At 35.4% G+C, this 142362-nt stretch overlaps 13 protein-coding genes, 1 long non-coding RNA gene and 1 other non-coding gene across 23 annotated transcripts; 7 read left to right on the forward strand and 8 right to left on the reverse strand.

Annotated features, from left to right (window-relative positions):
* The first annotated feature begins 20010 nt into the window (after positions 1-20010).
* Positions 20011-21753, forward strand: LOC113774540 (uncharacterized protein At3g28850). The gene has a single exon (XM_027319079.1). The coding sequence runs from the start codon at positions 20325-20327 to the stop codon at positions 21534-21536; it is 1212 nt and encodes a 403-aa protein (XP_027174880.1). The 5' UTR covers positions 20011-20324; the 3' UTR covers positions 21537-21753.
* Positions 21754-29216: 7463 nt separating this feature from the next.
* Positions 29217-35455, forward strand: LOC113772958 (DNA-directed RNA polymerase V subunit 5A). The gene is made up of 5 exons (XM_027317459.1): positions 29217-29317; positions 29819-30142; positions 32904-33080; positions 34314-34427; positions 35166-35455. Exons 2-5 carry the CDS (start codon positions 29873-29875, stop codon positions 35289-35291), a joined length of 687 nt encoding a protein of 228 aa, XP_027173260.1. The 5' UTR covers positions 29217-29317; positions 29819-29872; the 3' UTR covers positions 35292-35455.
* A 2627-nt stretch (positions 35456-38082) lies between these two features.
* On the forward strand, positions 38083-42993 carry LOC113775298 (AUGMIN subunit 1-like). Of its 2 annotated transcripts, none has more exons than XM_027320114.1 (7): positions 38083-38093; positions 38588-38890; positions 39184-39316; positions 39400-39534; positions 39661-39784; positions 42448-42585; positions 42667-42993. In XM_027320114.1, the coding sequence occupies exons 2-7, from the start codon at positions 38611-38613 to the stop codon at positions 42772-42774; spliced, it is 918 nt and encodes a 305-aa protein (XP_027175915.1). In that variant the 5' UTR covers positions 38083-38093; positions 38588-38610; the 3' UTR covers positions 42775-42993. The 2 variants fall into 2 exon arrangements, with proteins under 2 accessions (XP_027175915.1, XP_027175914.1); XM_027320113.1 differs by having other exon boundaries at positions 38089-38152.
* A 1562-nt stretch (positions 42994-44555) lies between these two features.
* LOC113774974 (putative methyltransferase DDB_G0268948) lies at positions 44556-46295 on the forward strand. The gene is made up of 2 exons (XM_027319650.1): positions 44556-44924; positions 45386-46295. Exons 1-2 carry the CDS (start codon positions 44775-44777, stop codon positions 46022-46024), a joined length of 789 nt encoding a protein of 262 aa, XP_027175451.1. The 5' UTR covers positions 44556-44774; the 3' UTR covers positions 46025-46295.
* A 9264-nt stretch (positions 46296-55559) lies between these two features.
* LOC113775942 lies at positions 55560-57287 on the forward strand. 2 transcript variants are annotated; one of them, XR_003468955.1, is made up of 4 exons: positions 55560-55599; positions 56584-56774; positions 56853-56911; positions 57010-57287. It is a non-coding gene; the product is annotated as an uncharacterized LOC113775942 (long non-coding RNA). The 2 variants fall into 2 exon arrangements; XR_003468954.1 differs by lacking the exon at positions 55560-55599 and having other exon boundaries at positions 55800-56774.
* A 12089-nt stretch (positions 57288-69376) lies between these two features.
* On the reverse strand, positions 69377-70505 carry LOC113773893 (high mobility group B protein 13-like). Its single transcript, XM_027318493.1, has 3 exons — positions 70044-70505; positions 69859-69909; positions 69377-69764 (listed from the first exon to the last, which is right to left on the reverse strand). The coding sequence occupies exons 1-3, from the start codon at positions 70503-70505 to the stop codon at positions 69714-69716; spliced, it is 564 nt and encodes a 187-aa protein (XP_027174294.1). The 3' UTR covers positions 69377-69713.
* A 419-nt stretch (positions 70506-70924) lies between these two features.
* TRNAI-AAU lies at positions 70925-70998 on the forward strand. Its single transcript has one exon. It is a non-coding gene; the product is annotated as a tRNA-Ile (tRNA).
* A 3566-nt stretch (positions 70999-74564) lies between these two features.
* On the forward strand, positions 74565-77306 carry LOC113773894 (mitochondrial fission 1 protein A-like). The gene is made up of 5 exons (XM_027318495.1): positions 74565-74657; positions 75823-75961; positions 76804-76925; positions 77068-77131; positions 77218-77306. Exons 1-5 carry the CDS (start codon positions 74565-74567, stop codon positions 77304-77306), a joined length of 507 nt encoding a protein of 168 aa, XP_027174296.1.
* A 598-nt stretch (positions 77307-77904) lies between these two features.
* Positions 77905-79054, reverse strand: LOC113776213 (putative methyltransferase DDB_G0268948). Its single transcript, XM_027321320.1, has 2 exons — positions 78840-79054; positions 77905-78737 (listed from the first exon to the last, which is right to left on the reverse strand). Exons 1-2 carry the CDS (start codon positions 78987-78989, stop codon positions 78087-78089), a joined length of 801 nt encoding a protein of 266 aa, XP_027177121.1. The 5' UTR covers positions 78990-79054; the 3' UTR covers positions 77905-78086.
* A 2968-nt stretch (positions 79055-82022) lies between these two features.
* Positions 82023-82499, reverse strand: LOC113773895. The gene has a single exon (XM_027318496.1). The coding sequence runs from the start codon at positions 82497-82499 to the stop codon at positions 82023-82025; it is 477 nt and encodes a 158-aa protein (XP_027174297.1).
* Positions 82500-83546: 1047 nt separating this feature from the next.
* LOC113775659 (putative methyltransferase DDB_G0268948) lies at positions 83547-86572 on the reverse strand. Its single transcript, XM_027320624.1, has 3 exons — positions 86305-86572; positions 84498-84743; positions 83547-84400 (listed from the first exon to the last, which is right to left on the reverse strand). The coding sequence occupies exons 2-3, from the start codon at positions 84645-84647 to the stop codon at positions 83759-83761; spliced, it is 792 nt and encodes a 263-aa protein (XP_027176425.1). The 5' UTR covers positions 84648-84743; positions 86305-86572; the 3' UTR covers positions 83547-83758.
* Positions 86573-90183: 3611 nt separating this feature from the next.
* Positions 90184-92046, reverse strand: LOC113775245 (putative methyltransferase DDB_G0268948). Its single transcript, XM_027320035.1, has 2 exons — positions 91648-92046; positions 90184-91022 (listed from the first exon to the last, which is right to left on the reverse strand). Exons 1-2 carry the CDS (start codon positions 91795-91797, stop codon positions 90378-90380), a joined length of 795 nt encoding a protein of 264 aa, XP_027175836.1. The 5' UTR covers positions 91798-92046; the 3' UTR covers positions 90184-90377.
* Positions 92047-95692: 3646 nt separating this feature from the next.
* Positions 95693-105164, reverse strand: LOC113773077 (protein FAR1-RELATED SEQUENCE 7-like). 4 transcript variants are annotated; one of them, XM_027317609.1, is made up of 7 exons: positions 99504-99630; positions 96738-98824; positions 96574-96645; positions 96409-96477; positions 96184-96246; positions 95987-96073; positions 95693-95880 (listed from the first exon to the last, which is right to left on the reverse strand). In XM_027317609.1, the coding sequence occupies exons 1-7, from the start codon at positions 99526-99528 to the stop codon at positions 95854-95856; spliced, it is 2430 nt and encodes an 809-aa protein (XP_027173410.1). In that variant the 5' UTR covers positions 99529-99630; the 3' UTR covers positions 95693-95853. The 4 variants fall into 4 exon arrangements, with proteins under 4 accessions (XP_027173410.1, XP_027173409.1, XP_027173408.1 ...); XM_027317608.1 differs by lacking the exon at positions 99504-99630 and adding an exon at positions 104929-105164 and having other exon boundaries at positions 95693-96073; XM_027317607.1 differs by having other exon boundaries at positions 95693-96073; positions 96741-98824.
* Positions 105165-111519: 6355 nt separating this feature from the next.
* On the reverse strand, positions 111520-116308 carry LOC113775589 (probable tocopherol O-methyltransferase, chloroplastic). 4 transcript variants are annotated; one of them, XM_027320534.1, is made up of 7 exons: positions 116182-116308; positions 115635-115881; positions 113228-113397; positions 112476-112580; positions 112119-112319; positions 111901-112006; positions 111520-111803 (listed from the first exon to the last, which is right to left on the reverse strand). In XM_027320534.1, the coding sequence occupies exons 2-7, from the start codon at positions 115855-115857 to the stop codon at positions 111697-111699; spliced, it is 912 nt and encodes a 303-aa protein (XP_027176335.1). In that variant the 5' UTR covers positions 115858-115881; positions 116182-116308; the 3' UTR covers positions 111520-111696. The 4 variants fall into 4 exon arrangements, with proteins under 4 accessions (XP_027176335.1, XP_027176336.1, XP_027176334.1 ...); XM_027320535.1 differs by having other exon boundaries at positions 111901-112003; positions 115635-116103; XM_027320533.1 differs by having other exon boundaries at positions 115635-116010; positions 116182-116307.
* A 14068-nt stretch (positions 116309-130376) lies between these two features.
* On the reverse strand, positions 130377-141635 carry LOC113773896. The gene is made up of 3 exons (XM_027318497.1): positions 141563-141635; positions 141179-141472; positions 130377-130616 (listed from the first exon to the last, which is right to left on the reverse strand). The coding sequence occupies exons 1-3, from the start codon at positions 141617-141619 to the stop codon at positions 130377-130379; spliced, it is 591 nt and encodes a 196-aa protein (XP_027174298.1). The 5' UTR covers positions 141620-141635.
* Between the last annotated feature and the right edge of the window lie 727 nt (positions 141636-142362).

A 142362-nucleotide genomic window follows, 5' to 3' on the forward strand; every position in this document is an offset into this window, starting at 1 on the left:
TTGCTCTCCCATTTGAGCCTATGAAAAGAATAATTTCGTTTCAGATAAGAGCCCTAATGATCACTACCCTATATTGGAAAATTTTCAAATATCAAATAGGGGAATGGATTTTCAATAACCGTTTCGTTACTTTGGTTGTCATGAGGTGTAAGAATGATGCTTTGGCCGTCGTTTCTACAACCTAAACACTGATCACCCCTTGCATCCCCATTTTGAGCTAAAATTGGTGGTTCTTTTCTAATGCACTCATGGTCGTACCCCACATTGGGGAGGGAGATTGGAGAATTTTCAAAAAAAAACAAAAAAAGAAAAAGGAAAAAGGGAAAAAGCAAAAATGCTAGAATAAGGAGGGAACTGCAAATTGGGGAAATTTGATTCCACTTGGGTTCCAAGTTTGAAAAAAGAAAAGGAAGGGTTTTTGTCCATGTGAATCGCCTATGTTTCACAAATATGGATGAGCAAGGGTCTTCCTCAGTCAATTAATTCAGATACACGCAAAAAATTTCGCATTAACGAAAGTTTCCTTTCAGAGTTGTTGTAAGGAATGGAATACAAGTCAGGCCATCTTCTTTTCCAATCAAACACTTTATCCCTAGTTATCCCTTTTGAGCCATCAGAATAAATACTTCGTTTGGCAACCCCTGAGAGTCGCAAACCCCACACTGGGGCAAGTTTGAGTTGAAGAGGAAAATTTCAAGAAGTGAAAAAGTGAAAAGCAACAAGATCAAAAACAAAGGAAGAAAAGAGAACCTCAGTTCAAAAATAAACTGGGGCAAATTTTGTGAAAGTTCAAAAAATGGCAGAAGGCCAAAAAATCGAAAGAAAATGAAAGAGAAAAAGCCTCAATTGAGCAAAAACCGAGGCAAATTCTGATTTTACCCTAAAATAGGGTTTGGCGCAACAATGCGATCTCAGATTCTTCAAACCACTTTTGAAATCCGTTTTCAGGCCTTAACTTTTCTAAGCACCCCACCTGACCCCATTACAAAGCCGAAAGTCCTGACTCCTGTTCTTTGCAATGGCCCTGTCAAGAAAATTTCTGATGCCGGAAAATTTTAGCTGTATTTCTGAATTGCTTGAGTATGAGGTTGACGCTACTCACCATGTGAAAACCCATCAGCTCGAGGGAAAGGGAAAAGAGGCAAAAAGCAAAGAAAGAAAAGTATATGCAAGAAAATGCAGAAAATTCGGCGCTGAAGTCTCTGGTGAGTGATAAGAAAAATGCAAACAAAGTCCAAGATCTTGGAGTCCAAATTGAGGGTAATTTTGAGAAAAACGCGATCTTCGGTGCAATGTCCTTGAAAATTATTTCTTTCTTTAGCTATCGTTTTCAAGCCAAATTACAAGCTGATAAAGTCCATCGTTGACTTATTCCTTCATGACAATCCAAAGTGGCGATTATGCTCGTAAGCCATCAATCATTTGTGATCATGGGAGTATAACCAGTTTTCACAGGTTTAGCTATCGTTTCTACCCATTTTATTGCAAGCCTATCAAGCTTGTATGTTGACTAAGTTTTCTTGGAAAATAAGGGTGACAAACTATTTTGCTTTCATGAAGACGTGATATCGAATGAGCACAAAATAAGACAAATCTTGGCCTCCCATTTCCAAGTCAGAAATAACGCCCATTACCCAAAGCTTCGATGCTAAGGTAAGGAAGAAATATCTTGTAATTTGGCATTATTTTGAGGAATTCATCATGAAATTTCTGCATGAGTTCAAACTTGACGATTAAAGTTTCTTCACATTGTTGTATGTGCACTCTTTTCTAAATTTTAGAAAGTGCGGTTTTTCTTTGTTCAAGTAAATGGGAAATCATCTAAACCAATTTTTGCAATCAAATGGGCCCAAACTGGGGCAAAATTTTTATTTGCAAAATTTTGCAAAATAAGCCCACACAGGGGCAAATATTTTTGTAGGCCAATTGAGGATTTCGTCCAAGAATCAAAATAATGCATTTTTCAAATCAGTCACGCTCATTTGAGTGCATGTAAGCCCCCTGTGCAGGTATTCACAGTTGAAGTCGACGAAAAGCATCTGGCGATGTGGAAGGCCGATGCCGAAGAAAGAGAAGAAAGAAGGGAAAAGGGCCCTACACTGAGGACAAATTATTTTTGGGAAAAAGATTCTCTCGAAAAATCAGAAAGGTCAAAAATCAAAAACTCAAGTTTAATTTCTTGCTTCTTGACAAATCAAATTCAATTTCTTGTTCACAAAAAGCACGTTGGGCCTGGATTTCGTGCCGCCAACATCATCACGTTGGGCCTGGATTTCGTGCCGCCAACTTCACTAGATCCCGTTGGGCCTGGATTTCGTGCCGCCAACATCATCACGTTGGGTCTGGACTTCGTGCCGCCAACTTCACTAGATCCCGTTGGGCCTGGATTTTGTGCCGCCAACTTCACAAGATCACGTTGGGCCTGGATTTCGTGCCGCCAACCTCACAAGATCACGTTGGGCCTGGACTTCGTGCCGCCAACCTCGCAAATGTCACGTTGGGCCTGGATCTTGTGTCGCCAACTTCATAAAAGTCATGTTGGGATTGGTTTTCATTCAACCACCGTTAGCATTGAGTCTATCTCACTAACGTGTGCGTTTTCATTCAACCACCGTTAGCATCGAGTCTATCTCACTAACGTGTGCGTTTTCACCCTACCACCGTTAGCATCGAGTCTATCTCACTAACGTGTGCGTTTTCACCCTACCACCGTTAGTATCGAGTCTATCTCACTAACGTGTGCGTTTCTATTCCACCGTTAGCATCGAGTCTATCTCACTAACGTGTGCATTTTCACCCTACCACCGTTAGCATCGAGTCTATCTCACTAACGTGTGCGTTTCTATTCCACCGTTAGCATCGAGTCTATCTCACTAACGTGTGCGTGTTTTCATTCTACCGCCGTTAGCATCGAGTCTATCTCACTAACGTGCGTGTTTTCATCCTACCACCGTTAGCATCGAGTCTATCTCACTAACGCGTGTGTTTCGAGTCTATCTCACTAACGTAGTTAGCATCGAGTCTATCTCACTAACGCGTGTGTTTTATTTTAAGCTCGGCAGGACCGGGTATAATCCCGCTGACCGTTTTTTATCAAATTGGGACCGGGTTTCATCCCGCCAATCTCGGCAGGACCGGGTATAATCCCGCTGACCGCTTTTTATGAAATTGGGACCGGGTTTCATCCCGCCAATCTCGGCAGGACCGGGTTTAATCCCGCTGACCGCTTCTCACATTGGGACCGGGTTTTATCCCCAATCACAAATCCCGCTGACCGGCAGGGGGACCGGGTTTTATCCCGCTGAACCTCGGTAGGACCGGGTTTTATCCCGCTGACCGTCCACACCCCGTCAGGCTCAGATGTCGTCTCACTGACCAATTCATCATACTGGGACAAATTTTGAAAAGATTCCCTCAAAAAAAAAAAAAAAAAATCCTAAAATCCTAAAAATCCAAAAATCAAAAAATCAAATCAAGTTCTCACGGCAGGTTCGGGTTTGATCCCACTGTCCGATTGTCAAAAGACATTTCATTTTCACCGCCACTGGAGCATGGGTTTGTCCCACTAGTGTGCCTTTCAATTTTCATTTGCACCACTAACAAACATGGGTCAGTCCCATTAACACTTCATTTCGCTTCTTTCATTTGCATCACCAATAAACATGGGTCAATCCCACCAACACTCCATCTCACTTCAATTCATCAATTTTACATTTCTGTCCGGGTCTATCCCGTGGGTCTATCCCAATTTAAATTTCAGTCCGGGTCTATCCCGTGGGTCTATCCCAATTTTACATTTCTGTCCGGGTCTATCCCGTGGGTCTATCCCAATTTTAAATTCCAGTCCCATTTAAATTGCTGTTCGGGTCAGTCCCGTTTTAAATTTCTGTTCGGGTCAGTCCCGTTTTAAATATTCTGTTCGGGTCAGTCCCGTTTTAAATTTCTGTTCGGGTCAGTCCCGTTTTATTTTCCATGTTCGGGTCAGTCCCGTAATTAGAATTTCTGTTCGTTGGAATCTTTTGCAGCCCAATAACACAGGTAAGTATTTGGTGTCTACTTCTTTGTCTCAAGTTTTTCCAAAACTCAGACAAAGAGGGGCAAACTGTAGACACCAAATTTTGAATTGATTTATATGCTTCGTTTTAGTGATAAGTCTTGTCTATTGATTTTTGTTTATCTCATGATTTTTGTTTTAAATGGTTTGCATTTTTTGTTTTGCCCCTTTAGATGTTATTTTATTTTATTTTTAGTTTTATTTACTTTTTAGTTTTTTAGTTTTTGTTTTTTAAGTTTTAGCGTAGAAAATCATGAAAAATGAAAAAAGGAAAAATCATGAAAAAAGAGGAAAAAGAAAAAAAAAGAAAAATAGCATTTTTGTTTTTATTTATCTATTTTAGTCATTTCTACTTAATTTAAATTTTGTTTTTGTTTGGTTCATTTAGGGAAAAAAAAGAAAAAAAGAAAATGGATGAAAAATGGAAGTTGTAATTTGCTGTTCAATATCAATTTTTGTTATTATAAATTTTTGTTATTATCATTTATTTCATTTTTATTGTTATTAATTTCTGTTTTAATTAGCTGAAAAAAAGGGAAAAAAAGGAAAATTGTTGCCGCAGCATGAAAGCTGCGGACTTGCGCCGTTTGCAAAGAAATCTGGGACGGCTCCTGAAGCTGCAAAATACAGAAAAAGGACAGAGGTTCTTAGGGTTGAACGGGGATATAAAAGCTAAAGAAAAAAGACAGCCGCCAACGGGGAGAGAAAAAGAGAAGCAAAGGAAACCCACGGAGAAAAAGCCTAGAGAGTTTTCTGGGAAAGAGCTACGGGAGAAGGGTTTTGAGAGGAGAGAGCTAAGCAGGAACCAACGGGGAGAGGAAAAACAGCAAAAGAAACCAAAGAGAAAGGGAGTTTCTGGGGAGGGTTAGAGAAAACGAAAGGGACGGCTAGAGTCTGGGCTGAGGGAGATTAGAAGGGGAAGGAGAATCCAGTAGCAGTGGGGGTTCCTGAGAGAACCTAAGCGTGAGAGAGCCACGGTGCAAGGCTGCGAAGAAAACGATGCAAGGAGAGTCTGGCCAAACGACCACCAGCGCTATCTAGCCGCCTGCCCAAGAGCCGAAACCGTCGCCTCTGCTGTCCGTCAGTTCAACTCCCACCGCCACCGTAGCCATCGAAGCAGCCAGGGCTTCTACAATCCACCACCATCGCCGACAACCATCACTGGAGGAACACTGAATTGTTCACAAATGACGTTTGGGAAGACCATCAAATCTGGTCCCAAAGTAGCGGTTTCACCATTGCTGCAATTTTCTGCAAACGCAAGTCCGTTGCATTGCTCTCGGAGTCAAGACACATTTCCAGGCGTATTTCACGATCAGCTGGACATGCGAGAGTTATCAGGTAACTCCAGTTTATCTTCTTGCCATTCTAACATAGTTTTGTGAAGATCCGAATCCATGACATCAGTTTTCTGGTGTATTCCTTGTGCGTGCATCTATTATTCCCCTTTGAGGTTCCTGATGTTTTTGAAGAAATTCATTTCCCTTAACTTAAATGCATTTAAAAGGCTTTAGGCTAGTTTGATGTCCAATAATTCGATGGGTTGGCTAGGGAAAAATCATGACTTTCATGGAACCCATTTCAGTTTCGCAAGCTGCACTTTTATCCCATTGTTTTTGTTTGCTGAAGCTCTGACTTTCAAGCGTTGGTTTTGTATGCTATGTTAATGGTGTTGCCCTGGTATCCATTTGCTGAGTGCATTGCTTGATCATATGAATTTTTGGTCTGTCAAATTTTCTGGTTTCATTTGGCTGTTCGAGTATCATCCGCAGTAAGGTGCAAGGTCACAGCAGGCTGGAATTTGCAGAATGCATGAGTTTTTTTTTGTGTTTTATTTGCATGATTTCCTTCTGCGTTTTGTTTCTTTGAATGCCAAGTTACTGTTTTGTGTTGTTAGTTTAAAGATTGAAGATTTGATCAAGAAAACTTCAATTTAAGCATGTGTGCAAAACCTGTTCTTTCCTTGTTTTCTACCCGAGTTCTAAGCCTGTTTTAGCCTAATGAAAATGGCATGATCGTACGTTTGTGGTGGAGTTTCTTTTGCAGCATTTTCTTTATTGCTCTCGGCTGGGAGTAGGGGTGGGCAACCATGTTTGATTCAGTGTGCGGTCGGCATTTCATTTGCATGAGTTCGAAGCTGCAAAAATTCGTAGCAAAGCAAAAATCTGTTGCATTCTTATTGCTGTCTTCTTTTCCATGAATCTTTACACTTAATCCGCATGTCTAATCTTATGTCGAAGGGAAGGAATGGGAGTTTGATGTTTGAGTTTGCAAGTAGGGGTCTAAAAAAGAAAAACTTGAGCTAGCTATGATCGAATGCTTGCTGGAAAGTAGCAAGTCAGGATTGCCGAATTCTTTGCATAGAACTTTCCAGCATTGGCATGAAGTTTCTTCTACGTTTGAGTTGGTTCGAATGCTGAAATGGTGTGCTATGATGCTTAGTTTAGTTTTGGGTGTTTGATTGAAAGGTTTTTGATCAAAATTGATGTTGAGGTTGATATGTATTTGTAAAAAAGGAAGCTTGTTTCATTTTTTGTTGCAGAAGTTCAAGTCATACGTAGCTGCATGTTTTGCATGAAAATATTTTCTGAAATTTGCACTTTGACCCCCCAAGTTTTCCCTTGTCCTACCATGGCCCAATCAATTGACTGATTTCCTCAATTTGGTCCTTGACAATTTTAATTTTACAACTTCATTGCTTGTTTGTTTTAATTAATTACTATGCTTTGTTTCAATTGCATTTAATACATGATTTTAGGGGCTTTATGGCCAAGTGAGCTTGTGTTTGCCTATTTTCTTTAATTTTCCAAATAAATTGGTACCTTGACCATTTCTTTTATTTTGGAGGATAAATAAGTGATTTCACTTCATTGGGGCCCAATTGCAAGGGAGGTAACCTCTATCTCTTTGATTTTCATTTCTCTTACGTGCTCCTACGTGTTATGTGAATATGCATGTCTACTTCGCTTTCCTTACCTCCTTGCATGCACTACTTGTTTTTTTACTTTTATTTAAGTTTTATGGGGTATGTGTACACCTCTTGGCTTGTAATAGATAGGGCTCGGAGAGCATCTGGTCCATTTCCCCTTCCCCTTTATGCTTTTATGGGGTATGTGTACATCTCTTGGCTTGTAATAGATAGGGCTCGGAGAGCATCTGGTCCATTTCCCCTTCCCCTTGGTTGCTTGTTTTTGTTGCTACATGTTTAATGGCTTTATTAGGCTCTTGCATCTAGTCGAGCATGCTAAATGCTATGTGCTATGTGTTTACGAGTATTTTGGCATGTCTACTTGCTTTCATAGCCATGAATGAATGGAATGGATGAATGTACGTTTCCGCTAGTCCAACGCTAGTCGGAATTCATAGAATGGGCTAGTCCAACGCTAGACCCTTAGGGATTTCCCCTCATTAGCATATCATTTGCTTGTTCACCACATATCATGCATTTTTCTTAGTTTTATCACTTGGCATGCTCCTCGAACCCCTTTCCCCTCACTTTAGGACTTGCATCTCATGCTAGTTAGGGTTCATTTGCGTGAAAGTCCCCTTCTGATGAGGGAAACGAGCGAGTGTGGCTACTCGATGGCCTTAGCACGCTAGTTTTGCCTTCTATCAAAAGGGAAAATTGAGTCACAATTTAGGTCTCCCCGTACCCGTCTTGCTTGCATTCCCTAGGCTCATGCATTCTCAATCCACTCTATCATCACACTTTCACTTTTGTCTCATTTGCACACATGCACCTTTTTATCACTTTCACCTGCACACGAACACTCTTTTATCTCCACTGGCACACGAACACTCTTTTATCTCCACTGGCACACGAACACTCTTTTATCTCCACTGGCACACGAACACTTTTTTATCTTCACTTGCACACGAGCATTTTTATCTTCACTCGCACACGAGTACTTTCATCTACATTCGCACACCTTCACTTATATCTTATTACTTTTATCATTTTTCTCACTTCACACAAACTCACACTTTCACATGGCATGCATTCCACTCATTTTTCACGTCATTTAGGTTTAGGTGTGACCTCTCCAAAAGGATCATTGTTGGGCTTCACAATTAATGTGATTGGCATCACTCAACCTTTGAAGAGAAATTTCCCCCATGTCCCCCTAGGTCTAGGTTTTTGCATTCATATAGACATATCCAAACACGCGATGCATACCTTGGGTAGAAAAATTAGGAAAAATTGGTTTAAGTCACGCAACTAGCCTTGGCTAGGTCGAAGGGGTGCCTTGGATTTTTATCCTTGCCTTCCCCTTCGTCAAATGTGACCCCCGATCCCTCTTTTGGTTACGTAGACCCAAAAGTTCTCTAAAAGGGTTTATTTACTTTTTTCATTCAAAAACAAAAATCATTTTTGGGTGACTTGGTACACCCTAACTCTATACCAAGTGGCGACTCCATTTTTCAAGAAACCCTTTTGAACTTTGTTTGGCCAAAATCGTCGCATTCTAAAGTCCCATGGCCTTTTTATTTTCACTATCACACGTTCACACACACCACACACTCGCATTCGAAAAGTGGGGCGCGACAGGTTAAATATAGTAAACCCCTTAACTTTACATTTAGGTGCACTTTACCCCCTTAACTTTATTTTTAGTTGCACATTTGTGATTTTTTGAAATTGTAATTTGCAAAGCTCATTTGTAGGGGTGGTTATAGGGTTAGTGTGGTGACAAATATTTCTTAATTATAAAAATGTAACATTGTATTAAAATAGCATACGAATGAGCATTTGTCTTTAATTAATGAGTAAAAAAGATTTAAAGTATAAATAACAAACTATAAACGGTTTATGAAGTAGATAGTGAGAATGTTTTAAATTTTAAATTTGATTAGTGATAGAGTTAGTTATAACCCACTACTTTTTATGTATTAAAATAAATACAAAAATTTAGAAAAAAGAATGAGAAGTTTGGAAGTCATGAAGAGGGTCTCTGCTAAAAACCTCTTTTGCAATATATATAGATATAGATTTGGTGGGATGGAAGGCAAGGGTCTCCCATCAATTTGTCACATTAAAGTGACTTTATTTAAAAAATTCAAATGAGTGTATAGTGCACTCATCTAGTTCGGTGATGGTTCAGTTCCCTTCGGGTAACTCTGGGACTTCTTCAAGTCCTCCCCCTCCCCGCTAGTGTAGGATAATCTATCGTATCGACAAAAAAAAAAAAGTATCTAGAACAAGTTCACATTGCCTAGATATTATATGCTAAAGCCGGAAAAAGCATACGATTAATACAAAGAAATTGATCTTGTCAATCCTACCATTTATTTTGCAAACTTTTTACGACTAAGTTGACATCGTTTTTTCTTTTTGACAAACATAATATTTAAATATTTATTAATTAGCTTTTCGAGAATTACATTAGATAACGCTAGGCTTAGGTAGGAAGTAAACAAACAAATGTATAGTTTTGGAGACTTTTGAGTGTACTCTTGGATACCATAATGGAACAATAAAGAAAATACCATCCAAATTGGAGTATGTATAATGTACCCTTTTTTGGCTTCTCTCATCATCATCTTCCTTTTCCAATGAAATCACACTTTTTTTTTGGGGGTGCAGAAGTGATGGAAGTGATTATGTACCATTAAACGGCTGAAATACTTTAGAATTTGTTTGTATTAATGGGTATTTTGGAGGAGTCAAGAATTTAGTTGTTTAGTAAAGTTTTTTTCTTTTGTAACTTTTGATTCCATCTAGTATTTAATTTAAGCTTGTAGCTGAGAACTGAAACCTGTACACCCTCTGCCATACATGTCTGAAGTAGTCCAATTAGGTGCCTCCTTTCTCGTGCACTTTGTTAAAGTGTAATTTCATGTTTAATCTATCAAAGTTGGTAGCAAAAAAATTTCGGAATAGCCCCTAATACAGAAAAGTTTCAATATTAAAGGAGAAAAAGGTATCCATTTGGCCTTTAGTTCCAGTTTTGCTTACTAATTAACGTCTAAACCAATAGGATTAGGATCCCAACACTTAGTAGAGGTGTAATTACTAAAGGCGGTGGTGCTTACAGGCTACAGAGGTTATAGGCAGGTCCGTATTTAGTATTTAGAGATGTCTATGGATGGAAGGAGGAACTAGCATTGCTAGATGAACCTCTGGGGAAGGATCCCTTTTGCAATTTGTTGAGAAAGCTATAAGGAAGTTAGGCAGGAAAGAAAAAAAATGAAAGTCTGTTGAGATGATAAACATGCGAGTCATTAAAGTGATTAGAAGCAATGTTGCCTAATGGAGGAACATACCAAGCATAAGAGAAAATCGGGAACTAGTCTGGAACTTAAATTTCTCAGCAAATAAGTTTTCTTTTAGCATTCTTTGACCATTTTGTGCTGGATGAGCACTTGTTTTACAGTTTTTCTGCATGCTAAGTTTCCTTAATGATCAATAAGATTACAATTTGACGTTAAAAAAGTACAGAAAATTCTAGCTTCAGCTGTTCCTTATTCCCCTACTTTGGTTGCGGGAAGAAAAGATTGATTGGAACAAGTTTTGAATCACGTGCTTTATCAGAATCTCAGAGCAAGTGGTCCATCAATCACAGTTCATCGTCTCTCCTGTATAAATGGACATGGGACAGGGACGGTCATCAGAAGGGCCGTCCTGAGCAGTTCATGGCCAAGATTTGGCCAAAAAAATTTTTACGGTTTAGATTTTATCTTGTATTTCGATTTTAACAACATGTGTGGAACCTATAAAATTTTATTCTAAAATTATACGTTATTGAAAGTAAGTTATACCATATGCAAACAATTTCGCGCTGTGCAAAATGCACATAACTGTCAGGACCGTTCGTGCCCGTGGTCCGGTATAAATACTCTCACCAATTTTTATTTAAGAGCTATCTTATTCAAATTAAATCTTAATTTTTCAATTTGTTATACTTGACCTAACTTGATTGTCAGAGATATACCGGAGGATTTAGTCCCGATTCGCTCCCTCCCCTTAGGAGGTGAATGGATCAAATCACATTACAGAGTCTCAGCTCGTACACAGCCCTTGGGCTTCATACACATGGGACTAGCTTCTTAGTTTGCTTTCTTAGCATCTCAATTAATTGACACAGCAAATAAGTTGCTTTCCTTCATCTATTCTAATCCACTTGAGTTTTAAGATTGGACGAAAGAGCAGAATAACACATTGTAATTTTTGAACCATTTTATCCTTCTTAATCGCCATCACTGTCTACCTTTTAATTGGCAACCAATTCCTACCTGCAATCATCAAAATTCACAGGCATAAAGTGCATTCGAGGGAGTGTATTTCCAAAAGCAGAATTGACTACTAATGGAAGTCCAATATTATTGGCACTTAAAAAGTTGAAGTATAGTATATCAATTCAGCTTTATATGGAAAGGCCAATGATATTGGCACTTAAAAAAAAAAAAATTTTGGCATCCCATCTTTACTCATTACTATTAAAAATGATATAAACACCTATAACCTAAATTATCTAACAATTTAAATGTCAAACTTACCTTCAAAACATAGTTTAATGACCAATTTGTATTACTTTTATGGAGATCTCTACACTTTCAATTACAAAGTCTTAGTTTTGGTTTTCTAAAAAAAGAAAAACCAAAGTGCAACATAGATTAAAGTGTTGAGCAAACCCAAACCTAAAAGACAACTCCAAACTACAAAATCTAGTATTTTATTCAATAACGGATGAACAGTTCATGCTGACGCGGCAATTTTAAAATCGTTGCTACGAGGAATTCCCTCCATTAGTAGTTGTACAATAATTTAATACTAATTTAGGAGTTGGGAGAATTAAAAGTTACTTGAGGAGACAGAGTAGAGAAAATTAGTAGTAAATACAGAAAGAGACAATTTCGTCTCATAGAATATTTTATAAATCTTCGTGGTATTTTATTAAGCAAAGAAAGAAAACTGACGTGTTTGAAACTTTTTTTGGAGTGTCAATATCATTTGCCGCATGAAAATCTTACACCTTCCATAAGACAATGGTTGCATGTGATGGAATTATGTAGCTGTGCAAAAAGCCAGTTATTATAGACAAATTAGAATATTCTTCTATATGCAGGATCATGTGCCATCAGTGGTCCATGGGATTTAAAAGGAACAGATCCAAACATAATTGGGCCTTGTTTGGGCTTTCGCCGAGCGTAATGTATAAACTTCGTATCTAAGAAATCATGGGCAAGATAAACTTGAATAATTCGCAGTGAAAGAAGATTAGAAGAGTAAAATTCAATGCAGACATTCTCTTATATTGAAGTATCGTTAATCTTTAACCATTTTAATCAAGGAAAAATTATGGACGCTGTGATCTTTAAAAGTACACAGCTCTAAGGCCCGCTCCCCTACCCCGCCCCGCTTCCCCCGCGGGTGCCTTAATAAAAATTTGTTATATAATTTTATTTTAGTTAAATTTTAGCAAATAATCAAGTACTAAAATATCAACACATCACCAAATTATTATTCATTGTAATTTCACAATTGAAACTCATAAAAACAATCAAACAAAAGTTATTTGAATACAATCCAATATGATGAAATAAATACAACTAAAGTAGTCAAGTTTTCACTTTTGGCATAAATACAATCACTAATTCATTATTGTACTTGAGTTTTTTTTTGAGGAAAAAGTGCTATTCTATTAAATGTAATTAGAAATTTAGTATAAATATATTAGTAAATTTAATATAACTAATTAATAATTTCTATTAATAGACATATATAATTATTAGTATAATTGATAATATCAATTATATTACACAGACTAATATATATTATATAACACATAGAACTAATAATAATATTATTATAAGTTTACAACTAATTAAATTAAATATTATATTTATAATTATATACATATATATATTTATATATTTATATTCTAAACGGGGAGGGCCCCAACTCCCGCCCCATTAGCCCCCCGTGGGGCGGTGTGGCTGCGATTGCCATCTCTACACAGCTCTACTGGTCACTTATTTTTTTCAATCCATTATAAGTCTATCGTATTATCTTAACATTTAGGCGCTACTTGGATTGAGGGGATTGATTTTTTTATTTGAATTAAAATTTTAGAATGGAAAGGCCAGATAGATAGGGAAATGATATATTTATTTTGTTAAGTAATAATTTTCATCTAGAAGTAGGCAGAAATGGAGGGAAAGGAAATCGTATCTAATTAAATAATATAATTTAAAAAAAAGATTTTTCTCATCTTTTGACTTAATTGATACTTGTCTTTTCTCTTCCTTTCTTTTCCTTCCTCAAAATAAACAAAACTTCAATTCTTTCTTTTTGTTCCATCTTCAATTTAAACAAAATGGATGAAAAATTGCTTTTCTCCACAATTCTTTCTTTTCTTTTCCACAGTATCCTTTCCCTTCATTTTCTTCAACTGAAACGATGTCTAGTATTTTTACCCCTAAATTTTAGACACACACACCAATATTGGTAAGTAACAAAAAGTTTTAAATATATTTGTAACTTTCAAAATTATAGTGTCTGAGATATTGCTAAATCCTTTAACCAATTATATTTAGCTCTCCTAAAGGTAATTGATAAGCATGCCAAATCTATACTTGTTTATCTAAATATAGTATTTTATTGAATATTAAAAGACACTCAATGATATTTGTTGGGTATCCAAACCTGGTTTGGGTTCAGACCTTCTTTCCTTTTTTTTTTTTTTTCGGGAGACGACAATTGTAATATATTCTAATCTAACACTAGAAGGAGGGGGTGGATCTAAGGAGGTCCAGAAGTAACTCAGAGGGGACTGAACCACCATTGGACCAAACAAGTGCACTACGCACCTGCCTGGATTTTTTGAAACAAAATATATAGTATAAGGTGGTTCAGACCTTCTTTCTCAATTGAGAAATTTTATGCCAGTCATGATCAACTACTTAGTCATGCTTAGTAATTGATCCAAAACTAGTAAGAGAGCTCCACTTGGCTAGCTAAATGTCCCACTTGTCAAATCACATTCCACCTAAACAGAAAATGAAAATGACAATTGCCAATATTTTTAAGAATTATGAAGACCAAAAAAAATAAGAACTTTCCCCAAATCGAAAACTTAAATCCAGTAAAATGGTGCCCACAGAGTTCTATATCTTTCTCTCTCCCACGCACACTCTCTTCCTAAATTTTACCACTTTATTTTGATTTCTTTGTGATCAAAGAACCTAAAACAGCTTTGTAATATTGGGCTTGTTTGGCACCCCTTTTTTTTCCTTATTTTTATTAGACAAAATTTTCAACAATTTTACCCACAAGAACCCTTAAAAAACACACCAAATTTTTAAAATACATACCTCAAAATATCTAATACACACCTAATCCCTCTTCTGCCACCACCATTCCTAACCATTTGTATTTCCTCCACCATCGCCTCACCTTAGTCCGCTGTCATTGCTCTGTCGCTGGTGCTGATCACCTAGGGATGGCAACAGAGTAGGTTTGAGGAGAGAGCATTGTCATACAACTCCCCCTATCCCCGTCTCATTCCTCGTCCCCTCTTCCTGCAGGAACATGTGGGGCACTTTTTTTTTTTTTAAGAATGGGCTTGCATTCAATCCACTTAGGCTTCCCTCAAAATGTATCTTCCCAAGTGAATTAGTAGATTGAGAAAGCTCCGCCTAAAGAGTGCACAGTTCTGTCTCTAAAAGAAGAAAGTTATCACTCGAGTCAAGTAGGCAAAGTCGACTATTCATCGTCACTTCCACATAAGTGCTAAAAATAGCCCTTAAGGGCAGACCAATCCCCAGGGACTAAGCACTTTCAATTATCTTTCAAAAAGCAACCTAGAATCCACGTTGAATATGTGGGGAAAAAATCTGCAAGTATACCAATGGGATGAATCAGAACTTCAAGATTAAAGCATTAGAACTACGAGAAATAACTTGACAAGAAAGATAAGAAATGAGGAAAACCATAGAAGAAAATTTAATTATATTAGTCTCTTTATTATTAGATTCGACTAATGTTATCATTGTTAATATTACTACTAATAATAATATTTAATTAATACGGGGGAGGGGGCGGGGTTATGCTCTCATGCCCCTCACTCCATTTAAGGTTGGGGAAGAAAAGTTTTCCCCCATTCTCACCTCACCCCCGGTGCCCTACCTTCCCTCGGAGGTGGGTATCCACGGATATTCGTTTTCATTGCCATTCCTACGATCATTTTGCACATTCCTTTTCCCTCTCTTTCTTTCTCTCTCTCTCTTCTCTTCCATCCCTCCTCTTCTCTTCTCACCCCCTCCTTCTTTCCTTCCTCTCTCACCACCCTTTGGCTCCTCCTCCTCCTCCCCTCCTTCCCCTTTTCCTATCCCTTCTCTAGCTCTGAAAAAGGAGGAGGTTGGTTCAAATCTAGCAGAGGAGGGAGGCGAGAGGGGTAACGACGGGGTGGAAGAGGAGAAGGGGAAGAGAGAGGATGAGAAGTGACAGGGAAGGGGGAATAAGGAGGAGAGGGAGGGAGAGAAAAGGGGGGAAAAGGGGAAAGCTGCCGACAGTTGAGATCTAAGGTTGGAGTGGCAATGGTGGTAGGGAAGCAAAAGAGAGGAAAGAAATGGGAAGAAATGAAAGAAAAAGAAAAGAAAAAAAATAATTTTTTAGTTTATTTTTTCAGATCCTCATATACATAAAAATTTTCATAAATTATACAATAAACTACAGTAAAATTTTATACAAGCACCCAAAAATTCACCATCCAAAATCCAAACGAACCAATTGTTTTCATTCTCTTCTCAAATTAGTATGCAAATATCTCTTTGTTTTACATGATTTGTAGGTCAAATTTCTTCCCTTAGGAATTCAATCTAACATATTATTGGTGTAAAAAATTTACTTGTAAATTTTTTAATCTCAGAGTACTACCAAGCATAATTACCGAACAGCAAAGAAAGAGTAAGTCCAAATAAGTTCCAGAATGGTATTTTTATTTTTGTTGGAAGATACCAACAAAAATACATAATTTTGATATGACTACCTATCCCTTTAAGGGAGATATAGAGCTCTACAACTCTTGAACTCAATCACTTTGAAACTCAAGAAAAGAATGATGAAAGAAAAGCTAAACAAAGTTGATGTCGGAAATTGAAGTTCTATCTGTCAATCAGCAATGGGCCTAGCTACTTTGAGTTTGATAAAATGAATCCTCCTCATTTGATCCTTGCGCTCAGAAGATCAGCATTTGGTGTGAACGTTAGTCTTTTGGTTTGGGAAGAGGATGAGGAGAAAGATTTGATATTAACTTTAATAGTGGGCGTGTTAAAAGAGATTTTGAAATTTACCTGAACAAAGAGCGGGAAAGTAAATAAAAATTAGTTGAAAATTTTCATTTTTTTATGTTTAGGATTTACTAGCACATTAAAAGCAGTTGTATCATAAAAAAATTCATTATCTATTTTCCTAATTCTATATTTTATCTAAGTAGAATGTGATTTGACAAAGTACTTAGATGGTCAAGTGGAATTCTCTCATTGATTTTTAATCAACTACTAAGTATATCAAATAGTTGATCATGACTGACATTAAATTTCTCTTTTTAAATACTACGACGTTCATGTTTTTTTATTTGGATTAATCTTTTCTATGTAATGATAACTATGTAAAATTTGAATTCGAAATTTAACTTTTGCACACATGTCATGAATCCAACGATGATAGTGTATACACTGTCAGTGTAGGAAAGATTCACTCTTTTTATTTATCTGGGCGTTTGAACCTGGGTTTAGTAAAAAAAAAAATTTTTGAAGGAAGGATTTAGTAAATTCAAACCCTTCTATCTACCCATTGTCACACCTAATTTATGATAACTACATATTTCAATGTATGTCCTCTACGAGTGGCAAAAACACCTATTGATGGGAGTGATGGTGTGAATCCCTTTTTAGTAGATTAATTTTGCCTCTTTTAGTCATTTGCATTATGGAGAATTGGTGGTCAATGTGCGTTTAAATACAGTATTATTTGAAATAATTATTACAGCATTTTTTGTGATATGATGTATGTAAAACAAAAAAATAGTTGAGAATATAAAAAAGATGAATTTGAAAATGTATTTATGATACAAGCAGAGCATTATTTGAAAAAATTTAGCTATCCAAACACTTTTGGTGGAGTTTGTGGAGTGTCCAAACTTAGGAAGGAGAGCACCCTACACCAAATCTAAGATTATCGAGGTGCTTTTACAACAACAATGTTTCAAGCTATTTCTTTTTTATATAAAATGTAATTTTTCCTTGCAAATTAGTTATGAATTATGATGAGAAGTTCATTCGTAAGTCTATCCTGAATATTGTAACAAAAGGCTTGGTGCTCATTACAATAATCTAAGGTGATCCCTTGCTTTTTAAAAGGTTGATAGGAAAAATTAATATAAATTTTGCCTTGGACATGTACAATAATCTTTTTCACTTCTAATACTCCATGAGATTTAGCTATAAAATATTCCAAAGAGATTCTGCAAGAACATATTATCACACATGAGTTGAATTGAAAAAACAGCTAACGAAATCTGGTTAGAATATGCCTTTCGTAACATTTCTTTATTTCCTTTTCCTTGATGTATATTTCCAAAGTCTCATGAGTTCATGGTTGAAAAATGGAGATTGAAGATTGAAGAAATGAATGCTTGAATAAATAAAACAAAGGATCTTAAAGCAGACGTTACTTTCTCAAAACTACCAAGCAGCAACTCATTTAGTAAGCTGTCTTCGTCAACTCTTCTTGGGATCCTTGGGGCCCCCAGTTGGCTCTTCAACTTGCCCAGCAAGTCCAGGGTATGATAGTGGTCACTACGGATGGCAACGGGGCGGGCCGGGGGAAATGAAGGGTTCGGCTCCATACTGGTTAACCGGGCAAGGAGCTCGTTTTTGAGCAACCACTAGGAAGTCTCCATTGAAAACTCTTTTAGTGCCCGCTTTCCTTCCCCGTTTGAAAAAAAAAAAATATACATAATTATATATACATAATGATATTATCAATTATACTACTAATTATACATGTCTATCAATAAAAATTATTAATTATTTATACTAAATTTATTAATACATTTATGTTAAATTCCTAACTACACTTAATACAATTTAGTGATTGTATTTGTATCAAAAGTGAAAATTTGATTATTTTAGTTATATTTGTTTTATCATATTAGATTGTATTCAAATAACCTTTGTTTAATTATTTTTATGAATTTCAATTATGAAATTACAATGAATAATAATTTAGTGATGTGTTGACATTTTAGTACTTGATTATTTGCTCAAATTTAATTATAATGAAATTATATAATAAAATTTTTTTAATCCCACGATGCCCCCGCAGGGGAAGCAGGGCGGGGAAAGCCGCGGGCAGGGGGATGGGGCGGGGGCAGAAGGAATTAAAATGCAACGGGACAGGGATTGGGGGAGGTGTCCCCCGCCCCATTGACACCCCTAGTGGTCACTTGGGTGCAAGCAAAAAAGCTTTTAATTTGTGTCAAAAGTGAGACTTAGGGCAGGTCAACCGTCCTTAAACGATATAATTCTTGTAAAATTTCACAATATATATATATAATTATTATGCACGAGAGTCATATAAATAATAATAAAATATTATACTTTTTTTTATAAAGATGTATAAATATTTAAAAAGGAATTATAATTTATACAAATAATGTTACACTAACTACCTGAATGGTTGACTTGACAACCGTAGCTGTCTCTATTCCGTCGAAAGTGTCTATGCTTAAGACCAAACCAAACAAAATATATCTTCCCACGCGTTGCTGATGAATCATGATTGAACAAGTTCGGAGCCAATAATTTGTAGCTTCTTCACTATTCCAACAAATGAGTAAATTAAGAGCATAGAAATTTTCTTCTGAATAGAACATTAGATGGGTAAGTGGTTTAGAAAAGGAGATAATTTTGAGAGCAAACTAAATAAGTTCTTGGACGTTTGATTAACTCTCATGAAAACATTTAGGTCGTGTTTGTTTGCTAAGAAAACTGTGAGAAAATGAAAAAAAGTCAGTTATTTTTTCTTTTATAGTATATGTTTGTTTAGCAAGAAAATTAGAAAGTTTCCCTCCACTTTCTCTTAAACTTCTTTTCCTTGGTAACCAACCGTGTACTGCCAAATTTTTTTTTTTTTTGTATTTTCCTTCATCTCATTTTCTCACACGGGTTTGCCTCTATTCAAACAAATGATCTGTTTGGATTGTAAATTATTTGAAATATTTTTACTGTTTTTTTGTGATGTGATGTATGTGAGATAAAAAGGTAATTGGAAAGATAAAAAGGTGTGTTGGAAATTGTAATGATGATGTAAGCAAATAAATTTTGGCAAATAATCCTCAATCCAAACAAACTTTAAAAACAAAGAGATATTCAAACATAATTTGATTTTACTACTTATTTACCATATCTTTTAGTCACATAATTATTTTTGAAGTTTTTCTATTGGGCACCTATTAACAAATCTAAATCACACCCAATTTATAATGCACACACTAATAATAATTATTATTATTTTTCTTTATATTTATACACTTTCTCTAACTAAATTTATCTTTTTAAAAATTCTAATAAGTGTCCACTGACCACTCATTAGACAGAAAAAACTCAGAACTGACAGGTGACTACTTACCTCAATATCCTTGATTAAGTGAGCCCAAGAAAGAATTACAACTTGTGAAAGAATGATGGAATGGAATTATAGGGAAAGAGAAAAGGGCAATTTCAAACCAAAAAATGTTAATTAAGAAAAGGAGGAGTAATTGCGTAGCAAAATGAAACTGGCAACTTGAAGGAGGAGGATGAGAAAAGCAACAAATGTAACCCGCGCAGACCCTAATCCAAAGTCCAAACCGCGTTTTCCTGATTTCATTCCTCCACAGTCTACACTGCATTAATTTCCTTTACTTCTTTCCATCATCTTCCCCACGGGTATCCATTTCGTCCTTTTGATTCTTGACAATCTCCCCTCACCCACCTAACCCCGTCCAAAACCCACCTCTGAAAATCTCTCAATCCACCTTTTATCCACAGAAAATTACGTCAAAACCCCAAAAAGTAGGAGAGAGAAAAGCAATAATTGTGTTGTCTGGTAGCACTGGAGCAGCACTATAGGCAGGGAGGAAGAAGCACCGAAAGATACTGCTTTTGTTACTTTTTGTATACTTGTAAAACAGGCCAAATTTTATTGTCTCCATCTCTATTAATTCTTTGATTTCAAACTGAAAAATCCTATCCCTATTTGATTGGCAAGCAAGTTTTGAAAAATATGGGCTGTTCTGCTTCTATTCCCCAAGCTTTTATCTCAAGAGATCAGCCTCAGCAAAATCAGTCCTCAAATTTTTCATCTTCCTCACTTTCTCAATCACCTCATTCTAATTTCTCTTCTTCAACCCCGGTTTCAAGAACTCTCTCCCTTCCCACCCCATTGGTCCACCATCTTCCTCTTTGCAAAGGGGATACTAACCATTTGGTTTCTCTCACATCAACCACCTATGGTTCTCTAGTCCTTGTTGACCCTCCAAAGCCTAATTTTGATGCTGAAGATTTTGTGAATTCGACGGTGACTGCCCAGATTGTTAAACCTCCAAATGTAAATGATTCTGGTGACCCTTTATCCCCTGACTCGGTTATCAACACTTGGGAGCTCATGGAAGGCCTCGACGAGTTAGATTTTGATGTGGTTGATCCTCCTGGTGAATCCCCTAAAAAGCCCATTCTGTATAGCAAGTCTAAGACTTTTGATTTGGGGTCTATGAGGAAAGATTTTGATGCAAATGAGTTGGAAAGGAGTTATGAGTTTGTTGAGCATTCGGATTCCAAGCCCTTGTGGCAGCATTTGTCTGAGGAGTCTTTGCTGGCTAAGTTAGACCCCAATGTGGTTTCTAGTTATCGAAAAGCGTTATTGAGTAAACAATTTGGGGGAAAAGAAGCAAAAGAGTGGTCGAAATCTGGAAAGATTCAGCCTATTGGGTCACCTAATAGTACTTCATTCTGTTCCAAAAGGAGTGATATTTATTTGTCAGGAGCTGAGGATAGGGTTGTGTTGTACTATACTAGTTTGAGAGGGATTAGGAAGACTTATGAAGAATGCTGCACTGTTAGAATGATTTTTAGGGGGTTTAGAGTGTGTGTTGATGAAAGAGATATGTCAATGGATTCTTCGTATAGGAAGGAGTTGCAAAGTCTGCTGGGAGGGAAGACAGTGACCTTGCCCCAAGTGTTTATTAAGGGAATGTACATTGGTGGAGCAGAGGAAATTAAGGAACTTCATGAGGAAGGGGAACTGGCTGTTCTTTTGGATGGTATTCCGGTGAAGGATTCTCGTTTTGTCTGCGAGAGCTGTGGAGATGCAAGATTTGTACCGTGTTCAACTTGTAATGGAAGTCGGAAGATCTTTGAAGAGGAGGAAGGAAAATTGAGAAGGTGTTTTGATTGTAATGAGAACGGGTTGGTTAGGTGCCCCAGCTGCTGTCCTTGAATGCTACATATGCCCGATGTCGCCTGTCGTATTTGTTATGAGGTCATTTAGACAATTGTCCTGCTAATGAATTGTATGTATATCTGTCATTGGAGGATTTGTTCTAGAATTGTTTCTTTTTTAGCTGTCTATATTGTTTAGCTGTTGGGTATTCTTGTTCATTGCCTCTGTGAACTGTGTTATTTATTAAATAAAGACACAACCTTGTTCGCTTCTCTTTTCCATTTTTTTTTGCTTTATTGAGAAGGTTAATGTTGCTTTAAAATGTTATTTCACTCTGAGATGTGGAATGAGTTTAGTCGGAAAAATTAGCAAGCAAATGAGCATTGGTATCATGCTGCAATTTCAAATGACATTTGGTTTAGACTGAGCTGTTAAATGAATTTCACAGGATATGAGTCACTTTAACTCCTATATCCTCTAAGTCATAACAAACATCAGAATACCACAATGCAATTTGAAAGGTCGAATTTCATCCTCATTCTCACCAAGGGATGCACAAATCTTGGTACGGATTGCTTACAATTTTGATCTGCAGTAATAAATTTGTTAAGTATATATTAAAACATCTACTGGTTGAAATATTTACCAAGCTGACAGCACTGGCAGAAGCAAGAATGCGTGAGTTTCTGAAGGCAAAGTTTCTCGGTTCTCAGAGGTTTGCCTGGAAATCTTTTGAGCAATAATTGGACTATGGTGTAGTTTAAGATTTTGATTTTTTTTTCTAATTGGCGTTGTTAAGAGCCTGTAGATGGTTAGATTCATTTTCTACACACATGGGTTGAATACTTTGCGCAAGAAGGTAAACTCCTTGCATTTCTGTTTTGGCTTTATTCTCTTTACCAAAGACGTGCTTTTGTTCAACATGTTTTACAGGTTTCACATATTTGTAAGTCTAATATCCTTTTGGGTCAATGAATGTCAAATTGTGCATTGAACATAATGCAAATCAATTGCCACTGATGCAGAATGTTGCCATTACTGTCTGTCTGTCCTACATTCTATCCTCTGCATATATGCTTTACTTCTCAAGTTTCAACTTTTCTGTTCTGTGAGGAGTTTAAACAAGCTAGGCTATACCTACTCTTGGGCATGGCATACAGCATTTACATGAATCTTGTTCCCCTTTTCTCAAAATTTGACCAGTGACTGTGCTTTCATCAAATGCTTAATGAGCAAAGCAGGTGCTGCCCCATTCTTTATTCCTTCATCCTTGTGTCATGATTAGGTAGACAATGAGTAAAATTTTTCTTTGTTGTCTGTTGCATGGTGTCATACTTACCAACTTATAGTGAAATGCATTTCCTGCTAGCAGGCCTTCTCACAGATGTTGGCTGGTTTGTTTCAAGCACTTTTTACAGATGTTGGTTGCCAAATTTTGTTCTTGGCCTGTCTTTTTTCTGTATCATTTGCCTCTTGATGCCTTTTTTCAAGTACTTAATCCATTTTTGACATGCATAGTAATTCTTGAATATCTTCATAATCTGTGAGGCATTCCAATTTTTAGAAATTCTTTAATATGTTCATAAACTTTGTTGATTGTTTTTTATTTAGCTTACTCTTCCTCCTCCTGACATCAGCTATTATGTGAAAAATTGTTTATTTGTCATCAATAATGAAATTAAATTAGTTCTTTGAAAGCTTGCATTCAGATTGTTGTCCTTTTCCTTGGCCCTAATGTGGTAAAAGCAAAAGGTCCTTGGTATGATTGCATCCCTGATACTTGAAATCTTTTGAGTTGGCTGAAATGAAATGAGCTGTGAATTTTTTACCTTTGGAAGTTGAGATTTCCAGGTTAGTTCTCTTACCTTTTCCTGTTTACGTTTTTCAATGTGTGAATGTTTTGAGTTGATATTGGCCTCCAAGTTACTGCTATACGCATCTTTGCTTTTCTTTACTCATTGCTCATGTACAACCAAGAAATTTTGTAAATTTTACTTCAATTAAGTGTCATGTCTGTTAGATTTATCGTATTTTTCCCTTTTAGCTCCCAAAGCTTTTGGAATATATGACTTCTTATAAAAAACATGGCTGAATATGCTTTGCATAACACCTCACTAACATCATTATGAATCCCAAAAACTCACCAACATGGTCATCTGGCTGAGTGTAGCGACTGCAACTCTTCTTTGCAAAGACTCCGGTCTTTGTCCATGGCTACTCTGTTTGAGATCTGCTCTAAATTTCCTTTTTTCTCTAGCTTTTTTTTCTAGTTGTTCCTCACCATATTGTAAAATGCATTTTATTGATGCCATATATACATAAGAACTGGATGTAAATTAAACAAATTGAAAGGCCAAGCAAAACCAACAGTCAGCTTCTCCAAGGCAGTATAGGGTTGTCTCACTACTAGATTTATTGTTCAAGCACGAGCTTGAACAGCTGGTAATCTGGAACTTCAAACGTTGGTTCTTTAGGTATGGTATTGCGTAGTTATATTAACTGCTTTGGACATCTTAGACCTGGGTTTCCTTTCTCTTGGATTTGTTTTGTCTCACATAAATCCTTTTCCATTCAAAGCTGATGCAGCCCATCTTACGAGTAAAATGTCATAAAGCAATAGAAGGAACGTAAGTGCACACCGTAAGTGCACACATAACAGTTGCTTTACACTCATTCATATTGCAACACCATGTATTCACAAAGAAATTCATTTAAGTTGCAATAGCATGCTTATGCCAAGACATAGGGATGGGATATTGGCATGGTGCTCGTTGTTAGATTGCGTTGGAGGAGACATTATCAGTTGCATGGGGTTTAGCTGTTTACTCAGATTGGGAGAAGATGTGGTTGGCAATATGCATAGGCAGAGCTTGTGCTGTTCTGTATTTTGTCAAGGAGCAAGGCAGGGGTGGCCAACTAGAGTTGTTGAATCTGATGTTTGTGTTGGCTGGTTTACCTTTAAAAGGTGGAAGTTGCAGGATGATGGTTAAGCTGGGGATTTTGGGGCAAGAAGTTTGTTTTGGATTGGAGATGGCACCCTGGTAGCTTGGCTTTGAGGAGAAAAATGGCCAACTGTTATTGGGACAGCACAATGATTATATCATGGTGCCTTGGGAAGGTGTAAAAGGAGAGGGCTTGAGTGATGAAGATGCAGTGCATTCCAGGTGCAAATGCCTAGCTATATTCTTAGCTACAGCAAAATTTACTTGTCAAGCACGCTTGCCTTTTTCGTTATAAACAATCGTTTAGAGAAATGTCCACATCTCTGTTGCAGTTTATCTTTAAGAACTTTGTATTTTTATTGATAAGTAGCTCTTAGAAAAATCTTTGCATATTCTATTTTGGTTAGTAAATCAGCAACTTTTTAAATTAGTCAACAAATAAGCAGTAAAACGTCTGCATTTAGGTTTTGATTTGGTTCAAAGTAATGAATTTTCAATAAAAAGAACTTTTACTGTTTCTATCACATAAGATGTTTGATTCAGTCCCACTCATTTAATAATCTACCTTTCTGTGCTTTAAATTTTCTAGAGCTTGTTTTTCTACACATACCAAATAATCCAATTGGTGCATTATTTGTAATCATTTGGCATGCTTCTTTGACTTATCAATGCAATGTCTTAATATTTGACGCGTCTTTAGATTAGGGGTGAGCATCGAATTCGAAGTCGGTAATTCGGTAGGTTGAAATCGGTAATTTTCGGTAAATGGTTCTGGAAATATTCGACCTAATTCGCATTCGAAATAGGAAATATCGAATTCGAATTCAATCCGAATTGAATTCGGTAAACGAAAATTTACCGATTTAATCGAATTCGTGAAAACTGCTTCTTAGGGCATCGAACCAGTCGGATGGATCTGTTAACTACTTTGGAGATTATGACAGTGATATCATGTGCAGCAAGAAGAAGAGGTGCAGACACTCCTACGATTTGAATTGCTCTGCTAAATTTAACAGCAGCGGCAATGGATTTTGTAGCAACTCATGAGCAGCGGCAATGGATTTTGTAGCAACTCATGGGACAGACTGCAATGTCTTTCACTCTGGATTGGCGTGGGTGAGCTTCTAACCCCATTGACTGCTGCTGGTCTTGAGGATTGTCCCAACCTGGAGGAGATCCAAATCAAGGTTGAAAGAGATTGAAGGGAATGGTCAAAGCATGCACAGTACCCCTTTGGGTTGAGCGATCTGGTGCAGTATCCTCGCTTAACCAAGATGCATTTGGATTGTGGAGACACCATAGGTTATGCACAGACTGCACCGTCTGGGCAGATGGATTTGAGCCAATGGGAACGATTTTACCTGATGGGAACGAATGCTAATTTAGGGCAAAAGTCTGAAATTGGAACATCTGGACATAAGGATATTATTTCCTATTTAACTTAATTCGGAATTTCGAAATTGAAAACGGTAATAATTTACCGTTTTACCAAAATAAATTCGAATTCGGTAAATCCGAATTCAAAAACTATACAATTATTTTCGACCCTAATTCGATTCTAATTAATTCGATATTACCGAATTACCGACCGAATTACCTAATTACCGAATTCGAATTACCAAATTCAAATCGAATTCGGTCGGTAATTCGGTAATTACCGTAATTGCTCACCCCTACTTTAGATTATTGACTTGCTTCTTGAAGCCATGAAGTGCTGGCTTAATTAAGTGACCGAGTCGAACATAGGCTTCTTAAGAATTCCAACATAAAGGAGCAACTGATTGGTGTTATGATAAACAAATCTCTATCTCTTTTATGTGTCTTACAGATACTTTGGCTGAAAAACCTATGACAATTGTTAGATATGTCAAAACTTCATATTACCCTATTCTTCTTTCATGGTGAGGTAAGAAAAGCCTAGCCCCTCTCCTGGTATGAAAAACTAGTTTCTTATAACTATGTATTGGGATTTTGGTCCCTAAAAGCTTCTCCACTGAACTTTCTTAAGTCTCATTCTACATTAAATGAAACAACATCACTTATTTTAAAGGAGCTGATTCTGATCTTCAACTTGATTTACATAATATCATTCATCGCCAAAAGTACATTCTTCAAAAGCCTCTGGTTGGTATGGCCCCTGTAATCTTTCTTCAAGCAATATTAAATGATTCACAGCAAATTTCTGCTAACCTTCAACACCATGAAAATTTTAATTCTGAATATCTTGGCTTCTATCTGCAACCTCCTGACCTGACCTGATATTATGATGCCCCTTTTCTTTGAAGCTAGTTAGTTGTATATGCATGCCTTGAGTCATCTTGAAGTTTGTGATTCAAAGATAGACTTTGGGAGTTTTAGGAATAGGGACCTCAATTTACCGATCAGACATCTCACCTGAAACTTTTTTTTTTCCAACTAATAAATATCTACACAACAATGCAATGGCTCGAGATTATCAACTCCAAAAGGAGCAGATCTTGAATGTAAATCTGCTTGTGAAATCACTAGGGGATTAGTTACATAATTATGTGTTTGCTCTCGTCTGTCAATATGAATGTCTCTTGTATTCTGTATATATCTCTCAGTGTGCAAAATGCCTTATGTAGCTCAATGTTTTGGGCCTCTTTCCACAGCTAAATGTCCTTGAAATTTATTAGTTACATGCTTTTTTAACACAGAGCTACATATCTTAATGTGTTTTTTCCACTTGCGCTTGTTCATTTCCAACATAATGTAGAAAAGGTCATGCAATTGCCATTGAAGCATTGAGCTGTCACATTTCAGGTCTCATAACCACTGGAGATGCTGTCTTCGGATCAAATCTATGTATCGATGGCGACATTGTCGCCAAGGCACTCCAAGTTAACAGGAAGATCATGCAAGAAATCCCAGTCCAGGTTATAGGGCAACAGTGTGGAAATCAAATATGAAGTTCTTTTTACCACTTTTTTTGATCATTGATTGTCTGTTCTTCTATTTCTTGTTGCAGATAAATACTCCATCAATATGGAGAAGGTCAGATGTCTGGCCTTTGATTGTAGTGGTTACTTCTGTTGTTCGGATTAGAATCCATGCTTTACCACTCCACCATTCCTGAACCAGTTTTTCTGTATATGTTACAGAGAAGTAGAAATAATTCCCATTCCCAACTGGTGGCAATTTCTCCAATGATCATTTCTATATGTTTGAAAAGTGACTAATTTTGGTTATATGGCTTATTTTTGTATTTTTTCAAGCTTGAAAATGGTTATGTATGATCCTATACTAGACCAAAATTGTCAATAAGGGCTGATACGTCTTTTTTAAATTTAGAGGACGAAAACAGGGATTAAATCGAACGTCAATTTTTTTTTCCGGGTGAAACAGGTCAATAATAGGAAATTATTAATCATTTCAGCAACAAAAGGACAATGTTGACATAACACTTTTTTTTTTATGCAAGAAAATTTGTAATTAATTAAAATGAAGTCTGTTTGTTGTTGGATTTGAATGGAGGCATCTTTATTAGTATCATCTTTATTTGCTACTCATGCTGACATTTTTTTTTTTTTGGTCAACAAGCCTAAATTATATTTTGTAATCAACTTTTTCTGTGTCAACAAAAGCCAAGCATATGTATGTAAAAATAATAATAATAACAAAATGAATCGGTACACATTTGTCCCTCAATGAAAAGTGGGGTATGCGCTGGAAAAATAATTGGAGGGGGCCAAGTAAAAGTTGAAGGTAAAATTCGTTAAATGTTCTTTAAAAGGTTATATTATCGTCATATTCTAAAAAGGATAAAAAAATAAGGTGCAAAGACAATTTTAAATAATTAACTCTATCGTACCTAACTAGAGGTGTCAATCGAGTCTCATGAGTCGGATTTTGAAAAGTTAAAATCAACTCACAAACCAAAATATAATTTTCAGGCTTTTGAACTTGGGTTTCAGGTTTGTTGTGTGAGACTCATACATGATTCATCAAAATACAAGAGTTTCGGGCCTAATTTGGGTCCAATAGAAGCTTACAACTAATCTATAATTTTATACATGGCGTGTACATAATATTTATTTTGTTTAATCAATATATATATATTATATAAATTATGTACATTATAATGTATAATTATTAAATAATATACATTACAGTGAATTAAAAAAATAAGTACTTATGTACTTAATTGGTTGGGTTGACATTTAATCGGATCGAGCCTCATCAAGTATAAAGTCAACTCACAAATTAATTGGGGCTCATTTTGAAGTTCAAACTCAACCAAACCCAATGAAGTGTAAGACTTGATTTTAATTATTTCAAGTTGATTGGTGTTGATCTAACCCTATTGATAGCTCTATACTTAACCTTATTCCATCCTTTTGCAAAAAAAAAAGAAAAGAAAGAAATATTATCTCACTAGCTCTATACTTAACCTTATTCCATCCTTTTGCAACAAAAAAAAAAAGAAATATTATCTCACTTATCCTAAATGTTTAGGCACATGTAATTTTTAGATTTTATAGAAATATTTTTGATATTTATATGTGTCTTTTATTATAAAAACACATCGTTATCATATGTTGTTTCACTTTCATAGTTAATATCATTAAAAATTTTTATCATTGTACTATAAATATGTTTTTAATCATCATTTTATCTTTTCAATCAATTTTTTTAATCACACACCCATCGTATCAATAAAAATACTACAGTATTATTTTTACAAACAAAACAAAACTTGAATTTTTTTTTTTCAAATCATCTTATAATCCAAACAGTACAGTCTCAAAAATGCTAGTTAAATTCTTTTTTTTTTTTTAACCTTTTGTCCATTTTCCGACCACGGTCTCTGGTTTTAAGGCCAAGGGCTTAAACCCTACGCTCAATCCTCAATACTGCAAGAGATCACCGGCACAGGCAAGCTCTCTCACTTTCTCCTCCTCCCAACATCTTTCGTTCTGCTTCTTTCTCTCCAATGTGTTGCCTTTTTGTGTATCATTTTATCTCCAGCAAGATAAAAGCATTTTTTTGTTTTGGTTTCTTGAAAGTTAGATATTAGTTGCTACAATCCCTTAATTGGTTGATTGTTTAGTTTCTAATCTGTTTTTGGTATGGAAATGCATTAGTTTAGTTTTGGGAAGAGAGTGTAATCTGCTTGAATATGTTTATGGTATTTGTGCCTGCGACAAAATTACTCTAATTCTTGATGATACAGGGTCTAATGGCATAAAAATCTAAGAGGGTTTAGTGTGACTTCTTCTAATGGTAATTATTTATCTGGTTAAATGTTTACTTTATCTAGCTGTTAATTCGAAGAGGTTCATTGACAATTGAAATGAGGATAAGGCGGAAATCCCTATTATAATTGCCCTTGTCGAACTGCCCTGAGTTTAATGGTTAATGCTTTCTTGCATTCAGGAAGAAGAAAAAAAGAGCACAACTTGCCTAGCTGAAAACCCGGTGAGAAAAGCTATGGATGTCGGTGGGAAAATGGAAATGGATGTAGATGGGGAGAGTTACCCGAGGTGTTTGAGCAGCTATATCGACGAGGGTAGCATAGAGTCTCATAGGTACTACTTGTCACGCCGAACTGTGCTGGAAATGCTTAGGGACCGTGGTTTTCTTGTACCCAATTCGGAGATTGGACTCTCTCTTCAAGACTTCCGTAATAACTACGGCCAACAGCCTGACATTGATCGCCTGAGAATCTCTGCTCTTCACAAGGATGACCCTTCTAACAAGGTCAGATTTTGAGTTCTGGTATCTTTCAAGTTGTGAAACGTTTGCCTTATGTTAGGTTGCTAACATTCATGATGAAATGTCAATAATGAATTCCTAGTCTGTCTGTGACAAGTTATTAGTTCTTGATTTGTTATATTTCAAAAATCTAGAACTCAAGACTTGCATGGTTTTTGTTTTTGTTAAAGTCTAGCACCTTTAGATGAAAATTGTTTCTTTTTTTTTTTTTCTCTTCTCATTGTTGTCCTATCAACTGTGCTTCTTTTCCTGTTATTTTCTCTGGCTCTTATCAACATGGCGAATAAAGCTCTTCATTTATCACACTCACCAATCTGTTATTGCTCCTTGTGAAAAGGTTACCCTGCTCGTAGATAATTGCGCCTGAGTTTTTCAATGTCAGATATTGATGTAGACCGATTCAGTCACCTCGGAATTGCATGAACAGCCATACTGGCATGATTTTTGTACATGATATTGTTTTGCTCTATGCTGTCTACACTAGCAATTGAAATTGAAGGAAGTACTCAAAGTATTGCTTTGTTAGAGTTTAACAGTTTTTTTTTTTTTGTAAAACCTATGTTACCGAGTCTCATTAAATGTCTTTCATAACAAGAAAGGTCTGACAGCCAAAATAATAAGAAGATGAAAAGGACTCATATTTTACACAGATGGTTGGCTGGACATGAGAAATGCTCTTAAGACAGTTGCCAAGAAAGGAAAAGCAATTGTCTGAGCCTTGAGGAATCACCAATGCTGCTTAGGTTAGAATGGTTATGTAGGTTTTGATTTCTTAATGTATCTGAGAACATCAAAGTTGTGCTTGAGAACTATATTCTTCAAATTTTACTGGAATTAAAAGGGTTCACACATGTCATAGAAATTTTAGTGCCTTCAAGATAAGTTATAATTTTCTTCACCGTCTTTCTAAGGGAATTCAAATTTGGCCCATCAAATGTCTGAAATATTGGATATATTCCATTTGCTGGAATGCTGGATATATCTATTTAAATTATTATTATTTCCTTTGAAATCTTGGTCTTATGATTCTTTCCAATTTGTACAGTTTCAACTTTGTGTATACTCCTCCATCTGAATGAATTATGGTAGTGTTATCCCTGAATCTAGCATTCCATCCAATTTGAGGACCTAATTGAGGTGGAATCTTGAGGGTTTATTTGAGATTCAATTGAATCTAAGCTCATTAATTTAAGCTCTAAACCTGCTGTCATAAAATAATAACAATGACATGCAGTAAATGGAATCCTGCGATGAATTTACCGGTATAGCAATTAAGCTATGCATGCAGGCTGAAGAGAGTTGGAAAAACTGGAGTTGGCACTCACAGAAAAAGATAGAAGTTAAACAGATAGCTGGGGATGTCTTGACTTAGTTTGATAGACCAGCTAAACCTCTAGAATCCTTCTTATTGGTTTCTGCAATAGAGTCCATGAAGACCTACTGTTGAGGTTAAAACATAGCCTGCAGCTCATGATCTTCCAGAAAAGATCATTGGTTCTTCCTCTATGAATTCTGAGATTGACAAGATGGGTAAATGGAAATGCTAAATGAAGTTTGCAATGAAATCACTGAAGAGATTGGAGATTTAGTAACTGATTTAAGATATGAATGCCCTGAAGATAACAAAGATGCATTACAAGATTGCAAATGCTCAATTAACAGCTCTCTGCGATTCAGATAGCACATTTTTCTTGTGACCTCGTACCCAAGTCACACTTGAAATATGTTTGAAGAAAAAGAATTGGAAGTAGCCACTGCAGAATCATGAGTGCAGCACTTTTAAGCAAGTTCTGTGTGTTTTATCTGTTCCAGAAATTTGTTTACTCATCCCACAGAAGTTCCATTCAGAAAATGACATGTTAAATGTTTCGAACTGTCTTTAACTACAGCATAGGAAAGTCTACCTCAGTTTTTCTACTTCTGGTTCTTTAACATCAAGTCTGATTCTTACTATTTTCAGAATTAGCATTTATCTGGAACTGGAGAAGAACATCTGTGGTCCTGATGCTTTGAAATGTGACTGAAGCAGACAATGGCATCTATGTCAATGTGGCATGGTCTGAAATGGCTGATTGTCAGGAGTCAAATAGTACCATGGACATATTGCGAAGTCCCCCTAGTTACTTTGCACACGATGTCCACCTAGTTACTTTGTACCTTTCTTTTCTTTTGATTATAGCCCTTGGTATTTTTTGTTCGAGTGATAGAAATCTCGACTTGGTTAATGGTTAGTGGAAATTGAAGTAATTATAAGGAATGTTTTTTCATGCATTTTCTTTTGTTTTTATTCATTTCAGTTGCTCTTTATGTGAGTTTAAAAAACAAAGTAGTTTTTGATATGTATCTGATTGCTAGTTTTCAATTTGAAATTCCTTTGCTTCTTCTTGTTGTTTCTTTAGCTCTTCACGTTTTATATGCTCAATCTTCAAGCCTCTTAAGAACTGAAATAGGAGGGATAATGTGGTTCCATGTGTGTGTGTCTATCTCTTTCTGATTTGGCTATTCTGCATTTGATGATAGGTCAAGATTGGGAGAAGTAGAAGTTTACTCCCCTTTTCTTGACATGCCTTGGACAAATTCTTGAATATGCCCTTAAACAGCACTGCCTCTGGTTTCTTTATAGATTTAAGATGCTGAAGTTAAGATTATTATTTGGTCGAATGTTTTCTTCTTCTTTTATATTTAGAAATTATGTACCATCATCAAATTGGGATACCTATTGAGATCTTTGAATTCTTGAATGCAGATTCTAGTCCTTTTCTGTGGGCCTAATGTGGTGAAAGTAAATGTAATTCGTGCTATTGCAAACCAAATCATGAACAAAGACACTCTAAGTAGGCTGATACTAATTGTGCAAAATCACATGACCAGCCAGGCTATGAAAGCTGTGGATCTCTTGCCTTTCAAAGTTGAGATTTTCCAGGTTGGTTGCCTTCTTTTCGCTGTTTGCATTTACCATTTATGTTTGAATATATTGGAATTTGGGAATGCTTGGCCTTTGAGCTGCTGCTGTAAGTATTCTTGCGTACCCTCTCCTCAAGGAACCTGTGAAATGAAGGAACTTTCCAGCAAAAAAATTTAGAGCACTTGGAGGTTTATGCTTTCCATGTGATTTATGATATTTTTCCATTTTACGTTAGAATGTACTAATTACTCAAGGAAGCTCTAAGCATGTTCGAAGCTGTTTTAAGACTATGCATGATTTTGTCATTCATTTGGTGTAAGGTGAGTTTGGATTTTGTGGATAAAAATTGGAATAAACAGGCTTGGAGAGGGAAAAAGAAAAAGAAACAGACCGTGCATTCAAATCGTGAAAGTTGCTACCGCCAATGAATCAGCATGCTATAGCCACTACAACTTTGCATTGCAATCATCTTCCAGTCTTTATTTCTTGCTACTCTATTTGGTACCTGCCTATAATTCCAGTTTCCTCCATGCTCTCTTTGTCGTCTGCAACCATTTTTTCAACTCTAAGCCTCTGATGGAGCAGTGAGTAATATATGTCACTCCCTTTTTGTGATTTTAGAAAGTGCATCAAAGAATTCGGCAACCCTTGTGTTTGCTCCTGAATGTTTTTTTTCCAAAATAATTGGGCTTTTAAATTATTAGGGCTGTTGTCAGTTCTTCGTTTTCATCCTCTACCTGTCTCTTTGTTCTGAAGCCAACAACTCTATTTGAACGGACCCAACCAGGTATAGTCAAAAATCGAACTTGTTGGGTAAGCTTATTTATATGTGTGAGTCTTGCATACTCTATTCTAGCATTGTTAATAGCTATAATTGGGAAAAGTATTTAAAACTTCTTAGAGTTGAATGTTACTTTGTTTTGGTGTGAATGACTTTCCAAGATGATAAAGAGGGAGATATTTCAGTGGCCACTACTTTCTTATATTGATATCTAGAACTGACACTCTCCTATGCATGCCAAGGAGTTAGGCTGCTTAAGTAAATGACCAGATGTTCTTGCAAAAAGCTAAGTTGGTTATGTGAAAACAATACAAGATACACTTAAATGTGCTTCTTTCATCTCCTAAGAGTCCCAGACAAAGCAAGATGTTGATCAAAGTGGAAGCCTCATTTACTCAATGATTTGAATATGTATTATGATTTTTGACTAATAATCCATGTCATGCGCCTAATATCTTGCCATGCCTCAGATTACTGACTTGCTTGTCAATGTCACTAAGCACGTTTTGAAGCCAAAGCATCAACTGCTAACTGAAGAAGAGAAACAAAGGCTTCTTGAGAAGTATAACATAGAGGAGAAACAGGTTGGTGTTATTATGGAAGTGATATAGAATTTGTTTTCTTATAGTTTTACATCTCTAGGTGCAGAACATGGTTCTTGCAGCATGTTGTGGCGGCAGCATTTTCTTAAAGTTTCAGAAATGTGCTGCAACCTTTCAAGTTCTTTGATGGTATAGTGAGAAACCAATGTTTCTTGGTATTAATGTACCCCCGTGTTCTAATTCGTAAAATTATCTGGTTGACTTATCTTGATGTTCATTCTGAATAAATGTACTTTGTCATCAACCTAGAAATGCTGATTCTGCTCATACATATTTGATTGATAAGATTCATTGATCCCCAAGTCACATTTTCTGAGAGCTTCTCTGGAGACAATGTTTGTATCTTGTTTATTATTCTCCACTTTTTATCAATTTGTGGATCTTTATTTGGTTTTCTGCCTATTCTTTTATCAGCATCTGCTTCTTTATTAAGTACTCTTATTGAAATATTCCAATCTTTTCAAAGGGCATATGGTTCATAACATCTGATATTCATTTCTTCTTTCCTCAGACAAGATTTTTGATTCCCGGACTAGTTGTATATGCTTTCTGAAAACGTTAAAAATACTTCCAATGTGAAGTTTATGTCTGAGATTTCACCTGAGGCAGCTTCAGACCCCCCCCCCCCCCGCACCCCAAAAAAAAAAAAAAATCTGAGATAGCTGTTGTTTCATTCTTAAATCGGAATTTCTCTGACATATCCACTAAACCATTTTTCAGCTCCCGCGGATGTTGCAAAAAGATGCAATTGCTCGATACTATGGACTTGAAAAGGGGCAGGTGTTGAAGGTTACCTACAATAACGAGATCACTGAGACGCACGTTACCTACAGATGTGTTTGGTGATCATAGATGTTGAGCTCAATCTTGCCCTGAATGTTTGTAGAGATGCTATCTGTGGACTGCTAAATATTAATAGTCCTGTAAATTCTTCTAAGTGCTGCAGAAAGTTTATCAACTCTTATGTATTGTTAATGTTTTAATTGCAGATTCCTCTCTCTCTCTCTCTCTCTCTCTCAACTTTGGATTGTTCTATTTGCTTTTGCTACTCTTTCTTTTTTATATCCATTCTTTACTACATCAGGCGATTTTACTGGATGGGATATTTTCTGTTTAACCTATTAGCTGTTATTAAAGGCTGAAATTGAGCATGTTGCCTGATAGGTTATTTTGAACTGGGAAATTTCAGGATTTTGCCGACCCTTTACTTTTTTATGACCATGTCGAACATTCAAAGTGATTGATCTTGTTAATGTGTATCAAAATCTTATATCAGAAGTCTAGAGCGTAAACCGCCAAGCATCTACAACAATTTCAATATTCCCGCAGGACAGTTCAGAGCGAATGTGAGGATTGTTTTTTGCTTCAAGTAAAGTTCTGCAAAAATTAGGATCCTCGGTTAGAGCTTGCCTCCAAACCATCCAAGCGGCTAATCTGAGTGCATGCTGCTCCCCCCCATGCTAATTGTTTTTCGCACACCGTCACCTGGTTGCACACTTTCACACAGATTTACGATAAGAACTGAACAAACCAGTAGTGGTATCTTCTAAGGCTTTTTGAGCTGTTAAATACAGGTAGTACTTCACTAAGGCTTTTGAGCTGTTAAATACAGTGTTTTCAGAACCGGACCGGACCGGCCGGTTCGACCGGTTGGACCGCGAACCGGCCATGTCACCGGTCCGGTCTAATGCTAAAGCCGGAAGTTCATGGAGAACCGTTGAAACCCGGACGAACCGTGTGAACCGTTAAGAACCGTGAACCGGCGGTTTTTTAAATTTTTCAACAAAATACCAAGTATGGTGTAGCCATGATTCGAACCTAGGTCTCCAGGTTTACATATGACAATCTTACCGCTAGACTATAGTTAAGTTTGTTGAGAATTCTACTTGACTAAAAAATATATTAAAACATCAAGTTCTTCTCTTATTTTTTTTTGTTCAATTTTTTCTTCTTAACCATTTTTAACCCAAATATCCACAACAAGATTTTCTCAAGTCTTCACCATTATTATCAGGTTATTATCTTTAGCAGATTGTAAACAAGTTGAAAATTTCAACTTTTCTTGTTTTCCAACATCTTGGTAAGTTTAAATTTTTTCTTTTCAAGGCTTTTTTTTCTATATTATTATCTTTAGTTGATTTTTTTGCATTTTCTTCTTTTTCCCCTCAATTTTCATATGTTTCCCTCATTTTTTGTTTTATTTTTATTTGATTAATTAAGGATGAAATTTTTGCAAAAGTAGTGCACATCCATGTAGGAATTGGGTAGGAATTACAAATAATAACATTGGGCTGGTAAAAAATATGGTAGTTGGCACATAATCGAAGCTATTGATAATTGAATTTAAAATAATTAATGGTATAGGATCATTGAATTTAATATAACATGTTAATTAGTAATGTTTAGTAGCAATTAATTTTTTATGTGTTTAACTGTATATTTGTTTTTAAAAAATTTTTATTTTTTTTTTAGTTTGAGCAATTAGATTATATTTTTATAATCAAATTTTAACTTTTTCAGCTTAAGTTGATTAAATTGTGAAGGTGGTGTGGTTGCTTATCATGCCACTCATAAAAGTTTGCTATTCAAATGGTTTGTCTTAACTTGAACTCTTTTATGAATTTTTTTAAGGGTTGTAAAAGAATTTCAATATTTAATTCATTTATTTTTTGTGTTTTTATTTGTGATAATTGGTGAACATTTGGATTGTATCTATTTATGTTTATAATGAATTTATGAAAACTTGTGGTGAATTATGATATTTTAATTATATTTATCATTCCATGCTTTATGTATAACTTTTACGAAATTTATTATTATCATAACTTAAATTAAGTTATATTGGTAAAGTTCAAGTGTAGAATGAAACCTGCTTAGTACTAAAAAAAAAAAAACAGTGAACCTATGAACCGGCCGGTTGGACCGGGTCGGACCAGCGAACCGGCAACCTCTCCGTTCACTGGGCGGTCCGATTTTAAAAACATTGGTTAATAAAAGAATGGCCTTAAAGGGAAAATCCATCCTTCAATAATGAACTGGACAAACCAATAATGCTTTGCTAATCCTTGGAGATGATTAATGTTAGAGATTTTTAACAATTGGTTGGACTAACTTGTGATTAAGAATTAAAGCTCATTGGTCTATGGTCTTAGCTAAAAAAAAAAAGGATAAAAGAGTTAAATTTCTTGATTTGAAAGCTAGCAATCACTCTTTGTTCTTAAAAAGAAAATAAAAAGTTTAATTATCGCCCTAAATTGTAATAATAAAAGTAATTTTGTATTAGTCCATTTTAACAAACACCATATAATATAAATGTAACTGGCTATAAAAATAACTTGTTCGGACCGTAGAATACAAATGTTTTGAAGAATTCTTCAAATTATGAACAGGACAAGCGTACAACTCTCTTCCACTATTGTGAAAATAGCTTGGCATAAAATTTGAAGATAATACCTAAAAAAAAAAACAAAATTCGTGATAAAATGCGTTTTATAGATTCAAGACCAAAGTTTTGATTTTTCAAAAAATCGGAGACTATTTCAGCAATTTTCTTAAAAGCAAAGGTTGTGCTTTGTGAAAAGATGTTTAAAATACTCTCTGAAGCCGGCATTTCTCACTTCAAATCTACTCAATAGACTTCTTCATCAGGTCGCTCGCTCTCTCTCTCTCTCTCTCTCTCTCTGCAAATGTGTGCAGATTTTCTTTTGGTCAGTAACTTTATGTATATTTGGGGTTCATATGATTAAGAACCCAAAATTTCATCTTAAAAACTTCATTTTTACTCAAAATTTCCCGGACCCATTTGAGAAAACCTCAAAAGTAACCTTCCAAGTCCACCTCATTTCCCCATAGTTGGCCTCTTCTCATGAATTTTTCTTCTTTGATTAGTCATTTGTTACTGACTCAAAGTCCCTGCTTAAGGAATTCAACAGCATTAGTACTTACTTTTTTTTTTTGATATGTTGTTCCATAGTAATTTAAAACATGGTTTTTTCTTTTTCTTTTTTTGGGAAAAAGCATTTCAGATAACTAATCCCAAAAATGGGTTTTTGCATCTTAACTTTTAAACAGCTATTTGTCCCATAAATTTCCGATCTTGATTCTCTGATTTCTAATTTGTTAATTTTATTTTGTTCTTATAGGTCTGAGGGGAAAAAGAAGAGAAATGACTGAAATTGTTGGTGGAGGAGATCCTTCGCCCTCTGTTACATCAGAAGCATCAAAGAATAGCAGTAGTGGGTTCGATGCGAATCGAATTGCTGAAGTGAAATCATGGCTTGAATCCCAATTCAGTGCAGTTGGAAAAGAAGTCCCTGAATTTGAGTACACCCCTAGAAGCATTGCTCATTTGCACAACATTGCCACCATTTCCCAAGCCAAAACTCAAGCTGCTTCTATTGTTGCCAATGACTTTCGCCAGAAAGCAACCGAATATCGCGCCCAAGGTCCTTGATTCTTGGACATATGCTTTTGTTATGCCTTCATTTAATTTCTTAAATTTCTATTCCATGTTTATATATAATTACAGTAAATTTTGTGTTCTTGTAGTTTTAGATATCATATTATAAACCAGTGTTGTTAATTTAACGATGATGTTTAACTGTGTGCAGCCATGCTTGTAATAGGAAGTATTGTTTACTGACCTTCACAGTTAGAAATAGAAGGAAAACGGCTGCATTAGTCTTTGGGACGTTGTTTCATTTTATTGGCTCTAATGTTTATTGCTCTGTGATTGTAGCTGTGAGGATACGAGAGATATTGGAGCATGTGGGTTTGGCTCAAGAGAGTTTACCATCAAATGTGGTGTCCTCTGCACAAGTTCTTGCCAGTGTAGCTGATTTACTGAATATTAGAGATACTGAATTAAGTAGGTGAGTTTTTTTTTTCCCAATTTAATTCAATTATGTATTCCATTTTAAGTGCCAATGAGCTTAGCTTGTGGGGGAAATTTTAGTTTCCTTGTAGCAATGGCAGATCTTTCCTTAAGGAAAACTGCTGTAGAAGAGAAGAGGTCTAAAGTGCAGCAGGAGTCAAAAGTACTCCTCGATTTTACTCGCAAGGCAATCTCAAGGTTGACTTATTTAAAAAGGTAAATCTTCTTCTGCACCATCTGGACAAAATTTAGGTTCCTTTGCTTGGATTTTCTCTAGGAGCAATAGTCAATGTTGAGCTTTGTGGTCAATTTGTACATTCCTAATCCTGTGTTTGTTTGTAGAATACTTGCACAACTGGAAGACGATATAGCTCCCTGTGAAGCAGAAATGGAAAGTCGCAGAACAAATTTGGCTATTATGGACTCGAAAGAGCGCCAGTATGAGAAACAGTATTCTAACTGCAAGGTAGTATCTTCTTTAGGGAACTTTACCATTTCTAAATGTTAGATAAGTTTTGTTTTATGGTTAATAGATGAAATGATAATGTGATGCTTTTCCAATGTGGTTTCTACCTGGCTTATGAAACTGCATTTTCTAATTTCCTTTTTATTTATTAATGTATCTATTTGCTGGATGTCACAAAAATTTTCAATGGCGGTTGGCGAGCTATATCTCTGTGCAACGGCAGCTGATATTTTGGTTAATCCTACTTTGTGTACAAAGCCTCTATATTCTGAATAATGCCAGCATGTATTTTGCTTTTTAATTATTTTTGTACGAATACCTCTTTTCTTAATCTTGTCTGTACTTTTTAAATCACGTGAAATTGGAAAACAAGTTTAGGGTCCATGCAGTGGGATTTTTGAAATTTTAGCTATAAATTAAGGGGCAATGAAATTCTCACAGCCTTTTTAGCTTCTTGCACACCCCTACTAGGTGTTTTGCTTAGTTTACATGCTTGTCATTTGGTGTCAAAAATCACTCAAATGATGTGCAAGAAGCTAAAATGGGTGAGTGTTTGATACCTGCTGGAATCCAGAACTTTGGGCTTACTGGTGCATTTTGAGATGATATTGAATAATTCTGGTGAAACGCTCTTAGCCTTTTGTAGAAGGGGAATCAGGGAGCTGCTTGAATTATAGTTGTATATCTTTCCAGAAAGTAAGAGTGGATACAGGGCACCAAACACTGTTACCTTCTTTGATCAGCATATTTAAATGATTTTTAGTGTGCTGTATATTGGTCTTATAAGTTTGTAGTCTTCGTTGGGGGACAGAATGTAAATTGGTTAAAAAGGTGCATAGAAGTTATGTGGATTATTGGTTAGATGAGATTTACAGTTTTTTCAGGATCAAAATTCTGAAATTTGTTGTGTATAGAGTAGGATATTTCTGATTTTCTGCTTGGAAAACTTTTGGTTAATATTTCTTAGGGTTATGATGTAAATGTTTCCATGTTCCAAGGATTTGCTCCTAGCATATAAATTACTCTGGCATATTCAATTAAAAGTGGCAAATAATGAGTGCTGTTTGGTAGAGCAGTGAAAAGAAATATGAGATGATAAGATGAATAGCCTTCTATTGGGTGGGAGATGGAATCTGTCGAGGTTTTGATATGGCATCAGGTGTAGTTGACCTAAGAATTTCAGAATTTTTGAGGATAAAGTGCCAATCCCGTCTGTTTTCGCAGTAAGAGAGGGCGTCTTGTTGATTTTGGACGAGTTTTGTGGTAATGGCATGTAACGTTGGTAGATAATGTCTGATATTACATGGCTGCTTTGATTTGGAGCTTGTGGTTTGTACGACTAGTTAGCTGTTAGCATTAGATTCTGTCTTCTTTGTTAAATCTTCTTTTCATGGTGTTAGAGGAGTAAAAGTAAATAGTTTATTTGACAGTCCTTGCCTTTATCTAAAGCTTCTGTAGTAGTTTCGTTATCCTTCCAAGTGAAGAACACTAAAGGAACAAGAGATAAATAATGGCCAGAGATTTACTGTAAAGCCCTTATTGATGATAGGAGAGGATATGATAAAAACCATATGACATATTTAGGTGACAATCCTCTCATGAAAAGGTGGCTTTCTTGGCCTTGGAAGCTTCAGGTAACACTAATTTAAATGGTGCAACCGTCTGTTAACCAAAATGAATACTCATGTGTTTTGCTTTAACCTACATAACTGATTTATAATATTTCTACATGTTTTTGTAGACTGTTATTGTATCATAGTCTTCAATTTCATGAGATCTTGCAAATTAAACTGAAAGTTTCAGGAAGCAAAAAGATATTTTCTTCATGTTTAAATCTTCTTTTAAGATGTGGAAGAAACAGATCTTTTTGCTTAATCTTATAGGGCCTTTTAGGTATTTGCTTATGCTAAGCTGACACATGTCATCTCAGTACTTTACTTCTGTAGCATAAGATCAACTGCATTGGCTTTTAGTGTTGAGTGACCTGCAACCATATAGTTGAGGTAGGCTATATTCAGTTGATTCATGATTTGTGCTTGAACTGTAGGTTTAGACATGTTTCTTTAGGTGCATTAATATGGAAAATATTGCTGATTTTAGTACTCTTTGTTCTGTTCCTTTTTCCTCATTGATATGAACTGTTGTCAAGGCATACTCTATAGGCAAGTGAGTGCTGATAAATTGATACATTTTAGGTGTTAGTTTAATTTAACATTAATTGGTATGAAATACCAGTTTCTTACTCTTACTCAAAGGTGTTAGACCCAAAAGATACATAAATTTATGGTGTTTTGGTCAAACTATTATCTGTAGTGTTTCATATTATTTGTGTCATTGTTTGTAAATTTTGCTGTTGAGAATTTGGTATATGTCCTTCTGAGGTTTCATGTGTTATTGAGATAACGAACATCATCTTTGGATTTGGTTCTGTTTTGAAGTTGCATCCTTCCTAGTTGTCCAACAGTAAATAATATAAATGGAAAATATATGCTAATTTTGGTTTCTCCTAGTTCTTTTTTGCCTTCTTTCAGTGATCTCTTATTCTCACCTACCAATATAAGTAACCTTGTAAGTACGAGTAAGCACCAGACCAGAGACTTGACCAAATTATAGCATTTTGTGCTGGTGGTACTTTATCTTAGAATTTTACATTTGTAATGCAGGCGATGCTCAATCGTGTGGGATACAGTCCAGAGATAAGTCATGGAGTTTTGGCCGAAATGGCAGAGCATAGAAAGGAATTGGAGAGAAAAACAAAACCTATACTTGACACCTTGAGAAGCTATCAAGACTTGCCGCCTGTAAGCTCATCTTTTTATCTAATGATTTTATATAGTTGCAATTATGCGTTCTCCTCTTACGTTTTGATTATTTTTTCACAGGATAAAGCATTGGCTGTATTAGCTATTGAGGATAAAAAGAGGCAATATGCTGCCGCCGAGAAGTACCTTGAAGAAGTCTTGCAGTCTGCTCTGGCTTCTAGCGGGTGACTTTTATGTGTATGTTCCCAAATGAATTGCTTATTAAGTTCTATTTGTTTTTAAATAGAGGGAAAGGACTGCTGTTTTGTTCTGTAAAGGTGTTTTTAATCGTATTATGGGAGAAGCTGTGATTGAATTGAGATAATTCATGTCAAATGATTAGAAAGATGCACAGTATGAAAGTAAAGAAATCTTTACTGCAATGAAATTGTGTATGCTTCATGATTATCCAATTCGCCTTCTGTTCGAACTTTTTGGCAGACAATTCAACATCTTCCTCTTAAGTGAGCATCTTTGAGGCTTTATTCTGTCTTGTTTACTGTGTTACTAATCTTTTGCTTTTGAATCTGATTCAAGTTTGGCTCGTGTTTCTGGGTTTGCAGCAAATAATAATTTGCTAGAATGTTATAAACATGGCAATGTCACCTACCTTGTGTATTGTAGAGGCCATATTGGGTTCATTCGGAGTAAAGACTATTGGGAAAATTTTGTGGGATTATTTATTTTAGCATTTTTATGATATCATGTGTGTGATACATTATACATACATAAGAAGGGCAGCATTTTGGCATATAATACAGCAGCAATCAAGATAGTAAAAGAAAATAACCACTTGTCCATTTCTCTGTACCTCATTTAAACTGTATAGGTCTCAATATGAGTCCTAACAGAAATCCTAAATCTGTGATACCTAACATAAGTTGTGAAGGGGACTCTCAACGCGTCATCAAGATGATTGAAAACTTTGAACCCGGTGATTCCCACTCTGGTATTCTTATTGAAGACGTCATTTTTTTGCTTGCACAATTTCTTGGCTTGGGAGATTTCTTGGGCTCTTAGAAATAACAATAAGGTTGCTCGCCTTTTAGCTAAGCATACATTATCAATTCCAGATTATTGTATGTGGACTGACTCTCCACCTTGTTCTATTATTGATATTAATAAAATGTTTCGCTCTTTCTATCATAAAAAAAAAAAAAAAAAAAAAAAAAAGGTTGTGAAGAGTTCTTTACAATCACAGAAACAGCAGTGACTTGTTCACGCGGAAAACTTTAGGATACAGACAAAGAGCCGCCATGACTTTGACCTACCAAGTGCCTTGAGACCTTTTAATTACCACTTCGACTAAACTTGCATCCTAAAATTCAAATCTAACCTTACTAATGTTCGCAATTGACAATAAGGTCCATTAGCAGTTAGTTTTATTTAGATTGTTACTGCTATTTATTATGAAATTAGTGGGTTTCACAATTTTTTTTGGAAATATTTCTATCAGTCAAAAATTAATTATTACACTTTTAATTGCCTATTTTTTTTTCTTAGTCAATCGGCAACCTCTACACTATCCCAACTCTAGCACACTCATTGAATTTTTTCAATTGTAGAGTGCAGGGTTTGAATCCTCCTCGACTCAATTCAAAGGGGGATTTTAAATTCCTTGTAGTGGCCAATTTGTTTGAGGTTTGAAATTCCCAACCTATAGTCCAAAGAAAAATTTTAAATCAATCATCGAGAACTTGAAAGGGATTAAATCACCATCAAACGAAATAGATGTATTATGCATCTGTTGAATCTTAAAAAAAAAGTCACGTTAAGTAGCAATTTCAAGATGCAAGATTTGAATCCTTCAATTCCTATTTGGCTAGGTCTAAGAAAAAGTCACATTAAATAACAGTCATTAAAGATAAAATTTGAACCATTGACGTTCCACTTACCTTGTGGTGGTCAAGTCAGCTCGAAGGTTGCCTAAGCGAACTTTGCTTCGTTTTAGTACCCTTTACCTCCAACTGCTTCTTACGACTATTTTGGATAGCGATGGCACCTGAAGAACATAAACCTATTGGTTAGGCCAATCAAATTCAAAGATCAGCACGCGGTTAAGCAAGTCCGAATCTAGCGTTTGCCACTATAAAAGGGCCACAGAGGCTTGCAACTGATCTCGCTCATCAGACAGCAAAAGAATACTAGCATTTGCATATAAGTTAACCCCCCACCACCGATCCACAGAGATGGCAGAGCGGTTTCTTAAGCAGGCGAAGGAGTACTCTGCCAGCCGGCCGATATATCCTGAGGAGCTCTTCCAGTTTGTTGCCTCCAAGACACCTTGTCACGACCTTGTCTGGGATGCTGGGACAGGAAGTGGCCAGGCAGCAACATCTGTAAGACCCCTTTCCTCCTTATTTTACCTTCTAATTTGTGTACGAGAATTAGCCTCATGGCTTCAAGGGTTCCCAAGTTATTAAACAAATTTCATATGTCAGAGATTTTTGTTATTTGGACTCACTGATAATATTTTTTTAGTTTCTTGCGCCATTTCACCAGTTCAACCTATTTATTGTGTTAAGGAAAAAATTTTGTTGAATTTCAATAGATACCTCATTTTTGATAGGCATGATTCTTGAAAACTCAATTTTAAAAGTAGACAAATTCCCCTAAAGTGGTCCTCCATGTTACCTTCTTGAAAACTCAATTTGAAGGTTTTGTCTGATGGGATTATAGAACCATATGAAATATGAACTCATATGGTAAACTAATTTCTAAGATAATAATTCCCAAATTTGTGAACAAAACTTTGATCATGTGAATGTGGCTTTGATTAATATTGGTGAATTTTTATCAGTTGGCCGGGATATACAAGAATGTGGTAGCCACAGATACAAGCCCAACGCAACTGGAACATGCTGTGAAGCTTCCAAATATTAAATACCATTGCACCTCTCCGAAGATGTCTATAGCTGAGCTTAAGCAAAGTATTGCAGCAGAATCCAGTGTTGATCTAGTGACCATTGCTACGGCTATTCATTGGTTTGATCTTCCATCTTTCTACCAACAAGTCAAGTGCGTTCTGAAAAAGCCCAATGGAGTAATTGCAGCATGGTCCTATACTCTGCCACGGATCAACAAAAATCTCGACACCCTTTTAACTAAATTGTATTACGTTGATGCTGCTCCATTTGGGTGGCCACGGTTGATAATGGAGGACAATTACAGGACCATTGACTTCCCATTTGAGCCAGTGGATGGACTTGAAAACACAGGGCCACTTGAGCTTAAAATGGAAAAATTGATCGATTTGGATGGCTATCTTACTTTGATAAAATCATGGTCTGCATACCAAGCTGCAAAAGAAAATGGGGTTGAGCTCTTGGGTGAAGATTTGGTGAAAGATTTTACCCTTGCTTGGAATGAAGATGGCAAACAAGAAAAGATTGCTACTTGGCCTGTTCATATGAGGATCGGGAAAGTTGGGAACCAGTAGTATTGGATGACTAACTGGAAAGAAAGCTCTGAAAGGTTCTTTCTAATACATGACACGTTCTTTTCTACTAATTGGATGCAGTACTAGTCTATTAGCTTGCGTTTTGCAATAACTCTGGAAAAGAGATTTGTTTTTCCTGTTCTTTGTAATGTTATTGTGTTTCCCTTTGTAATAAATTTTGCCTTTGTTATAGGCGGTTTACCTATTCATTTTCTTTTGTAAACCAGCATATAATATCTTGTTAGCCAATCAAAAGAGACAATAGATTTTCGAATGTTGTGAGTTTTAGATCGATTCAGTTGGTAGAGGAATGAATAGTTCAAGAATTCAAAGCTTCGAAGTTCCATCTGTGTATCGTTATATGTAAGCCCTCGAAGTTCAGGAAAATCCATACCCTCCTGTTCCTTCAAAAGTACAAGCAACAAACTGACTTTAATTTTCAATTCAGTCAAAGTTGAAAATCTTGATGATTTACTCAATAAATTCGGATTCATGAAATAGGAAGCAAAATCATGTGTAGAGTTCCAGACTTTGAAATATTAACTAAAAGCGATTTTGCTGCTCAAACTGGTTTGTATTGTTAGCATGGCCGGATGAATGAAATTATGTACCTAAAATGGCCCAAAATGCCAACGACCGCCATTGTCATTCGAACAAAGTATGTAAATTTGTCACCAACAAAAATCGATACAGGATACCTGGAACAGATTAGATAACATAGGGTCTATTCTCGATTGATTATTTTAATTGATTATAGATTTGTCATTCGTATGTAAATTTGTCACCAACAAAAATCGATACAGGATACCTGGAACAGATTAGATAACATAGGGTCTATTCTCGATTGATTATTTTAATTGATTATAGATTCTGTTTTTAGGTAATAAGTTTTTGTGATATTTTTAGTTACTTTTGTATTTTGATTATAAATTTTTTAATTACTAAAAATGGTTAATTCGAAAATCACCCATGATTAGATAATATAGGGTCTGTTTTCGATTGATTATTTTAACTGATTATAGATTCTGTTTTTAGATAATCGATTTATTTTTTGTGTTTTGATTATAAATTTTTTAATTACTAAAAAAGGTTAATTCCAAAATCACCCAAAGAGTAGCTTTTGCTGATTTTGATTTTGCTGTATAATTAGTTTCCATAATTAAGTGATATAATATATAAAGCAACCGAGAACAAGACCATAAAGTATTAAGGGTAAAAACAAAGCAAGAAGAGAATCTTCGTGTCCGTTTGGATCCCTTGTTTTTGGGGTTATTTTTGAAAAACTGTTTTTCACATTCCAAATGCTACAATAAATGTGTATTTCCAAAACAACTCCAAAAACATTATATCAAAAACAACTACATATGTATATTTCAATTTGTATATTTTAATTATGTATATTATATATACTATATTAATATAAATTGAAATATACAAATTGAAAATTATATATATATTATATTATATAAATATTTATATACATTAATATTATACATAATATTGTATATTATACATAATATAATATAATAAACATAATATGTAATATTGTATACATAAATGTGTAAATATTTATACATAATATATTATGTACATTATATTATAATATATACATTATAAATGTATAATATTATTATGTACATTATTGTGTATTATAATGTATAATAATTTTATGTATAATATTTAATATGCATAATATGTAATAATGTAATAATGTATATTATGTATAATATATTAACTTATGTATATTATATTATATATATACAATATTATGTATATTATACAAATTGAAAATTATATCTTATATATTTATATACTATATATTACATGAATATTTATATAATGAAATATACAATAAATATTACAAATTGAAATATTATATAAACACCATATTTATAATATTATAATATTTATAATTAATATTAATGTATATTATATATTTATATATTTATTTATACATATTATAAAAATTTTATTTTTTTAAAAAAATATTTTTATATATTTATAATATATTTATATGAATATTATACATTATATGAATTATATATAATATAATATATAATATATATTATATATTATATATGTTATACATTTATATAAATGTACATTTATACATAATATATATATTAATGTATATTTATAATATACATTTATATTATGTATTATATATAATATAATACATTTATACATTTATATTAATATACATAATATTAATTTTACATTTATACATTTGTACATTTATATTAATAATATTAATACATTTATACACAATATTAATACATATTAATAAAATTATAATTTATATAATATTCATTTGAAATTTATACATTTATAATAATATGCACTTATACATTTATAAATATATTTATATTATGTATTATATATAATATAATACATTTATATATTTTTGTATAAATACATAAATATATTTATTTATAAATATTTATAAATGTATTATAAATGCATCAATGTATATTTATATAAAAATATAAAATATAAAATATAAAATTTATACATTTACATAATATTCATTTATAATTTATACATTTACAATAATATACACTTATACATTTATAAATATATTTATATTATGTATTATATATAATATAATACATTTATAATACATTTATATATTTTTATATAAATATATAAATATATTTATTTATAAATATTTATAAATGTATTATAAATGTATAAATGTATATTTATATAAAAATATAAAATTTTTAATTTTTAATTTATACATTTATAATAATATACACTTATACATTTATAAATATATTTATATTTTGTATTATATATAATATAATACATTTATATATTTTTTAGCGAATATATAAATACATTTATTTAAAAATATTTATAAATGCATTATAAATGCATAAATGTATATAAAAATTATAAATGTTATATTACCAGCATTTATAATTATAAAAATTCATAATATTTTTCTGGAATTAATTCTTGTTGGATTACTATATTACTAGCTCCTGTGTCTATTACTGCTAATAATTGTGTTTCAAAATCTCCTATTTTTATTCGAGTTTTTACTTCTATGGATGTTATATTTGATGTTCCTGCTTGTAATAATTCTAAATCATAATTATGTTTTATTTCTTCTATTTCTGGAAAGATTTCTAGATCTATGTTTTCAATAGATACTTCGCTTTCTATTGTTTTTCCCTTGTTTAATTTTTCTATTTTTTGCTCTAAATGTTCAACTTTATTTTCTAATATTCTTATCCTTCTTTCTAAATAATGTTCTAAAGGCAGATATTCTTCAGTTTTTTCTTTTTTAATATTTTCTATTAAAACATATTCCTGTGTAAATTTTTCTAAACAGAATTTGCATCTTTCTATATAACATAGCATGTTTAAAGAATATTCTGGGCTTAAGAAATTCAAATGGTCTTTCTGAAATGGGCTTTTCTTTTATAAAAATTGGCTGTTTTACTGGGCCGGATGAAGAACTGGCCGTATGAGATGCTGTATAAGACAGCCTTCCTTTGAGCTCCCCAATCTCAGAAATTCGTGAGAGAATAGTATCTCCTTGTGAGCTTGAGATCTTATACATTTCTTTAAGTTGTTCAGTTAAGGATTTTATTTTTTCTTTTTGAGAAAAGTCTTCTTCTTCAAAATTTCTACACTTTAAATTTAAACTTCTAATAGCTTGCTCCATGCTCTTGCAATGTCTACAAAATTCTATTCTATTTGTGTTATCTTTTTCTAATGCATATTGATAATTTCTACTGCTACTAGGGGCATCTGTATTTTGATATACTGGAGCCCTCATGCTGTCCATGCTAGCCTTAGGATCTACATAAAATGTTGTTCCTATATTTTGCCTAGCGAATTCTAGTGTTTCATGTATGCTATGAAATGCTTTACATAAAGGATTACGAAAATGATTTATTTGTTCTATAACGGAAATCTATTTGGAGTCCGATATACCACAGATCTTGTTACAGGAGATCTTTTTACTATTGCTTTTTTCTCGTTCTTCTAATTTTTGTCTTTCTATTGATTTTAATTCAGAGTATCTATGCCAAAGTAAATCTACTTTTGCTTGTCTTAAATTTTTAAGAAATGACGCGGGATGGTAGTGTGCTACTTTAGATAACCTGAAAGCTTCTATTTGTATATGTGCTAAACACTGGTCTGTTGTTTCTAATTCCTCCAAAATTTTTTCAAAATAATAATATGTACCTGGTTGTCTGAGGGTTTCTAATGCTAGTCTGTTTGCGTTTTCTGGGGTGGATGTAAATTGAAAAGGCGGTTCAAAATTCATATAGGAATTAAAATATCAAAATAACTGAATTTTAGAAATGATGACTACTAGATACTTTAAGAAAGATAACTGAGATTTTACCTTCCTTGCTTTAAATCCAAATTTCCCTTCCGATGCTATGAAAATGGGAATCTTGGGATTAGAAGTTTTGCCTCACCGGATCTTCCCCTGACGCCTGCTTTTCAACTGAAAGGCTTTAATGGGTACTACACGTCTACACCGTCTTTTGGTCTTTTAAGAATCTAAAACCAAGGTATCTTTTTCAGAGTTTCCGGCAATTTGGATTTAATCTAGGGTTGGTTGCTCAAATCTCTACTTTCCTATTTCTCTTTCGTCTTATGCTAGCAATATGAGAGAGCTAAAGACTGTAAAAGCTGCTAAAGATCGTATGAAGAAGTTTGGAGTTTTATTTTGGATGCTTTAATTTACAGGATGAAGGTGCATTTATAATGCTAGTAATATAATATAATATACATAATATACATAATATAATATAATAAACATAATATGTAATATTGTATACATAAATGTGTAAATATTTATACATAATATATTATGTACATTATATTATAATATATACATTATAAATGTATAATATTATTATGTACATTATTGTGTATTATAATGTATAATAATTTTATGTATAATATTTAATATGCATAATATGTAATAATGTAATAATGTATATTATGTATAATATATTAACTTATGTATATTATATTATATATATACAATATTATGTATATTATACAAATTGAAAATTATATCTTATATATTTATATACTATATATTACATGAATATTTATATAATGAAATATACAATAAATATTACAAATTGAAATATTATATAAACACCATATTTGTAATATTATAATATTTATAATTAATATTAATGTATATTATATATATTAAATATTTATATATACATATTATAAAAATTTTATTTTTTTTAAAAACTGTTTTTATATATTTATAATATATTTATATGAATATTATACATTATATAAATTATATATAATATAATATATAATATATATTATATATGTTATACATTTATATAAATGTACATTTATACATAATATATATATTAATGTATATTTATAATATACATTTATATTATGTATTATATATAATATAATACATTTATACATTTATATTAATATACATGATATTAATTTTACATTTATACATTTGTACATTTATATTAATTATATTAATACATTTATACATAATATTAATATATATTAATAAAATTATAATTTATATAATATTCATTTGTAATTTATACATTTATAATAATATGCACTTATACATTTATAAATATATTTATATTATGTATTATATATAATATAATACATTTATATATTTTTATATAAATACATAAATATATTTATTTATAAATATTTATAAATGTATTATAAATGCATAAATGTATATTTATATAAAAATATAAAAATTATAATTTATAATTTATACATTTATACATTTATAATAATATACACTTATACATTTATAAATATATTTATATTTTGTATTATATATAATATAATACATTTATATATTTTTTAGCGAATATATAAATACATTTATTTAAAAATATTTATAAATGCATAAATGTATATAAAAATTATAAATTATAAAAATACCCAAAAATATGTTTTAAAAATACCTCTAAAAATAATCCAAAAAACATCTACAGTAAAAGTTTTTCATATAGTTTTTGAAAAACAACCCCAAAAATAACTAATCCAAACGGATTTGTATTTCAAAACCGAAATGCTACAGTGCTATTTTTGAAAAACAATCCCAAAAACAGCTAATGCAAACGGAGCCTTCATTGTTTGCTAAGCAAAGCCTGACGGTACCAATACGAGTTGATGGAAAGCAAAGCCTATGAAGTTGCAATTACAGTTGAATGGAACATAATTTCCTTCATTATCTGCTAAGTAAAGACTTAGAGTGGCATATTATGAATGCCAGTATCTGTAGTAATCGGGATTATCTTCCGAGATAACTCCCCCTTCCTTGAACCCTCTGTCCGGTGAAATACACTTATAGCTGAGGTTTTGGCCGTCGAGTATTTCTCTGACAAGAAGTGATTGACATGACACTTTGGCCGTCGAGTATTTCTCTGACAAGAAGTGATTGACATGACACTTTACAGACTATGACAAGTCTATCCTCTTGCTATAACAGACCTAGAGCCGACCTATCGCTACACTCTGTCCTATCCATAGTTATTAAACCCGGCCCGGGGAGGAACTTGGTAAAAGAAGTGGATCAGTGGGTGAGTGGTCCAACCAGTGGGTGAGTGGTCCAACCAGTGGGTCACTAAATATACTTAAATATTATATTTTATAATTTTTAATATGGTTGAAACTATAATAAACTATGTCATAGTAAATACTCAGTTAGTCCAATTTATTATAAAATCATTAATTCTTATAAGAATTAACAAAATCTAAATTTAATTAGTAATCCACCAAATTTCAAGTATAAAATTTTATCTAAGTGTAGTTATCTAGTTTATTTACGAATTTAAAGTGCAAAAAGTTATTAAGAATAATATTTGTCTTTAAAATGAATTGTGTAATATGCTATTTTTTAAATCCATTCATAACTTATAGAATTTGGGGAATAATAAAATTTTATTAAAAGATTCTAAACAAATTTTGTTTTGAAGAAATAAAATAAGAATAAAGGTCTAATATATAATATAGAAGGGCTAAACAAGAACCCAATGACTTGCTAGTTCAGTGGTGAGCGTGCTTCATTCTTGTGGTTGAGGTCCAAGATTCGATTCTCCAGTGCAATATCTTCTAAAATTTTTAATTCTCTAGTGCAACATCTTTTAAAAATTTTTAACACAACAACCGGAATCTTACAAAACCGTTCGGTTCAACCGAATTGATCGGTTGAATCGCCGGTCCGTTGACAAGTCAACTGGTTTCTTGCACAAACGATCCAATTAACAACCCAGCCCGATTTCATGGCCGGTTCATCGGATTGATCGGTTGAACCGTCAGGCCGGGCTAGATTTGATAACTATGGTCCTATCACAATGGCTCTTGTCCTAAGGGTGTTCCCCCAGCTCTACTCTAAATATCCCCTCTACTTCATTTCCAAAGTTAACTGCTACCAAAACCTTCGAATCGATTTTATATTTTCGAATTGTAAACACTCGCTAACTTAAGTATTAGAGTCGAACCGGAGAACCAATCCTATCTTTATCGCTTACTATGCAGGAAACTCGCATTGAGATTAGCCGATCTCGAAAGATCTCGGGAATCTGGATCTAGACTCTACATTATCCATAAGAGCAATGACCATAAAACTAGACTAGGAGTTTGCGAAAACCATGTCAAAGTTCCACTCAAATTTATAACTCCTAAATTTCTAGTAAAAGTCTCCTCTCTTTTTTAGTATCTAGCCTGTGCAGACCAAGGATTTTACTCAACCAAAGAAGTAGCAGTTGTGCTATCAAAAGTAGGGTGATTCTATCATCACTTTTGAGTATCGTACCTTCAAATTAAATTCATTGTTAAATATACCAAGAAGTATTTTTGGTCCTAGATTGTAACAATTTCTAATACTAATAGATGAACTATTTTTATCATCTAAATACACAAATTGAGGAAATGCTAGTTTGAAGGCACCACATAATTTTTTTCTTATGAAAGCAATTTTTTGTTTTCTAGCCAGCGATCCCTTTTCGGACTTTTATTCTGTCTAATTCAACCCCCCTAAACCACAAGGGACGGCTCAAATTTCAAATCTCACTGTTCTTGTACCCTTTTTTTAAAAAAATTTCCTTATTGACAAAAACAGGATTTAAGAAAGGGTTAATCACAAAAACTCCCCCAAAGGTATGGCCACTTTTGTACTTTATCCCCTAACATTAATTTTTTCTCATTTTATCCCCTAAACCATTAGTCAATTCTAACATTGTGTAATGATGATTGCAAAAAGACATTTACACTCCTAAGAGCTAACTACGACATATCTCCTTAAATTATAGCTTGTTTTGCACTTCATCCCCTAACATCATTTTTTTTAAGGTTAATCGCACTTTATCTCCTTTACGTATGGGTCATTTCTCAATTTCCCCCCCCCATTGTTTGTTTTTCCTCAGTTTACCCCAAAGACTAACGGTCAACCCCAATGGAGATAAACCAAATAATGAAAAAACAGTAATATCCTTAAGAAAATAATGAACAACCCAAAATACCCATATGTCTAGGTTTATGAAAGGGATAAAGACAAGTTTCCAAAATTACCCTGGAATAATGGAGGAGGGAAATTTCCCTCCATCTGGCACATGGGACAAAAAAAAAAGAAATTCGGAAGACAAAACGTTCCCTACCTTTTGTCATTGTCGGTCATCTTTTCTCTCTTCTCTATCAGCCACTTTCTTCTTTGGCTGAATCCTTAGCAAAACCTCCATTAAAAAACTTGAAAATTCACCAGAATCTTGAATGGAAAAATCGGTCAATCGATGAACTTGTGTAGCAGAGGTAGAATTGAATTTGAAGTGGAAGTAGATTGTAGCAAGGGCTAGGGGTGTCAACGAATCGAGCTGTTCGCGAATAGTTCGAGAGCAGCTCGTTCAAATGATCGATTCGAGTTCGGTAGAATCGAGCTCGAATCGAGCTCGAACTATTCGAATATTGAAACGAATCGAATTCGAGCCTAAAAATGTTATGCTCGATAAGCTCGCGAGCTTTTCGAGCTTAGGGTATATTTAAATATATATAATTTTATATTTATAAAATTACTTAAATATATATAGTTGTAAGTTTAATTACATGTTGTATCTATTAAAATTCAAAATATAATAGGGGTATTATTGTCTTTCTAGATAATTCTTAAAAAAAAAGAAATTCAAATATTAGAGTGTAATTAGGTCAAAACTTCAAGCAACTTCAGAATCTTCGTCCGCCGTCTTCTTGAAGAGCTTCCTCACCTCAGTTCTATTCCCTAATCCCAATTCCTCACCTCAATCCCTAATCCCAATTCCAAATCAAACCCATTTGGGTTTCTAATTCCAGCTAGCGGAAGGTGGATCTTGAAGCAGATGCTGAGGTGCAGGCGTGCAGAAGGTAAGATGTAATCCTTTTTGTGCTTTGTGGCTTCGGATACTTTTCATTCTTTTGTTTATGAGCTCCTCCAGTTCTATTCCAGAATGAATATCTACTTGTAATTAAGCTGCAGGCAATGCTCTCGGCTTTCCTAACTGCTACCCTGTCAGCATCAAACCGATCAATATTTAGCTCAAGAAGAAGCTAATCAGGTAATTTGCATTTTTTTTTATTTGTGATTTTGTGATATTTTCCCATGAAGAATTAGTTAGTCTTGATGACCAAGATCCTAAGAAATAGCTACTGTAGTTTATATTGTATTGTTCTGTTTCTTAAAGACCATACCTTTAGGAATTTCTACTTTTCTTGTACTGAAAAGGGTGTACGCGCAAGCGCGCATGTTTTTTTTTTTTTTGTTGGATGAAATTCTTGGGAAAGACAAGAACAGAGACTGATTGTAGACTTAGGCCAATATTTAGCTCTGATAAATCCCTCTATCTTTTTCTTCGATTTTTATTCGGTGGGATGTGAAATTTTGGATTTTTAGGTGAAAGGTTGGAGTTTATGGACTGAAAATTGGCAGCCCTTTTGAGTATTCCTACTTATTTGGGTGACATTAACATTATTCTAGAACTTCATGTAATTGTTTCTTAAAAAAGGAACAGGTGTTTTTTTTTTTTTTGTGTAGAATCTAAGCCCATTTGGCCCTGGAAGGATTGTGTAGAAATCCAATCCTTGAGAGCATTCTGAACATGATTTCATGACATTTGAATTTCTAGCTTAAAAGAGAGAATAAACTAAGAAAAATGCACATAGCTACATTGGAGGTGATCTTGTATAAGTTCCAGGTATTCTAGAACATAACTCATTTCAAAGGCTGATTTAACTGTTCCAATAGTTTCAGTGGAGGGTCAGCCATTGGAGCTTAATTGAAAGCATTTAATCATGGTGTTACAACTGCAGAAGTAGTTGGCATAGATTGAGTTAGATCAGAGACATTTGGTTACTCAAAGCCTTTTACAGACGGATTTAAGTCTCTTTAATATTCATGCTTTTTGATCCTCACTGCCCCACCAGATTCTTCCTGCTGTGTCTCTACGGTAGTAATTGCATTCTGCTACATAATTAATTAATCTTTATCCTTTTCTTCACTCTTTTCTTATTGAGTTGTCATTGCTTTTGGCTTCTGCTTTTAGTGATCATTTTAGTGCCAGAAGTCAAAGGCAATAATACTCACCAGGTGCAGGAGAAGGATGCTACCAGAAAGATGACAGACAGACACACACACACACAGATATAGAGAGACAGAGAGAGAACGTAGGAAATGCTTATGTGTGCCGGAGATTGGTGCCGAAACCTTCATGGAGTGAAAAAAAGATAAAAATAAGTTAAATTCAAATTCATGTGATTGATACAAATTAGTTTATTACTTATTGTTATTCTTATTATTATTATTATTTTGCAGAAAGTGAAGGCAGCAAAAAAGATTCTACTTCCCATAAAATGAATGTGATAATTGGAAAGGTATATTGTTTGTATTTAATATTTCGAGTCTTCTTCAAATATCTTATTTTAGATTTTACCACTACTATTTAATTACCTAAATTATTTATTTTATGTAGGGCCTGGAGTTGAAAATTTGGAATCCATAAGCAAAAGCTGGAAAAGATTATTATGGAATGGACAACATGCTACTGTCTTTAATTGTAGAATTTGTTTCACATTTTTAATTTGAATGTTGACACTTTGTCTTTGTTTTTCCTGTTTGTGTGACTTGGTGGATGTTGGTTGTGTGACTTATCTCTGAATTTGGATGTTAGATTTGATGTTAAAATACGGATGAATTTGGATATTGGTTGGCATAATGGCTGAAAAGTGTTGACAATTTGATGCTTTGGACTTTAAATTGGTACTTAAAACTGGTTTGTCTCAAACCAGTTTATCATATAGATGAGTTTGGATTTTGAAATTTTTGATTTTGTAAATTTCTGTGGGAATGCTTGAATTTTCGAATGCAAATGACAGATGAAAAGACTGAATGAAAGAGCAAATTTTGCTTGCTAAGAATAGCAGATTGTTTGGTTCAGTTTAGACTTTTATAAACGAGCATAGTATTTAATCGAGCTCGAATTCGAACTCGAGCTCGAGTTCGAAATCGAGCCCGAGTTTGAATTCGAGTTCGAACACATATTCGAGCAATTTCGAGCACGAGCTCGAGCCTCACGATTTTCTTACGAATCGAATTCGAGCATGTAAAATTGATATTCGTCGATCTCGAGCTCGATCTCGAGCTTTAGACACTTTGTCAAACTCGAACTCGATCAACCTTCTATTCGAGCTCGATTCGATTCGTTGACACCCCTAGCAAGGGCAGCCCTTAAGGTTCGGCTTTGCTATTTTTTCTTGATCTTAGAAACTTTTAGTTTTTAACCAATTGTATTGTACAGAAACGGCAATAGCAAGGTATGGGTTTTTTTGGTGGCTTCATGGCCTTTAATGTGGTAGACAATTATTGTTTGAATCATCTGTTGCTGTGGTCCCTTGTTTTGTTGTTTTGTCATTGTCGGGTTAGGAAGAAAACGATGGATTTTTAGCAACTTTTGCCTTTTTTAATTATTAATTTGCTGGATTATTTGTTACTTTGGTTGGTTATATGTCGACTGTTAAATAGACAAACTAGAATTTTTTTTGTGGGACAATAAAAGATGTATGCTTTATATTACCTGTGCATACACTAAAAAGTTGTCTTTATCTGTGTGATTACAGAAACATGAATTTTAAAACCTATGTTTTAGAGGTTCACTATGGGGGCCATTTTGCCCATGTCCCAAATTTACAGTATGTGGGGTGTGACAGCCCCACCTTCCCTTAAGGCGAACCAAAGGGGTTAGCGGACTGCCTGCCCAACTCTCGCCAGGACTAATGGTTCAGTTTAGAGCGATCTAATACGTTCCGGAATTTACAAACGCGCGTAAACAAGTCAAAATGTCAAAATAAAAAAAATGAAACCGGAGTCGGCCATGAATAGTAACCGACACGTCAAAACCCAACCAAATATCAAGCAAATATTTACATGTTGAAATTAAGCATATACAATCCAAAGTGACATACAAAAGTTATTCAAAAGTGGATACATGTACGGTTTGCCAAATCAAAAGAGAAACGGACCCAAAAGTACATTTAGGGTTTCAATCAAGGAGCTATACAAAAGATATGTCCATCTAGCTCAATTCGGCAACCAACTATCAATTCCAGTCCAAAAGTATTTATTTTTCTATAAGGAAAACAAAAGGGAATAGAGTGAGCTTACGCCCAGTGAGATAATACCACTCAAGCAGCAAAGTTCACATAAGTATAGAGCTTTTCATTCCAATTCATCAAAAGTAAGCAAAGGCACACATCAATAGTGGTGATAAAAGGATACGGGCGGCTCTCAAGAGCCCTTTTCCTCGTTTGCATTCTTGATCGAATCTCATTGACCCTCCGTCAATGTTTAAGAGTAACCAACCGTAGGCTCCACTTTACTTCCATTCCTTCCACCCAACATACCCCTACCGGACCCGAACTCCAAACAGTAGCAATTTGGTAATACTCGAGTATACCGGAATCAAGAGTCTCACTACTACAAGATTCCATATAACAGTCCCCATGGCTCGTCAATTTTCACGACCAAGCCCTCGCGCGGCTCGATCCAATCGACTACTAATGGGGTTGAGCTCAGTCGTATCAGTAATGGTCGTTGGATACTCGTCCAAGCGACACCAAATTCATGAACCAATTCAGTATTTCATGTATCATTCAATCATTGCAGTAAAACAGTAGACAGTCATATGATATACCAAATGGATGAGGGCGATCAAGTACACCCTCACTCAATTAAGTTCAACGGAGCAAATAAGCCTTCAAGGCATCAAGTTCACATATACCAAAGCCACATTGTAAACAACAAGTGAGTGGTACACTCACCAATCAAGCAAATGATATTTCATGCACTTCCGCCTAAGAGCGTCTTGCACCACCGTCACGTCCTAGAACATTCAAATAAGCATAATAAGATCAATTACAAGTCATAACCAATGCCAAATACCACCAAAATAAGGTTCCACTAGAATGTATAAGCACTAGAGTAAACCAGGAAAATCCGGAAATGACATTAAGCTCTAACCCAAAAAAAATAGTTTTTGACATCATTTGCGGTTTTGGCACCATTGGCACTACGATTATCGGATGGAGGTACAAGATACACCGTTTCGAAGCTAAGAGATAGGGATACAATGTTGAAGAAGGCTACTCTGTCCAGTTTCGAGTGTAACTAGGTCAAAAATGCAAGATACTAAACCAGAACCGCAAAAACAGGTTCACAAACCGCATTCTGGTTCAAACATCATAAGTCAGGCTACCTAAGTCCAAATCAAGTGATTCCAAAGCCATCCGAAAGCTAAGAAACAAGGATACAATTCATCAGAAGGTACCAACAACCAAATCAGAAGTATTCCCAACCAAATTAACCAATTACAGACGCAATAATCAAATTCGGGTAGAACCAGGGCAGCAGGGGTAATTCAGTCTTTTCGCAAGCTACGTTGCTCCGATTGACCTGAAATTTTGCAGGCATCTCTAAAATATCATTCCTACAACTTTCATGTTTTAACCCAAGGCCAATTCGGCCTCTAACTATGAGGTACTGTGCCGGGCAGAATGTAAAATATGAAACCCTAACTTTCCAAATTTCTTCCAAAGCAGAAATTTCTTGCAATTAACCACCATATACACCTTCTAGCTTCCTTCAATATCATTTCCAATCATCATACATAGCCACACAATAATAATCATATGAAAACAGAAAAATCACCAATAATTATAAAACTTCACCAATTCAACCAAAATCAAGATATAATCCATAAAATTACATCTTAAACTACCACAAATCATGAATTAAACATCATTAGATGGAGGAGAGGGGTTCCTTCACTACTCACCTTAGCAACACAAGAGAGGGAGCAACTAATCACCTTAGCCTTCCAAACAACTCCACTAAACACCTCACAATCACTCACTTAAGGTTTTCTATAGAACAAAAGCAAGATTAAGTGGTTGATTTGGTAGATTTGAGCAAGATTGAAGCAAAAACTTCAAGAGTTCTCTTTCTTTCTTTCTTGGAGAGGGCCGGCTATGAGCTTGCAAATTTGGAGTGAATTTTGGTCAATTTTTGAGTTATTTTAGTAAAAGGATAAAAGTATGAATAGTAGTCAAAAGTAACCACTAACCATATGGTGACACTTGTTACTATAATTAATGCATCTCTATCTCTTTGTTTCTTCTCACACCAATCCAAATAGCAACCTCTAATTATCTCATAACACCCAGTAATTTAAACCCAATATCCAAAACTTAACCTAGTTGGCCGAATTTTTTCGAACTATCCGCACTAGCGGGTCCCACGTCCGGTATACGCTCTTAATTTCTCAAAACCTAATCGATACTAAAAAAAATCATCTAAAAACTATATTGACCCATAAAATTATCAGGAAAATTTTCCTAATAAAGAAAATGCAGAAAACATGCCATTAACGAGAAAACCCTAGAAAATGAGAAAATTACGGGTTCTCACATGGGGGGAGAAGTTGCTAATTTTGATGATGTTGGCCCTGATTTGATGTCAATTTTTGAGTTAAGAGATGCTTTTAAAGAAGTTAGAATTCCACATGAAACATCAGTGTACTACAGGGTTAGGAATCTTGACCTTCAGGTTGGTCTTAGGCTGTTAAATAGTGAACAGACAGTTCTAGAAATGTTTGTGACAAATAGAACTCAAACTATCATACAACTTTATGTTGGTGAGATCCCTGAAGAAGATATGCATACGGATGAAATTATTGTAGAAGATAATATTGAGGTTGATGGTGAACAAAATCTAAATCCTAATGCTGAACAACCCTAAAATGATGAGGCTGAAAGTGATACTTCAGATGCTTCACATGAAGGTGATGGGGATAGTTGTAGGGAATTTGAATATGACTCTGACTTTGATTTTTTCCTAAATGGGGATGATTTAAATGATGCATATGACCCTATAGATGAGGTAAAGAGGGATGTTGGTGAAGTAGATTGTCACCTAAAACAACCTGATTATGCTAAGTACATGGAACTGATTAGTGAAGAATATAATACATGCATTAACTCCAAAGTGAAAGGAAAAATGATCGATAATGAAGATGTTAGTGATGATGAAATGCTTAAACCAATTTATGATTCAAATGATGAAGCCATGGAGCATGAATTTCCTGAGTTTAACAGGGAAAGGGATCTAAAAAATCCTGAGTTGACTGTAGGCAGAATTTTTACCAACATTTATGATTTTAGAGCTGCAGTTAGAATGTATTCAATTTTGAATGGATTTGAAATTACCTTCACTAAGAATGACAAAGATAAAGCTGTAGCTATATGTGCAAATAATTATCGATGGAGAATATATCCTAGTGGCTATAATAGAAGCAAAGTTACACTCCAAGTAAAGTCCATTAAAGGCCTACCTGATGAATGTCCATGGTCTTACAAGAACAAGAGTGCAAATTCTAGGTGGCTGTCTAAGATATTTATGGAGGAGATTGTTGACCATCTGTGTATGAAAGTTAAAAGGGTACAAGAAGAGCATAAAAAAGAAGTATAACCTTAATTGTACAAACTCTCAAATGTATAGAACAAAGGAGAATGCGGAGGAAGCAGTCAAAAGGTCATGTGCAAAGCAGTATGCAAGATTAAGAGACTATTGTGCTATACTCCTTCAAAAAAATCCAGGTTCAGTGGCATTTATTGTAACTGAAAAATCCCAACTTTGTAAAAGCCCAATCTTCAAGAGAATGTTTGTGATGTTTACTGCACAAAAGGAAGGCTTTGTAAATGCATGTAGGGCTGTAATAGGGCTGGATGCATGTCACCTTAAGGGGATCATAGGAGGACAACTTATGTCTGCAATTGGTAGGGATGCTATTACCTAGATGTTCCCAATTGCAATTGCTCTTGTTGAGTCTGAATGCCAAGATAGTGAGGGGTGGTTTTTGGACAGCCTTACTGATGCCATTGGAACTCCACTTGAAAGGGGTTGGGCATTTTTGTCAGATAGACAAAAGGTCAGCACCACTACAATCTGCTTTATTTTCATTTATTCCTTGCTCACTCATGTCACTAATTCTGTGATTTATTTTTTTAATGCCAGGGATTAAATCCTGGAGTGGAGCATCGATTCTGTGTTAGACACATGTATGCTAACTTCAAGCTAAAATTCAAGGATAAGCACCTAAGATATTTAATGTGGGCAACTGCCAGGGCTTATTTGCCCAGTCACTATGAAAGCAAAATGAGAGAGTTGCAAATAGTAGCACCAAAAGCACATGCATGGCTCAGTTCCATACCAGCTAACCTGTAGGCCAGACTTACCTTGTCTCCAAGGGTAAAATGTGACATTTTAAGTAATAACATATGTGAGAATTTCAATCAATACATTAAGGATGTTATGGAGGAGCCTGTTTTGACTATGTTTGAAGCTCTTCGAAGGCAGATAATATGCAGGTTTCAAGAAAAAAAAGACTGGATTCAGAATGTGAAGTCTTACATTTGTCCGAGAATTTATCAGAAAATTGAAGAGAGGAAAAACAATTAGCTCAGTTTGATGCACTTGTGTCTACAATTAGCATGAACTTTTGCTGTTCATGCAGTTCAAAGATCTTGCACATGCAATGAGTAGGATATGATAGGAATTCCATGTTCCATGCATGTGTTGGACTTGTGCAAGACAACAAAAGTCCATAAGCATATGTTGATAGTTACTACTCAGTGGAAACATATAAAAAGGCATATGCTGGAGTTATTATGCCTATGCCAGACCAAGCAAATTGGATGAACACATGCAATGATTCATTACTCCCACCTCATAGGAGGATAGCCCCGGGTAGACCTAAGAAAGTTAGAAGAAAGGCTCCATTAGAGGACTTACATGTTGGAAAACTCTTTAAAATGGGGCTACCAATTCACCGTATTCATTGTGGTCATACTGACCACAATACCAGAAGTTGCAAGGTCACTGGCTGTTCATTTGTGAGGCAAAGGAAACTAGTGAATGCACAGGTAACTTCAATCAATATATGCTTGTTGGGTTTTTTCTGTTTACATCTGATTGTCACTTTTTGGTGTGTTGTAAAGTATAAGGACCTACTAAACAAGGATGGAGAGCTGGTAGGGGCTACTCTAGAAATAATGTTGAGGCTGTTTTGATTCCAAGTATTGGGAGAAGTGCTGATATAACTAATTCTACTACTGCAAAAGGCCCAACTAGAGCTAAAATGAGAGATAGAGATACAGGTAGAGGTAAGGGTAGGGGTTCGGACCACGACAATGGCCCACTATGTGGCATTGGACTTTGGAATGGCCAAGGGGTATCAACAAGTAAAACATATATCCCATTTGACTCTAAGGTAGTGAGTTCTTTTTTTATTTGCATTTATAATTGAATTTGTTACACTTGCACTGATTAAAAACTATTTTTATTATGCAGATTCCAAGTACTTCAAAGACTGACCAATCCCTCCCAACCCAACTGGTAAGCCTACATTTTAAAATTTTGTATGCATGGCCATTTTATACATGCTCACTTATTTATTGCTATTGATGATACAATGGACAATAACACCAACATTTGGTGCCAATTTAAGTACAACTACTACTGTTGCTACCACCAACTTACCAAGTACAAGCTCAAAAGCAAAAACTACAGCAACAACTAAAAGACCAAGAACCAATTCGGGTGATGCTAAAACTGGAAGTTTGAAAAGCAATTCAGGTGTTGCTAAAACTGGAATGGTAAGTTCAAATCTTTTGACCATGTTTACATGCTACCCCTAGTAGTAGTTTGATGCACTAAGATACCCCTTATCCATGACTATAGGTTCAAACCAAGAGTACTAGATTTGGAGAAGCTGTGTTCTCTAGCCAAGGATCTTCAACTGCAACTAGACGTTCAACAGTTGTGCTCACACCTGGATGTGTAGTGCAGTGAAATTAAGTTGCTGTTTTTGTCATTACTAGTACTTGATTGCTTGTTTTGCAACAATGTTAGAAATGGGCCTATTCTTTTGCCATTATTTGGGCATGTTCTACTATCATGTTTTGGTTACGTTCTACTAAAATGGTCTTTGTTTGGGTGGCCATGTGGACATATGCTAAGATGTAATCTGATGTGCAAAATATTTTTAACTTAATATAATCTTTATATATATATATATATTTGCTTACAACTATGGTAGATAAAATAAATTTTTCTTGCCTTTTGGTTCAGAAATAGAGTACATATACATAATGCAAGCAATCAGAAATGTAATGGCTAGTATTTTTCTCCATGATAAAGATTGAGCAGCTTTGACAATCATGTATTGTTGCTGTAGGTGTTGGTTTTCAGCTTTTAATATATAGACTTCTATTGCTAAGGCTTCATCTCGGCTTTTCAATTTTTCATGCTCATTTGCCAATTCTTCATGATCCCTTTACAAATACATTAGTTTCTCCTTTTGCTCCAACAGTCTAGATTGCAGCGCTGCACTTCTTTTGCTTTGCTACAAACTTCAGGATCTACCCATGAAAAGTGCCCACATGCATCTAGTTCTAAATAAAAAGAAAATATAGCTGTCTAAAACTCTTTCTGACTTATTCATGTACAGAGCAAAATTAAAGACAATAATAACAGATTATTAATGAACAATTCTTAAATTGTAATTTGAGCAGCCGTAAAATCTTCTTTTTGGATTTTCAAGTGTCCAAGAGGTGCACAATGGTGCCTCTTTACCACATCCACACATTTTTTGGGGTGATCTTTCAACGTTATTTGAAACACTTTGTGACATTTTTATGATGCTTTAGGTTGAAAAAGAAAAATTTTAGGAGCTGTTGGATCTGCTAAAATGAAAGAAAAAAAGTAGGCTGCAACTGGATAAAAACATGAAAGAGAAAAAATAGGCTAAAAAGTATCAGACACCCTCTTTTATAACTCGTTGAGGGACATTTTAGTCATCCAAAACAAACGGCTCTCTTCCAATGGGAATTTCGGCATCTTGAAGTTTTTAACGGTGTAATTGCTTATCTGGACTGACGGAGGGGGTAAACTGAGGAAAAACAAATGTTGAGGGGGTAAATTGAGAAATGGCCCATACTTAAAGGGGATAAAGTGCGATTAACCCTTTTTTTTTATCAATTTGTTTATTTATTACTAAAATCATTAATGAACTCCAATATTTGATAACATCCAGAACAATTAATATCTAAAAAATAAATATTCCTAACACAATAATAAAATATAATAATTTATATATATATGGTCCTAGTTAAATTTCATTCCATAATTGCACCTTTTTTTAGATTGATGAGAATATCTGGCTAGTATGATTCAATAGTAGGAAAAAAATTATTATTAAAAAAATTAAAATATGAAAATTATTTTAAAAGTCTAAAAATGATCAACATATTGTCAGTTTCCTTTAGTAATATGCATATGGCTAAACTTTTTTTTAATAGCTAGACCATTTTTATATGGAAGTATACATTTGTTTTATTGATAATACTAAAAAAGAGAAATATGGTTAATTTCCAGAGTTGTTATTTTAATATATACTTATATGCTATTAAAATTTATTTGAATTACTAAATTTTTCTAATTTTTTTTTTTTTTTTGCATCTAAAAAATTTATGTTGAGTGATACAAAATATTAGAGTTGACTAATGGTTTTAAGGACTAATAGACAAATTAAGAGAAAAATGATATAAGCGAATAAAGTACAAAATAGCTATAATTTAGGAGAATTTACTGTAATTAGCCCTTAGGGTATCAATGTCTTTTTGACATTTCCGTTATGCAATGTTAGAGTTGACTAATGATTTAGGGGGTAAAGTGAGAAAAAAATAACGTTAGGAGGTAAAGTGCAAACTGGTTAAACCGTAGGGGGAGTTTTCATAATTAGCCCTTTAAAAAGCCGGCGGAGTAGCAAGCGAAAATGCAGAAAGACGCATTCAAGTAAATTTCGAGTTCCCCACTCAAGAGCCAGAGTGATTTCAGATTGAGGGATTGAGTATAATTGTGTCAAGTTTATGGAAGCAGAAAGAAATTGCAATTGCCCAAAGTGAGCATGGGCCAAAACTGAAAAGGGCAAAATAAGAAAGGTCTTTTGCTGAAACACTCAAGCCCATAATCTGACGGCTATTTTTGAAATTTGCCGCCAGACACGAGCTCCTCTGTTTCTTCCACTTTCCTAAATCCAACAGGTTTCGTTTAGTATTTAAGGATACTGTTCATTGTTACTCTAAACTACAGGCCGCAACGAAATCAAGAACATAGTGATCATATCATCGAGTGTTACATTCCTTGATCTTGGAATAGCAAACTACCCGAAGGGAGCGATAAACTTCATCATTATTCATATCATCCAAAACTAGTTTCTTCTTCTTTCTTTGATCCCTAGCAAGTAGTAACAAAGTAGTTATATCTTGGTTTTCTTCAGAAAACTATCTGGTTTGATTCTTGGGTTTGGGAGATTTGGACCTCTAGAAGTACAATCATTCTTGGGTTGGTTGGTTTTTGTTGTTACCATCGCACATGGGAGTAGCTAAGAACATGGTCGGGAAGAAGAACAATCCAGTGGGGAAAAAATCAACGTCGCAAATTAATGGGAGCAAGGATCAAAAAGTTGCTCAAGTACTTCCGGTTCTAGATGGTCATGAAAGGGATGGAAAAAGAAAAAGAATATTGGATACTTTAAAAAGATGGAAACGCTGCAAGAAGAAGATTGGTGCAATCAGTAGTGGTAAAACCAAGCAGCAGGAAGGAATTTTGGTGTTTTTGGTGATCAAAGCTGCTGCAAAAGTCGATCAAATCCTGATCACGAATACGTTTTGAAGAAGACTTTAAGTGCGGTTAGGTTATTACCTCGCTTTTCTGAAATCATCTCTACAGCAAAAGCTAAGAAAATTGATGTCCATGTCCATCAAGAAAAGAAAGATTGGAACGAGAACACGGCAAAGAGGAAGAGGCGCTTAAAACAGAAAGAATAAGAGAAGCAGCGGAGCAATTAAAGAAGAAAGAAGCTGAATTGAGGCAAAAAGAAAGGGAAGCATCCCGTTTTACGTTGCAGATGATGGAAATCACAGTTGACTTTGAGGACAATCTCATGATTCTCAGGGAACTTGAGCAACCCAGTCAGTGTTCTCCCTCTTACGTTGTCCATGGAAGCAATGGATCGGCTATGATGGTATTGAGAGGTTTAAAGGCCGATAAGGTTGTGCACCCTTCAGAACAGTTTGGCTTGCACTTGAAAGAGGAATTCGTGGCAGCAGATGATGATGAAGACACATATTTATGTCGGGAAGTAGAAGAAGGAGAGATCACCGAATATTAGTACTTTTGCACATCATGTTAACTTGTGTAGATCCCTAGTTGTTCAAATTGTTAACTTTTGTCCGCAACTTGATATGTTGAACTCAACCCTGAGTTGCAGCTCTGCCTTTTTATAGCTAATGAAAACCAGTTCTGTACATGAAATATGTTTATATTTAGAGACATATCTTGGTTTCTTTCATGAATCTCTAGTATGATTTCTTTTTAGGATGCATATGCTGCATATACATTATATTTATATAAACCTATTCTGTGAAAAAGTTCACATAACCGAGATTAACTAAATGTTGATTTAGTCATGACCATTGCTACAGCTATTCATTGGTTCGATCTTCCACCTTTCTACCAACTAGTCAAGCGGGTACTGAAAAAGCCCAATGGAGTAATTGCAGCATGGTCCTATACTCTGCCACAGATAAAAAATAATAAAAAAAATCTTCATACCCTTTTAACAAATTTTTTTGTTTTGCTTTTATGCTGATTCATTTGGGAAGCCAGGGTTTATCAGACTATTACACAGCTAGGAGAGCGGGATCCACATCAAAAGATGAGTTCGGGTATTGAGAAGGACTGTTCCCATCTATTATCCAGATCGTAGTGAGGGAGAATCAAGTAGATCGCATCTCCTAGTACAAGATTTGGATTGAGATTGGAATATTCATCTGCAACTCCAAAGTCATCATATGCCCTTTGATTAGTAGGTGCAGTATTTGCCTCTTGATCCCTCATTGCCTTGCATTGAGACATCCCTTCTTCATGCCTGATTTGCATCTGATCCTTCATTGAAACATGGCCTGCTCCACTTGTTATCTGCTCATATCCATGTATCTGTGCTCCATTGACCACAAAAATATCCCCTAATTCTGCAGCACTTGTCATGACATTCTGCAATTGATCAATTTGTGCTCCGACGACCACAGAACTATCCCTTAATTCTCCAGCACTTGTTATAAGCTGCAATCCATCAATTTGTTCTCCATCCCCAAGAGGATTATGATCCAAAGATCATTTCTTTTTTTCCATTTTGGTACTCTTTTACTAGACTTGCACTTAAGCGTGTGATTTCCTATTTCATGCGCGGTTGTTTAGAAGTTAGGATAATTTATGTGTTGGTTGCCGAACCATTTCAGTTAAGTTGGTAAGCATGTTGAGTTTAGGCGGCAAAAACAAAAAGGAACCAAAGTGCCCCACCTGTACTAGGAAATATAGGATTTATGTGGATTAAAACTACTTATTCTGTGTTTTCGGAAAATAAAATTCATGGGTGGTTAAATGTGGGAAAAAAAATGGAAGAAAATCCAGATTCAACAGCACCTTGAATCGAAGTTGGCAAGTCATGATACAGAACAAACAGAGGAGGATTTCAGGCGCTGTTATTCAGCTTTTCCTTATCAAAGAGGAAGGATTATATCATAGCATCATCAAGTAAGGAAATAAGTCAATCTACTTGCATTGTTTCCTCATATGCGGAGGAAAATAACGGTCGAGAGGAAACATATCCTCTCACATCAAAATTGAACTATGCTAGTAAGACAAGAAATTATCCAACCAAAGAATTGAAGCAATATTTCTTGATTAGCACATCAAAGCAACTGCTTCTCACAAATGGAACATGATATATTTTGAACAAAACGACATCTTTTTGTTTTCCTTCTTTCTCTACAGGAGAGATAGTAGCTCTGATAGAAACTATACAATGATGTATTGTGCCACCACTTAGCTGCTACACCAGTTTTCAGTTTTCACATCCCCTTTTCAGTTTTCAGTTTTCACATCCACTAGACAAAAATTGTTAAAAAGGAGCTATATATATAATTCGTGCCTGTCAAATTTCAATTTGCAGGCAATATTATGTTGCCAGTTGCATGTCTCTATTAATTTCTGATCTCAGCTTCACAGGCTTTCCTCCTGGTTAACTTCATCCCTGTAATCAGTTTTCGTTCCCTGAAAAATAAAGAACAGAGAATGCAGGTTTAGAAGACACGGGCCTTTCTATCAAGTTACAAGGACCAAATAAGTTTAACAACTGATCACTTGCCTCGCCCTTTTCTTTTGCCTTATTTCTCAGCGATCGGATTGGCGAAATGCCCTGTTCCCAAGAAAATTCAGAGAGTTTACATTAGCTCCATCGGTGGAAATATCAAATCTAACAAGTAAACTCAGATAAAAGGCAATGAAGGGAATCTTGAAAGATGTTTTTTTTAGCCCTTAAATCCTTCTTACCATGCAAGATAACTTGAGCTGCTTCAATCGATACAGCCTATCAACCTCAATTTCGAGCATCTTCTGAGATTCGCCTCTCTTGTGCAGCTCATTCATCTGCAAATCAAGAACCAAATCCCTCTCACTGAGCATCTTCTCCGTCTTCTCCTTCTCTATCCTCAACCTCTCGAGCTTCTCGCGAATGGCACTCAGCTCCTCAGCCAGGGACGAATCGAATTGTTCGATCCTGAATTCTTCATTCTTCACCGGGGTGGCAAAAAGGGGATTCACGTTCTCCTTGTTCGAGTCATTATCCAACACTGACACCTCAATCCGATCAGTTGGAGCATTTTGCTTCGGTTTTTGGTGGGGTGTGATGACAACAGGAGTGGCCGGAGAATTCTTTGGCTGCAGTGGCTTCCGGCCACTTTTCGGCCGTTGGATCTGGTGGTCGGATAATGGAGAATGGGCAGCCTTCAACATTTCTTCTGTTCTTTCTTCTCTTTATCAGATTTTTTTATCTGGAGGAGGAAAGGAAGGGGCTGGGCGTTGGGACTGAATAGTAGAGTACAGTAGTATTTGATTAATGGGAAGAAAATACTAAATAGGGTGCTTGACCGAGTTCGAATTTGAAATGCATGAGGCGGACTAACTAACGGCTACTTTGGACATTGGGGTTGGAACATCAGAATTCAGAATATCAGTTTTCTTTTTTTTTGGTTCAATTTCTCTAAGGGACTTTGGATTTTGGAGGGTATTTTGTCTGAACAAGAAGAGATTAAACTATATTTAATTTTCTCGAGTCCCCAAAGATGCCCCAATTTCCAAAGTTTACTTTGTAAAATGTATACTGTGGACGGCCGTTCCAATGCCACGGTTACTTTTACCATAACAATCACATCGGCCTATTAGCTCAGTTGGTTAGAGCGTCGTGCTAATAACGCGAAGGTCGCAGGTTCGAGACCTGCATGGGCCATTGTTTGTTTTGTGAGTGAATGCTTCGGTACAGTTTTTGTGCTCTTATCTAGGGGTGGCAATTCGGGTCCAAATCAGGTTGGCTTGACGGGTCAGATATGCTGACCCGAACCCGAAAATTTCAGGTTGACAGGTTGGCGGGTCGACCCGAAATGACCCGAAACTTAATTTTAATTTATTAATTTATCACTGTAATTTCTAATAAAATCAATTTCTCACAAAACTAATTACATAATCAAGTAATAAAAATTTAAATAAGTAATTCCAAACCAAATCTAAAATAAATTAAACACCGTAAAAGTGTTTTATCCCAAACAAAATATAAAATAAATTAAAACAGTATAAAAGTAAAAAATAATATAATATATTATTTGTCCAAATATAATAATTTCAACTTCACACAAATTAAATAAATTCATTTATGATTAAGTAATTAATGCCTTTGAAAAAAAGAATAACTTAGGTTAGTTAGATAAAATTATTTTTATATTTATTAAATTATTTTTAATTCGTAAACGGGTCATATCGGGTCATATCAGGTCACCACGGGTTGACCCGAAATCGACCTGTTTTCTTTTCGGGTTCCTCGGGTCCAACCCGATTCTGACCCGAATTCCCAAAACCTCAACCCAAACCCATTAATTTCGTGTTAGGTTCGTGTCGTGTTTTCAGGTCGTGTCGAAAATTGCCACCCCTACAGTCTTATCCGTCAACTAACTAAACTTCAAATGATACAACTAGTATTTAACTTCGAATGATAATTAAAAAATAAATTCAAATAAGACATAAGACTTGGAAAATATTTGATTGTTACAAATCCACACAACTAAAAATTAAACAAGTAACAAATTGAAATAATATATTCATCTAATATATAAAACTATTTCGGTATAAAGAAATTAATCTTCTTTTTAAGTTCAATATTTGATTGGAATTTATACAGATAAATCCTATGTTATAAATTATGTTTTTGTCAATCGACGTTCTTTTTAATCCTTTCTTTTGCATTCCTTAACGACCAATATAAAAATAACAATTAGATTTCTTAATTATGAAAACTAGCTAATTTCTGTCTTGTTTTTTGCCACTTTGATTATCGCAATCTCCTTCCCCAAATTATTTTATTCATGATGACTGTGGGCAATCAATACATTTTGTTTTGAAATATTAGATATTTTGATATTTGAGAGAAAAGGAGTTTTTTCGTCTCAAAATTCAATAATATTACGCAAATATAATACCATTTTAATCAGTTTGTGACTCCATGCAACCAATGTCCACTTAAGTTGCTATAAATATTGAAGGTAAATGTCAAATCTTTTCTCTTTTGGGATCTTTCTTTCATTCAGTCCAAAGGAAAACAAGAAAGAATAAACTCTAACATACTTTTGAGGTTTTATTTTTGGATTAATCTTTTCTACAGTATATACATTAACGAATTCTAATGAATGGCATGTCATTTCAATTTGACTTTAAATTATAAATTTTACACACTTTGACTTTCACCCAAACTTGTTAGCATTTACAAATATACAATATCAGTATAGTAAAGATTTACACTTTACTTTTATCCCAAAACATTAAGTTAATAGCTTGGCCAAGTCTATCGGTCTTATGTATCTAGTATAGATTATTAAGACAAGATTGGTGTTCAATAGCCTTGTTGGAGGTTGCATCAATGCCCAAGAATTTGCTTTAATGTGCCCATTTTGCTGGTAGATGAAATTCGGGAAGCATACGGTTAGAATTTAGAGCTGGCAATTTGTCCCAAGTCCCAATGGGCTACCCATGCCCAAAGGAACTTTGGGCGGGATGGGTATTATAATTTGGTATTGGGTTTAAGTTGGGACACATCCCAACTATACCCATTAATGAATGGGAAAGGATGGGAAATACTTGGGTACCCATTGGGCTCAAATGGCAAGGGCTCCGTTTGGATTAGCTGTTTTTGGTAGGTGTTTTTGAAATATTTTATTGTAGCAGTGTATATGAAAAATTTTTACTATAAAATTTTTTTGAAATATTTGATATATTAATATGGATGGGATGTTTCTTGAGTTATTGTATATATACTGTAACATTGTATTTGAAAAACTTATTTTTTGAAAAAAAAGTCAATCCAAACGGAATCTTAGATTCAAAAATTATCTTTAACAATTTTTATAGTCATACCAGCGAATATAATCTAGTAGTCTTTCTAGTCATTATCCACAAGAATTTCCAGCATTTCAGTTAGTTTAGACCTGTCATCCTTGGACAATGATAAGGATAAATATTCAACATCCTAAGGACCTTGGCCATCTTGATATATGTTGGAATATGGCTGTATATCTATCTTTTCCTTTATTTGTTAATCCAATTTTTGGTGGGAATCTTGAGTATAAAGCACTTGCATGTTTATTTAATAAAACTAAAAGAAATTTAATAAATCAAAAATATTAAAATTATATAAAAAAAATGAATTAAAGGAAAAAAAATATGTAGAAAATGGATTTGGGTATTGGGCGGGATCAATCTAAACCCATCCCAAAATGATCCCGCCCAAGTTAGTCCCAAAACACATATGGGTAAGGTTGGGCCCAAACCCATATGACTCGGTTCCATCTCAAACCCAAGCAAATCCCGTCCATCCCGCCCATTTTGCCACCTCTAGTTAGAATCCACAAAAACACATAATGTGATGCTAACTATTTATCCCGCAAATTAAATATTGGGTGTGGACAACAATCTATTTATTCTTTTTACGCACGTTTGTCAATATCTTTTCTATTATTTTTTTATATTATGTATGTATATCATCAAAAAGTACTATTCTAAATAATAATAAAATTAAAGCCCCATTTACAAGATCCCATGAGATGGAGTCTTTTTTTTTTTTTTCCCTTTCAAATACAATGAAGGGTTCTAAGGCATCTCCATTTTTTTTCTTGTTAGTGAGAGGAGTGACTCCCTTGCACCTTACCATCTAATCCAATTCCTCCCCCCTTCCCCCTTTTCCAACACCCATTCTAAGGTCTCTAAACTATGGGAGATAAAAAAATCTTTAATTTTTTTAATTTCACCATTCCCTTGCTGAAAGACCAATAAAAAAAAGAAGGCAAGATAAGAGCACCGTACAAAACTCAAAAGGAGATTAGTATCCAATACGAAATCGAAATAAGTCCAACCCAATTAGTGTGGCCTTTATAATTGTTAGTGACAATTTCCCACCCCCCTCCCTCCCAAACACACACACACAAACCCATTCTAATGTGTCTAAGCTATGGGAAATAAAAAAAAATTAACTTCTTAAATTTCACCGTCTTCTTACTAAAAGATTAAAAAAAAGGTCAAATAAGAGCACCATACAAAACTAAAAAAGAGGTTAGTACTCAATACGAAATCGAGTGCGGCCTTTATAATTGTTAATGGCAATTTCAGCAGCTCTATATTCCCAACAGCGCAACTCTTACAAACGTGCAAGCCCAAAGTGCCCCAAAGGTATAAATACCTCGCCTATGTCTCCCCTTCAATGCCTAGGACATATATAGCGTGAAATTAAAACTATGATTCAATATTGAAGTGAAGATGGAGACCAAGATTTCGCAATGGTTGGATTCTGTCACCTCCTTTTTCAACCCTGGACAGCACCTTCCCAAGTGCAATCGAGACATTATCCTTGTAAAGATCCAAGTTTTCTGCACCCTTTTTTTTCCCTGTTAAAATTTTGGCATTAATTTCCGACTTCTCTTGGTTGTATCCATATTTTTCTAAACTTTTTAAACCTTGCATGATTGAGTATCTTAGAAACTTGACGTGGGTTTCTAGAATTTCTTCAATTCTCTAGAGTTTTGTGATTCTATAATTCTTTCATAAGTCTATTTGGTTGTTGTGGAAAAAAAAATGGTAGAAATCCCTTTTTGTAGATTATGTTCGTAATCTAGCCTTTGGATTTCTAGGTACGTCTGGAAACATGGAAAATAGAGGTTTTTCTTTTTCTTTTTTTTTAAAGTAGCAATCGAAGCAATCATCCATAATCTGAATTGATAGTTTGCAGTCTATCTTTTTTTATTTATTTATTTCTTGGATAAATGTTCATGTAAGATTAAAAGGTGCTTTGAAACGTGTTATGTAATTTTTCAGAAAATAATAGCCATTCAAACGTAAATGAGAAAAATATATGTGCATGTAGCAATGTACGCCTATAATCTACCAAAAAAAAAAGAAGCAATGTAGGCCTATTCGTGATGCTTTTAGAAGTTGTACTAGGATAAGTTTTGGAAGTTGATAGTTTCCAGAGCAATGTCACTGCATAAAATACAACCCTTTGCCACAAAAGTTGATCTATTAGGGAGTTGTGGAAGCAGGATTCTTTCAAGAGGTGTTGTGAAGGTCTTTACGGGTTGATTGATGGCTATGTTAGACAGTGGGGAAAATGTCATATAAAATTGTGTGGAAAAATGCAAATTATGTTAGTTTTGCAGATTGTTATTTGAGAAATTCACAATAATTTGGATTTTAAAGGATTACCAGATTTCTTATGTTCTATTTTGGGTTGATTCTTTTTCAGAATGGAGTAAAAAAAATGACAGTATGCACCGGTCAAAGATATGCACATCATATTGTCCAAAAACCTTCCTTTTGGATAACTTGGAAGATTTTGGTGTTTTTGATTTAGGAGGGGAGAGTGCACTGTGGAATGTCTCTGAAGCTCATATCAATTGCCTTCACGTGGGAATTGCTTTCTGAGTAGTGTATTAGTAACATATGCTGCTATATGTGCATAACTTACATTTAGTATCTTATCCATTGGTGTTAGCCTTAAGTTTCTTTTATTCATCTGCAGGGCTGTGAGAAAGAAGTGGCAGAGGTAGAAAATACTGGTACTGATGAACAAAAGATTGAAAGCATTATGCGATTGTCATGGGCTCTTGTTCATTCTACACAGTTAGAAGATGTGCAGCGAGGGATTACTATGCTCGAAGGTGATTTCTCAATACACCAAACATCTACTTTTATGTCGGAAATCAGATTTTACATTCTCAATTCTCACCTGTCAATGTCCAAGTACTCTGAAATCTCTTTTTGTGTTTGTTTAACATCAAAATCTGGTTTTTTGCATAATTTGTGTCCCTTTTTTTTCCCTAATCACTACAGCTTACTGAATATGTTCAACATCTTGCAAATAATTGTCGTTTCATTGTGTTGCTTTGTTACTTATACGGATGTTCAGTCACATTCAACTAATAAAAGGAAGCAGACGAAACCACTTTACGCCTTATATTTTGATCCATGTTTAGTTCTCATAACCTCCTCTTCTTCTCATTATTATTGTTTTTAAACTCTTTGGCCAAAAAAAATTTCCTAATCATTGACCATCTGTGCCCTCCGTGCATGAGTAACTACATGCATTATTTGTTTATGGTTGTTCAATGACACTTGTCCTACTGGAATGTAGATGTTTGTTAACTAGAGAAGTAATCATGTCACTAAGAGTTTTTTTTCCTTTTTTTTAAATAATACTGCATGTCATAAGCATATGCCATGTCGTATTAAGTAATTATGTCATTGCATGTGTTAGAGTTTGCTGAGTTTCACAAGTAGAAGAATTAAAATTTTACATAAATTTTATTGTAGTACTTGTTACTTACATAGAATGGTAAGTTTTGCTATACTATGAAAAATACTGTTTTGAGAGTGTATGACCTTTTTAGAAAGCTGGAAGGAGAGAACTGCAATTGGACTTTTGGCATTTAAATTCGATTTAAACATGAGTTGCAATGCAAACTACTCTCACTACTAAAGACTGACTATTGTTTGTGTGCAGCTTCTCTCTCTGGAACCAATAGTCCATCGCAGAAGAGTGAAAAGCTTTACCTTCTATCTGTTGGATGTTATAGAAGTGGTGAGTATTCAAGGAGCCTGCAGCTTGTAGAGAAATGTTTGGAGGTTAGTTTTCTGCTCCCATTAGTGAAATTGCTCATAGTTTAACGTGACTATTACTTGTCAAAAGAAAGAAATTGTTGAACATTTTTTTGGTTGCGTTCAAGAGTGGTGCTTTTATCCCCTTGGTTTTGTCTTTGTTTGCTAGATTAAACCTGATTGGAGGCAGGCTTTGTACCTTGAGAAGACAGTCATAGAACAAATTACAAAAGGTGATAGCCATATTGCTTTGAATCCTCAGGATTTTTTGTTCAGAGTATAGCAATACATGAAATAAAAGTTTAACTTTATGGTGCAGATGGTGTCATTGGAATTGGCATTTCAGTTACTACTGTGGGACTTATAGCTGGTGGAATTATAACTGCATTAGCTAGCAGAAAATCGTGATGACGGATTGTTGTCTTAAGAGTAATTTCCCTGATATGCGGTTTACAATCTTCCCGGATATGCGATTTACAATCTTCGAAGATGATGCATTTTAACCCTGCTAACTATGAATTGATGGCCTGTCGATTACTTTTAGCCGAAGTCAAGACATTGTATATATATATATATATATATATATATATATATATATATATTTCAATGGATTTCATTTGGTACCTCCGGACCAAAACATACTTTCTCAAACTATCCAATTAGGCTTAGTCTTCTGGTCATCAATCCGTTGATTACATCAAGTAGTGTGCAGTTTTGACTATCAGCCATTCAATAAGTTAGGTGTAATCTTCTTCTTCTTTTCATTTTTTACCTCTTATGTATCTTAATTCACCATTAGCTTTGTCTACTTATCTGATATAAAACTTATTATAATGAACAGGATAGCCAATTATGGAACTTTAGGCAAGTGTAAGACGAACTTTTCTGAATTGACAAGTGTGGAATTTGGTAAATTTGAGATTTTCTTGACAGGATAGCATTATTTGGACAATGTTCTAAACCTCTTTTCAGATTCGATGGATGTTTATTAACTTCAATTAATTTTTCCAGCAAGTAAATAAATGTTTGTCAAGAGAACATAGGTGGCTTACCTGGCTATTAAATGACTTTTTTTGAGAAATAATCACTCTAAAAGCTATGTACTTATTAGCTGGTGGCTTGATATCTGATACAGAACTCAAATCTGTAGGAAATGGAAACTTTCATCCATACGAAGCTGCAAAACCTTCACTTGCTCCCGTTCCCAACTTTTCCAATCCTTAGGTTAATACGAAAAGTAGCAATCTTTTTGGGATTGCCATCTTCATGCCAAGCACGAGTGAAGTCTTGAACAATATCACCATTCAAGAGTTCAACTCCGGTATCTTTTGCAGTTTGGTAATGTGCCCATGACTTTATGAATGCGAAACAGTCATCTAAATCCATCAACCATTCCATTTTGAATTCGAGTGGTCCAGTGTGGTCGAGTCCATCGACTGGCTGAAAGGGGAAGTCAATGGTTCTATACTTGTCGTGTAGGAAAAATCTGGCTCGTGGATCTAAGTAAGGATCACTATCATCATACAGTTTCTGGAGAAGAGCATTAGCGGCGCTAGCGTTGATCTCTGCCTTAGTATAGGACCATGCTGCAATTACTCCGTCAGGCTCTTTTAGTATCCACTTCACTTGCTGGTAGAAATTTGGAAGATCAAACCAGTGCATAGCTGCAGCACTCGTCACTAAATCAACACTTGATTCTGCCGAGACATTTTGCTCAAGCTCGGAAATAGACATCTCAGGAGGGGTACATTGATATGTAATGTTGGGAAGCTTGACTGCAAATTCCAGTTGCTTTGGGCTCGTGTCTGTGGCTACCACGTTCTTGTATATCCCAGCCAACTGACAAAAGTCAGTAGTGATAAATCAGCAAAGCACAATTCGAGAAAATCTGTCCTGAAAAAGAAGAAATGCAGAGTTGAATTTTGGTTTAGAGATGCTTACAGTTCTCGCAGCCTGGCCACTGCCCGTGCCTACATCCCAAGCAAGGTCATGGCACGGTGTCTTGGATGCTATGAACTGGAACAGTTTCTCTGGGTAAGTTGGCCTGCTTTCTGAATACTGCTTGGCCTGCTTATCATACGATTCTGCCATCTCTGATCTGCCTATGAGACTGAATGGGTGGGTATGTATGTTCACCAGTTCCGAGAGGAGGTACTTGGTCTACTTAATTTGTTCTCCCAAATATGTTAGAGAACTTTAAGCTTGCAAGCAACTCCTTTTAATAAAAATACAGTATCTTCGGGTGACCTACAGTTCACATTAATGCTTGAGTTTAGTTAGCCTAAAATAAAAGAACTTCAAGATTGCAAGCAATGGTTTCTGCAGTGTACTAGAAGTAAATTGGCATGGGTCCATCGAAAGAAGTTCAATGGATCCTGGCATTTTTGGTCATCATTGTCCCGAATAAATGTAAAGCAGTCAAAAAGTAGTACAAGCAGGAAGCGAAGTTTTCTTCTGCAACCTTGTTAGAATTTGGCAGCTAACAAGATTCTGTCTTGACCTGCATCATAGCTGACGACATTTTCAATTACGAATTTCTTGCTTAGTCTTTCATCCAATTGATGTAGCTGATTACTTATCTCTCTTCTATCTCTTACAAGTTGACTTCTTTCTTTTTAATCAAGAGTCCTGTTATTGTAATAGTGATCTGTCATGGTAATGCTAATGAATGTGTATTTACATATTGGTATAGATTATCTCACTTGCATCAATCTAACCTTTTTTTTTTTTTTTTGGTATCAATGTAACCATAAATAAAGTAATGATCTCATCAGATATTAATAGCTGAAAGAGCATAGAAGGGACAGTAAAGAAAAGTTTGCACAGCCTACATATAATACTATGAGCATTCAGGAAAAGAAGATTCTATGGTCCATATTAATACTAATTGCCAACTCTCCCAATCTTCAGATAGGTTGGAAAAGAAACAACTTTTTCTGGTTTGCCATCTTCAGTCCATGGAGCAGTGAAATCCTTGACCAAATCATCAGTCAAGAGTTCCACTCCCTTTTCTTTTGCAGTTTGGTAAGCTGACAATGACCTTATATATGTGAAGTAGCCATCCAAATCCATCAGAGTCTCTGACTTAAATTTGAATGGTCCACATGGATCCCACATGTCTTGTCACCACTCCATTAAGGGTATTGCATGGAAACTGAATAAGGGTATTGCTGAAACTTAGACTAAAATCATTTGAAATTTTGGCATTATTGAAAATAAGTGTGAGATACAAAGTGTGACAAATATTTCAGGACGGAGGGAGTACACGATATGGTGCATAGTGTCGTTACTTTGTTATCAGCATTTTTGGGCTTCTGTGGACTGAGCAGTTTGAGCACTATGCTTCCTGTCCAATGATCGGGGATTTGATTCCTATCTTTGTTATGTTTGCAAGTATTATCGCAATTTGACAGGACAGCCTCCAACAGGCTGTTATTTTTTTTTTTTTTCCGAAACGATATTTGATTATATTACTTCCAAAAACATGTACAAGTGCGAGCAAAGGCTCGAGATAACTTTACAATCAGTGTGTTTAACACTGAGGAAACAAAAGTTCCTCATCGATTGTGATGCCTAAGGCATATAGACTAATCCTAGAACTTAGATGATTGTTACCACTATTAACTAGACAAAAGGAGCACATATGAAACAGCCCTTTCAATTGTACAATATCCTCCACCAGAGTAGCTACTCTAATATCGCTTGCCTTTTGAGATCGTATGTGATTGAGGAGTTGCTTGTTCAGTACCTGGAATTGTACCTTCCTTTGTTGCAAGGTGGTTGCTTTGCACATAGCCAGCTTTAGTGCTACCGCTTCGTCCACTAGCTGCACCCCCGAGCTTCTTTCTCTTAATGCCCATCCTATCTTTGGCTCTTGGTTCCCCTCAGCTAAAGTGATTCCAATGCCTAAGACAGGTTTGTCTGTGTATCTTGTTGCCGCAACTCTCATGATCACTGTTCCTCCTTCCGGCTCTAATTGCTGGTCATCATGGTTGTCAAGTGATGTTTCTCCTGTGCTCATCCTAGTTTCCTTGTTTGTTGCTTCTTCAAATTCTAGCCATTCCTCCTGAGCCTTCTTAATTGTCCTCCACGGCTGATGATATTCCCCCTTGAATTCCAAATCATTTCTGGCCTTCCATATCTGCCACAGAATGTTGACAGTTAGGGCCAGATGTTGTGATCCTGATGTTCTATACCTTGCCTCGATGATTGATGTCCACCATCTTTTGAAACATCCATGATATTCTTGCATGCCTTCCCATTGGATAGGTGCTAACTGCCAAATTTGTTTAGCTTCTCTGCAATTCAGTAGCGTATGCTCTACTGTCTCCCTTCCTTCCCCACACCTTCTACAAATGGGATCACCTACTTTGGTTCTTCCATGGATGATCTCTCTCACTGGCAGTGCATTATTCAAGCATTTCCACAGGAATATCTTTAGCTTGTGTTTGATTTTGAGCCTCCACATTACTTTCCACATCTTATTATTTTGTTGCTCCCAGCTCGTGGACACCTCCTCCTGAATATCTTTTTGTGGCCTTGCTCTACTGGATAGCAATGCCTTGTACCCAGAAGTGACTGAGTACTTGCCATCAGCACCATACATCCAGAAGTAACTGTCCTCTCTTCCTGATAAACTAATTGGAATGCTCAGGATTCGTTCTGCATCCACTTCATTAAAAAGCTGGAATACCAAGTTCCTATTCCATCTTTTCTGAGTTATCAGATCTTCCACCTTGTGAGGACTGCTATCCAATTGTCTCTTGGTTGTCACCCTCCCATTGGTTGCGTCTGGGATCCATTTGTCATTCCAAATTTGTGTGCTCCTTCCATTGCCTATTCTCCTTCTAGCTCCTTGTTCCACTAATTCCCTTGCTTCCATAAGACCCCTCCACATCCAAGATGCATTGTTTGGAACTTTGCACTTGAATATGGAGCTCATGGGGAAGTATTTGGCCTTTAGTACTTGACTGACTAGGAGATTTGGTTGTGTAAGTATCCTCCACACCTGTTTGCCTAGCAATGCAGTATTGAAAGCTTCCAGCTCCTTGAATCCCAAGCCGCCCTTTTCCTTGACTTGAGTGAGTTTCTTCCAAGAGCACCAGTGAACCTTATTCTTACCATTTACTTCTCCCCAATGGAGCTGATAATGGAGCTGATATCTTTGCACAATCTTTTTGGTACTTTGAAGCACGACATGGTATATGTGGGCATAGCCATGGACACCGACTTGAGCATTATCTCCTTTCCAGCTGCACTAAGAAGTCTGTTTTTCCACTTGAGGAGCCTTTGCTGTATGTTAGTTCGTATGAAGCCAAAGATCTGTTCCTTTGTTCTTGTGACCACCATTGGCAGGCCCAGGTACTTGCCTTGACTGACCTGTTGCATGTTCCCCATGATCTGGCAGATCTCTTGCTTCTCTACTGGACTCACATTTTTGTTGAACAGGATGGAGGACTTGTCGAGATTTATCAGTTGACCTGATCCAGTGGCATACACTTGCAGCACCCTCATAAGTTCTGTTGCTTGTTGCTGGTTTGCTTTGCAGAAGATTAGGGAATCATCTGCAAAGAATAAGTGCGTAATGCTTGGTCCCCTCATAAGTTCTGTTAGATTTGCTAATATTATCGCAATTTAATAGGACAGCCTGCAATAGACAGGAGCAGTTCCCAATTTGATGTCTTATCCAAAACTTGCATTGTTTTGATAATATAACAGGATTTCCTCTTCTCCCTAGACCCCTCCTTGTAATAGAATATGATTAAAAAAAAAAAAGAAGGAAATCACAACTCGCGATTTAATGTCTTCTCCAAAACTTGTATTGTTTTGAATTTCTTCTCAATTTGAGTTAACCGTCAATTTACAAGGTCGGGGTTCCAAATCCCATTAATAGTGGGAAGGTTTACTTTGCTCGAGTTTTTTTGCTAAAACAAGACTCTTTCTAAAAAATATTTCTAATATGATTCACTTTCAAATTTTATTCTCATAATGATATTATTGTTGCCACCTAAGTATTCTAATTGTCACGTGGGATAAAAAGAACGGAAAGTTTCAATTTAATCTATAGTGTTCAACATGAACTATAAATTTAATTTTTTTTTATTAGAGAGACATAAGAAGATTGCATAAATTTGATAATTTCCTTATAATGATTCAAAACAAATTCTACCATTAGCCCCTTTGCCCGTTCATGATAGACGAACATGGATATGGCCTTGTCGTTCCTCGTCGGGTCACCATACCAGGAAGTGAGGAAGGAGGCAAAAGACAAACTAGCCTATACTAAAGAGGCATTCGGGGGAGCACTAGTCGCTTCTGGTGAAGCTTGTAGAAGGCCGGCTGAAAAGGTCTTGAAAGAGAGATTCCACCTCAACTAGAATAAACCGTAGCTAAGATTCTGGTACTGACTCAACATCTGATCTGAGAGTAAGGCAGATTAATCGGCCAATGACTATGGAAAGTAGGTACTAGCAGAGACAGAGGTCGAAGTGAGATAAGGAAGGGAAGTTTTCATCTCAGCAGATTAAAGCGAAGATCTTTCATAAGGAAAGCGAGGAAAACAACCTGCCTTCCCGGAAAGCATGAGCATAAAGATTCTAGGGTTCGTTCAGAGATTCCCATCCGGATGCATATTTTATTAACTTCAGCTCTAATAAGTTTCCCAGCAAATTAATATATGTAATGTTTGACAAAGAATATAGGTCGCTTAACTGGCTATGAATTCATCTTCTTACAATAATTATTGCGAATTAAACCTGCATAATGTAATTATGAGCTAGTGGCCTGATGTTTGATACAGAACTCAATCAGTAGGAAATGGGAAGTTTCATCTAAACGAACCTGCAAAGCATTCACTTGTTCTAGTTCCCAACTTTTCCGACCTTTAGGTTGATATGAAAAGTAGCAACTTTCTTGGGATTGCCATCTTCATGCCAAGCACGGGTGAAGTCCTGAACTACATCATCACTCAAGAGTTCAACTCCTGCATCTTTTGCAGTTTGGTATGGTGACCATGACTTTATGAATGTGAAGCAGTCATCTAAATCCATCAAGCGTTCCATTTTGAATTCAAATGGTCCAGTGTGCTCAAGCCCATCAACTGGCTGAAATGGGAAATCAATGGTTCTATACCTGTCATGTACGAAATATCTGGCTCGTGGATCACAGTAAGGATCACAATTATCGTATAGTATTTGGAGAAGAGTGTTAGCACTGGCAGCGCTGATCTCCGCCTTAGCGTAGGACCATGCTGCAATTACTCCATCAGGCTTTTTCAGTATCCATTTCACTTGCTGGTAGAAAGTTGGAAGATCAAACCAGTGCATAGCTGCAGCACTTGTCACTAAATCAACACTTGATTCTGCCGAGACATTTTGCTCAAGCTCAGCAATAGACATCTTAGGAGGGGTACATTGATATCTAATGTTGGGAAGCTTGAGTGCAAATTCCAGTTGCTTTGGGCTCGTGTCTGTGGCTACCACGTTCTTGTATATCCCAGCCAACTGACAAAAGTCAGTAGTGATTAATCAGTAAAGCACAGTTCAACAAAAACTGTTCCAAAGAAAAATTTAGTGTCGTCTCTGGTTTAAAGATGCTTACAGTTCTTGCAGCCTGGCCACTGCCGGTGCCTACATCCCAAGCGAGGTCATGGCACGGTGTCTTGGATGCAATGAACTGGAACAGCTCCTCTGGGTAAGTTGGCCGGCTTTCCGAGTACTGTTTAGCCTGCTCATTAAACAATTCTGCCATCTCTGATCTGCCTATGAGACTGAATGTGACTTTATAGTTCTTTGAGGTACTTGGTCTACTTAATTTGTTTTCCCAAAGATGTTGAGAACTTTATCCCTGCAAGCAGCTCCTTTCAATAATAATATGATAAATTCGGATGATCTACCTTTCATTGATGTGAGACTTTGATTAGCCTAAACAAATAAACTTTCATTTGTCCACAACGAAAGGAGACAGCAGACAGGGAATGTGATTGAAGATACTTACAAGACAGAATGGTATAACCAATTTGATGTGATGACCAACTTTAGTGATAAACGATTCCAAATCCCCTAGTGTTGTGAAGAAAGATCACTATCTTCTGCTTTTTCCAGGAAGGGAAATAGTTTTTTTTTTACTTTTTTTCTTTTTAATATTGGATCCAGGTAAATCTAGGAATGAAAATGTTCAAGGTCTTGAGTGAATCCAGAGTAATCTAATCTATGATTTTATTAAGGCTTAGTTTGGGAGTTTATAAAGGAGGAGAAAAGAAAAGAAAAGATAACTTAGGAAAGAAAGGAAAAGAAGGGAAAATATGCATATTTCGTTTGGGAGTTCAATGAAAGAAAAGAAAAGAAACATCTTTCTCTTATTTGAGAATTGGAGAAATGTGGAAAGAAAGGATTTTATGAGAATACAACTTTACTTATTTGCCCTTTCAATTTTTAAATCAAAGTCCAAAGATTAGCCTTTTTTCTTCCAATAAATAGAATATTTAGGTAAGACAAATTTCTAAAACAATTGCATATGCATTCCCACAAGATGAATAATAAAGCAAATTTCTTGCTGGACATTGATTCTCTTGCATGCATGTAAATCGCCTCAAGTCCTTGTAGTATCTTTTAGGTATTCTTGACATATGATTTTGATGTTGACCGGAAATGCCATTATACATGTTTCAGCTAGTGTTTTTGCTAAGCTGAAACTCACTCCTCACCTTATTTTTTTTCCTCTAATTCTTTCCTTAATTAATTTCCTTTTATCATATGCTTTTGGGCTTTTTTTTTCATACTTGTGAGGGGGAGGGGAGATGGGAGAGGGAAAATGCTTTGAGCAGCTTTCAAGACATGTAACTTTCTGATTACATCCATTTCTTGCCTTCTTTGCATTAGCTTATTCTTCTTTTTTTTTTTTTTTTTTTTGCAACTGGAACTATTTGCCCATTTTTACTCAAGTGTTAAATTTCAGCTCGTTATTGGTACTTGTCATTTACATTTGCGTGTTATTATCAGCATTGGTACCTTCATGTACTGATCAGTTTAAATACTACAGAACACTTTTAACAACAAAAGACATCAAAAAAACAATAAAAAGTGGCTAAGATATTGTTTATGGACTCTAGAATGATCATTTTACAATTGGAAGCTTACATAGGCAAATAAACAAACAGATTGTATGCATTCAAATTTCATATTCATTTATCACCACTGAAGCTTACATGTACCATAACCATGCAATATATAATCACAAATCAATAATATAAAAATCAAGAGTTCATTGACAAGAATTTTATGACTGAAAATGAATAAAAAATTTAGAATATAAACAATAACAATTTACACAAAAGATGCTTTTACCACAATTCTCTAGAGAAGACTGAGCATAGAAAGAAAGAAGAGATTGAGTAAAAAAAAAATACCTTTTGTTATTGAATTGTGAGTGAAGAACAGAAGAAAGCCAAGTGAATTCAACTAGTTGGAAGTATTAAGTATAGGATTGAGAAAGCTTTGCACATCGGTGCATTTACAAATCAACTTTAGGATATATTGGGAATAATAAATTTTTGTATCAACTTTTAAAGGATAAAATTGTCATATTAAAAATATTTTTTGGCGCCCAACAAGTTTCAGTCCTTTTCTTCCCAATTTTGGTCAGAAAATTTTTCACCAATTAGAGGGACTTTTATCCGTTCATTTCGCTTCTCACTCCCAAAATGAAATGATAAGACTTTCTCTCAGATACTTTCTTTTCTGTCCCTTTCTCCCCATCCAAATGAAGCCTTAGTATATGACGAAAAGGAAAAGGTTGAGCAATTTGCATTGAAACGGAAAAATGTTGATCAAATTGTTTCCCAGTACGCCATCCTGCAAATATGCATGAGTACAGAGATCTGAACCTGAGGAATAAGTCATTGGTTGGACTTTTGAGTTTTGGCCTCACTTCAATAGCCTGTGAAAAGCAACAAACAAGAAAAAATGGACTGCGACGTGCTGTTAGACAAAGACTAGTCAACTGCGGCCTCTCTGGTAGATATAAACCAAAAGATACGTTTGGCCATTGAGATGGGGAGTGCATATAGGCCTGTCAACGGTCCGGGTCTAGATCCGGACCTGGACCAGATTCGTGAAATTATTACGAGTATGGGTAGGGATTTAATTCCGTTACTCGGATCCGGATTCGGATCCATTTTATCAAACAAAAAACGCGTCGGATACGGAATATAGTATTTCGACCCGTATTAGACCCGGATCCGAATATAAATGGATTAATAATTTAAAATATATATATTTATCAATATAATATGATTAGGGTGATGTATTTGAGTTAAGTCAATTTGATTTCTTTTCTTATTTGGTTTTTGTCTTGTACTAGTTAGAAATTAGTTTACAAATATATTTTTTTCTCATTTTTATTAGAAATTGTAAGTTTTGATAAATTTTTTCAGGTAAACCTGACCCGGATTTGAGACCCGTCGAATCCGGATCCGGAATATGAAGTAGAAGACCCGTCGGGAAAACAGGTCGGATTCGGGTCCGGAATAATGAATTCCGGCCCGTTGACAAGCCTAAGTGCATATGATGTGACGTGCATTTAAAAATACCTAGTAGCTCCATCTGGATTAACTATTTACGTGTAAAAATATATATGAAAAACTTTTACTATACATGTTTTTTATGATGTTTTTGAATGTGTTTTTAAAATATTTTTTTGGAGTATTTTTAGAGTATTTAAAAAAAATTAAAACTACCATTCAGTACCATCACGTCCTCTCTTCCCCTCTCCCCATCCCTATTCCTCCTCCTCCTTCCTTCTCCCCTTCCCCTTTCCCGCACCGCGCCTTTTCTAATAGAGTGTTAATTGTTAGTAATTTTATTGTTAATTTTTCCTTTTATTTTTGTCAAATATTGTTTTAATTGTTAATATCTACTTATATTTGATATTTGGACTCAATTTCAGGTGGAGCGGAAAAGTGCAAAAAGAAAAAGGGAACTTTCTTGAAAATTTTTCCACACGTGGGAGGGTTCAAAAGGCTCCACAAACCTGGCCCACATGGAGAAGAAACGGACTTCCTTTTCCTTGTGCTGATGAAGAGTTGCTGACTAGGAGTCTTCCTATCAAGAGGAAAGGAAAAAAGTGGAATTCGCAGGGCTCTCTTTTTGTACTCTTTCTCTCAATTCGGCAAAAAACACGTGGGGAGCATTAGTCATTGTTTAGAGATAGTTTTTTTTATTATTCTTCCTTGTTCACGCGGGCCAACTGTTCAGCTTTATTCCCCACTGGAAAACAGCTTTACTTCTTGCTTTTTAGTAAAAAAAACGTAATGCCTTTACAATCAATTAATTTGCGTGGAGATTTACTATGCGGCGTGGTTAAGTTTTTCATCTAATTAAGGATCAACGCGACGATGCAGTCCCGAATATTTGTCAGATCGAATTAGTTTTCACGCGTTCCTTAATTTATTAATATTTGCACGTTGTCTACTTGAATTTCCTTGGGATTATTTTGTTAATTGGATGTCAAGGGCCCGATGTTCAATGTGACTTATTGATCTCCCGCCAAATTAGTCAATTAAATCCGTAATTGTTTAATCGATTAATATTAGTGGCAACTAGCATTTTTACACATTAGGGGGACGTGCAATATGATTTAAATAACCCTCGTAGCGTGTTATTGATTGGGGTTAGGTTTTTCTAATTCTTAATGCAATTGGGGAATTAATTCCTACGGTCGTACGTAGGAGTATTTTCTGGTTAGAGGTAATCAATGGTTGTACCTTGGTTATCAATAAATTAAGGAAAAATTGGTCGTCAAAACTCGTTGGCGACTATAACTAACCTATTAATAAAATAAAGTGAACCTCCCTTGCATCAATGATCGGATGAATGGACTGTGTCTGAATAGTTGTATCCTTGGTTAGAATTTATCTATTCTTGATTTAATTCCTGTTTACCTTCGTGCTAGTTAATTATTCGTTTTAGTTGAATTGCTTAATTATTTTTTAGCTTTATTCCGATAAATCCCCCTTTTACCAATTGGAACCTCAAAGAGACAAATACCCCCAGTCCCTGAGGAGACGACCCTGCCTGCTACTGTCTACTAGTTAATAAATTTTGTCAACTAATTAATTCTGGTATATCGGATTAAGCAAACTCTTCGAGAATAGGGTGAATCAAGTAACCCATTGCATACCTAGAGTCCCTGCTCCAGTACCTAAAATTGATTATTGATTGTTTTTAGTGTTAGTTAGGTTTTAATATTATTATTGCACAGGTTCGACATCTGTCACTTCCCCTCCCCCTCCTCGATCTGGTCTCAACCAAATCGAGGCCTCTGGTCAGAACCTAGTCGCAATAAGATTTGGGGGGGGCGGAGGGGGGAGAGGTGGATGTGATGGGAAAGGGAAGAGAAAGAGGGAGTGGGAATAGAGAGGGAAGGAGAGGATGGTGGTGGCGGTCAATAGTGGTGATAGTTGGAAGAAGAAGATGATGTAGATTTTATTTTTTTCTTTTTTTTTTGTATATTTGGAATTATTTTTGATATATTGTATGAATGTGGTATTTTTGGAGTTGTTTTTGTTTGTATATTATTGTAATATTGTAAATGAAAAACTTGTTTTTCAAAAAATGGAGAATCCAAACTTGTTTATCTCAAACTGAGTATTTAAGATAATTCTTTGAAAAAATAATATTGCATTCTGTCTTAATATGATATATATGAGATAAAAAAGGTGATTTAAAATATAAATAAATGGTTGATGAAATATTTATGATATAATCAAATAAATTTTTGCAAACTAGGACTGATCAAAAAAAGAAAAACTTGTCGATACACTTTCTATTGGTCCCAAGATTATGCAAATAACACTTTACAAATTTTATAATATTATTTTGTGCTAATTACATTCTGTTTTAATTTGTATTGCATATTTGTATGGAATCACATTTCCTCTTGCACTATGGAAGTAGCACTTCCTTTTGATATTCATGTCTTATGATATTCTTTTTTTTCTTATCATGTACTGCAAACGGTAATGCCTAACCCCACCTTCTTGTACTAATTAATTTTATTACTAATAAAATATAGATTGGCATCCCACCCTTGAACGAGATTTGCCTTTAAAGGAAAAATGGAATCACATTTAACGTTTAGGTAGCTTAAATCTAGTTTTTGCCACATCATTTTATAAAAAAAAAAAAAATTTTTTTTTTGGCTGACTGTAGGTAGCATTTCTAGCCTTCCACTCAACTTGGAAACATAATACTATAAGACATTAGAAACGGGAACAAGAAGCCCCAAATCCGATGTTAGCCATCACCTAATAGTAACAATTAGATAACAGTTTCAAGTGACAGGAGATTCAATGCTGAAATACGCAAATTTATTTATCTTTGAGCCATCAACCATGGTCCATGGCCTATATCCAAGAATAATAAACTAACCAGTGGAAAATGATTGCCATAAGGGGCTTGCTGACTGGAACAGGCAGAGATTTCAATGCAAATTCCCAACTTTCCCAATCCTCAGATGAATAGGGGAAATAACAACTTTTTTAGATATACCATCTTCATTCCAAGCAGAGGTAAAATCCTTAACCACATTTTCATTCAAGAGTTCCACACCCTTCTCTTTAGCAGTTTGGTAGGAAGACCATGATCTTATGTATGTGAAGAAGCCTTCCAAATCCATCACTCTCTCTGCTTTGTATTGGAATGGTCCGGTATGATCAACGCCATCCACAGGCTCAAATGGGAAATCGATGGTTTCATATTTATTATCCACCAATTTACGCTCTGGTTCCCAGTAAGGATCAGAATCAACTTTGTAGAATCTTTGGAAGACAGCATCAAAACTGGGGTTAATTTCTGGCACAGTGTAGCACCATGCAGCAATTACTCCATTGGGTTTTTTCAGTGCCCACTTCACTTGTTGGTAGAAGGTAGGAAAATCAAACCAATGCAAAGCCTGAGCAATGGTGACTAAATCGACAGTGGACTCTGCTGCAATGTTTTCTTCAAGCTCTGCAATGGACAACTTTGGGGAAGTACATTGGTATCGAATATTCGGAACCTTTGGTGCAAATTCCAGCTGCTTTGGGCTTGTGTCTGTGGCAATTACATTCTTGTAGATCTTTGCCAGCTGACAAGAATGAATTGCATGGATAAGATGATAAGACAATCTTGCCAGTTGAGTTTAGGCAGGCATTCGATATTAGTAATACAATTCAGTTTGTCCAATCCCTTATTGATAAACCATATTCAGCTCCAAGGTCAATATTTTGCAGCTTCAAAAATTTACTACTTCAAAGTAAGTTGGTCACCTTAAACACACAGCTAACCAAGCCAGTAAAGAGGTAAAGAAGTAAATTGGACTATTATTAGCCAATTTGACCTGAATTGTAGGGTTGGACTATTGGAACAAGGACCAAGTCACTAATGCTTATTCAACCAACTTCTTCAAATGTTATCACCAAATCCAACAGTAACAAAAAACAATTACTGCTAATACTGTTTATTGTAAAATGTGAGACAAGCAAATCATAATTGCATAATCACAAGTCTTTTAAGTTAATTTATCCCCTTGAGATGACTTCAATCTGTTATACATTCCTTTGAGTCCAAATCGTATTAAAAGAGATTCAAAAAGGAATAAAATAAAAGATGTCTGCGCCAGCTGACCTGCAACGTGCGAACTAGCAAACAGTAAAACACACCATCCATGGTCAACATTCCAATGGAAGGGAGAGAGAAGTTGAGGGACTTACAGCAGCAGCAGCCTGGCCACTGCCAGTGCCCACATCCCACACAAGGTCATGGGAAGGGGTTTTGGATGCAATGAATTCAAAAAGTTGATCTGGGTATCTTGGCCTGCTGGAGGAGTACTGCTTAGCCTGATTCAAGAACAAATCTGCCATCTCTTTCTATCAAGCTGACTGAATCCTCTGATTCTTGGTACCTGCAGAGTTCTTGATTTTATCTTCGGAGTGTTTTAACTCTCTCTTTTGCCTCGTATTAGGTGAGTGGTGAGATCGGACTGCAATTTATATGTCTGCAACCAAATCTTGATTTCATGTTAACCTGGATCCAAAAGGCATGAAAGAAAAGGCCAAATTGCATTCGACTTCAGGTGCTTGGGAAACAAGGAAGTTGACTAGACACGTAAGATCAAATTCGCGGAACCTTCATTGATGTGAGGACCTTTATTAATTAGCAACGGAGGGGAGGGTAATGACGCGTGTAATGCATGCTCTGACACGGGTCCATTACACATATCATTCCCAGGGTAATGATGCGTGGTGTAATGCATGTCATGACACAGGTTTATTGTGACCGTGTAATGCTCATTACACGCATCATTAAAATGATGCACGTAATGGTGATTAATGTTAACAACAGACCAATTTTTTTGAAGTTGCGATGGACTAATTTTTTGAAGCTACAACAGACAAAATTTCGATCAAACTTGGTTGAGCATATTTGGAAATGATTCAAAGGCAATAACAATGAAAACTAGTATTCATTTTGTTATTATTTGTATTTTGTTTGATTTAAATTATGTAATATTTTGTTATGGAGTTCAATTAATTACATAAAGAATTATTAATTAAGTATGAATTATTATGATATCTTCACATTTGAGGTATCACATATTTGTTTAATAATTGCATAATTATTTTTCAAAAAATAACAATATATTATTTTTGAGAGATAGAAAAAGATATATTGTTCAAACTTAGAAATTAATAATATTATTTTTAGAAAATAAAAATTCAAAAGGTAAAAAATTTAATGAAAGTTAATAATTTATTTTTTAAAAATAACAAAATAAATATTTGATTTAATTATAGATCCGTACTATTACGTTTTGTGGAGTGTAATCTATTATGAATGAAAGTATAATAAAAGAGAAAAAAATAAAATATTGATGTGACGTGTGATGGATGCTCTTAACAGAACATGATACACTACTATTATGTCACCCATGAGGTAATTGTAGCGTCCTTGGGCAGTTGGGAATTGGGATCTACTTTTTCCGGGAAGACCTCCTGAGCCAATTGGAAGATGCCACCAACCAGCCGCAGGAGATGCACATTTTATAGGAGATTGTTAGTCTTTTCGTTCTAATTTATGCTAAAGTAATGGGGAAAATAGTTCAATTATTACCTGAAACAAAGTGCCCGTTCCTTGCCACCTCACTCATCTTTTGATGAGAAATGTCAATCTTGAAGGTACAGAGATGGAGACAATTCTTTTTTTTTTTTTTTGGGGAATTAAATGTGCAACTCAGAAGAAAACTAGTCACACCAAATCCAAAAGGATATAGCCAGCGAAAAGTCTCCAATTTACCACAAATGTTGTTAAACGTTTTCGTTCTAAATATTGGAGACATCAAGACGAAGCCAAAATCTAAGGTGTCAAAAGCAAATATATCTCACATTCTTTACATGTCAGCAAACTCCCAACAATCTTTACCTCACAAGAACAGTGCCAGCAAAACTTGAAAGATTCTTCCCAAAAACAGCAGGTGGCATTTCATTGTCCAAGATTTAAGGATTCACAAGCTCTTTGCTCCTCATTTATGGATGAATATAGGGCAACAAATTCATGAAAAAGTTAGTCATCAGCACATGGAAATATTAGACCATACTCAAACTCAAGTATGAACATCAAAGGAAAACCTTGTAGAAGAAAAGAGAGAATGCTGCTCCAAGAACCCACTTGAAGTCATTGGAGATACCTAGTACGAAGGTAAGTGAAACAAGAGTAGCAACAATGAGAGCATTAGAATAGGCATCTGAATTAATATGAAGTTGTTCCCAACAACTGAGCGTGAAAAAACATGCCCAGGACAAAGCTAAAGATCGAAAAGTTACAAACTCAACAATAAACCACGTTAGAATAAACCTTTCCTTCCTAACAGTCCAATCAGGTGGGAAAAACAATTATCACCTCATCTTTGCAAAAGATTCGCAAGGTCTATCCTTTCTACATATTTCACAAATTTTCCAGCAGAAGAATGAGGCAATATTTTGATTCTTAAAATAAAATAAAATAAATATATGGGAAAATTCAGCGAAAATCACAACATGCGAAACTTCTCAAAATGTGGATTTTCAGCACTCGGGGTGTATAGCTCTGTATTGCCTTTAATCCATAACAAGAGTTTCAAGAATTAAGTTCAAATTTTGTACATTCAAGTCAAATAAACTTTCTAACTATAGTTTAGCTATTCAACAATGAGCTTCAAACAATTCTGTCAAAAATGTAGAAAGTTACAAGACTACTGAACTGACCACAAAGACAATGCACACAAACAAGTTTCTCATGTTGAGCAATAATGCTAACTCCCCTTTTGAGGAGCTCTTCCAAATGTCAGCATTAATGAACAAAAGGGCAAGAAGCTAGCTTGGGCAAAAAAGAATGGGACTTATCAGTAATCACATTATCCATCACAAATGGCATGAAAATTGTTGGATCCAACTCTATCGTCACACCAAGCTTATCTAAGAGAATCCCACAAGCAACTCTACTTCACCTCTCCAAGATAAAACAGTAGCAGAAGACCAAGAAAGAACAAAAAAGGTCAGAAACCTTATGATCATGTAAATATTATTACATTCAATTCTCCAGGAAATCCTGTGTGTAGAATAAGTCCATACATTTTCACCAAATCTATACAAAATTAAGTTCAATGAAGCAACTTCACCATACAAAAGAATAGTTTTAACAATAACAACATTCTGAACAAAATTCATAAACTGAAAAAATACAATTAAACATTAGCATTCCCTTTGAAAATCAAGTGGTCATTAAACAGTTATAAACTCAAACTTAAACTTACTAGTGATTGATGTTCAGAAAAGACAAGGAGTTGCTGCCTTCTTCAACGTTGCTGATGATGAAATGAGACATGTTCTAGGGCTTTACCACCAAAAGTTAAGGGGGTATCAAGAACAGCTCTATTTGAGAAATCATTTTTAGCGGATTTGGCTGTGAAATTCTCATATCATCTTGTGAGACTTAACTTCAAAATCAGAAATCAATTATTACTCCAAAAGCCCAGGTAAAAGAAATTGATAACACGTGGAATCATGCAGCCAATAGGAATCCCTAAGAACTATTTATACGTAAAAAGACCCCTCTTAAGATACAGGAAAAGAGCAGAAATTATCAAAAGGAGTGCTGCATGTTACATCAAGTTATCGGCATGGCATACATTTATATCTTATATGAAACTGTACAGAGTCTACTACGTGTATTTTATTGCCAGAGTGGTTAGGCTTAATCACTTTAACCCAAGGGTTAAAATGCAGCAGCATGTGAGACAGCAAATGAAGCGTAAATGACCGACAGGAAGCAATCATAGTCAGTGGAATTGCAGCAAAATAGACTTTTTTTACAGTCCAAATGACAGCTGTACTCATTTGCTTAGATATTCTTTACCAATTTATTCACTGTGAAATAGCACGAGAACAAAGAAAGGAAAATCTGTATTTGGGTAATTGCACAAAAGTAACACTATGCTGCGCCGTCAACTCTGAAAAAAACCAAGTCTTCAAGTAAACTAGTAGGGTAATTCATATGGTAAGGAAGGAAGATCAATCAAATCTAGTAATCAGCTTAGGTGTGTAACAAGTTACTTCCGATCATATGCTCAATTGACATTTTTCATTTATACCCTTGTACTTTCTTGTTACAACTACAACACCTAATCGCCTCAACACATATTTTGTCCTGAGGTAGACATTATCATATATCAATACAGTTCTAAACCTTGTAAAACAAACACCAGCCAACAAAGTCAAAAGCTTCAAAAAGATATTATATTCCATAAAGAAGAGCTTAGTACTCCATTACAATTTGCATTAGCCACAAAAATACATCATATAACCTAGGAACTTTACATAAAATAGATTATCTTGCAAACCCCTCACAAGCAGGTATGTTGATGACAACTGATAGTTGATTTCTCAGCTCTGATTAGCAGCCCAATGTGGCTGTGCACCAGCAAAAGCACCCCAATATAAAAGTAATTAAAAATTAATCACACAAGTACAAACTCTGCAGATACATATGGTGATAATAGAATATGGATTGCTTTACCATCAGAAACTGAGTTCCAGTGGGAGACATTGCAGTACCAAGCCCATTGAAGTTCATTAAGAAGTTCCTATTTTCCAATACAGCACCCTTATGTGGCACAAAACAAACCCGTTAACAATGTCACAGATATCATCACAAAATTTGGTGCCATATAGTGTCTCCAAAAATACAAATCCTTATTATATAAACAAACATACATTGTTCGCACGTTGGACCACTTCCACAGAAGATTGACCAAAGAGGGAATTGCTATTGCTATCCTGAATCATTCAAAAAGTATTAGTATGGGCAAAAGTGCCTCCAGTTTTTCAGCACCAACCTACCATTCTCAGACATTTGAAGCAATTTTTTGCATTATAGAGCAGGCGTAATTTGAGAGAGTGGTAAACTGCCAATTTAATTGCTCAATGATCAGTGTTTACCTGGGACGGACACGTAGTAGCTTGATGTAAATGCAAAGGGTCACTAGTAGATTGGGAGCAAGACCTAGCCTGAGCATCACATAACACAACCAACAGTTCTTATTTAGCTAACAACCATGAAGGAAATGTTGTTCATTTAACAAAAGTATTTTCTATATTACTTACTGAAACAGAGTTATTAGCTGATTGAGGAGAAGACACATGGTCAACTGAAACTTCTTGGCTTTGATCAGCAATCTATGAAAAAAGGAAGTGTGATCAATCTCAAATGCTGCACATGAAGTCTACCACTAAACAAACTTGAAAAGATTATAGGTACTAGTTACAACTACCTGAACTTGGTTGTTATTTGACTCATACATACTCTTTTCACCGAACATGTCAGTCCAGCTTCCTGTCCGTTTATTGGACTTGCAGCCCTGTCCACTTTTTGAGCCTGATGGGTTTACATCCATGGAAATTACCAAAACATCTTCTTGGTCTGTTGCATTATAAGATGACTGGTGATTTGTGCTAGCTTGTTCAATTGACATCTGCTTATTACATATTTCTTCAACTTTTCTTGTCAACTTATCCACACATTGCACAAGGTAGTCTGTAGCTTCTTGACATTCTGCAGCCCTAATAGCAACCCTAACTAAAGTTGAACACAGCATTCTATACCGCCCTACAACTTTCAAATGGACATCCTCCTCCATATCATTCTCCTGGTTAGGTCCTTTCAAAATTCCTTTTTTTGCATCTCTTGTCCATCTCTTTTCTATTAAATCATTAGGCACTAACTTTATGTTAAGTAAATCTAGTACTTTGATTGCATGGGAGCACAAAATTCCTTCACATTCATACTTCTGACAACTACACAAGACTGATTGAGTAGATTTCTCACAAATGACTCTCTGATCATCTCCTCCATCAAAGCGTGCCAACATATACTCATGCACATTATCATTTACTGTATGACCCTTCACTACCAAGGCAAGAGATACGTCAAACTCATCTTGGAACTCCTCAAATATAGTAGGAGTATATATCTCTGCAACCTGATTAAGCATGGGTGAGTACTTTATCTTCAAACTTGGTACCTTTTGCCTTGCCCCATATTCAGCAGTCAATTCTTTGTATCTTCTTTTCTCAACAGCCCTATGAAACTCGGTAAAGAATTCCACCAAATCTTGATCAGTCTTTAAATGATGCTTGAGGTCTGCATTGAAGCTTTTGCTGAGTTGCTTGCTTCGCATGCCTAATGTGAGCTTTGTCTTCATGTATGTCTTTGCCCATTTTTCTCTCAGCTCATAAATACTCTTAAGCCATGTATTAGAATCCAGGTTATGTTTCTGAAGCATCTCTCTCCAAGTTTCCTCAAATGCTACTTCATCTTCAATTTCAAGCATACACTTGCTAAACAATTGTACCAGACCCGTTTCAGTCCTCATCATGTGGCCAAGGTGTTTCAGGAAATTTTGACGAATATGATGCGTGCACAACCCATGGAAGGTGTTTGGCATCACTGAAGCTGAAGCTTTTGCCATGGCTGGTTCTTGATCCGTGAAGAATGTTCTCGGTGGCTTACCAGACATGGCTTCTAGAAAGGTTTGGAACAACCATTTGTAGGAGTCAACACTGTCATCATATAATAGTGCAGCACCAAATATTACCATCTGGCGGTGATGATTAAATCCCAGAAAAATGCCCAAAGGACGATATTCCTCGTTTGTTCTAAATGTCGTGTCAAAAGTAACCACCTCTCCAAAATATTTGTAGTCTATAGTCATCCTTGCATCAGCCCAAAAGACATTAGTTAATTGTTCCTCACTATCCAATTGTACAGCAAAGTAAAATGATGGGTTTTCCAGAAGTTGCTGTTGAAAATATCTGAAAATGGTTCCAGCTTCCCCAAACCTTAAGCCTCTAGAGCGCTTGTTTGGAAGATACCCCAACTTATCTACAAGGTTATTGGACTGCTTCAATGATAACCCATATGCATCAACCAATTCAGAATTATCCTGTGTAATTGTTGTCCTTCTCTGTGAGGGGATCATGTGTACGCATTGTGGAATATGCAATGGATGATTGTGCTCTGCCACAAATTGTGTCACCTTATACATTTTTGTGTCCCTGTCAAGTAGTATAATGACACAAGCAAGACATCCTGTCTTAGTTTCTGTACGAGGTCTCTTTGTTTCCCTATCCCTTTTATCCTGACGCCGGAATCCTTCTTTATTACATGCAAACTTCCTTGAAGTTACCATTCCCAATTTATCTTTGTTACAATATTCTTTTCGAACACCAAATCCAATGGTTGCTGCATACATGTTGTAGAATTTGTAAGCTTCGTCGTCTGAATCAAACAATTGTCCATAATAGGGTATGAAACCCTTTTGCGTCATATCAAGCTGGTCTTCTTTGTCTCCCATTTCTGCATTCACACAAAGAAAAACACTGAAAAGAAACAAATAGAACAACAAATTCATGGTACTGAACATGCTTATAACTCATTATATTCCAAAAAAAAAAAAACTAATCTACTAAAGAACATACATTGCAACTAGGGGTTTCAACAAACCTAATCTAGTCAAACAATACAATATTCAAGCTTGGTATGATTTTTTTTTCTTTGAAAAGATCTTGCTTTGATCTTAACTTGAGCTGAGCTAAAACAACCCAGTATTACTAAGCCATGCTCAAACTGATGTTGAATAGCTTGGTTTATACACATGTAAATTTCAAGTTTCATGCTTATGCAGCCGGGCTCAACTAATTTTGAAAACATAATTAAATAGGAAATTATGGTTGCACTAGTTGACGAACCAATGACAAATGAACACCACCTCTTGAGCAATACTGCACAAGTATCAAGTAGATTAGTTCATCTATTACCTACTATACATGTAAACAATATGGAATGGAAAATCCAAAAAAAGAAAAATAAAAAAAACAGCTCAAATGACAACCTAGTCATTGAACATGGTTTCAACAAGATAATGCCTGAGTTACATAATGAATTTCTCTAATTTAATCATCCTGTCAACTATGCTAGCACACACTTGCCCAATACATTATCAACCATATCGTATAAGCATGAACATCTCCCCTACCATGTATGAATGGTCGGCCGCCCATGTGGCACAAGGGGATTGGCTTCTTAGTGACGTGGCAAAAGGAGATTGGTGGCAAGTTTGGTCATCCTCACACGTGTCCTGCACGTGACATGTTTTTTTCCCATTTGGGACAGCGTTGGGCTCAAGGTCTTCACTGGAAATCAGGAACTGCCCTAGATCTACCCGCAACGGATCTTCTGTCTTACACTCTGTACCACTCTCTGTCCCACTTTTTATTATATTGCTATTTCTTCTACATAAACTTCATGTTTTAGTTCTTTTTTGTTTCCTTAAGATCCAATAACTATCAATTGAATAAAAAATAAATACAACAGCTTCAAAAAAGTAATATGTAATAGAAATTAAAAATACAGCAGAAAATTCATAAAAAATCTCATTTTTTATGCATTTTGATTTTTTGAGTTTGTTAAATTTTTTGTATTATTTAGCTAATAGTTATTGGATCTTAAGGAAACAAAAAAGAACTAAAACATGATATTTATGTAGGAGAAATAGCAATATAATAAAAAGTGGAACAGAGAGTGGCACAGGGTGGGACAGAAGATCCGTAGTGAGAACTACCCACTCCAGACGTCCTCCTCTCCTCTTCTTTTCCCTTTTTCCTTTACTCGATCAATCAATATTCTTCCTCTGCTCCTTCCCTTTTCTTGTGTTCAGCATAAGTCAATATTCTTCTCTCCATCTCTCTCTTATTTATTTTTTGTTTGTCTCTCAAGTCCACTGCTTTCTCCATTTTAATATTGTGTATCCTTTTTTCCCCCTTGATTAAATTTTCTTTTATTCTCTAACAAGTTCCATACTTTTGCTACAGGTTGAGAGATCAAGACTATCATCAAGGATGAAGAATTGTAGAGATTCTTGTCTCAAGGTGAAGACTTGTTAGGCTTCTGTGTTTCTTTTTTCAATTTTTTAGGTCCAAAAATGAGTTAACCTCAGGTTTTGTTTCCTCAGAATGTTTTTTAAAGTCTTTCTAACAAATCTGATTTGGTCAAAATTTTCTGATTCAAGGTATATGTCAGATAAAGTAAGAAAGAAAAAAAGATGGAACATTTTCTTCGTTGAGCCTTGTGGGTATGTGCAGTGGCTTATGTTTCAAATTTTCTGTGTTCTGCGGCTGTTTTTGCTTTGAGAGATTTGTTATCAACACTGTTTGTTTAATCTCTTTACCACTATTATTAGGTCTTCAAGAAATGGAGGATAAATGACTGAAGATATGTTATTTTTCTCAGGTTTTTTGTTATTCTTTTTTATTATGTAATTTTGCCTATTATATGGTTACCTTGTCTATTTCTTTCTTCTTTTTTTTTTGTTTTCCTGACAGTATACAGTTATCAAAGAGAAACTTGTGCTGCATGTTGAATTGTTCCCTAAAATTCCAGTGAAGTCATGAATAAGAGGAGGTTCTAAGGTCTCTATCCAGTGATGATCCTTGAGGTCCATTATTTTATGTTTTCACTCTTTTGCATTGAAAATTATGATAATTTCACGGTCTTATCTTTTTTTTCCCTGTGCTCTCAAAGTTTAATTCTCCAGTTGATATTTTTAGCAACTCTATCTAGGTGGGAAACTTAGAATAAAAGGATGTGGATTGACTGTTTCTACTAACCACCCGTTTGGTTGGGAGGTTTTGTACCCCTCAATGGGAATAAGAGGGTAATCACTCCCACTGATGGTGCTTGGTAGACTACTATGACTTTTTTGATTACCCACTTTTAGGTCTTCAAATACCAAAAACTCATTCCCCACCAATTTGGGCACTTTCACTTCTCATTCCTCCACCTTTTAGAACAAAATAAAAATAATCAAAATTAAAGTTGAAGAAAAAGGAAAAAGAAGGAGAATGCATCTCCTCTTCCCCTTCTACTCCATCCCTGTAACCTCTCTTCCTTTCCTCTCTCCCACCACCCTCCATATTGCCGCCTCTTGCCTTCCCTTTCTACTCCATCTCTGCAACCTTTGTTCCCTCCCTTTCCCTCACACCATTGATTAAGGATTACTGTCTTGTATATTATATCTTCAGTTTACATCCCGATGCAGTAGCAGTGAAAGCGTTTGGCAGCAACATGCAGTTTGGCAGTTGTCAAAAGATGGAGAAGAATTACAAAAGAAAAAAAATGGAATTGTGCTAGTAGTGGGTCTTCACAAAATGGAAGCAGGAAACAAAACTAAAGTGGCCAAGGGAGGTGGGTTGGCAGTGTCTCAAAATCAAAGAGCAAGCAACATAAGAACAAATAATAAAGAAAAGAGGTTGCGGTGGGAGGTGGCTGCGAATTGGGAAGAAGATGAACAGCAAGGAAGAAAAGGAAAGGAAATTGAAGAAAGTTAAGGGATTTTTTTTATTTTTAAAATATATCATTCCCATTACACAATGGCACTTCCAAACACCAGATTTCATTACAAAGAATTTTCAGACACTCGTTGCCACTGAGGGGGTCTTTCATAGTGATTCTCATTGCCATTCCTCAGCAGCAACCAAACAGTTTGTAAATTCTTTTAGTTAGTTACTCATAACTTTATAATTTTCTGTCTTGTTGCAGCAAGCTATTTCATAATGTCTGGACGACTTTTTATAGCTTAAGTGAGAGAAATTACATCCTGGGGCCTTTTTGCTTTGGTCTGGATCAATAACGTTTGATTTAATCCTCGAATGTCATGTTTGCTTTGGATAGATGTTTAGCATGCCATCTACTACATAATGTTTGATTTATGCCTACAAAGTGATATATACTTTGCTAAGATGTTTAGCATGCTATTAGTTAATTTGTTCGATGTTTGGCTTAAAAACATTTGTTGCTAGTTGAAGTAGTAGAGTTTTAAAGTATATGAGGTGTCTGATTGTTTGCCTCAATTGATCATGATCAGCAAACCAATGTCAAATGTAAAAAGTCAAGGTTGGTGGACTCGATAAGTCTGTTAACGAAGTTACCTGGTATTCTTGCTAATGTTGATATTGGACAACTCTCTTCTAGATGCTAATTTCTTTTGCAATTTTCCTTTGACCACCTAATTTTGATGCTGATTTTTTCCTCATCTCCCAATTATCAGCTTCTCCCATTTCCTCATTGTCTTCTTTTTCATCTCCCTCTTCTCTCCCTCCCTCAGGTAGTAATGGCTGATATCTTCTGTTTATCTGCCATTTTTTTCCTGATATTGCCTTGGCTAAAAAGCATCAAATCCTTTCCCTCTCCTTCATGCAAGGAAGAGGAAGGTTGGTATCTCATCCTCACTATCTGATGTGAAACTCACTATCAGTATTCTAGAAGTCATTTTCCTTGGCTAGATCTGAATTTCATCTCCACCATATAACTTGAATTCCTAGAAAGAAGTCGAGTTTTTCTCTTTTAGAGATTTTTTTCCTTTTTAAATTGTGAACTCTTTAAAGCTGATCTAATGGGACTTTTTTTTTTCTTTTAGATTGTTCTATGCACGTGTATGTGCAACTATTGACTCACAAAAGGCAATCTGTAGGATAACCAACTCAAAATCTCCGTTTGTTGAGATCAAATTCCTTGATGTTCTAGCTTTAGTTCTTTGGCTCAGGAAAATGATAGGAAAAACAAGTGGAAGTTAAAGCCTCTAGCTCTTAGAATTCTCTAGGTATTACTTCTATCTACCACATTTTTTTTCCAGTACAGTCATGTGATCTGTAATTTTGTGATTTTGCAAGTGAAAAGAGAATTGAGAAACCAGAAAAACCAGAAATAGATTTCAGATCACGAAATCCATCTATCTGTCATCTGATCTTTTTCCTAACACACTACTGTTCTCTCAACATTTCAGGATTAAAGCGAAATAGCTTCTCGGTCCACAAAGCAGAGGAAATGCTAAGAATATTCTCCACTGTCTTTCAGGTTATCATTTTTCTTTTGTTAGGGCTAATTTCTTATTTAAAGTTTTGTATTCGTATCATTAATTTTACTGATTACTTTCTTAGTTGAAAAAGGTCAGGAAAAAGGCTCATCTTCAAAAAGAATATTAAGAAATTTTATAACTGAAGTTGGCTTCATCTGTTTTGAAGTTATTTTTGTTTGTTCTCTGAATATTTGATCTTATTTTTGCCACTCTGTCGTGGTTTTTGCTACTAAGGCTCATGTTTTGATTATGAATTATGTCTAAACAAGTTGAATATGATGTCAATGAGCTTCCTAAGAAAGAGAAGAGAAAGTTTTGTTTTAGGTAAATTAATGTCCTATCATTCACTTGTGGTATATTGATTCGTATCAGAGATTTCTTTTATCTACTTAGTTGAATTCTTACCGAGTACTATATAATTGTGACCCCTATCAATTATTTTTGGCATTTTTCAGCATGGTGGAATGGTCAAAGTTTGGCTTAAAACAGGATATGGTCTATCTATGTGATTTACACGCTAGAATACCATGTGATTTTTCTGCCTATTAAGAGTATGATTTAACTATGATGGTTGCTCATGTGTCCTCTTTATGCCTTAGTTAAGATTTAGCAGCCTTTTCCTGAGTCATGTAGAACGTGGATACTGGAACTTCAAAAGTAATGGAGTTTTGATCTTGATTGTATTTTATTTGCTTCTTTAAGGACTTGCATAAATTATTGCGACTTTGTAATTAATAAGGTACTTGTTTTTGAATGCAGAATAAGAGAAGCCGAGAATAGTTAATTTTGACAAAATGCTATAGAATTAATCTTTTTTCATCATTTTTATAGTTATTGGTTAGTTTCTGAATTTGGGACAAAAGAGAGGACTGAAGTTGGCATGAACTCTTAGGTGAAGCATGATACACCTCTTCACTCAAGCTCCATTGCCCATGTATAGTATAAGTGGCAAGAACATTGATGAAGTCCTTTTATTTTATCTTGCAGTATTATGATTGGAGTGCTATTCTAGCATCTGGATTCAAGATTTAAGTAATTTTAATAGCTCCATTTAATGTGGAATTGTATGAAGCTAATTTCCATTTTTTTGGTTTATGGATATTTTTTTAATAATAGCATCTTTGCATTTCGTTTATGAGACTAGTTTTTAAATACTGATGAGGATACTGAGAACACTACAGCACAATGTGACTATTGGCCAGTTGGATAGATACTAATTATGTAGTTCTGGTTTGTTACCTTTCTGAAAGGCATATTGTATTACAATTTTCACCTCTTTTGTTCTTTATGACACAGTTTTTGATCAATTATATACATTCCAATCATGCAATCCTAAATCTGTAGTTTATCATTAACATCCATCAAGATTACAAAAATAATTAGAAATTAACTGGGCATAATTGGGCACTCTAATCCATCTCCTAGTTTTACACTAAAATGTGAAACCAGAAAAAACACATCCCACTAAAAGTTTCACAAAAACGCGAGAGACAAGAACAGCAAAACGGCTAATCAGGATCAAATTTTTTCAAAAGATAAAAGGGTTTACCAGGAATCTATCTGCTGATTAACCCGCCGCTGACCCTGCTATGATTCGCCGAGACTCGAAAACGGCGGCGTTAACATGGAATCCGATCACTCAATTTTCAGCGGTTGTACGGGATTTGAATGGTCGGAAAATTCCTTTCTGGGTTTTGATTTCGGGAGGGAAAACTGAAATGGAGAGTTCAGTAGTCGGTGGGGAAGTTACAGATTCAACACCTTTCTTTTGTTAAATTTTGCCGCTGCAAATTCAGGTGATCAGTTCGAGGTCTTGCCTGGTTCGTTGATGAAATGTTGCGGTGCTAAAACGACAGCGTTTGGTTACGGAAAGCAGGGCCCAACTTAAACGACGTTGTCTTGATTTGATTTTGGCGAAGTTACTTTTCTAGCCATTGAATTTTCTTAAATGTCACATTTTGGCCACTGACTTTGAGTTGCTAAATTTGTTGTAGAGTTAAAAAGCTGATTTTTGTTTAAGTTTTATGAATGCTGTAACAGTTACATCGTCTCACATTTGATAAAGTTAAAATAGATGTATTTTGTTCTTAGTAAATTAACTATCTAAAACAAAACTTGAGGGTAGTTATGAAATTAAATTATTTTCTCTCTCCTAACACCAATTTTATATTATTTTTGTATTTATTGGGCTGATTTGTTACTAGCGAATTAGTTTTAGGTAGGAATGGCAACGAGGGCGGGCACCCGCCCCGCAGGGGGTCATTGGGGTGGGGGTTGGGGCGGGGGCGGGGGGTTTCCCGTTGAAAAACTATATATATATGTACATAATTATATATATATAATGATATTTTTAATTATACTACTAATTATACATGCCTATTAATAAAAATTATTAATTATTTATAGTAAATTTATTAATACATTTATATTAAATTCCTAACTACACTTAATACAATAACACTTTTTTCTAAAAAAAATACAATAATAATTTAGTGATTGTATTTGTATCAAAAGTGAAAACTTGATTATTTTAGTTATATTTGTTTTATCATATTAGATTGCATTCAAATAACCTTTGTTTAATTATTTTTATGAGTTTCAATAGTGAAGTTATAATGAATAATAATTTGGTGATGTGTTAATATTTTAGTACTTGATTATTTGCTCAAAATTAATTATAATAAAATTATATAATAAAGTTTAATGAAATTTAATTTTAGTACTTCCCCTGCGGGTGCTCCCGCGGGGAAGCGAGGCGGAGTGGGGAGAATTAAAATGCAACAGGGCAGGGGTTGGGAGAGGTGTCCCCCACCCCATTGCCATCCCTAGTTTTAGAGGAGATTTCCGATATTTTGAAAATCTCAGCGGAAGGCAATGAGACTATAAAAAACCCTAGGGAGGTTTCTAAAATTATCCCTTTATTCTGTAAATGGGACCGTCCTTACTGTCCCATGAAAGATTGGTCCAGAAATGTACGGACGCCAGCTCTCTGAGTCTTTTCCCATAAAGATATGTAGCATTGGATTTTGATTCTTTTAGATATATCTTTCTTGTGCATTTCAATCATTGCAATTTAATAATTGTTTTTTAGATTGGATTTACATGTTTAGTTTTGGAGAGGCCCCTGATCTGGACACGAGGCTTGACAAGTTGTATCTCTACTCGATTTTGGGTATTTAATAATTTCATATTTTATCACACCATTGTTTCTTAGATTGGATTTACATGTTTAATTCTGGAGAGTTCCCCTAATTTGGATTCGAGGCCTGAAAAATTGTACTTCTACTCGCTTTTGGGTATTAAGTAATTTCATATTTTATTACACTATTGTTTCTTAGATTGGATTTTGATTATTTTAGATTATGTCTTTCTCGTGCATTTCAATCTTTGCAATTTAATTGTTTGGACCGGAGATTATTTGTATAAATATATTTACTTACATCATCATTACAATTTTCAATATATCTTTTTATCTTTTCAATTACCTTTTTATTTCACATACATCACATCACAAAAAATGCTACAGTAAAAATATCTCAAATGATTTACAATCCAAACACACATATATTTCTTAGATTGGACTTATCTGTTTAGTTCTGGAGAGGCCCCTCTGATCTCAATTCGAGACCTTGCAAGTTGTATTTCTACTCAATTTCAGGTATTTAGTATTTTCATATTTTATTACACCATTTTTCAATTCAATCACATCATATTTCAAATCACGGTACACTATTTTCCAACTCAATTACATTAAAAGGCAAACTTGTGAGACCCTGATCCTATTGATATTGTCACATGCAGATTATATTATAATAAAAGAAAAATTGCCAAATTGGTCTCTTAAATTTTCGGTAAAAGCTTTTTTTAGTCCATCAAAATTAGAATTAGTCAAAATAGTCCATCAAAATATAAAAAAGAAAAGCGTCCTTTTAGTCTGCGAGCTCATTCCTTCATCAGTTTTCTAGCCCAAAAGTGCGTGCCTTTCTTAGGTAACCCACAATTTAAATCGAAAAATGGGAACACAATTTATTTTCTTCCAAAAAAAGCACATGACAATCACATGACCACCTCCTGAATAGGGAATCCTAATTATTATCCGCCAAATTCACAATCGAAGAAAGAGTAAACTAGAGATGACCTTTACACTTTCTTGTTCGATTATGGATATGGTGGATATGAATTAAGATTCCTTTGCTAGAGGAGTGGTTATGTGATTGTCATGTCTTTTTTTTTAAGAGAAACTAGATGGAATTTAACTTGCTATATAAGACAATTTATTATGCACAATAATGGTTTCTAGATATTGATTCTTACATTTCTTCTGAGCTTTGATTTGCAGCTTATGTGACTGATACATCGAATTGACTTCATAATTCGTACCGATAGATAATCAATAATGCTACCGGGTGATTCATGAGTTGATAAAGAATTCAGTGCTCTTAAGTGGTAGTTGCAAGTCTTGATCACATGATTCTAGCTGTCGATCTCTTCGATTTGGACTCCAATATTTTTCCACTAGTTTTGATTATTTCAGATTATGTCTTTCTTGTCTCTTTCAACTCTTACAATTTAATAATTGTTTCTTAGATTAATAACGGTCTTTTTTATGCCATTGTGCTGAACAAGAGGTACCAGTACAGACAGACTTAGAGTAAATCATAACTGAGGACAAAATTTTACTTCCTCAAGTACCAATTCAAATAAAACATTCAAATTTACCTAGTAGATGTATCCTTTAAAGCAAAAAAAAAACACACACACACTTGCAAGTGCCTCGCTGAGGCTTTAGATCATTAGTAAGGCTCCAAAAGACCTAACTTAGGTCAGTATGTTTGGGTAGTAGGTTATTTGAAATAATTTTTTAGAACAAAATACTGTAATACTATTTGGATATAATGTATGTGAGATAAAAAGATGATTGAAAAATATGTCGACGAGGTAATAAATAAAATTTGGCAAATAATTTACTATCCAAACAAATATTAAATTGATGATACCAATGGAATTTATGGGGTCTTAATTTGGCCAGGTCACGTGAAACCGCTATGTTTTCAATTTCAACTATATATTTAGTGAGACAAAGAGTTGGTTTAGATTGTAATTTTTAAAAGTTATTATAGAAAAATATATTGTAGTACTTTTTTTTAAAGATGTATATTATAATTTTTGAGAGTTTTTATAAATAAAAAATATTATAATAGTTTTCTTAAAATGTGATTTATGTAAAGTACAAATGTAACTTGAATATATAATGAAAAAATTTCTCATGAAAATTCACAAAAAAATTTTTGGCAAAAAATGCAATCCAAACAAGCCCTAGATTTGGTGAGCTAGTGATGGATGGGTCGAAGCTGGAACTCTATGATTGTCCGTCTACTTACTTTTATAATTAAGGTTTTCTGCTAAAAATAAAATAATGTCTTAAGTACGACGTTGTTTTCTTGAGATTGACTCCGCAGCAGCCATATATATATATATATATATCTTTTCAGCACTAAGTTGGCTCGCATGTGATGGGTACTGTTTCTGTATAAAACAATTTGTTATGCTCAATAATGGTTTCTGGATATAGATTCTTACATTTCTTCTGAGTTTTGATTTGCCTCTTACATGATGGATACACCCAATTGACCTCATAGTTCATACCTGCAGAAAATAATCAAAGATATAATTGGTGATTTACATGTGGATAAAGAATTGAGTGTTTTTCTAATTAATAAAGAATAAAGTGTTTCTTAAGTAATAGCTGCACTCTTTGAGATTATGTCTTTCTTGTGCATTTCAATCTTTGCAATTTAATAATTTTTTTCTGAGATGAGATTTACATGTTTAGTTCAGGCCCTTGATTTGGATCTGGAGTTGTACTTTACTTGATTTCGGGATAAGTTAGTAATTTCACGTTTTATTGCACTCTATGTCAAATCATTTACAATATATTTAAACTTTTGTTATACTATTTTCCAACCCAGTTACTTCAAAGAGCAAACTTGTGGAAAATAAAACTTGTGAGGCCCTTCCACCCCTGATCCCATTAATATTACACATGCTGATTATATTGCAATAAACGAAAAATTGTCAAATTAGTTCCATCCAATTTTTGATAAATTTTTGGAAAAATCGTTCAAAACGTCCCTCATGTTTTATAAAATAGCTTTTTTCTTCCCTCACTATTAAAAGTGTAATTTTACGTCCCTTACAAATTCACATTGGTCAAATTTGGTCACCATCTAGATTTTCGACTAGTTTTTGGCCAAAATTTATCACGTGCCTTGCATGTGATCATTTTTTAGGGACAAAATTATCAAATCAAATTTTACATAATCTGATCTATAGACCCTTATATTTTACAAAATGAATTGTTTCGTTTTTCACATTTTTTAAAATGAATTTTCTCATCTCTTATTGACCATGTGTATGAATAGTTTTTTTTTTTACAAAAAAAAAATTCATGTATATATCTATTTGATTTCACTTCAACAAACAAATTGTTGTTGTACACATACTATTTAATAGATACATACATGAGTTTAAATCTAAAAATTTTGTTTTAAACCCATATATATCCATTTGATTTCACCATGTTAATCTATTCAATATTTGTGGCCTTTTCTTTTTTGGTAATGATTCATTTATTGAGTTGTTTAATAAAACCATCTAATTAATCGGTCCTAACTCAAATTCTATAGTCATGCTAACAAATTATGATTTAAATCTAAAATTTCTACTCGTCACCTTTTAAGACCAATAGTTAAATTTCTTGCCTTGTGATTGTTTTAAAATTTGAAAGTGTCAATCACTTATTTCATTTTGTCATACTTTTTCTTCGTTTATTTTTTTCTGTCCAAATTTAATTCAATATAAGCACTTGATAATGTTTAGAATTAAATGTCTTCTTTGTTTTCAATTTTCGAGTAAAAAGAAATGAACGAGTGAAAAATTAATATTTTTTTTAAAATTTCTGTATATATCTATTTAATTTCACCCGAATAGTATGTTTAGACAAAATCAAATAGAAATATATTACATGTTATTTGTATTATTTAGATGAAATTAAATAGCTATATACATGAATTTTTTTTAAAAATTTGTTCATACACATGGTCAATGAGGGATAAAAAAATATTTTGTAAAATGTAAGGGCTGAAAAATTCATTTTATGAAATATAAGGGACGAAACAATTCATTTTGTAAAATGTAAGAGATGAAAAAATTTATTTTTGTGAAATATGAGGGACTATGAATCGGATTATGTAAATTTTAATTTGATAATTTTACTCTTAAAAAATGATCACGTGCAAGGCACGTGGTGGATTCTAACAAAAAATTAGTCAGAAACCTAGGTAGGGATCAAATTTGACTAATGTGAATTTGTAAATGACATAAAAGTACACTTTTAAAAATGAGGGACGACAAAAGTCATTTTACAAAATATGAGAAATGTTTTGTATGATTTTTCCTAATTTTTTCAGTCCCTCACAATTAGAATTAGCTAAAATATACCCTTAAATTAAAAAAAAATGCATCATTTAGTCATAGAGCTCGTTTTTTATCAGTTTTTTGACCAAAAATGCACACGTCTTAGATGCCCACCATTGTGATGGCAAAATGGGAACACAATTTATTTTCTTCCAGAAAAAAAAAAAAAAAAAGCACAAGGCAATCGTATGACCGTCTCCCGAATAGAGTATCCTAATTCTTTTCCACCAGACTCTTGATCAAACATGAAAGGGTAACCTGCACGTGACCTTATGCTTTCTTAAAGTGATGGTTTAACAGGTGATGATTTTTACCAAAAATTAATATAAACAACCACCAAACATTTTTTGGTTAGATCTGCAGTAAAAATTGCTCCAATTGCACTCTTATTACCCATGAACTTTGAAGTACTCACAAATTAGAATTTGGAGCGGGACCGTCTCTGAACTATTTAGATCTCTTTGAACAATTTGTTACAAGTGGTTAAAAAGGAGTCACACTTTATACAAACAGAGTGTTACACTGTTTAGGGACCCAAGTTGCACAAATTACATCATCTTACCGAGTTACGTGCCATTGCGATCTAATATTCGAAACTCTTGTCAAATATCAAGATCTTGTGCAACGCATTTGCACAAACAGTAGAAGATCTTACCCCCCAAAAAAAAAGAAGGGAAAATGGTAAATCTCAAAATCAAGAAGATTCACGCGTCGTGAGGAACAATACAAGCACAAATTGGCTTTTGAGGGCCAAAAACATAAGTGCAATACTTAAAGATTCACACGTTATCGATGGTGGAGTGATATTTATACGACGACATTAAACATCACTAGAAGTGAACTACTGAGGCTTCTGGCACGTAAGAATGCAATACTTGAACAGACCAGTTTTAAATTTTTCGAACACTGACGGCATCATCAGCGCCCTGATGCTCAATTGCCTCCATCCTATATTAATTGAAATTGAGAAAAGATGGAGAAATGGTTAATGATTATAGCATAATGGTAATGAATTGGCTATGCTAGTGAAATACACAATGCTTACCAGCATGTCTAACATACGCCATGATTCCTTTCCATGACAACGTTATCTTCCTCATTTCTGCATAATATGGAGCAACGTGTGGAGACCAGTCTGCATACTTGATCTCCTAGTTAACAACAGGAGACTTAGATAATCGGGAAAAGGAAAATTTTGTGACGAAGAAAAATAATGATACTGATCGAATAAATAAGTAGCAAAAAGGAACCGCAATTGAACACCTCAAGAGAGCAGGACTTGAATAAATTTATGTAATCAGCAGCAGAAATCCACTTAATACGAATGCTGCTCTCCAGTTGGCTCAGTAACTTTTTCTCATCTGGATGCAAATCTTGTTCAAGAGGCGAAAGATCCCTATGACACCAAGTGAGTAAAATGATAGTAGCACCAGGGGCAGCCACCCGATTCAACTCATGAACGAACTTCATCAAGAAGAAAATAGCATCAGCAGAATTTTATATTATTACATATATGTGATGCCTACGTTCAACAGGTAGGGTAGATAATCTTTTTTAAAGAATGATAAAAAAAAAATAAAGAGAAATAGTAATTGTAAAGGATAGAAGAAGAAAAATAACCTTTGTTTTGTCGGTTATGTGATCTGCGCACTCGATACACCAAATTAAATCGAATGACCCATCTGCAAATGGCTGATTCAGTGCATCTGCCACTTCAAAGGAAACCTGCTGCGTACATTTTAGTAGCTGTTAGGAAAAGAAAGCAGCACTACTATATATCTGCCTAATGATTTTACGTCTTTTTCTTTCTTACTTCTCTTTCTAGCATTGTGGTGGCTTTTACTTGGAATTTGGAGTAAAGTTCCGAGTCATTCTACAAAGTTTATTTGAATGTGACTTGATCTAAATTTAAAACTTGGTATAATCAAATAATATATGGTTAATCTTCTCCGTACTGACATGCATAATAATTAATCTTAATTTGAATTTCAAATTCATGTGTTGCACGTGTGAAAAACATCTAAATCTAATAGTGTATAAATTATTAGTTAGTGCATAGAAGATTAATTCTACATACATACATATATATACATACACACATATATGTATATATATATATGCATGTATATGTGCATGTGTGTGCATGTTGTGTGTGTGTATGTATATGTATATGTACATGTATATACATATACATACATGCACACACATATATATATATATGTATGTATGTGTGTATGTATATGTACACACATACGTATGTATGCATAGTAGTAGTATGCACCCTGTCATCATTCCTTAAGAAATGGAAGAATGAAAATTTTTACTCATTGTGCACTTGCATAAAAATTGTAACACGGAGAGTTCATACAAACCTGGCTTTCTAATCCTTGGGCAGAAGTTAGAACACGAGCTCTTTCAGCCTCAACAGGGCTAAGGGTGATGCCTTTACATTGAGAACCATATTTACTTGCTAGGTACCTGGTGCTGCCACCAATACCGCATCCAACATCAAGTATGTTTCTTGGTTTCTTAGATGGATCCTCTGCATATTATTTCATGATAAATAATGCCGGTTGGTTGACTATTAAACAAAAAATGAAACAAAAAATGACCAAGTTGGAGAGGAGAAAAAACTAGAAATTATGAGGAGGATGTTTCACTAGCTAGGAAAGAAAATAGACACATTGAAAAGCAATCAAACCATTTCTTTTTTCAATGCGTGCATGACCTAAACCCAGAGTACCAATTACAGAAATTGCATATGATTGCCCAGAAAAAACAAATTCTATGCTTAATGTATATTCACATTGCATCAGGCTTGTCCAAATTATAGAACTAATCCTGTAATTTGACCAATTTGTAATCTAACCTTTTGAATAGCCAAATACCCCTAAATCCATTACAAATATAGCCAAAGAAAAACTAAAGCTACTAAAATGAGAAAGAAAAGGAAAGACCAAAAGAAAATGCTACTTCTGTTTTTATCCTTCCCCAATTGATTATCCCCATTTACATGTGCATGTACTATTGGGTGTAGAATTTGGTACTTCAATTCAAAATAAGGGATTTAAAATTTTTCTTTAGATCGTACGTCGAAGGTTTAAACCCTACACCCACACCTTATAGTTAAAAATTTTAAAAAGTGTGGCAGAGCACCTCTTTGGTTTAGATGAACTTGCTTGCTCTCTAACCTCTTATACAACCTAGTTGGATTTCTCCATTGTAGGGTAGGATGGTATAGATGTTGCTGATTGACAAAAAAAAAAATTGAAATGGTGTTTTTTGGTCATGAACTGAAAGTTTTATTTTCTTTCCTATATGTGAAGAAGTATTTAACTTGAAAGGAAATAATAGAAGTAAAGTGAGGGCCGGGTATTTGACAAATGTTTTGCTACTGGGGGATTCGACTGTAATCTGATCAAATCACAAGGCATACTTTTTAATTAGGTCAAATCTTAGGAAATATGATTGAAATTGACCCAATTTTGAGTGATACCAATAAAATTATGTGTTGATTTTTCGAAGGTAAACAATATTTTGTGTTGTTAAGAACAAGATGCATGACTAGCGCAATTGGCAGAGAAATGATATTCCATCTTAGATAATTCTTTAATATTAGGTGCCTGTTTAAGATTAGAATAAATTTTATATACATTGTAAGTATATATACTGTCAAATTCAAATTTTGCACATGTATTATATATTTAATGGTGATAATGTATCCACTAACAGTGTTTATAAGATTAATTCTTAAGATTATGACGACTTATTGAGAAGTATTTCACGTAGTAGAGATTCTGACAAGAGCACTTATTTAGTGTTCAATTATATCATTTGGGGGCAAAGTTACATAAGTGCCTTTTCTATTAGAAATATTTTATCAATTTATTTAGTTCAAAGTTCATGATAAAATGGTCAAATTTTATTTTTATGATTTTTTTTGAAATACACAAGTTATTTCCAAAACACTAATTTTGAGCTCGTATTAAAAGTGCTTTGAGATCAAAAGCTTTGCCCCTAAACTTGCAGGTTCCGAAACAATTTAAAATTGCTTCTATTGCCCGAAATATTTCTTTAGCAAAAGCATCACATTCCCCAACACTCTTTTTAAACGATTCGGTAAAGGTTGCCTTAATGAATGGAAAATTCTATCCAAAGTTTCAGTGCCTTGGCTCTAAGTAACTCCGGTACAGGAATGTCAACCCGGACAAAATCGGTGCATTCACACCCAAATCCGACATGTAATAAACTAGTTTAGATCCGGATTCAGATTTTGACGGGGACCAATATATAGTTTCGGATTCGAATTTCATCAGATCCAGATTTGAGTCGGATATATCCAAATTTTAAAATTAATTTAAATTAATAATTTTTAATTAATTTTAAAGTTTTATTTTTATATAAACTTTAGCAACACAAATTAACAATACAATAATATTAGTTCTAACAATTGTTTGATTTATCAAAAATCTTTTTTAAAAAATAATAAGTAGGTTAGTAACAAATTTTTAATGAACAAGTAATTTTTTTTTATTAAACTATCTATACTAACTAGATTCACGTCCAAAACGGGTCGGAGCCTATACAAATTGATAGCCGGGGTAGATGACTCAACGAAGTCACAATCGAAATTAATTGGAATTAATCTGCACCCCAGTAAAAAAGCTTAGCTCTGCAGCAAAATACAGTTTTGTTTCATAACTACAGCATTTGTACTTAGAGAAGAAAACTCGAGAGAAACTGCCAATGCATATCTTAAGAGAGGTGCGCTGAATATACCTGATACAGAGGCAAAACGGAGGCCCGCCTCGATCATGCGAGTCTGAGCAGAATGGACATCAGAACCAGGGATAACGGAGCTAGAGTCATAGAAGCCAACATGAAAGTGATCCCCTGTTAGATCCTCTATTATTTTAGATTGGACATCATATGCCATCGCAATTGCCTTGTTCATCTTCTCTGTCTCCACCTTTCCCTCTGTATCCATCTTCTCCCCCTCCATTATTGTTGGTTGTACCGCACAATCCTGTTAACCTTACTCAAGTTTTAGTGCCAAACTAATGAAGGACAGAAAGAAAGATGGTTCTTTTTTTTTTCAGGGTCACATAATATGCAGGTACTAATTCTTTCCTGCTAGACAGCAAGTGTTCCAGATCTAAGCAAAAGAGAAATCCCATATATTAGCATGCAAACAGCTGCTGGATTTTTCCAATAACGAAGAAAAACAAACGTCTGAAACTGATAGCCCCTAAAATTTTTACAACAAAAAAAAAATCAATTAATGAAGTGGACCACAGAAATTGAGAGCCAGGTATATAATAATTACCTAGCTAGCAAAGAACAAAAGCTTCAACGTGTCCTGAGAAGCAAAGCAGCACGCTAGACAACTTGTGAGAAGAACGAGAGAGAGGGAGAGGGAACAATGTGGCACTGAGTGTATCGGCTTTCTTCGACTATAAAGGTACTAGCATGATAAAATCTGCTTGTAAATGTGTTCCAATGTGTGGGGATATTTATGTAAAACTGCTTTGAGGTTTATAACAATTTCATGTTGCTCCATTCAAGTTTTTGAAAAGTTACAATGATCTCCTTTATTTGGACGTCTACATAATATATGTCGTTCATATTAAATAAAATTTAATGTCAAGGTACAAGAAGGAATTTACTTCCAGAGTTAGCCTTGCTCTGATTTTTGAAGACTTTTTTTTTTTCAACTACTTAATAAGTCGAACTCGTGATCTTTTGATTACAAGTAAGGCGTCTTATTGATTAATATACACTTATTTATCATACTCTCAAGAGTATGCACCCTCTGTTTTTATATCCAATTACCATTCTCTTTTCCTAACTATATAATTAGAAAAATATGTGCTGAAGGTAAGCTAAAAGGAGAATTAAGAAGGAGCAAAATTTGTCATGTTACATGCCTAGGTGATTCACGCAATTCCTCCATTAGCTTCCTTCATTTGCCTTGCAAAGTCCTAGATTGATTATTTCTCATGCAAAATAGCTAACTAGGAATAAATATTAAGTAAAACAATAAACATAAGGGACCAAAATAGTAAACTCTGCAATGGATAATGTCCAATGCACACAAGAAAAGGTGGTTACTTAGAAGTTTATATGTTAATCACAACTCAATTATGTTGATCCGTCAAAATTCATCCATTAATAAGTAGATTTGGATATGCAATGAATTTTGAATGTTTTTCAAAGGAGACTCAGTTGAACTCATTGGATTAGTGCGTAATAGATAGGCTCACATTGCCCATTTATACCCATTTAAAAATAATGGTATATTTAAACTAAATTTTGGTGAATGTTCAATAGATAAATTTGAATTTCTTACCCACCTAATAAGAATAAAATGTCATTATTTCTTATTAACAATATCTAAAAAAAGGAACATAACATTCTAAAAAAAAGCAAGTAAAATTTTAAACATATCATAAATGTGTAATTGAATATACCAATACCCATTTATTAAATTAATGGACATAAATGGATTGATAGATTTTGACTCATTTATTAAATAGGTATAAATAGATTAATCTAATTACAAACCAATCCCAATCACATTTTGACACCTCTAACTTTTAGTATGATAAGCTTTGCATGTGTAGTACCATTGTATTAATGATACCATCCAGAACTAAACATGTAAATCCAATCTAAGAAAGAATTATTAAATTGTAAAGATTGAAATGCACAAGACATACATTATCTAATAAAATCAAAACTATTTGAATAAGATCGGAATCCAAATAAAAGAGATCAACGACTAGAATCATGTAATCAAGAGGTATAACTACCACTTAACACAGTTTTTTATCATCTCGTGAGTCATGCAGTTATATTTTTTTACTATTTTCTATTCGCACAAAATTCGAAGTTAATTGAATGCATCCACCACAAAAATGCAAATCAGAGCTCAGAAGAAATGTAAGAATCGACATCCAAGAAACCATTATTGTGTGAGATTGAGGATAAGATGGATATTTCATATTTGATGAGGTCTTGGTTGGCCCGACAATGTGAAATCATTTAGTTCTGATTAGGGTACATTTGAGTCGAGTCGAATTCGAATAGTGTACTATTCGAGCTCGAGTTCAAATTTAACTTTGATTTACTGAATTCGAATTCAAACTCGAATTCAAGTTTAATTAAATCTAATCGAATTAAGTGAAACTCGATCGGGTTTATTTGAGTACAATCGAGTTTAATCGAATCTAATCAACCTCCCGTAATAAAATTAATATTTTACATATAATTTTGAATAAAAGATATTATTGATATTTCATAATAATAAATATAAAAATTAAAAATATATTATAAAAAATTTGATTAGACTGCCGAACCTTTGAATACAAAATATTGGAATTTGAGCTTTGACACGTGACCACAAATATTCTACGAGATAAGCTTTAGCTGGGAATCGCAGCAAATTGTCCGTCCCCGATTTTCCCTCTATCTCCCAATCAGAAGAAAATGTAAGAAACGACATCCAGAAACCATTATTGTGCATAACAAATTGTTTTACACAGACCCCAAGGTTTGCAACATCAACATATTTCTCTATCTGTCCATATACCTTGGCAAATATGGAAAGAGAGGAATGGGGGGGAATTCAATGGCAAGAAATACAGGCCATGGACGACTATACAGAAGGCATTAAAGGAATGGGTAGAATTGGGAGAGGTAGTTAATCTGGAAACTAGGATGAGTACAACGGAAACAGAAGTTCTACATCTAGATCATCCTCAGATTTGTTCACAGTCTGGTGTACTGCAGTTCAGCATTGGGATTACAAGGGACGGGAACAAACCATGGGTAGGCATTGGAATTTGTCTAACGGAAGGAGCTCAGGGACCACATACAGGCTGGGCAATGCGTGAAACCAGTTCAGGATCAATCTTGGTGGATGAAGCATTAGCTCTAAAACTGGCAATGAGTAAAGCTGTCGATATGCAACACACAGCGGTCCAATTTCAAGTGCAGAATCAGCAGCTCCTTACCCATATAAGAACCAAACAAGTAAGAGATATCAGATTAGCAACTGTTGCGGAGGATATTGATCAACTAAGACTTTTGTTTCACATGTGCTCCTTTTGTCTAGTTCAAAATGATAATTATCAATTAAGCTCCAAGCTTAGTACCTATGCTTTAGGCATTACCTCAGATGAGGAACTTCTGTTTCTTTAGTGGTTACACGATCGCTTGTATAGTTTCATTGAGTCTTTGCTCGCGCTTATACATCTTTTGACAAGAAATACAACTATTCATCGTTTCAAAAAATAAATAAATTGTTTTACACAGAAACGGGGCCAGCAAACTCAGAGCTTAGAAGAAATAAACGGTTGTTGAGGAATCAATGCCAAGAAGCCATCATTATAAAAATTAAGCAGACGGACAACCACAGAGTTAATAAATTAAAGTTTTCCAATGAGTACAAATATAAGTCCCACGCTAGCTGTCCTAATCTTGTATCAGGAAATATAAAGCTTTTTTTTTTTAAAAAAAAAGCTGGAAATATAAAGTTGAAAAACAGAACGTGGTGTTTTCACGCGACCAGGACAAATTAAGACCTTATCAAATCCGTTGGTATTACTAAATATATAATAAAGTGCTGTATCTTCTTGCACTCTATCGAAAGCTCGGTCCTTTGGAGCCCAAATAGTTATATGAGACCTCAGCAAGGCAGTAACACTAAGTATACAATTTTTTGTTTGAAAGCGTACAGTTACTATCCGTGGTATACTGATTCTTTCAGGAAGGAGGAGGGGGTGACTACAGATACCACCATAACATATGAATTTGACATGTCAATGTTATTATATTTTAAAGGAAAATTTATTTATGCATTGTTAGTGCAAAGATTCTGTAGGCAACAATGAAGTATCATGTTCTTCTTCACTCTTGGTTTGGCTGAAGTTCGCAAATCACAGGATACTATCACAGACCACCTTTAAAAATGTTGTACTATCTCAGAATATCTCAGTTTAGGACAAATCTATGGAAACAACACAAATGGCCTAAAATTGATCTAAACACAAATCCGTACGCAAAAAATAGTGAATAAACCATCTTGATGTACCTTTTTTTTTTTTCTTTTGTTGAAAAACATTCTTGATGTAACTGCAGAGTGCATCCTTGACAAATAAAAAGGAAAAGGAATCAATCTTATAATTAAGCATGAAAAAATAGGACTTACATGAAGATTATGATACTATTTCATATGGAAAATGTTATGATAGATTGATAAAATTAAAAAAAATCTTGCAAAAAAAAAAAAGAACAAAATTTCTTCATATATTATTTTATTCTTTTGTTGGAGAACATTCTTCACATACCTGCAAATTGGATCTTTGACAAATTGTAAGGGAAAGCGATAAAACTTATAAATAAGCATAAAAAATATGACTTACATGATTTGATGGTTTTGTATTTAAAATTTGACATGAAAAAGATTATGATCGATTCATAAAAGGATGAGAGAGCAAGGGTGAGGGAGGAATTATTTAGCAAAAGTTTGTCCAATATGGGAAAAAAAATAACGATGCATAGTTATCTAATTTCAACCTGCAAAATTCTCTTTTTTTTATCCTTTCAGCATTTATTGATGCATGGTTATTTGCCGGGTCACTTTTTTCTAATCATCTACCCGGTAGGCCTGTCAACGGATCGGGTCTAGACCCGGACCTGGACCGGATCCGTGAAATTATTGCGGGTATAGGTAGGGATTTAATTCTGTTAACCGGATCCGGATCTTGATCCGTTTTGTCAAACAAAAAATGGGTCGGATACGAATATAGTATTCCGACCTGTATTAGATCCGGATCCGAATATAAATGGATTAATAATTTTAAAAATATATATGTATCAATATAATTTGATTAGGGTGATGTATTTGAGTAAACTTAATTTGATTTCTTTTCTTATTTGGTTTTTTCTTTGTATTAATTAGAAATTAGTGTACAAATATATTTTTTCTCATTTTTATTAAAAATTATAAAGTTTGATATTTTTTTCAGGTAGACCCGACCCGGACCGAGACCCAACGGATTCGAATCCGGAATATAGAGTAGAAGATTCGTCGGGTAAACGGGTCGGATCCGAATCCGATATAATTTGATGGGTCTAAATTCAAAATAATGAATTTTGATCCAGATCCGACCCGTTGACAGCCCTATACCCCGGGCTGTGCAATTAATTGTACATTTCCATTGTGCTCATTAATTAATTCAACAACGACTACTGTACTTCTTTAATGCTGTAACTCCACCGACAATGGCACACTAACGCATTCCGTGGCACTACAATAATTCAGTTCAGTATGGACTGGTCCCAGAATCCCGTTAAAGGACAAGAATGGTCCTGTCAATCAACTTTACTAATTAAGAATGCAATCTATCTGCGGTGCTCAATACCTTTACTCGAAGATTGTGCAACTCCAGAAATCCGTCAGTTGTGACTTGTGATGTTCAATTAAATATGGTACCATTATCGTGTGACATGAGGATAAGATTTCCCTCTGTCGCCTCTGATCAGGAGAAAAATGCATGAATCCATGTGCAGAAACCATTATCCTGCTCCCCAAGCATCCTTGGTCCCTCCCTCCTAGATGGGCTTTATTTTTGTCTTTCCCTAAGTGCTTTCTAGAAAGTCCAAATGCTTGAAGATTTATGATGGGTGTTAAATCAACAAAGAGAAAGAAATTCCTATTCCAAAAATACAAACTCAAATGTAGTGACAAATAGGATCACATTCTCATAAACTGAGTGATTTTTTTTTAAATGTCAATAAATTAATCAGAATACTGTGAAAAAAGCTACCAGTTCTATCTAACAAACATATTATTAGAAAAGCTATCATAAATTATTAGAAAAGCTACCAATTTTATCTAACAAACATAAAAGTTTGGTTCATTTACATAAATTGTACATTTGCATGACATAAATTCGAAAGTTTCTATAACAATTAAATTATCTCACTAACCACAAATACTAAAACTACCAAAAAATTACGAATTTGATGTTTTAGATAGTAGTAGATTATTCTAACTAGTTGACAGGCTTTTGATATATGTACAAGTTAAAAAATTTCGAAATACACTCATTTCACTGTAAGTATACAGGTCAACTAGTAGTTTAGGGTATATATCGAGTCGATTTCACGAGAAAGATTAAACAATTACCGGTACTACTTAAACTTCTCTATTATTTAGACTATCAATGAATTATAAAAAGTAAAACCTACTAAACTTATACAAGAAAATAACAAATGAAAGCTCTTTAGATTATGATATTCCTAACTACTCATGCAAGTGCTATATTTTGGTCATTGACTACTACTTTATAGGCTAGTTATGGTGTAATTTCCTTAAGCATATGAATCCTACTTTCGTAGTGAATTAATTATACTCATAACTAATCCATACCTCTTCTCATGGTTATGAATTAGTTACAAATTCATTTTTCAATGAAATTACATGAAATTAATCATCAAAACCACATAGGTGCACCTCTACTTTCGTGAGTATACTCCCTATATTTAGCACTTATTGAACAAATGTTAAATCTCAATTTTCATTGCAGAAACAACATCTTAGATAATCACAATTAATGGTACCAGATTAATCATGATTTAAAGAGTTAAAGTGCTAAATAACTTGCTCAAGTAATAGCATCAAATAGCCAAATAATAAACACTAACAACCATAGGAAGTTCAACCAAACCCAAGGTATAAACTTTAAAGATACATAATAAACACAAATTCCAGAACTTGCATATTAACCATACTTAAGAATCCAATACAAAAGATAAAGAGTTGGAGAAGAGATAATCCATGTCACGTGAGCTTTAACTCCTCCTTCTTCATCTCCATCTTCATCCTAATTTAGCCAATATACAAGAATGGATGAACTAACTATCTAAACTATCTTACACTAAGGAAATGGAAGAATTACATTTCTACAGACTCCAAGCTTCTCCCATATGTCTCTCCTCAATCTTACAAGTTTTTGGCTATTTCAAAACAAAGGTGGTCAAGAAATGAGGCTTACACCTCCCTTTACAGTTGTAAAATGGTTGTCATATGTCTAGCATTACATGTGACTTGTTAGAGGTGAAATCAAATTATCCGCATACAGAGCAGCCTTTTCTGACTACAATCCGGCCGATTTCCGACCGGATTGCTACAGTGACCTTTTTGTGCATTTTGTGTTCAAACTTCACTACTGCTCGAATTTTGTCTCAATTTCAACTGAACTTTTCTTGATGATGGAAGATGAATTAACTCTTGACCAAAACATAAAACTTGTAACCCTTTGAGTTAACTTTCCAATTTATCAAGAATCACCTCATTTGGATTTGTATAAGATGAGAAATGATCGAAATACCCTTGACTGCTCACTGTCTTGTTTCAGTTTCGACCATAGAAAATTAGTTACTGTAATTCAGCTTTTTGACCTGGAAAACCTTAGAACTGGATTTTGATGTCTTCACCAAAGTTGTAGGTCTATCTCTTATTTTCAATTTGATTTAAGAATTATCTCAATCCGATCATTGTAGCTTAAGTCATAGCCAAAATACAAAGATGTGTCAAAGCAGTCAAAATTCACAAAATCTAAGTAAAAAGTGATGAAAACCTCATTTAATCGCTTAAGAACATTTTTCACCAATTATAGCCAAAATGATTCATTTTCTTTCAATAATATAACCAAAGTGACTAAAAATAATATAAAATATCATTCAAATAAAACGTAAATTAGTCACTTATCACTAGTAAATAGTGATCAATTATTTAATTGTATAAAATAATCATTCTCATGAATGAATTGGGAATATATAAAAAATTATAACTGAATAAAGCAAATAAAATCAAATTAGATCCCATAGTATTCAATAAATCAGAACTTTGATTATTCTTTGCCTAGAGTAGGAATTTATCCACTTGTCATGGTTCATCTGCAGCCAAAAGTACGACTAGGTATTGTAGTTGAAGAGAAAAAGAAAATAAGTAATAAAGGGAAAATTAATTTTTTCTAATAACTAACGAACAAAAGAATAGCCAAATATTAGTGCGTTGTTCTTTCTGGCTGTTTTCGTTTCTTCACAACCGTATCCCCAGAAACACACCACCAATCCTTCATACTAGTACTCACGTAATTCCCCATTACACAAAGGATAAGAATCCTATAAATACTAAAACTAATAAAAAAAAAGGAAACTAAATATATGGTTCCTAAACTAATAGTATCCAAATTAAAAAAGGAAATAAAATCTCTTGATATTTTCAGGGCAAATGTTTATCAAATACCAAGGTTACCCTTAATCAGTTAACTTCATACATTTTTCTTGATATTTTTACATCCATTAAGCACTCATTACCTTTCCTCTCTCTCTAAGTGAAGTTTGTTCCTACTCACTTACTCACATTCTTCTCTATCTCTCACATGTTAATTCATTCATTATTTTCATGATTTATTAGATTAGTCTTGGCTATAATAATTTCTCGCATACAAATTCTACATGCTCTTATATTTTCATTTTTATAATTTTATTCAAAAGGTTCTTCTTTTCAAACACAATATAATTTAAGTCAAAATAAATAATTGTTTAAAATAAAAATAATCCCAAAAATAGACTTACCGCGTATAAGAAATATTAAGTATTGATCGCATAAGAAAAATTGTCAATTACCAGTGATTTTCAAACTTTTCTATTATTTAGATTATCACAAATAAAACAAGTAAATTATACTACTAACATGATATAAAATTAGTAAAAATAACAATAGAAAGCTTTTAAGGTCATGAAATTCTTAACTGCTCTTACAAATGAAGTTACCGATCAAATGAGTGTTATTACCTTAGCTAGTTATGGTGTAACATTCTATTGTACATGATACACGCTTTCATCGATGTACCAATTAAGCGTGAAACTAAAAGAAACATGAAATAATAATATAGAAATTTTTATCTTTGAGACTTAATTTAATATGCCAACAATAAACCTCCGCGCCGGGAAACTAAAAGAAATTCTACATTAGGGGAAACATTAGCAGAAGAAAGAAAAAACTTTAGGGTGCAATCTAGAAACATGAATGTTCGAGATGCACCAAGAAATTGAAGCATATAAAACTTTGATTGTCCAAAGAAGCACTAGTACTCGTCAGAGGTTTATTCAATACAGAATTCAAACATGAGGCACACGAATGAAACAGGTTCCAGTATCACACATTACGACAAGGTGATTTGAGCTGAACAACGAAAATACAGAAATCACTTGAGCTGAGCTCTTGGATAAGAGTGCTAGATTACTAGATTGAAGAAGTAGATGGAACCAATACAAAGTCCTCTGCTGGGAAGAAATGGCAAACAGGGGCAGTGCCCGGTTCGATACGAAGCACTCGGAAGGAAACGTGATCATGGCTCCATTGGGAGGTATCCATGTGACATATTGCAAGAGCTTCAACCCTATCACCATTCTCTCCAGATAGAACAGTCCTGTATAAACGATTATCACCCTGCTGATAGTGGCAATAGAAAACTATGAAAGGAATGGCATGGTGTGACAGCCAACCATCTTTAGAGTTGAAATTCGTTCAGGAGCTTCTGTGATTGTATAGTTCTGTAATCTAGCAGCATTAGATTTTGCGAGGTGATGCGTTGATAAAACTTAAATGTCGGTATTCAATCCCAAGAACTTTCATGCAAAATCTACCAATGACTCGTAGGATGTGGCACAATGATGCAGAGGTCAGTGGAGGCCTGCTTATCTAAGTTCTTGAAGCTACAAAAGATGGCGAAGAAGTAACCTCGAAGATCCAAAGATGAAAAGGATTTGGTATTTCTTAGTAACTGAGAGTTTACAGAGAAAGAAGAAATGAAAGCTATGAAAAGACAAATGAAAGGCTATGACAAGGCTATTATCAGATATCCCATTGCCTGGCTCTAACTTTTCTATTTATAACATTTCTATGTCAGCCACTAAGTGCGGCTATCAACTAATACTGACCTCGGTTGACGTCAAAAGATTCCTTACTAACAAATTTATTAACAAACTACAACTGCATGGAAAAATATCATTTGCATGGTTGTAACTAACGTCTCTGCATGGCCATAACCAACTCCAGCTAGCTGTATTTTCACTCCATTTCCATTGCTGCATTCGGCACCATTTGGACTAACCAAGTGTGTGCATCAATACCCTCCCCTTACAAGGTCCTTGTCCTCAAGGACTGAAATGGGGAAATTGCAATTGAAGATCCTGTAAATATTCCCACGTTGCATCCTCTGGAAAGCTGTTGCTCCACTGGACCAACACTTGCGTAGCAGCGGCCCTCCCTCGTTTGACCAAGCGCCTGTCCAATATTGCTATAGGCTTTAACAGAAGTTGGTCCTGCTGTGAAACCCCAGCTAGTATATGAGCCTGAACGTCCCCTGAGCCCACCTTCCTTTTGAGCACAGAAACATGAAAGGTATTGTGAATACGAACGTGTGCGGATAGTGCCAACCTGTAGGCTACTGTGCCAACTCTTGCTATCACCTGGAATGGGCCAAAGTAACGTGGAGATAGTTTCTGGCAGTGATGACTCCTCAGTGAGTGTTGTCTATAAGGTTGAAGCTTGGCATAAACCCAATCACCAACGCTGAATTCCCTTTCTGTTCTATGTTGATCAGCCAATTGTTTCATTCTGTGCTGTGCCTTAGTCAGGTTGTGTCGTAGAGAATGAATGACCTTCTCCCTTGCATGCAAACTTCTGTCAACCGATTCCATTGATGTAGCTTCAGGCAAATAAGGAACATGAAGAGGTGGAGGTTGGCCATAGACTATCTCATAAGGAGTGAACTTAGCAGATGAGTGATAGTTGGTGTTGTACCAGTATTCTGCTAGTGGTAGCCATAAGCTCTACTCCTTAGGATGATCACTAGCCATACACCTCAGGTAATTCTCCAAGCATCGGTTAACCACTTCCGTCTGGCCATCACTCTGAGGATGGTAAGCAGTAGACATGTTCAACTTGACATGTTGTAACCTGAAAAGCTCTTGCTAGAAGGAGCTCAAAAAAGTGGGGTCCCTATCACTTACAATTGTCTGAGGTAAACCATGCATCCTGTAAACCGTATCCATGAATAGCTGAGCAATTGAAATGGCTGTGTAAGGGTGAGCTACTGCCATAAAGTGCGCATATTTGCTGAGCCTATCAACCACCACCAGAATCACCTTCTTGCCATGTGAGGGGGGCAAGCCTTTAATAAAATCCATAGAGATATCTGTCCAGATCCTATGATGTATAGGCAACGGTTGCAGCAACCCAGGATAAGCTGCATTATCTGATTTATGCCTCTGACATATATCACAAGAGGCTACATACTGAGCCACATCCTTAAACATGTGTTGCCAGTATAAGACCTGTTTAAGTCTCCTGTAGGTCACCTCTACTCCAGAATGCCCTCCTTGTGAACTGGAATGCCACAAGGAAATTAGCTTGTTCCTCAATGCTTGATTGTTGCCCACCACTAGTCTGCCTTTCCTTTTTAGTAACCCTTGCTGCCAGGAGTAACTACCGGGGAGGTGCGCATTGTGAGCTACCTTTTGAATCTGCTCCTGAATGTGCCTGTCTTGCTGCCAACTGTGTTGTATATCTTTGATCAGTGAAGATGTGATAGTGACCAAATCATACATTGAACCTTCCTCTAGTGGCCTTCTAGAAAGTGCATCTGCAACAATATTATTGCATCCCTGTTTGTATTGCACCTCATAGTCAAACCCCATTAGTTTGGCTATCCATTTCTGTTGCAAAGGTGTGTGCACCCGTTGCTCCATTATATACTTCAGACTCTGATGATCAGTTTTGATAATAAAGTGCCTTCCCACCAAATAAGCTCTCCACTTCAAGACGGCAGTCACTATTGCCAACATTTCCTTTTCATACACAGATAAAGCCTGATGCTTGGGCCCCAATGCCTTGCTGAAGAATGCCAGGGGTTGCCTCTTTTGCATCAGCACTGCTCCAATTCCACTTCCAGAAGCATCAGTCTCCAGTATGAACTCTTGAGTGAAGTCTGGCAGAGCTAAGACAGGAGGCTTACTCATGGCTTCCTGCAAGTTCTTGAAAGCAAGAGTGGCCCCCTCATGCCACTTGAACTGGTTCTTTTTAAGCAAACCTGTTAATGATTTTGCAATTTTTTCATAGTTCCTTATGAACCTTCGATAGTATCCAGTGAGCCCCAGAAATCCTCTTAATGCTTTGATTGTCTGAGGTATAGGCCAATCCATGATTGTAGAGATCTTCTGTGGATCTGCCTGAACTTCGTTGGCATCAATAACATGTCCCAAATAGTCAATCTGTTGTTGAGTAAAAGCACACTTGTTTTTCTTCACCTGCAAAGAATGTTGCCTCAACAATCCAAACACAGTGTTAAGATGTTGTAAATGTTCCTCCCACTCCACACTATATATCAGGATGTCATCAAAAAAGATCAAAATAAACTTTCTTAAGAATGGCCTGAAGATATCATTCATTAAGCTCTGAAAGGTTGAGGGAGCATTGGTTAGCCCAAAGGGCATAACCAGAAATTCATAATGACCATCATGAGTTCTGAAAGCTGTCTTCTCCACATCTTCAGCCTTCATCCTGATCTGGTGATATCCAGACCTCAGATCCAACTTGGTGAAAAATTTTGCCTCGTACAATTCATCCAGCAGCTCCTCTATTAAAGGAATAGGGAACTTATCCTTTACCGTGGCATTATTCAATTGCCTGTAATCAACACACATCCTCCATGAACCATCCTTCTTTTTCACTAACACTACTGGAGAAGAAAAATGACTAGAGCTGATTCTGATAATGCCACACGCAAGCATCTCAACCACTAGCCTTTCAATCTCACACTTCTGGAAAACAGGATATCTATATGGCCTCACATTGATAGGTTCGGTTCCCTCCTTCAGAGTAATTTTATGGTCATGAAACCTTTCTGGTGGCAAGTTGTTAGATTCTTGAAACAAATCACTGTACTCATCCAACAAATGTTCAAGTTCCATTGAATGGCCTACCTGATGTTCACTTATATTAGTGGAGATGGTGCAGAGAGATAGTGGTTTTGAGGCAGGATCCGGTACTACTCTGATCAGGCATAACTGTGCCTCGGCAATCTGCTCAGGCTTTTGAAGGAGCTTCTGCATCTTTTTCTTCCGGATTAGATGCAACCCTTGCTGTTTGATTCCTCTTAGGGTCACCTTGTGACCAGTTTGCATAAATTCCATCCTCAGTTCTCCAAAATTCTACTTCATATCATCGAGGGTACTCAGCCATTGCATGCCAAGAACTAGCTCACAACCACCCACTGGTAACATTAGTAAGTCTGCCTTGAACTCTTGCCCTTGCATTTTCCAAGTGAAGTCCTTACAAAGGTCCCGAGTGGTCAACTTATTTCTATCCGCTACCTCTACCACCAAGGGATCAACCCTTTGTGTAGTCAAACCCAACTTCTGTACTACCTTAGGGTGAACGAAATTATGGGAGCTACCACAATCTATGAAAATATTCACAGACTGCCTTCCCACATGACCAGTGACTCTCATAGTCCTAAAATTAGGAACACTCATGCTGGTCATGGCATTAAGAGAAATGTGTGCCAGTTGACCTTCATCCAGTGTGTCTTCTTCACTTCCTGACTCATTCTCCCCCTTCCCTGACATATCATCCCAAACCTCCAACCGGTGGAATTGTTTATTGACACATCTGTGTCCAGCGGTGAACCTCTCATCACACCAAAAACATAACCCCCTAGCTCTCTTCTCATCCATTTCTGCTCTGCTCAGCCTCTTGAAAGGTTTCTTGACGACTAACTCTTTCTGCTTCTCATTACTAGGTAGTGTTGGAAAAGTAGGTAGGGGCAGAAGTGGCTTAGAATCTACCTTCCATTTGTGACCAGACGGGTTAGCGTGGAAGGGAGCGGAATTGCTGGTATGACCTGGATAACTTGTGAAAGGTTTGGATAACCCCTTCCCTTTTTGCTGCACAAGCACCTTAGCTTCTTCAATCTTGGCTAGGATCCTAGCATGCTGCACGTTTTTAGGCATGAACATCCTTACCGTCAACTGGATTTCTGGTTTCAACCCACTCACGAAACAGCTTGTGGCGTAGTCCTCAGGAAGCTCCACCCTATTGAGCAGCTCCTCAAACAGGTCGTGATACTCCTGTACTGTCCCAGATTGTTTCAAGCTTTTAAGTTCTCCCATTGGATCGTCATACAAGGAATCTCCAAACCTGGAGGATAATTCCCTTATATACTCCTCCCAAGCCGGTATCTCCCGCGTAAGCCTGGATAGCATGAAAATTTGGTGCCACTGGAGAGCTTTTCCCTCCAAATTCATGGCAGCGATTTTGACCTTCACTGAGCTTGGCGTCTCATCTATCTCAAAAAACTGCTCACACTTATACAACTATCCCCTGAAATCCTCCCCATGAAATTTTGGAAAATCAATCTGGGATAAGTGAGAGGGAACATGTTAATTCTCTCGATTGCTGTTTGAAGAATCTGAATTATGAGGGGAGTCATTTCCTTCTACTGGACCCTTCTGTGCGTGTAATTCAATCACCAAGTTCCTTAGAGCTGCTATCTCCCTTTCGAACTGTTCCTGTTGTTCCTTCAGCATGGAGCGAACATGTTCCTCCATCTTTCTGACGTCTTGAGACCTAGTGCCCTCTGCCATTGGTGAACTAGATGGTTCAACCCAGGTCTGATACCACTGATGTAGAGGTCAGTGAAGGCCTGCTTATCTAAGTTCTTGAAGCTACAAAAGATGGCGAAGAAGTAACTTCGAAGATCCAAAGATGAAAAGGATTTGGTATTTCTTAGTAACCAAGAGTTTACAGAGAAAGAAGAAATGAAAGCTATGAAAAGACAAATGAAAGGCTATGACAAGGCTATTATCAGATATCCCATTGCCTGGCTCTAACTTTTCTATTTATAACATTTCTATGTCGGCCACTAAGTGCGGCTATCAACTAATACTGACCTCGGCAGACGTTAAAAGATTCCTTACTAACAAATTTATTAACAAACTACAACTGCATGGAAAAATATCGTTTGCATGGTTGTAACTAACGTCTCTGCATGGCCATAACCAACTCCAGCTAGCTGTATTTCCACTCCATTTCCATTGTTGCATTCGGCACCATTTGGACTAACCAAGTGTGTGCATCACACAAGCCTTGGGTCTTCATAGGCTTAGTCTCGCATGCTCGGAGTACATATTCCATCACTTGGGCCTTGCGAGATCCTTGAGGGAATGAAAAGTGTTGAAGTGTGAGAACCGTAAAACTTTCACATTTTCTCAACCTTTTGTTTCTTGTCATTCTCTCTTTTGAATTGGTAAAAATTTGCTATCCATTTCTAAGGAGGGTTTTCATTTTATATTTATATCTTTGTTGGAAGAGCGGAGGAGCGCAGCTTTTAAACTTGGAAAAGAAAAATTTTACAAGAAGGGAAGGGACCAAATCCGGCCGGAAATCCGACCAGTTTCTGGCCGAATACATGGCCGGATGGCCTTGCAGTTTTGAAAAAAATGGTTTTCGTCTCTGGCCAGAATCCGGCCGGAAATCCTGTCAGATTCTGGCCGGATTGTGACGTGGCCGCGAATCCGGCCGGTAATCCGGCCAGATCCTGGTCGGATTGTGACGTGTCACGTTCGCAGCCACCTTTGACCAGCCATTTTCCTTTGTTCTTATCTTGTTTTGGTTGCCTTTTCTCTTCATTTCTACTTCTCTTGGCCGGCTGTTCTTGAGAGAAAACAAGAGAGACACCTCAATTCTTTGTTTCAATCTTGAAGTTCAACCAATTAAATTGTAATCTACTCCGATCAACTTCACATCTAAGGTGCTTGCTAGCTATTGTTGGAGTGGATTTGGAAGAGAAGGCTCTAAGTTGCTACCTTTCTTAAGTTTATAAGGTGAGTGTGAAGGAATCTCCTTTTTGTTCGTATTAATGGTAAATTAGTGGTTTATAGTGGTTGAATAGCCTAGTTTGTCGCATATTTCATGACCTATGGTTGGGCTTGACCAATTTTCATATTTATTGATGATTTTTCTGGTTGATAGGATAAGTATTGGATTGGCCTTGGAATTGATAACTTGATATGGTATAGAAGGAAGTTTTTATATGTTAATTGTGGTTTGTTGTGAAATTTTAGCTTGTGCAACTACATTTCGGTTTTAGGGTTTTGAATTGAGACTTGATTGTGGTGTGTTTTGGGAGCTATCATTTAGCTCAATTGAAGGGTATTTAGTAGCCTATGATTTGTATATGAATGTGTGGTTGAATTGAGATGGTATTGGTAATGTTTTGAAGGTTGGAAAATAAGGAAATTAAAGGGAAAATTCTGTCCAATCTTTGAGAGCCTTTGATTGTTTTGAGTTTGAGTTGAACTTGATTCATTTAGTGGAAATTCTTGTGAATTGGAATATTTCATGGTATGAGGTGGTATTGTGAAATTTTTAGTTTTTTTTGGGGATTTTCCGCCTTGATACGATGCGAAATGATTAGATATGTTTTGATAGCTGTGGTATGGGATTTATTGAAGTTTTATAGCCTAGTTTCACTTACTTAAGGAAATGTTAGCTTGTGTGGTTTAATTTCCAGCTTAGGGTGTAATCTGCCCTGTTTTGTACTGTTCATTTGACCATGTTAAAGATTGAATCAGTCCTTGCTCGAAACATGAAAGTTGTAGACACATGAGCTAGCTATCTACCTGCAAAATTCCAGATCTATCGGATCACTGTAGCCTGTGAATTGACTGAAATACCCCTGACTGCCCATAGACTCTGTTTTGTGGACAGTTTTCTGTTCTCTCCAAGATTTTGATATTTGACCCTCAAAATGTAGGATTTGGCTTTGGAGATCTTCATAAGAAATGTAGATCTATGTCTTAGCTTCGAAACGCCATAAGATTCGTTTCAATCTGATAAGTATAGCTTCAGTTATGGATAGTATGCCAAAAGGAGTATTTGATAGTCTATGTTGTGTATGTGATTGATTTGAGATGAATTGGTGTTGTTTATAGGATGGAAAAGTAAGCAAATTTAAGGGAGATGCTGTTCAATTTTCTAGGCCCTTTGGTCCCTTTTAGCTTGGTTGCCTTTTGATAGACTTGAAGTGCTTTTGAGTTGCTCAAGCCCTAGGTCCTTTTGTTATCTTTTCACTCCCAAAACTCATGTTTTGCACTCTTGCATTAGTAAGCATTTGGCGAGGCATACGACCAGTAGTCGGGTCTCACTTGTACATTTTATTTACTCGAATTTGGATATGGAACCTTCAATTGTTTTACTTCGATTATTTTAGGGCTCTTGGCGACTAAAGCCACACCGGCGTGAAAACTTTTGAAGAATTTTACGTGAACCGGTGAGTGTCCCACTTCCCTTAATTTTGATGAGATGTGGCTTCTATACATGCTATCTATGATATGAAAGATTGTACTATCTGTTTATTCTATTTGGGACGAGGGTGTACTTTATCACACTCGTTCTCTTGCCTTGTGATCATTTACTGTGTAAATTTGAAACTGTTATCTGTATCTGTAACTGTTCTGGCGGCGTTTGGGGGTTTGTACCCAACGACCATTTTGTGATCTCTGAACTCAAAACCTATGGCTAGTTACTCGAGTCGAGCCAGCATGGGCTAGGTCGATTAGACAACGAACCACAGTGGTCTATTTTGGAATCCTTGGGTATTGAGACCCTTGATTCCGGTATACTCGAGTATTACCACTACTGTACTGTTGAGGTGTTCGGGCCCGGTAGGGGAAAGTTTGATGGACGGAATTTGGTGTAAAGTGGGGTCTACGGACATGGTTATTTTCATACGTTGACAGAGAGTCAACGGGGTTGGATCAAGTACTGCAACAGGAATTTTGAGGCTCCTGAGAGCCACCCGTATCCTTTCCATTTAAGATGTTTGTTTATTTCCGCGTTGAAATGCTTATGTGACTAATTGAATAAGAATTTCCGCGATTCCAAACTGTTATTATATTGGTACCTCATTGAGCGTAAGCTCACCCCGTTTCCGTTAATTTTGTTTTCCTTACAGGGAACTTCTTTTGAAAATCATGATTTTTGACACGAGTGAGCTAGTGAGATATTTTGCGGTTCTTTCATATAGCTCCTCAACAGTTGGAAACCCTAATGTACCCATCCAATATTCTTTTTTGGATTTGTAGATCTAGTGCCCTGTATATATATGAAAGCACTTTCTCCTATGTATATGGAATTTATTTAAGTGTGTGTATTCTTTAATGTTAGTCAACATTTACTTGTGTTCAATTGTGTAATAGTTGGGCTTACCAATGCTTGGTTTTGGGTGGATGTATGTGTGCGTTCCACGCTCAGAATTAGATCTGCTTCGCTTATGGGATTTGTAATTTTTGGAGAATTTGATGTATAATCGAGTTTTACATTGCAATTTATTTGAGGATTGTAGTGAACGACTAAGTCCCGGCGAGAGTTGGGCAGGCGGTCCGCCGAACCCTTTGGTTTGCCTTAAGGTGAGGTGGGGCTGTCACAGTTGGTATCAGAGTCTAGGCTTCCGATCTCTGTAATGTATCCTAGACTTAAAGTTTAGAATGCCAGACTGTGGGATTAATTTGAATCTAATGTGAACAAGGATTTATGGTATCTTAGAAAGAAAGTGATTAGTTGAGGGTTTCTTACTTGGGACTTGAAAAAAAAAATTTAGGAATTAAGTGATGTTATGTTGAAAGAAAAGATGGGATGAGAGATTAGTAGTGAAAGATTAGACGAATTTGATTTATCATTGGACTTACTGGCTATGGGGAATAAGAGGCCGAGATTTGATGGTCAACTCTATGTATGATGATTTTGAACCAAGATAAAAGAGTATCAAAGGAATAAAGTACATTTCTCCGCCCATTTATCCGAGAATTTTTGCTCTGACATTCCAGAGAAAACTATGCTTTAAGCATGTGTAATTTTTCGTTTTTGATACATATGTGAATTATGTGAATTTTACTTGAATTTTAAATTTGACAATCTGCGAATAATTAATGAGCTTGTTGAATTTTGTATATGATGGGCTGATACAAGGTTAAAATTTTCTAAACTAAGTTTTCCTCCTTGATTGTATACTGGTGTATTCTCACACTTGAATCTGTCTATGCTTTACACGAAATCTTGAGATTTCGGAGGAATGGCGAACTCATGTTTATAATGTAAATCCTGAACTTGATAAGATTTGTTTTGGTTACTTTAAATACTCTTCTTATGTTGTAAAATTCTTGATTTTCAAGAAGAGTAAACCTATCTTTAGGAATATGGACTGAGGGAACTTTAAGATCTAGAGTAACCGCATTCAAGAGCACGAAGTTAGTGTGAATTGATTTGATTTCCCTTTGACACGTAAGTCTTGGGTTTGAACTTGGGACTCGAAACTTTAACTCCAAAATTCTAAGACTGGTTATTCTTGGAGATAATGGTGTGCTCTAGTTCATTGAAGCGTAACCTTTGGTATCGGTTGTGTTATGGTTTGATTGAATCTAATTTCGTAAAAACATGTAATCTGATTGGAATTATTGAGATTTGCTCTAATATTGAAAGTGGTACGTGTAACATATGAATTTGATTTTCGTTTAAGAGCGTACGATCTGAGTTGTGAAGTCTCTTAGTTTGAATTCTTGCACTTGAGTACTCGATACTTTTCCTGAGGAAATGCTCGTGAATTTTGAATGGAGCATGGTTTAATGTATGATGGTGTGAATAGAAATTATAAGTGAGTTTGAGAGAAGTTACAATGGCACAAACTAGAGCACAGAGGACTTTGTATGGTACTCGAGATTTAATCGAAGGAGGAGATTGAAAGAATGACTTGGACTTGTCCACGAAGTGTTGACTCGGGTTTTGATGGATTTCAGTAGTAGCCGGAATTGTTGAGAAATTTTCATTTTGCATCTTTCTTCTAGTCTTCCCGTTTGATTAAAGTTGTAATACCTGATTTGTAAGTGCCAAAGTTTGAGATGTTTGAACTACCTAAGACTAACCTTGAACTGCCTGGGACCGATTAGACTGAGCTTACTAGAAACTTGAACCTGTTTAGATGAGTGCGCTCTTACGTACACTTAATGACCTGACTTGCCTGAATATAGGATATTCCTTGTATGAGCAAGTAGCGTGAGGCGTATGTGACCTGTAGGTGGACTCAACTCCTTTAACTGCTTGAGAATGAGAATCGTTGGGCATAAGTTAGGTGAGTGAGTTCTTATTCGTACCCATGCTCCTTGAACTTGTTTGAATTTGTTTGAACTTCTTGAACTCGTACTCCTGCTTTTGAACCTGTTGTTTTTGTGTGGTTGGTAGTTTGGGCTAAGTTGTGTTCTAGTCCTGCTTTTGTGAAGGTGTCTAAAGGATTTAGTGCTCTTTTGAGTATAAGTTATGAACCGTGCATGTTATAAAAAAAAATCTCTATCATGGGACGTAAGGAAGACAGATAAGTATGTCGGGTAGGAATCTTGAATATGGATGATTTACATTTGGGACCGGCCGGCTCGAGTTATGAATTGTCTTATTTTAGATTTTTGGACCCGAGTGCTAAAGGGTGGAGAGTGCCAGAATAAGGGTATGTATCCTGATTAAATTTGGGTTAAATCTTGATGGCAAAGGCCAAGGTACGGAGGGTTTTTACATTTGACCTAGTAATCAGACCGATTGAGAGGATGAAATATGGAAATGTTAATATGGACGAATCCTACACTAGTCTGGCTAGGGTTTTCTAGAGGGTGACTAGATAGTAAGGTACATGGAGAAAGTCACACCTAAGATTTGTTTTCTTTTGTTATAATTGTGAGGACTTGATAGGTATGTATTTGATTTGGGATGACTTGACTACAATGATCTAGGCTTTTACCTCGCTTTGAATATCTAATAACCGTAACTTGGTTCTCGACGAACTACCTTGCCTGTAATTCCTTGATACCTGTACACTAATGACTCCGTATGAACTTGGTTTGATTAGTGGCTCATTGAGATTGAGAGTTTTGGAAATAGGTAAGAAATTTTGAAAACAAAGAAGTGGCATAAGGTATGAAACACTTGATATACGAAGTATGCTGTAAGGTTTTAATATGTACATACGTGATATATGGCATAGTATCTTAAGATATTGCCTTAACTATATCCTACTTTTCGCTTATTTCATTTGAGCATATCTAAGTTTAATCTTCTGTGGTTGAATCGGAAGCAAAGGAACTTAACAGTTCTAGGGTTAGATTGCCACTTATACCTAGTTATTTATTATGATTTATCAACTGGCCTGGCAGGTTATCACTTGAGTTTCGCTGAATCCCCGAGATGGCACACTTGGTAGATATGTATAAGGAAATCGAGATTCTTCGAAACGAGGTAGAAGTTCAAAAGAAATTAGCTGAGTATTGGGAAGAGCGATGGAAACGTGAGCAATCGGAGAAAATTGAGTTATTGTATGAGAACATAGAACTGAAAAGGCAATGTGAAAGGATTCCAGCAGAAGCTTTCCATGCAAAGAAAAGGGGTACACTTAGTGACATTCAGAGACAGGAACAAGGTAATCCCGGTAGGCCACTCGCTAAGGTAGGTAGAGGAGCCAGAGGTGTAAGAATTTTGGAGACACCTAAATAAGATACTCCAAGAGGAGCCTCACAGGAAGATGAAATCTCAACCCCTCACCTATCCTGTGGCTATTGCGGAAAAATTAACCATACTGAGGTGAATTGTTGGAAAAGGAGGGAAAAATGCCTGCGTTGTGGGGGCGCAAATCACCGGGTTGCTAACTGCCCACTTGTCCTACGCGAAGGGAGGAAAACCCAGCAACCACTCAATACTAACCCTGGACAGACGAAGGAAAAAGGGACTGGATCGAAAGAACCGGCTCGGGTGTATTCCCTGGAGCATCTTCAGGTTTCTGACTCGTCCAAGGATGTAGAAGGTACGGTCCGCTGTTTAACGCAAATTTTGATAGATTCCATTAAAAGGAAAATTTCGAGGGCGAAATTTCTTAAGGGGGAGAGAGTGTGAGAACCGTAAAACTTTCACATTTTCTCAACCTTTTGTTTCTTCTCATTCTCTCTTTTGAATTGGAAACAAATTTGCTATCCATTTCTAAGGAGGGTTTTCATTTTATATTTATATCTTTGTTGGACGAGTGGAGGAGTGCAGCTTTTAAACTTGGAAAAGAAAAATTTTACAAAAAGGGAAGGGACCAAATCCGGCCGAAAATCCGACCAGTTTCTGGCCGGATACATGGCCGGATTGCCTTGCAGTTTTGAAAAAAATGGTTTTCGTCTCTGGCCAGAATCCGGCCGGAAATCCAGTTAGATTCTGGCCGGATCATGACGTGGCCGCGAATCCGGCCTTGAATCCGGCCGGTAATCCGGCCAGATCCTAGCCGGATTGTGACATGTCACGTTCGTAGCCACCTTTGACCAGCCATATTTCTTTGTTCTTATCTTGTTTTGGTTGCCTTTTCTCTTCATTTCTACTTCTCTTGGCCGACTGTTCTTGAGAGAAAACAAGAGAGACACCTCAATTCCTTGTTTCAATCTTGAAGTTCAACCGATTAAATTGTAATCTACTCCGATCAACTTCACATCTAAGGTGCTTGCTAGCTATTGTTGGAGTGGATTTGGAAGAGAAGGCTCTAAGTTGCTACCTTTCTTAAGTTTATAAGGTGAGTGTGAAGGAATCTCCTCTTTGTTCGTATTAATGGTAAATTAGTGGTTTATAGTGGTTGAATAGCCTAGTTTGTCGCATATTTCATGACCTATGGTTGGGCTTGACCAATTTTCATATTTATTGATGATTTTTCTGGTTGATAGGATAAGTATTGGATTGGCCTTGGAATTGATAACTTGATATGGTATAGAAGGAAGTTTTTATATGTTAATTGTGGTTTGTTGTGAAATTTTAGCTTGTGCAACTACATTTCGGTTTTAGGGTTTTGAATTGAGACTTGATTGTGGTGTGTTTTGGGAGCTATCATTTAGCTCAATTGAAGGGTATTTAGTAGCCTATGATTTGTATATGAATGTGTGGTTGAATTGAGATGGTATTGGTAATGTTTTGAAGGTTGGAAAATAAGGAAATTAAAGGGAAAATTCTGTCCAATCTTTGAGAGCCTTTGATTGTTTTGAGTTTGAGTTGAACTTGATTCATTTAGTGGAAATTCTTGTGAATTGGAATATTTCATGGTATGAGGTGGTATTGTGAAATTTTTAGTTTTTTTTGGGGATTTTCCGCCTTGATACGATGCGAAATGATTAGATATGTTTTGATAGCTGTGGTATGGGATTTATTGAAGTTTTATAGCCTAGTTTCACTTACTTAAGGAAATGTTAGCTTGTGTGGTTTAATTTCCAGCTTAGGGTGTAATCTGCCCTGTTTTGTACTGTTCATTTGACCATGTTAAAGATTGAATCAGTCCTTGCTCGAAACATGAAAGTTGTAGACACATGAGCTAGCTATCTACCTGCAAAATTCCAGATCTATCGGATCACTGTAGCCTGTGAATTGACTGAAATACCCCTGACTGCCCATAGACTCTGTTTTGTGGACAGTTTTCTGTTCTCTCCAAGATTTTGATATTTGACCCTCAAAATGTAGGATTTGGCTTTGGAGATCTTCATAAGAAATGTAGATCTATGTCTTAGCTTCGAAACGCCATAAGATTCGTTTCAATCTGATAAGTATAGCTTCAGTTATGGATAGTATGCCAAAAGGAGTATTTGATAGTCTATGTTGTGTATGTGATTGATTTGAGATGAATTGGTGTTGTTTATAGGATGGAAAAGTAAGCAAATTTAAGGGAGATGCTGTTCAATTTTCTAGGCCCTTTGGTCCCTTTTAGCTTGGTTGCCTTTTGATAGACTTGAAGTGCTTTTGAGTTGCTCAAGCCCTAGGTCCTTTTGTTATCTTTTCACTCCCAAAACTCATGTTTTGCACTCTTGCATTAGTAAGCATTTGGCGAGGCATACGACCAGTAGTCGGGTCTCACTTGTACATTTTATTTACTCGAATTTGGATATGGAACCTTCAATTGTTTTACTTCGATTATTTTAGGGCTCTTGGCGACTAAAGCCACACCGGCGTGAAAACTTTTGAAGAATTTTACGTGAACCGGTGAGTGTCCCACTTCCCTTAATTTTGATGAGATGTGGCTTCTATACATGCTATCTATGATATGAAAGATTGTACTATCTGTTTATTCTATTTGGGACGAGGGTGTACTTTATCACACTCGTTCTCTTGCCTTGTGATCATTTACTGTGTAAATTTGAAACTGTTATCTGTATCTGTAACTGTTCTGGCGGCGTTTGGGGGTTTGTACCCAACGACCATTTTGTGATCTCTGAACTCAAAACCTATGGCTAGTTACTCGAGTCGAGCCAGCATGGGCTAGGTCGATTAGACAACGAACCACAGTGGTCTATTTTGGAATCCTTGGGTATTGAGACCCTTGATTCCGGTATACTCGAGTATTACCACTACTGTACTGTTGAGGTGTTCGGGCCCGGTAGGGGAAAGTTTGATGGACGGAATTTGGTGTAAAGTGGGGTCTACGGACATGGTTATTTTCATACGTTGACAGAGAGTCAACGGGGTTGGATCAAGTACTGCAACAGGAATTTTGAGGCTCCTGAGAGCCACCCGTATCCTTTCCATTTAAGATGTTTGTTTATTTCCGCGTTGAAATGCTTATGTGACTAATTGAATAAGAATTTCCGCGATTCCAAACTGTTATTATATTGGTACCTCATTGAGCGTAAGCTCACCCCGTTTCCGTTAATTTTGTTTTCCTTACAGGGAACTTCTTTTGAAAATCATGATTTTTGACACGAGTGAGCTAGTGAGATATTTTGCGGTTCTTTCATATAGCTCCTCAACAGTTGGAAACCCTAATGTACCCATCCAATATTCTCTTTTGGATTTGTAGATCTAATGCCCTGTATATATATGAAAGCACTTTCTCCTATGTATATGGAATTTATTTAAGTGTGTGTATTCTTTAATGTTAGTCAACATTTACTTGTGTTCAATTGTGTAATAGTTGGGCTTACCAATGCTTGGTTTTGGGTGGATGTATGTGTGCGTTCCACGCTCAGAATTAGATCTGCTTCGCTTATGGGATTTGTAATTTTTGGAGAATTTGATGTATAATCGAGTTTTACATTGCAATTTATTTGAGAATTGTAGTGAACGACTGAGTCCTGGCGAGAGTTGGGCAGGCGGTCCGCCGAACCCTTTAGTTCGCCTTAGGGTGAGGTGGGGCTGTCACATGAAAAATCTGTGGGAGTTTTGCCAATGAAAAGGGGATAGCATCGGCTTGTTCTCTAGGCCAGAGATAAGGAGAGGACATATCATCTAAAACGAAAAACACGGTTGTTCTTGGATCCATCTGATGCATCATGTGGGATGAGGAAAGAGAAGGATCATGCATTGACTTCTTTTCATGGACGTGAGCAACATGATGTGTCTTATCATTTCGATGAGGATTATTAGCATCCATGCCCTGGAGCCTGATTGCATTGGTACCACTATCCTTGGCCTTGGGTATGATATCACAGGCTCCCTGTACAGGTTTTATAGTGTTGTAAGACAGCGAGAATTAAGTCCACAGCATATAAATCACAAAAAACAATTAATTGTCAAAGTAACTTACCAGGACAATCAACAGATGAAGGAGAAGAACACAAGAAGCAAGTGCTTTGGAATCCATCAGTTGGTAGGTATTATTCCCCTTGCAAGTCCTCTTTTGAAGGTTTTCACAAGACAAGAGGCAAATAATACATACATATGGATACAATGAAGCGTGCTCGAGGAGCTGATTCTACTTTAACATATTATAATTACAATTTTACCCCTTGAAAATTACATCTTTATTTTCTAATGTAACATCTCATCTTGACCCATGTTTTTAAAATGAGTTTTTCGGAAAACTAGTTTTTATATTTGGAATTTATAGTAACAAACTCCAAAAATAGTCCCAAAATCACTACAAATACACATGATCTCAAATACACCTAACAAAAAATATATATAAAAAAATGAACTACTAGCCGTTTCTTCTTCCATTCACTACCTACCACCACCACTTCTCTCTCTCTATTGCCACCACTATTCCTCCCTCTTCTATCCTTCTTCCTTCTCCTTCTTACTTCAGTGTTTTGAAAACTGGACCGGACCGGTCATGGCACAGGTCCGGTTCTATGGTATAGTTGACTTTGTCAGAAAATCGGTCAAAAATTGGTCGAGCCGGTGGTTTTTGGATTTCATTTTTTTTTTTTTTTACGAAATACAGCTATCAAGATTCGAATTTAAGACCTTTGTAATAAAAGACTGATGTAGTAACCGTTGCGCCATCACATCTTATTAATTTTTTTTGATAACTTATTTATATAAAACAAACACTCATATTTCTTTTTTCTTTTTTTTTTACAAAATCTCATCCTCTCATGACTC

This window comes from Coffea eugenioides, chromosome 6, assembly GCF_003713205.1.
Source record: "Coffea eugenioides isolate CCC68of chromosome 6, Ceug_1.0, whole genome shotgun sequence".
In the NCBI taxonomy this organism is placed as follows: Eukaryota; Viridiplantae; Streptophyta; class Magnoliopsida; order Gentianales; family Rubiaceae; genus Coffea; species Coffea eugenioides.

Coding starts and splice junctions, on each gene's coding strand:
- LOC113776213 (XM_027321320.1), bottom strand. CDS start 78,989: ATGGCAGAATCGTATGATAAGCAGGCCAAGCAGTATTCAGAAAGCAGG. Junction 78,738..78,839: donor GTGGCCAGGCTGCGAGAACT/GTAAGCATCTCT, acceptor GACTTTTGTCAG/TTGGCTGGGATATACAAGAA.
- LOC113773895 (XM_027318496.1), bottom strand. CDS start 82,499: ATGAGGGGACCAAGCATTACGCACTTATTCTTTGCAGATGATTCCCTA.
- LOC113775589 (XM_027320534.1), bottom strand. CDS start 115,857: ATGGAGGGGGAGAAGATGGATACAGAGGGAAAGGTGGAGACAGAGAAG. Junction 112,581..113,227: donor CCCAAGGATTAGAAAGCCAG/GTTTGTATGAAC, acceptor TGTACGCAGCAG/GTTTCCTTTGAAGTGGCAGA. Junction 112,320..112,475: donor ACATAACCGACAAAACAAAG/GTTATTTTTCTT, acceptor TTCTTGATGAAG/TTCGTTCATGAGTTGAATCG.
- LOC113775298 (XM_027320114.1), top strand. CDS start 38,611: ATGACTGAAATTGTTGGTGGAGGAGATCCTTCGCCCTCTGTTACATCA. Junction 39,317..39,399: donor AGAGATACTGAATTAAGTAG/GTGAGTTTTTTT, acceptor GGGAAATTTTAG/TTTCCTTGTAGCAATGGCAG. Junction 39,535..39,660: donor AGGTTGACTTATTTAAAAAG/GTAAATCTTCTT, acceptor GTTTGTTTGTAG/AATACTTGCACAACTGGAAG.
- LOC113772958 (XM_027317459.1), top strand. CDS start 29,873: ATGGATGTCGGTGGGAAAATGGAAATGGATGTAGATGGGGAGAGTTAC. Junction 30,143..32,903: donor AGGATGACCCTTCTAACAAG/GTCAGATTTTGA, acceptor TCTTGAATGCAG/ATTCTAGTCCTTTTCTGTGG. Junction 33,081..34,313: donor TCAAAGTTGAGATTTTCCAG/GTTGGTTGCCTT, acceptor GCCATGCCTCAG/ATTACTGACTTGCTTGTCAA.
- LOC113775659 (XM_027320624.1), bottom strand. CDS start 84,647: ATGGCAGAATTGTTTAATGAGCAGGCTAAACAGTACTCGGAAAGCCGG. Junction 84,401..84,497: donor GTGGCCAGGCTGCAAGAACT/GTAAGCATCTTT, acceptor GACTTTTGTCAG/TTGGCTGGGATATACAAGAA.
- LOC113775245 (XM_027320035.1), bottom strand. CDS start 91,797: ATGGCAGATTTGTTCTTGAATCAGGCTAAGCAGTACTCCTCCAGCAGG. Junction 91,023..91,647: donor GTGGCCAGGCTGCTGCTGCT/GTAAGTCCCTCA, acceptor CATTCTTGTCAG/CTGGCAAAGATCTACAAGAA.
- LOC113773894 (XM_027318495.1), top strand. CDS start 74,565: ATGGAGACCAAGATTTCGCAATGGTTGGATTCTGTCACCTCCTTTTTC. Junction 75,962..76,803: donor AGGGATTACTATGCTCGAAG/GTGATTTCTCAA, acceptor GTTTGTGTGCAG/CTTCTCTCTCTGGAACCAAT. Junction 77,132..77,217: donor CATAGAACAAATTACAAAAG/GTGATAGCCATA, acceptor TTTATGGTGCAG/ATGGTGTCATTGGAATTGGC.
- LOC113773896 (XM_027318497.1), bottom strand. CDS start 141,619: ATGGATTCCAAAGCACTTGCTTCTTGTGTTCTTCTCCTTCATCTGTTG. Junction 141,473..141,562: donor TTCATCTGTTGATTGTCCTG/GTAAGTTACTTT, acceptor AAACCTGTACAG/GGAGCCTGTGATATCATACC. Junction 130,617..141,178: donor AACTCCCACAGATTTTTCAT/GTGACAGCCCCA, acceptor CCTCTACATCAG/TGGTATCAGACCTGGGTTGA.
- LOC113773893 (XM_027318493.1), bottom strand. CDS start 70,505: ATGTTGAAGGCTGCCCATTCTCCATTATCCGACCACCAGATCCAACGG. Junction 69,910..70,043: donor AGCTCAAGTTATCTTGCATG/GTAAGAAGGATT, acceptor TCTTGGGAACAG/GGCATTTCGCCAATCCGATC. Junction 69,765..69,858: donor AGGCAAAAGAAAAGGGCGAG/GCAAGTGATCAG, acceptor TTTATTTTTCAG/GGAACGAAAACTGATTACAG.
- LOC113774974 (XM_027319650.1), top strand. CDS start 44,775: ATGGCAGAGCGGTTTCTTAAGCAGGCGAAGGAGTACTCTGCCAGCCGG. Junction 44,925..45,385: donor GTGGCCAGGCAGCAACATCT/GTAAGACCCCTT, acceptor AATTTTTATCAG/TTGGCCGGGATATACAAGAA.
- LOC113773077 (XM_027317606.1), bottom strand. CDS start 99,528: ATGGGCGGCCGACCATTCATACATG. Junction 98,825..99,503: donor CGGCCGACCATTCATACATG/GTAGGGGAGATG, acceptor GTGTGAATGCAG/AAATGGGAGACAAAGAAGAC. Junction 96,074..96,183: donor TGGTCCAACGTGCGAACAAT/GTATGTTTGTTT, acceptor GTGCCACATAAG/GGTGCTGTATTGGAAAATAG.
- LOC113774540 (XM_027319079.1), top strand. CDS start 20,325: ATGGGCTGTTCTGCTTCTATTCCCCAAGCTTTTATCTCAAGAGATCAG.